The sequence below is a fragment of the Cenococcum geophilum genome (genome assembly GCF_001692895.1).
Source record: "Cenococcum geophilum 1.58 unplaced genomic scaffold K441scaffold_77, whole genome shotgun sequence".
Classification (NCBI taxonomy): domain Eukaryota; kingdom Fungi; phylum Ascomycota; class Dothideomycetes; order Gloniales; family Gloniaceae; genus Cenococcum; species Cenococcum geophilum.
In genome coordinates this window covers 594136-732577 of record NW_027137635.1, presented here as the reverse complement: position 1 = coordinate 732577, position 138442 = coordinate 594136, and the positions used below count along the sequence as shown (strand labels likewise).

General features: G+C 42.5%; 23 protein-coding genes across 23 annotated transcripts; 12 read left to right on the top strand and 11 right to left on the bottom strand.

Annotated features, from left to right (window-relative positions):
- Positions 1-2266: 2266 nt before the first annotated feature.
- Positions 2267-3821, bottom strand: K441DRAFT_709104 (putative zinc-binding oxidoreductase ToxD). Its single transcript, XM_067653827.1, has 3 exons — positions 3237-3821; positions 3100-3182; positions 2267-2988 (listed from the first exon to the last, which is right to left on the bottom strand). The coding sequence occupies exons 1-3, from the start codon at positions 3624-3626 to the stop codon at positions 2451-2453; spliced, it is 1011 nt and encodes a 336-aa protein (XP_067497503.1). The 5' UTR covers positions 3627-3821; the 3' UTR covers positions 2267-2450.
- Positions 3822-4619: 798 nt separating this feature from the next.
- Positions 4620-6222, bottom strand: K441DRAFT_333452 (S-adenosyl-L-methionine-dependent methyltransferase). The gene has a single exon (XM_067641233.1). It carries the CDS (start codon positions 5804-5806, stop codon positions 4994-4996), a length of 813 nt encoding a protein of 270 aa, XP_067497502.1. The 5' UTR covers positions 5807-6222; the 3' UTR covers positions 4620-4993.
- A 416-nt stretch (positions 6223-6638) lies between these two features.
- K441DRAFT_709102 (NAD(P)-binding protein) lies at positions 6639-7718 on the top strand (the record flags this gene model as incomplete). Its single annotated transcript, XM_067653826.1, has 3 exons — positions 6639-7159; positions 7238-7348; positions 7415-7718. 3 exons carry the CDS (start codon positions 6639-6641, stop codon positions 7716-7718), a joined length of 936 nt encoding a protein of 311 aa, XP_067497501.1.
- Positions 7719-8188: 470 nt separating this feature from the next.
- Positions 8189-9040, top strand: K441DRAFT_333386 (uncharacterized protein). The gene is made up of 4 exons (XM_067641232.1): positions 8189-8204; positions 8274-8390; positions 8451-8745; positions 8805-9040. The coding sequence occupies exons 2-4, from the start codon at positions 8312-8314 to the stop codon at positions 8911-8913; spliced, it is 483 nt and encodes a 160-aa protein (XP_067497500.1). The 5' UTR covers positions 8189-8204; positions 8274-8311; the 3' UTR covers positions 8914-9040.
- Positions 9041-9469: 429 nt separating this feature from the next.
- On the bottom strand, positions 9470-10079 carry K441DRAFT_669965 (uncharacterized protein). Its single transcript, XM_067650209.1, has one exon. It carries the CDS (start codon positions 9930-9932, stop codon positions 9477-9479), a length of 456 nt encoding a protein of 151 aa, XP_067497499.1. The 5' UTR covers positions 9933-10079; the 3' UTR covers positions 9470-9476.
- A 2896-nt stretch (positions 10080-12975) lies between these two features.
- Positions 12976-13508, bottom strand: K441DRAFT_647613 (YjgF-like protein). Its single transcript, XM_067646867.1, has 2 exons — positions 13283-13508; positions 12976-13220 (listed from the first exon to the last, which is right to left on the bottom strand). Exons 1-2 carry the CDS (start codon positions 13451-13453, stop codon positions 13089-13091), a joined length of 303 nt encoding a protein of 100 aa, XP_067497498.1. The 5' UTR covers positions 13454-13508; the 3' UTR covers positions 12976-13088.
- Positions 13509-18189: 4681 nt separating this feature from the next.
- K441DRAFT_647612 (AMP-binding enzyme) lies at positions 18190-20303 on the bottom strand. The gene is made up of 4 exons (XM_067646866.1): positions 19554-20303; positions 19379-19444; positions 19164-19318; positions 18190-19102 (listed from the first exon to the last, which is right to left on the bottom strand). The coding sequence occupies exons 1-4, from the start codon at positions 20114-20116 to the stop codon at positions 18207-18209; spliced, it is 1680 nt and encodes a 559-aa protein (XP_067497497.1). The 5' UTR covers positions 20117-20303; the 3' UTR covers positions 18190-18206.
- A 1190-nt stretch (positions 20304-21493) lies between these two features.
- On the top strand, positions 21494-21940 carry K441DRAFT_740172 (uncharacterized protein; the record flags this gene model as incomplete). The annotated part of the gene is made up of 1 exon (XM_067654365.1): positions 21494-21940. A coding segment is annotated over one exon (447 nt), but the record flags the coding sequence as incomplete, so codon positions are not given.
- A 2478-nt stretch (positions 21941-24418) lies between these two features.
- On the top strand, positions 24419-24982 carry K441DRAFT_700899 (ClpP/crotonase; the record flags this gene model as incomplete). Its single annotated transcript, XM_067653293.1, has 1 exon — positions 24419-24982. One exon carries the CDS (start codon positions 24419-24421, stop codon positions 24980-24982), a length of 564 nt encoding a protein of 187 aa, XP_067497495.1.
- Positions 24983-26759: 1777 nt separating this feature from the next.
- Positions 26760-27995, top strand: K441DRAFT_647607 (enoyl-CoA hydratase/isomerase). The gene has a single exon (XM_067646865.1). The coding sequence runs from the start codon at positions 27139-27141 to the stop codon at positions 27967-27969; it is 831 nt and encodes a 276-aa protein (XP_067497494.1). The 5' UTR covers positions 26760-27138; the 3' UTR covers positions 27970-27995.
- Positions 27996-29446: 1451 nt separating this feature from the next.
- On the top strand, positions 29447-31454 carry K441DRAFT_622121 (fungal trichothecene efflux pump; the record flags this gene model as incomplete). Its single annotated transcript, XM_067645997.1, has 4 exons — positions 29447-29611; positions 29666-30307; positions 30355-30624; positions 30685-31454. The coding sequence occupies 4 exons, from the start codon at positions 29447-29449 to the stop codon at positions 31369-31371; spliced, it is 1764 nt and encodes a 587-aa protein (XP_067497493.1). The 3' UTR covers positions 31372-31454.
- Positions 31455-33199: 1745 nt separating this feature from the next.
- On the bottom strand, positions 33200-34504 carry K441DRAFT_669961 (uncharacterized protein). The gene has a single exon (XM_067650208.1). It carries the CDS (start codon positions 34490-34492, stop codon positions 33338-33340), a length of 1155 nt encoding a protein of 384 aa, XP_067497492.1. The 5' UTR covers positions 34493-34504; the 3' UTR covers positions 33200-33337.
- Positions 34505-36157: 1653 nt separating this feature from the next.
- On the top strand, positions 36158-38482 carry K441DRAFT_669960 (amino acid transporter). The gene is made up of 4 exons (XM_067650207.1): positions 36158-37021; positions 37079-37281; positions 37327-37904; positions 37952-38482. The coding sequence occupies exons 1-4, from the start codon at positions 36314-36316 to the stop codon at positions 38167-38169; spliced, it is 1707 nt and encodes a 568-aa protein (XP_067497491.1). The 5' UTR covers positions 36158-36313; the 3' UTR covers positions 38170-38482.
- On the top strand, positions 38262-39092 carry K441DRAFT_333290 (uncharacterized protein). Its single transcript, XM_067641231.1, has one exon. The coding sequence runs from the start codon at positions 38502-38504 to the stop codon at positions 38994-38996; it is 495 nt and encodes a 164-aa protein (XP_067497490.1). The 5' UTR covers positions 38262-38501; the 3' UTR covers positions 38997-39092.
- Positions 39093-84229: 45137 nt separating this feature from the next.
- K441DRAFT_647595 (uncharacterized protein) lies at positions 84230-86396 on the bottom strand. Its single transcript, XM_067646864.1, has 3 exons — positions 85747-86396; positions 85530-85681; positions 84230-85451 (listed from the first exon to the last, which is right to left on the bottom strand). The coding sequence occupies exons 1-3, from the start codon at positions 85964-85966 to the stop codon at positions 84426-84428; spliced, it is 1398 nt and encodes a 465-aa protein (XP_067497489.1). The 5' UTR covers positions 85967-86396; the 3' UTR covers positions 84230-84425.
- Positions 86397-86831: 435 nt separating this feature from the next.
- K441DRAFT_690872 (Xanthine/uracil permease) lies at positions 86832-89067 on the top strand (the record flags this gene model as incomplete). The annotated part of the gene is made up of 7 exons (XM_067652428.1): positions 86832-87245; positions 87350-87767; positions 87817-87965; positions 88020-88152; positions 88239-88422; positions 88572-88938; positions 88984-89067. The coding sequence occupies 7 exons, from the start codon at positions 86832-86834 to the stop codon at positions 89065-89067; spliced, it is 1749 nt and encodes a 582-aa protein (XP_067497488.1).
- A 142-nt stretch (positions 89068-89209) lies between these two features.
- K441DRAFT_333148 (D-xylulose kinase-like protein) lies at positions 89210-91396 on the bottom strand. Its single transcript, XM_067641229.1, has 3 exons — positions 91208-91396; positions 90670-91136; positions 89210-90617 (listed from the first exon to the last, which is right to left on the bottom strand). Exons 1-3 carry the CDS (start codon positions 91254-91256, stop codon positions 89352-89354), a joined length of 1782 nt encoding a protein of 593 aa, XP_067497487.1. The 5' UTR covers positions 91257-91396; the 3' UTR covers positions 89210-89351.
- A 1157-nt stretch (positions 91397-92553) lies between these two features.
- Positions 92554-93746, bottom strand: K441DRAFT_669943 (EF-hand). Its single transcript, XM_067650206.1, has 5 exons — positions 93593-93746; positions 93463-93515; positions 93087-93383; positions 92905-93016; positions 92554-92856 (listed from the first exon to the last, which is right to left on the bottom strand). Exons 1-5 carry the CDS (start codon positions 93642-93644, stop codon positions 92846-92848), a joined length of 525 nt encoding a protein of 174 aa, XP_067497486.1. The 5' UTR covers positions 93645-93746; the 3' UTR covers positions 92554-92845.
- A 1754-nt stretch (positions 93747-95500) lies between these two features.
- K441DRAFT_591521 (mitochondrial metal transporter 2) lies at positions 95501-96815 on the bottom strand (the record flags this gene model as incomplete). The annotated part of the gene is made up of 3 exons (XM_067644836.1): positions 95501-96153; positions 96209-96577; positions 96635-96815. The coding sequence occupies 3 exons, from the start codon at positions 96813-96815 to the stop codon at positions 95501-95503; spliced, it is 1203 nt and encodes a 400-aa protein (XP_067497485.1).
- Positions 96816-97742: 927 nt separating this feature from the next.
- Positions 97743-98994, bottom strand: K441DRAFT_669940 (alpha/beta-hydrolase). The gene is made up of 4 exons (XM_067650205.1): positions 98940-98994; positions 98820-98889; positions 98144-98763; positions 97743-98090 (listed from the first exon to the last, which is right to left on the bottom strand). The coding sequence occupies exons 2-4, from the start codon at positions 98834-98836 to the stop codon at positions 97975-97977; spliced, it is 753 nt and encodes a 250-aa protein (XP_067497484.1). The 5' UTR covers positions 98837-98889; positions 98940-98994; the 3' UTR covers positions 97743-97974.
- Positions 98995-99498: 504 nt separating this feature from the next.
- K441DRAFT_647580 (uncharacterized protein) lies at positions 99499-100673 on the top strand (the record flags this gene model as incomplete). The annotated part of the gene is made up of 3 exons (XM_067646863.1): positions 99499-99661; positions 99744-100068; positions 100178-100673. 3 exons carry the CDS (start codon positions 99499-99501, stop codon positions 100662-100664), a joined length of 975 nt encoding a protein of 324 aa, XP_067497483.1. The 3' UTR covers positions 100665-100673.
- A 2686-nt stretch (positions 100674-103359) lies between these two features.
- K441DRAFT_669934 (uncharacterized protein) lies at positions 103360-104956 on the top strand. Its single transcript, XM_067650204.1, has 3 exons — positions 103360-104008; positions 104065-104364; positions 104421-104956. The coding sequence occupies exons 1-3, from the start codon at positions 103776-103778 to the stop codon at positions 104719-104721; spliced, it is 834 nt and encodes a 277-aa protein (XP_067497482.1). The 5' UTR covers positions 103360-103775; the 3' UTR covers positions 104722-104956.
- Positions 104957-105196: 240 nt separating this feature from the next.
- On the top strand, positions 105197-112131 carry K441DRAFT_622089 (uncharacterized protein; the record flags this gene model as incomplete). The annotated part of the gene is made up of 4 exons (XM_067645996.1): positions 105197-108516; positions 108567-110092; positions 110141-110919; positions 110989-112131. The coding sequence occupies 4 exons, from the start codon at positions 105197-105199 to the stop codon at positions 112045-112047; spliced, it is 6684 nt and encodes a 2227-aa protein (XP_067497481.1). The 3' UTR covers positions 112048-112131.
- Positions 112132-138442: the final 26311 nt, after the last annotated feature.

Below are 138442 nucleotides of genomic sequence, written 5' to 3'. Positions count from 1 at the left end.
ATGATTACCATTACGTGACCAGAGGATTATATATAACGTTAAGTGGCACCACCCTCCGTCTCCTTTCCTTTCTCTAGCTTTAGATCCTTGTTTATAGACTACCAATCGTATAGGCTTGCGCGTCCCTCTTGCCGTGCTTCGTGCCTTAATTAACTAAGTCGCTAATACCTAATATTATATTATATAGCTACCAACCTTCCTAGATTAGAGAATTAAGCAATTAAAGTATTACATTTTAATAAGACGCTTAAGAATAGTAGAGACTTTAGTATAACTATAAATACTAGGATAAGTATTTCGGAGTAGGCGTCTCTTTAAGCTCTGCGACGAGCGCGTGACAGCGTATTGGCTATCTTGTAGATATCTTCTCGGGCTATCAAGCCCCTCAGATTCTTGCTTATAGAGCATTATATATATCTTTTCCGCCAGCCTCGTCAGTGGTCTCACATTTACTACTAAATCGGTATTTTAGCGAATTTTGGTAACCCAGGGATGTTATGTATAACGTATTAGCCACCCCAACGAGCCAGCCAAGCGAGCCACCCAAAATTACACCAAAATCAGCTGTCTTTATATATTAATAACTCCACCACCACTTAATAAATAATTATAAAATTAAGTATTTAAGTATTTAAGTTAATGGGTTATAAGTTTTTAATATTTAAAACTTAATTATTTAACTTTTAGTTTAAAATATCTATTAATCTTTATTTTTTTAATTTTTTTTAATAGCAAAAGTATAACTTTAAAAGAAATAATAATAATTATATTTAAAAAGTTTATTATATTAGTAGTATAGGTATATAAGTATTTACTTTTACAATCCCATAATTATTTATTAAGTGGTGGTGGAGTTATTAATATATAAAGACAGCCGATTTTGGTGTAATTTTCGCTTGGCTGGCTCGTTGGGATGGCTAACACGTTACGTGCGAGTGGCTCGCTTATTTTCGCAAAGGTAGCAAGTCGAGGAACAAATCAACTCAATACATAGACTTACAGCCTGTTGCACGACCAGCTTCCCCCCCCTTGAAAAAAAAAAAGTATATTTCGCTTCGGTACGTAGGTTCGCCAAATCGCTGTAGCGAAGTCGTATGCTTGGCTGCAAGAACTTTGCTTCTGGCGGACTTGCGACCGGCCTTCCTCTGTGGTGTCGTGATCTTTGTCAAATATCGTGGGGTTTCCACCCGTACGATATTGCCAAATTCCATCGACCTCTCCGCAGAGACAGCGTTGTACTCGCGTTTTGGCGGCCACAACGGGAGGGGAGTCGAGGGGGAGAGGAAGAAGCGTACGTCTTTAATTTGGTTCTCCTGGCCAACCGGGCGATTCTCTATGGCAACCAAAAAGGTCCTTGCGTGTAGCCACAGCCGTTCGCTACAATTACTATATACAGTTGGTGGCAGTCAGGCGAGATTGGATGCGCGTACCGAATTTGAAATTTTCGCAGCGCTCGCTAAAGGGGGGGGGGAAGCTGGTCGTGCAACAGGCTGTAAGAGCAAACGCATTTTATCTCATTTCAAGAACCACTTTCACACTAGTCACAACTCCGGGTACTAAAATCTCTCTTCTCTACGATTGGCCCGCTAGTGTTATGAGAATGACGAGATCCCTTGCCCTTTACTAAGGTTGCCTGGACCTCGCCTTATCCCTTCGCCCGTTGCGTTATATCCAACGTTATCGATAAGAATCTAGCCAATTAGAGCTTTTATGTGCAGCTGCCATCACGGTAATGGCGTCTGTGCGGCCTTGGCGTTGGACGCCGACGGGCGAAGGGATAAGAACCCCTGCTTCCCATCGGTATTATTCCTTCGAAAAAGGTACACGGTGATAAGTGTGGAAATACATACGGTTCGCACTTGGAATCTCTAGCTAGACCGCTTGGTAATAGTATTAGTGCGTGATCTAATTATTGGGTCTACCTAAGCTTCTTAAGCTCTTAGCCACCCTATCAACTTAGCTGGGATTGTTGCACCATGCTGTCATTGAATAAATACTCCAGCACACGTAGCTCGGCCCGAATGTACATCCTAGCTTGCCATGCGGATGACTCTTAACTGAAAGTTACCAATTTTGATTGAGGTCTGCGTTTATACATAATTAGCGCTACCTGAGTCCAAAAAAGTACATGGTAACATGAAATAACAGTTCGCCGTTACACCACAATAATCCTATCCTTATCTTGATATATACTACTAAGTTAGTCTCTACTGCACGTGAAATCTTCCTGCTTTATCTCTACTGGTATCACTTCTAAACACCTCTTAAAACGTTCCTTTTAATTGATGTCGTCTATACACAGAATACTCGAACTCAAAAATAGCAAGCTAAAAATAAACGCGTAAAGACGTCGCAGTAGTCCCTACATAGTCCATATCGTTCACTCACCAATTTCCACCCAATCACAAAGCATACCTAAAAGCATCTAGGAACCCTCCAACCTCTCCCGCTCAACTTTCATTTACACGATAAACCACCTTCTTCCCACTCACCCTCCCATGCCTCAAATCGTCCATCCCTCCCAACACCCCCTCTAACCCACCTTCCCTTACCTCGGGCCTATGCACCTTAAACCTCTTTTCGGCCAACAACCCTTCCGCCAACTTAAAAAACCTAGTCGCAAACTCCAGATCCTGCGGCCTAGCTTCCCAAACCGTGCTCCCAAGGGTGAAATACTCGCCGACAGCCGAGTAGCCGAGGGTGTGGCCTCTCTCAACATCATCGCGAGGCGACAGCGCGGGCAAGATGACGCCGTAGAAGGGCCTCTTGCCCGAAGGCGCGGGATGTGAGGCCAGCGCGTCAGCACAGATCTGGGGCGAGGCCGCCTCCGAGACGGTGTCGAAGGCGTAGTAGAGCTCGTTGCGGGTGTGGGCGCGGATATCAGCGCCGCAGGTGGGCGAGGCGTAGTCGAAGACGGCGGAGGCGCCGAGCGCCTTCACCATGGGGAAGTTGCGCGGGGAGCAGGTCGTAGTGACGTCGAAGCCAGATCTTTAAGAGACGCTGTTAGCGGGGGCTATTTTAACCACGCGGTCACTGGGGTAGAGGCGCTGAGAGAAGAGGAGTGAGGGCGAAAAAGGCCCACAGAGCAACCAAACCTACAGCTTCGCGAACTGGATCGCATAAGCCCCCGTCGCCGTACTCCCGCCATATATCAGAATCGGCCCATTCTTCTCGACCGTCTCCTTCCCCACCGCCGGCCACGGTAATCCCATACTCTAATACATGCCTTGCCCCACCGTCACGATCCCAACCCCGAGCGCGCTAGCATCCTCAAAGCTCATGTTATCCGGAATCTTCATCACCAGCCCGGCTTTCGCAACCAGCCACTCCCCAAATACCCCATCCTCCAGCTCAACCGCGTTGGCACCGTGCACGAAGCCAGCAACGCGGTCACCCTTCTTCAAGCCCAGCTCGGTCGGCACGGCGCCGCCGACGGCTTCAATCACGCCCGAGTAGTCGCATCCGACAGTGGCATGGGGTGTTGCGAGCCGGTCTACGTGCTTCCAGTCGGTGGGGTTCAGCGCAACGGCTTTGGTCTTGATCAGGACGTAGTCGGGGCGCAATTTGGGGATTGGCACTTCGACCACGGCGGCTTGGCCCGGAGAGAGGATCTTGACGGCTTTCATAGCGGTAGGGCTTGGGAATTGGGTAGTGGTTAATAGAAGTTGGGGAAGTAGTGGGATGGAGAGAGCTAGCGATGCCGAGTTTTGACTGTGAGATGGATGCACCGGATTGCGGAGAGCAGGTTTTCTGTCAGTCCGAGGTCAATTAGAGGAGAAATTGATGCGTTATAATTGGAAGTACGTGTATGCGGACGTAAGAATGGCGGAGTTAAGGCGTCCGAGAGATATGTAATGGGCAAGGCAGTGAGCTGTATTAATAATGCAAGCAGGGGAAAGAGAGGACTCGTATCGAAATCCGGCCTCGTCACTTTTTCAAAACCTGCCCAGCAAGAAGCAGATGGGAATAGGGTATTATTGACTGTACAACTCGCTTAAGAAATATGCAGCCGTATTAGGGAAAGGCTGATGTATAGGCTTTCCCTCACTTATTGACGGAGCTGCAGAAGTTGTGAAGTTTGACCCAGAAACCGCAAACGAATGCATCGAGCCAACTGGATTGGCTGACGAATGTAGCGTCAAAAGAAATCTACTACGCAAATTGTGCCTCCCACCTCCAAAATCCTTACATCCGTAGTATCACCGTAAGGCCTGCTCACAACGCCGCGTCCATCCATCCCTCGCCCTAATAGTAGTTTGGAATCTAGACGGGGCAACTCTATAGAATTAATCGTCAGCAATGCTTTGATAAGAATGTAGCATTAAAAGGTAAATAAGCACTCACGGCACCACAAGAGCCGCAAGTCTTGCTGGCGCCATCAGTGCTAGCGCCACATTGTGGGCAGCTGGAGTCATGGTTGTCGATAGGGACTGAGATCGGGCCGGCCATAGTTGATTCTTTTGGTGTATACAAAGAAAGGTTACTCCTATTGATATTCGGTATTGTGCAGGAGAGCGAAGAAGTTGATGGTGTTAGGTTGAAGGCTACAATATTTGACAGGTAGAAAGGCCTGGTACTTAGATGAGGGATGGTGGGGCTGGCAGGCGGTGGCAGCTGACCCGGGACGAGCTTGGGTTGGGTAGGAATGCTGCTCGATTATTGGTTGATTGGTCCTATCGAATGCTGTGTATCATGCTAGGACGCTAACGCCTTGGAGAGCGGTGCTTTCTAGTGTGATGACGCTCACCGGAACAGATTAAAGTAAAGATCAACCTCAAACTAGTTCTCACTCCTTAGCCTGACAACAACACGAGTACCTTGTATAGTAAAAGCAGAATTTGTGAAAGAGGGAGTCCGCTTTATAGGTTGTTTCGGTAGATAGTTGGTGTTCGCCTAGGTTAAGGCTGCTTGGCCTCTTAACAGATGCTTGGAAACATTGAATTCCCTATCAGCACAGTGATTATGCTAATCCCAAGCGCAATTTAGGATTCTTTCACACGCGACAAATGATTTGCCCATGTATCATTGTATACCAACCATCCTCCTCCCTCGCAAAAGCCTTCCAACACGCTACCGACCTTTCCAGCTCAGCCTCGCTGGCGTATCCACCATCAATCGCATATTTCCTAAAGTCGCTATTTAAGACTCGATCTGCCCACATTCCGCACCAGAACTCCAACTCCTCCGGCGTGCTGAAACACCATGTCCCTACACTGGTCACAACATCGCTTCGCTGAAAGCCTGCTTCGCGTGCGACTGCTTGGAGACGCCGCCCGATATTCGGATCTCCTCCTTGTTCTCTAGCGACGCGCTCGTAGAGGTCTAGCCATTCAGCCATGCCTGGGATGTCTGGATACCATGTGGTAGCTGCGTAATCAACTTCGCGGCAGGCAACTATACCCCCGGACTTTGTGACTCGCCGAAGTTCTCGTAAGCCACGTACTGGGTCAGCTATATGCTGAAGAACCTGGTGTACATGCACAATATCGAAACTTCCATCTAGAAATTGAAGGTTGTAGATATCCCCAACCATGAAGCTGACGTTCTGCACTCCATTTTCAGAGGCAAACTTGCGAGCTCCTTCTAAAACGTCTGCCGAGGCATCAACGCCGATGGCACTGCCTTGCGGAGCCAGCCTTCCAAAATCGCATGTTATCGTGCCAGGTCCGCAGCCAACGTCAAGGATTCTTGCGTTGGGAGTAATATGAGGTATAAGATAAGGACAGGAATTCGAGGCAGTTCGCCAGGAGTGAGAGCGGAGAACAGAGGAGTGGTGACCGTGAATATACGGGGAGCCTTGGGACATGATTGTTAGTAACGACGTAGGTGTGGCAGAAAGGTGAGCTTGACCTGAGTTGATTAGCGGCGAGATGGAGACGAAGTTCAACTTAGGCAAACAAGGAGATGTTGGAGTTGGCGCCGCATCGCCCCTCACAAATCTATATGGCCTATCTCAGCCTTGAGCTGCGAGTACGGAGGAGTCGTATGCGAATCGTTCAATGGCTGCTCGTGTCTTGGTGCAAGTCGAGCTCTCGTAAAGAAAGGCTCCGAGATCGGCAGGGCTTTCCCTCCTGGCCTGTGCACACCAAAAACACCAAAAGTTCATCCCAAACTTCAGCCAAGCCTGTCTGTGCACAATCGGTTCAGTTTTCTGCATCTGGTCCAGTTAGTATCTTTGAAGGTCTTTGGAAACTCACATAAATTTGTCTCATATCTAATATCAATCATCTAATCATTATGATGATGCCTGTCTTAGCAGTAGTCTCCGCTCATCTCAAAAAATTCTTTAAGCGTCCGGAAGTCTAACGTTCTTTCAAATATCCCTATCGAACCTTCCAATTTCCCGAAAATTCGATTAATAAAGGGATTTTAGGCGGAGGGTATGATTAACATGACTTACTCGGAGCAACTTCATTAATTTGTAATCTGGATTATAAGGCCAGCGCAAGGGTGCATTGCCGAATTACTCAACTCCAAAACGATAGGCCGGTGTCTTTATGACCAAAACCATGATGTATCCATATAATCTCCCACATTGAATCTCTCCTCCTTTCTCGCGTTGTGCTCTTCCTGCTTTTTATTCATAAATTGCTCGCCCTTCAATCCTTCTGTATCTTTCATATGTTCTAACATCAACCATGGATACTACGCACATTCTTCTTACAGGTGCAACCGGCAATGTTGGTTCCGTCATTCTTGAGCAACTTATGGTCACAGGACAAAGTGTCAATGCTATTCTCCGCTCATTCGCTAAATCAAAAGCTTTCCTCAAAACTAAGTACTACGAGGCCGTCTCCTCTGGCAGACTCAGTTTTACTGAAATCCCCGACATGGCTGTGCCAAACGTCTTTTATGCCTCGGCTGCCAATGCTTCCAGCATTATTTACGTTGCAACCCCTCTTGCCTACTCAGACTTGCTCGATTCTATGATCGAGCCTGCTTGGAAGTTCAATGAGAACATCCTTAATGCAGCAGCAGCGTCTCCAACTGCTACTCGTGTTGTTATAACTGGTAGTGTCGTTAGTACGATAAGGATACCTGAAGATATAGCAACAGACAAGACGTTTACAGAAGCTAACTATAACCCAATAACCCTTTCTAAAGCATTGGGACACCCTAGCAAGGCATACCAGTACTCGAAAACCATATCGGAGCAGAAGTCTTAGGCTTATATGGCGTCCAATAAGCCACATTTCGACCTGATATTCATTCTTGCGCCCATTATTACAGGCCGCAGCCCTCAACAGGACTATATGCCACCCAGGGGTGACCGTCTTGGTGGAATAGCGCGGACGTTGAGTTATTTGTTTGGGATACGTGAGCGGACTTTTTATTTTCCATACTTCATGTGAGTTTTCACCGCGCTGTCCCTAGAAACTCAGCCATGTTAATTGATTGGACTCTCATTTTCTAGGGATGTCGACGATATCGCTCGAATCCACATCAAGGCCCTCGACCCTTCAGTGCCCGGTAGCGAGCGCTACATGATTAACAGCGGCCTCTTGTATTTGAATAGGTTCGCCAATCAGTTGCGAGATAAGTACCCGGAGCTGCGGTCGCGAATTGCACCAGGTGCAGAGGAGGAGGGATTCCCGGAGCCAATGGCTAAGTTTAATGTCTCAAAAATGGAAAGGGTATTTGGGACTGACTGGACATCGGGGTTTGACTCGGTGGAGGCGGTTGTAAAGGACTTGCTTGCTTACGAGGCTGTACACTAGCTTGCGAATAAACAGGATTTGCTAGCTGAACCATTCATGAAATCCTCAGCCTACTATTGGGTGCCTCAGATGAGACAAACTCTTCGCCTACGGCCCCATCTTAAAGGTAGCCTTGTCATGCAGAACAAGCTCACAAAAATTTCCATCTTACTGGGCTTTTTGAGTGAATGCATAGACTATAGCTTAAAACTCATCAGTGTTATTAGAAAGTCATCTTCTCCATGCATGGCGTGCTAACAACCGAGCACCGAAGCCTCTCAGACGGACAGACGAGCTGCTTTCCCGCGAGTGACGTGCGTGCCACACCGGACTAAGATTACAAGAAGCTTAAATTCTTGGGTTTGGCACGTGATGGGCCTAACCTTCCAGGGAAAGAGAAGCGGGAACACGCTGATCCAACCCAGCCATCATGATCATACGCCACGAACGCGTAGCTTTCTTGACGTCACTCTACAGCCCAGCAAGAATGTCGTCAACCTAGGATTTGTATACAAAACCCCCTCATCATGCTTCACACACGCTTCTCCTTACCCATTCTCATACACTCCCGAACAGATAGGATATCTCTTATTCCTTAAATTACTACCGTCAAGATGGCCTTTGCGTACACCCTCCCTCTGCGTGTTGTCCAAGCGGTGCTCTCAATTATCATCCTCGGCCTCTCAGCCTATGGTACTCTCCCCCTCTCCCAATTTCTCCTCACAATCTCTTCTAACAATTCTCCCCCACTAGTCATCGATACCTGGAACGGCCTATTCAACGACGGCTGGACACCTTCCAGTGTAAACTTCATGCTGTTCACCTCGATCTGGACCCTCCTCGCCGTCGCCTACCTCGTCATCACACCCACTCGCTTCCCTTCCCTTGCGCACAAATGGGCTATCTTGGCAGTCGAGGCCATCACTATGATCTTTTGGTTTGCGGCTTGGGTTGCTGTTGCCGCGTTGTGGGGGGATATTGGGTGTAGAAGCCGTGGTGGGGCTTGTGGGGCGGGCACTGCTGCTATAGTGTTTGGGGCTATTGAGTGGTAAGCTAACGATTATGCCTTGTGTTTAGTTGGACTTTTGCTGATAAGAGCGATTCAAGGCTTGCATTTGTCGCTACCACCATCATGGCTGCATTGCATATTCGAAATACGGGTCGACATAACCCCCATCACGACCCGAACATGGAAGTCAGGCAGGTGGGCGTTTAAACGTCTGGGCGAAGAATCGCCCTTGAAATGAAATTGAGAAGGAATGTGCACTTCCATTTCTTTAGTTCGGTCGCTTGGGAAAATTGTTTAATGATGATACCCTATACTTGCTAGTGTGCCACGGCTCGGTCTCTTTTGGTCAGATTGGATTAGATTGGATTTCTTTCTCTTGTTGGGATCAATTTATCATAATACGGTTATATTGGTTGTCAAAATCAAATCAATCAAATCATAATGGCATCCTTAATTCTATTCTATTGAGAATAATCATTACAATCGCTTATGGAAATACTAAGTGATATATGAGCCCAATGATTATTTCTTCCTATTACCATGCGAAAGGTACTTTTCGCATTGATACTTAATGGGCTTTTATCATCTACCAACATTATAATATAGTAAAGAGCTTTACACAATATTGATGCTGGAAAAATCATTACCACGTAAACTGGAGTAGGATTGCTAGCATTTCTCATGTGATTGGTTGTTTAAAATCAAGTTTCATTATAAAGATTGGATAAGATTATATATCCTAAAAATATTAGAAAACTTTAACAAACCAATCAATTAGAAGCGTTTTCTCCCATTTGCTTCTCATTTTCTTTGTGCATTTCTTTCCTTAGCTTAGGAAGAAAATCTCTCGTCACCCCAACGTCTACAAACTCCTTCCACCCCACGATCTTTTCCCCGCTCTTATTAAACTCCATATTCCACACATACTCGTTATTATACTCTCCGGCTAGTGTGCCTGCTTTGGCAAGAAGCCACATGCAGATTTTGCGATTTGGGACGTCTTCAACCACGTCCGTGACCTCCAACCGGAAATTCTGGAAAATGGCCTTGAAGGAATTGATGTTGTCCAAGTATGTGGCGTTGTCTTGGGGAGGGTAGCCGAGAGATATAGGGTGGAAGTGTCGAAGGCACGAAGGGTCGCGGTATGATATGACTGCTTCAGTATCCATCCGGTTGAAAGCATCAACGACAGCATCTGCGGTCCGACGTTGCTGAGTGGGTGTCATCGCAGGGTAGGAAGGCGGGGTATGGAAAGAGGGAGGAGTAATCTGGGGATGTAAAGGCCTGTATTGCTCTATTTAGGAGAATTAAACTGCGTACGCTATCGCTACTCTTTAGTCAAGTTGATCTTCCATCCGATCCGACATAGAGGTGTTCAGCGAAGGCTATTAGAGGCAGCGGACGTTGGTTATCTAGCTGAGTAATCAGCTTAGATATGAATCCTTTGAGAGTGATCCTTCTTGCAAAGCAGAAAGGGTGCATTGCATTTTAAATGCTTGAATTTGTGTAAATGTTTCTATAGAATTGGTCTATTCACCTTCTTACAAGTGCAGTGCACTCAATTGCGACTCAGCCAGCAATTTGGTGATCGGTTCAAGGCTGGAATCTTTTTTACCCTTTTTAATGCCCTACCTCTACCCTAAATAACGTATTTTTAAAAATCTAATCGATTATATAACCAAAGCTACTTTTTAAGAATATTTATATAAAAACCCTATAGTATAAAAGTAAGTTGTTAAAATTATAGGCAGAAAAATGTAATGTGACTCAAATGGGTCGATTCGTTCGTTCTCAGAGCGACGAGTTTTAGATAAAACGCGACCGACCGCCTATATCTAATATTTTATATAATACAGCTATAACGTCGTTATTTAATGCAATAGATAGAGAAACTAAAGAGCTTCTACCTCGTGGCATTCTTATAATAAACTAGACGTCATAAAAGGGTCGATATGGCAGTGAAAAAGGGGATTTTTTAACGCTGTATTTCTAGGGTTATCGCAAAACCTACCTAGCTAATAACTTTATATTTTAATAAAATCTAATTAATTATAGAGGAGACTAGTCTAATTTAACTCGTTAGCTTATTAGGTTAACTAGGTATTATTAGGGAGTTAAATATATAGGAGAGAGTATCTCCTATACAAAATTGCGAAAATTAAAGTTGAGTACTATAGAGTTGCGCACCAAAGGTCAGTAGATAGCTGATTAGTTAAAGGGAGGTGGCGTTTTCTTAGGTAGAGACTAGTAATACTTTAGTATTAGTGAGTGCGCCTTCAGTTCTGCAGCCAGTGGATTGCATCTCTATTTCTCTACTAAAACCTTAGGCAGCACTACCGGTACAATTATCTACAGAAAGTCATTGGTCGATTTGGCGAATACGAGATTAAGCCACCACCGTTCAATACTTTGATCCTTTTTACCCCCCTTTCTACCACCCCATACACCAACTATAGTATATTAGAAGAAAACAAATCGATAGGAGCATCCTCTTAAGGTTATTTCGGTAATATAGGCCCTATATTACATGGGGTACTCTACCTCAAAAATATGACTTAAAAATAGGCTACCAAAGTTAACGATTACATCAATCATCTTGTCACGGCACTGACCTGACGCATACTGTTTTATACTGTCTCGTACTATCTCGTACTGTTTCCTACTGTTGGCTGGCCCACCACTAGCGCCTTGGCGGCTGGCCCTACTATTTGTGTACGATACCCCCTTTCACCTTCTTCTCCTCTTTATACCACAACGTAGTTATTTAGTCTACTTCATTGTAGCACCATAACACATCTGCCGGGTACGAAAACACCCCAGTAACCCCTTTTATAAAGCCCTACGAATAGGACGTCCCCTAAAGCTTAATGCACGAGATAAACGATGTTTGGTAAGGTTTATAGCTAACTACCCCTTTAAAATAATTACCTCCCTATTAACGCCGTTAAAATCGGGTTACCTTATATATATTAATACTACGCGACGTTACCTCACTAAAAACCACTACTACGCATTCTGCCCTTGGAAGAAGACTGTAAGATTACGGTGGGCCTAAATATATAGAGATTTGGAGTTAAGCGACTGGGCTTTAGTTAGCTTTTCTAATAAATTAACGTTAAAGCTTAGAATTAATATAAGCCCCCCCTAGGTATGTTATAAAATAGGTAAAGCCTATAAGTTAAAGAACCTTAAGCCTATATTTAAATTAGAAAGGAGCTCCGTAGGTATTTAGGGCGAGATCTTACTTAAATTTAAAGGAGGATTTATAATATTAAAAAAAGGAGCACGGATAAACTTTTATAGGTATATTAACGAGATCCCAACACCCTATATAGCCCCTTTCTACGCCAAAAAAAACACTTAAATACGGTAATGCTGTTTTTATATAGGCTAGGGCTGGGTACCATACGTTAAAGACTGTTACGGCTCATACAAATGCCTCTAAACCGAAGCTTGTAGAATGCTATATTACAAAGATACTAAGCTGAGGAGCAGAAGGAGGTCGAGGAAAGGACAGGTCTATATACACGAGCCAAGTCTCCAAGCGAGCCCCTGACTAGGCTGCATGTAGACGTCGCAGGGGCAGTGCCCCAGCGCCGTCACAAAGACTACTTTACAGCACCTTAAAGATCTTAAAATATAAGTGCTCCCTTAGCCTATGTAGTCGCCCAATTTAAATCCTATTAAGCATCTTTGGAGGATTATAAAGCTTTAGATATCTAAGAGGCGCCACTTAATTAATAATCTATAAGAGATGGAGGCCGTACTATAAGAAGAACAGGATAAATTAACCCCTACCAATTGGAGGGCGTGTATTAAGAGTATCCCTTAGCACGTCAATTCGGGTCCAACTGTTATCGATAAGATCCAGCCAATCAATTGACCTGCATTTAACGCCCGTACTCAGGAATACGAAGCTTTTGATAGAGGCCAAACTTCATAGTATTTTAATATATAAGCTTATTCTTTGAAGTTGAGTCGCTCAATATGAGGTTGCTAGCACTTATCCTTTTTGCAGAAATTCTAGCACGATTAGAAGGCATTGCGGTAGGTATTTGATTGCTAAAATCTATATAGATGTGCGTTGTTTTGAAAACGGTGTTCCCGCACGGACCACTTACTCGTTGGACCCTGACGTGCTAAGGGATAAGGAGGCGTTGCGAATTAGTAATTAAAGCCAAGGGAGGCCTAATTAAGCATTAGGGCTCTACTACACTAAAATATTCTCTAGATACGAATCTATTATATATTTAAATTGCTTTAGGATTGCTTGCTAATTGCTTATAGAGTTCTCTGTCAAAATAGGTAGGGTAGACGTTATCAATTGGCGTTTTTAGCTTCAGCTAATGACTTTCTGTAGATAACTGTACATAATTGGTAAATTATTCGAGATAAGTCCCATCCATTGCGCCGAAGTCTCCCATAGAGGTTAGGTAGACGTTCGCTTTGACTATGCTCTGCAGACTGCTACCTGCGTCCTCTAGCACGCCCGAGAGGTTGCGCATAATTTGTCTCTGACTCGCATGAGTTATTTTTTGCATAATCTGATGGAGCGGTACTAAGGACCTCCGCTTACCGTTCTGTCTTTTACGCTGCTCTCGACTATCTTGAGCGTCTTTGGATCCATGCCAATGTTGCCCGAACAATAAACTACCCCATTAGATTTTACGTCGGCGGAAAAGGGCATAGGATTGAAGGGCATCGGAGTTTTGTCAGTCACGACGACCTCCTTTTTAGGTGCGGACATTGTGTAGATGTTGAGAATATGAAAGTTGTTTGAGGGTTGAAAGTGCAAAGGTAATCTGTAACCGACTACCGGTACTAATACCCTACTATTGTGGTTTGCAAAAGTGTTGCGAAAATCAAAATTAAGCGAGCCCCCCGCCCGCATACACTCGTTTTATAAAAACGCTTTTACAACCACCAAAAATAAGTCTTATTTTATAAAATTAGTATATAGAACTATAAAGTAGGTATTGACCTATAATTTTAAATATATAGCAGCTTAGTAGATAGTGTGGTTGTAGAATTGTAGGTGGTAGAGCGCTAGGTTAAGCACCCTCCCCTTACTAAAACAATATACCCTATATAACCCTACTAATTTAGCTCTATATTTTATAAATAAAGGCATGTTTTATAGCTCTGTTTTAGGGCTATAAAATAAGCTCTTATTTATATAATTTAGGGCTATTTTAGTAAAGTTATAGGGGGTGCCTATTTTTGGGGGTAACGTGCTTTATCACTCATCCGCCAAAATCAGTCATCCGCCAGCCCCAAAAACCACCAAAAATTGGAAAAACTGCGCCTTGATATCTTAACAACGGCTTAATAATAAATTCTGAAAATTTGTAATTAGCCTTTTATACCTATTTTAAACCTTCTATTAGATTTAAAAAGTAATCTATTAAGTAGCTCTAGAGATATCGCAATTTAGCTTAAAATTGGGGGCCAAAACCTAATATCTTAATAACGGCTAGGCTTATTACGCTAGAATTTTATTAAGTGTCTTAAAATAGGCATAAAAGGCTAATTATAAAATTTCAGAATTTATTATTAAGCCGTTGTTGAGATATCAAGGTGCAGTTTTTCCAATTTTTGGTGGTTTTTGGGGCTGGCGGATGACTGATTTTGGCGGATGACTGATAAAGCACGTTAGAGAAGTTTTCCAGCTATTATAAATACCCTATGTAATTCCACTAATACTGTTTCAATATATATAAATAAGGGCTTATTTTATAGCCCTATAATAGGGCTATATAATATGCTTATATTTTATAAATTATAGAGCTATATTAGTAGGGCTATATGGGGTATATTATTTTAGTAAGGGGGAGGTACCTAGCCCAACGCTTTACCACCTAAAATTCTATAACCACACTATCTACTAAGCCGCTATATATTTAAAATTATAAAGCAGTATCTATTTTATAGTTCTATTTACTAGTTTTATAAAATAAGACTTATTTTTAGTGGTTATAGAAGCACACTCACTAAAAGTCGATGTTGCGTGTGCGTGGCTCGCTTAATTTAATTTTCGCAACACTTTTGCAAACCACAATAAAACACGACCCTGTCTCGACTGCGTATCACCCTGTTTTAGCTGCGCATTGGTATCCCCTTTTATCTTATTCCTTACACCTTCCTTATATATTTATACCACTTGATTTCTATAGATTTATAATAAAGTCGCTTATTTAATTCTCCTATACTATAAAGCTTATAGTTATAAGCCCGGATCGCACTATCTGCTAAGCAATTAATCTACTACCTTATTTAAGAAGTTACTACTTCTACCACCTTTATAAGTGTCTTAAGCTTTTTTATTTACCAAACAGACGGACGATTGAACATTAATTAAGTTGAATATTAATTATATTAAACATCGATTAAACCGAACCCAACTAACCGTATAACCCTAACCGTATAACTAACCGACCGACAAACGGACGAATTAAATTAAAGCTTTAGAACGTTAAAATAAGGTTTTCGCTAAGACACTAATTAGACCCTACTTAACCCTATAAATTCTAAAAATAACAACTATAAACAAATTAAAAGTTAACCTTATCCTCAACCAGCTATCTAATTGGATTTAATAGTTCTTTATTATTTAAAACACTGCTAAAACTAATAGGGTATGGCAGTACGTTAACCTATCTAAAAATAAAAGTAAGCTTCTAAAGCTGGAACCACCAAATTAACTATTACTAAAAGACGTACTACCTACGGCTATATTAATAGCCCAGCTAGACTAAAACCAATTTACTATTTATAGTTAGCTCTATACTAAATATAAAGACGATCTCCGTATATATAAGAAGCGAGAATAGGCTATAAACGGTATTAGTAACTACATCGTTCGCTTTACATTAGTAGCCTACCTTCCCCTTATTAACGGCCTCGAAACGGTATACAAACGGCTTTAAGTATTAAAGACTACACTAGCCCCTACTACCTTAGGTTAAAAGTATAACGTCCTTATCTAATATACGGCTTTAAAAGCCTATAATACGAACCAGAGTATTAAAAAATGGTTAAATAGCTAGCGGAACGTCTATAAGCTTATAAAACAATTAGAGCTACCGGACATACAGGGATTTAGACCACACTATAACTTTATTTAAGCAATTAAGCCTATCTCTTCTAGCTTTATAGGAGCTCTAAAAGTAGACCTTATTCGTAAAAAACGGAAGGATAAAGACGCCCCATTTATTATTGACCTAATTAAGGAATTTAAGGAACACTACCACATGTAGTAAGTATCTCCTACTACTACTGCCAATTACTCTGCATTTGCAACCCTATAAAGTAATTTAGATTCTAATTCTAATTCCAAACCGTATAAGAAATGTATATGCGGACTCCAGCAACTGCTACTATATTGCCGAGTAGAAGCGCCCTTAAGGATAGAAACTAAACCTAGATATATAAAAGCAAATAGATAAAATAATCTTATCTATACCTTAGGTTAAAGATATAGTTAATTAAATCTAGGGAAATATAAAAGAAGAACTAGAAGTAGAGAATACAGAATTTATAATTAATTTTAATTTTAAAGTAACCCTAGCTTCTATAACACCGACTCATAATACTGCTATATTTAGCACTAGTTAAATTCTATTTAAATTCCGTAAGCACGTTAATATAATTAAGCAGCTTCCAAAGCACGTTAATGTAATTAAGCAGCTTTTAAACACCATTACCCTGTCCTTTTACCACTCCAAATTGGATTTAAATTTCCTATTTTTGGTACAGTTTCTACCTTTATTTATTTTCTATAGCTTTAACTACACCGTTAAATCTGGGGGGGTGTGTAACCGATTACCGGTACTAATACCCTACTAAAACACGACCCTGTCTCGACTGCGTATTACCCTGTTTTAGCTACGCATTGGTATCCCCTTTCATCTTATTTCTTACACCTTCCTCATGTATTTATACCACTTGATTTCTATAGATTTACAATACAGCGCCCCGCAGAGCACTTCGTAGTCCTACCAGTTAACTTAGGACAATCTTGAAGATATTATATTTTAACACTTTGATTTTCGCGATTTGGGTGTAAACAAGTCAAACACACGTGATATTCTAACTTGAAGTGGAAGGATCTAAGCCTGTTTCGGGGGGGGGGTGTGCGATTAGTAGTGGCCTTGATTTAATTCAAGTTATTCTGGAGAATGGCGCTGCCAAAGTCGGTTCTAAGCTTCCTGCCCAACTCCGCGCCGTCTCCTCGTGTATTCCTGACCTCACCTTCTCTGACCTTGAAGAAGAGGTCAGACAGTATCACCTCTACGATGCCCTCGCACACCTCCCCGAGTCCTATCGCTCCGCCAATCCCGATTTGAGATTCATGAGAGATTCATGAGAAGATCAAGCACCTGAGACATACGGGCGAACCATTGAGCAAGAGTAGTAATGGTTGGAAGTAGAATAAATCTAAGTTCCTCCCCATGATGGAGTGGTGTGGGATATGCACCACCGCAAAAAGTAGTTTGTTCTTATCGAGCTCGATACATATATTGTTTGGGACAACCTGTTTCGGTGACTATTACACTAAGACGCTGACCAAGCACTTTACATGGGTTCGCCGGTCTGGCCCAAGAACAGACCTGTTTTCGTGTATGGAGGGAATGGGATTATCCTCCCGCGAGGCATGCTTCAGATATTGACCCCCCAAAGTCAGAAAATAAGGATTGATGGTCCGCCTGGGAGTCATCAATTTGGCTAAGATTTGAGAGAAGACTGCTGCGGAGGCGAAGTGTTGGCAAAGGTGCTGAAGAAATACGGAGTTACTCTAAAGGGCTACTGGCCGATGATAAACGGAGAGAAAGTGACCACGGTTCGGTTCGGACAAAAAGAGCAATGGTGTGAATCTGTCATTACCCTTCATCATCTGGGCGAGAAGGATTTGGATGATATGTGGCATTGGGAAATGAAGAGACATGATTCATTGGTATGACCTCTCTTATTTTGAATCAAACCCACAACCAGGCAAGTTGATGCAGCTTATTAAAGATTTTTTTTTAGAAGCCGCTACTATTCGAAGAGCTGTTCCTGTACATTGAGCCTTCATTAGCTCCGCAGCTTTCCAACTGGACAAACCTGTCTGAAGGTATAAGAACCACCTCTCCAGACCTTCCTGGCCAATCACTAGAAGAATGTGCAAGAGCCTGCAGAGACGGAAAGAAATGTTATCAATATCAGTATCACAAAGATACTTGCAATCTCTCGTGTACGTCCCATTTCAGCTACAGCTAACGGCTTGACTATACTTCCGACCGGGAATTGGTTTCGGGGTGGGTTTTGGAGAGGATTAAGGACTTCAAGAAGCGCAATTCGCCTTGTGGTAATGCACGATGGGCTCATTCCAACCCATGAATGACTACGCCAGAATCTATGGACGCACTAGCAATAGAACTTACTCGCATGCCTGCTCGAGACCGGCATTCAGACATGGCATACGCGCGATGAATCAAGGGTATGCAATTCTTTTCTATTCGCTATAGTTTTACTCTCCTGTCATCTCTATCTAATGAGCTTAAGCCCGATCTTTGGTCTTTCAGCTGTTTCCTCAGTATTTTCCCCGTCGGATTCTTTGGAAGAGCCTTAACTTCCCAAACACCACCCCTCAACTTTTTGTAACCACTCACTCGTGCGTCGATCGCTCCATGGATTTCCTTCAAAGCGTTCTTTCTATCCCGCTCGTCTACTAAATGTTGCTTTAGGATAACGTATGCTGTTGGCAACTCTGTAAGCTGGCTCTCATCCCACCATGGGCCTACTCCGGCTTCAACCACACACGGATGGGAGTTCAGATATCCCTCCAATTCCGTTGGACTGACTTGGAATCCCTTATACTTTATCAGCTCTTTCGTCCGTCCCACAACTGCAATCACTCCATCCTTTGAAATGGTGCATATATCACCGGTATTATACCATCCATCCCGAGGAAAGGCGGATTTGTTTGCCTCTGGATTAAACGCATACCCTCTCGTGATGTTTGGACCCCTCAGCCATAATTCGCCGGGCCCGCCCTCTGGGGCGTCCTCTTTGCCATCGTTAATTCGCAGCACTGCTTCTATATTTGGAACGAAGTGCCCGACTACGCCCTCGGGCAACTTATCACTCGCTCGTTGGTACGCAATGTAGCCGGCACCCTCCGTCATACCGTACACTTGGTTGAGTCTCCATGGCGCTTTACTCATGAGCCGATCCATGATATCCTTCTTGAAAGGCGGACTGCCAACATTGAGTACCTCTGCGTTTGAGAAATCATATCTCTTTGTAATATCGGTATTTGCAAAGGATAGGACTACGGAAGGCACGCCTTGGAAGGATGTCGCTTTATTCGAATCGACCAGCTGTCCGAAAGTTTCGAGGTCGTATGAGGGCATTGCTATACGGGAGTCTGCATCAGTGTACTACACAGAAAATAGGACATGCTCTAGTCAACTCACCGTGATGCATCATGCCCATGAAGGGCCCCAAGAATAATGGCATGGTAGTGTTTGCGATATGTGCGTAAGGCGTGAATGCGACGACGCGAGTGCCGCGGTTGAGTTGAGTTGCGTCGTGCGCGCGCATTTGGTAAACATTCGAAACGAAATTGTAGCTTCAGCCGTTCATCAGCATCTGCACCGGAATATTTACGAGAACCTTTCACATAACGCACTGGGTGAGTTCGACGCCTTTTGGTTTGCCGGTTGTTCCAGATGAGAGATGTACTGTTGCGAGCCGGCTGTCAAGAGGTTAGCTGGAACATGTAATATTTCACGCTTTCAGCCAGATGCGTAGTAAATCATAAGTAGGTACTAAGAAATCAAAACACGTAAAGAGAGGAATCTAACCTTTTGGTGTCGTGGTAATGAGGAATTGCTAATTTTTGAGATAGAAGAAAGTCGTCTGGAAAGTGTGCATATCCTTCAGCCCTTTCGATGACGGTGATTATATTGGGCCCATCCCACGCCACTCCACCATCTTTTAGCTCACTGGCCGCAATGCCAGCACCCTCAAGAACTTTAGGTAGCACGGGGCCGTATACGATCACAAAATCCGGCCTCGTCACCGAGAAGGCGTGGCCTATTTCCTCGGCTTTAATGGCATGGTTAATTGGGCAGGCCACACCACCCACCCAAAGCACTGCATGCACGACTTCTAAGTATTCAACTGAATTGGGGAGAATAACAGCCCAGCGGCTGCCATCTCGCGGGTTGTAGGAAGTTTTGAGACCGTTTGCTATTCGTCCAGCGCGCTCTCTGAGCTCTCCAATAGTGAGACTTCGATTTGTGAGATTGTCCTTGGCAATAAGGTGAGAGGGATGCAGGTCTGGCTCCCCGCTGCTATGGAGGAGTTCAGTGAGGTTGAGGTCCTGAGGTATGGAAATGGTAGTGCTGGATTTGTATATGCGCATGATGTAGGGCTCGATTCGTATAGTGAGCTCGGGAGAGAGTATGAGATAATTCAAGTTTATCAAGGCTGCGCCCTAGTGGGTCTTTTTCCAGAGGCGATGTTGAGCGTGTTGACTGGGAAGGAGGTTTGACGTCACGAAACTTTACGCTGACCACTCATCATCCTAGAAAGGGTCCTGGTGAGGATAGGGATGATAGAGAGCAGCAAGAAATCGAGTTTTGTCGTAGCTGCAGGACAAGTGCGCTTCTTTACCTCAATGGACGAGCTTGATAGCTATAGCTATAGGTGAACTCTAGCTTCTCAGCCGGAGAACGCGTTCTCCGAGACAATTTCCATTCTTGACTGGTGTTAATGCCGGGGCTGCTCTTCTAAGCACTTGCGGCTATTTGATTTGCCAAAAGAGATATTTCCCATCAAGCCCCACATAGCTACCCCGCGAACATGATTCAAGCTCCGGGTAAAATCCTTAGGCTAATGTAGTACCCCACCAAACCCCATAAGGTCCCTGGGCGCTAATAAATCATTGCTCGGATCCACACCAAAATACCGGGACGTTCAGCAACCGTTAGGAAAATGATCGCCTGTTTGCTTGCGGCTCGAGGGTTCTGCAAGCATCCCATCTCAGCATTCGTCTCGCGTGGTACCTTGTGGATAGATTCTTGAATTTGCTAACTGCTTCAGTGCCTCAGCAAAAACTTATCTTGACTCCATTGAGTAAAACTGATCAGGCACACTGCAGCTCCATCGGACGCTCATCATTCACTACAATGACAACCGGACGAACCAAAAATCTCGTTCCAGACTAGATTGAAAATCCCTATCCACATGTTAAGCACAGTCTAGTCCAGAGTTGGTAACAAGCAAGCTGGCTTGCTAGCTTGGCTTGCTTGCTTACTTACTAATCAAGCAAGCCAGCAAGCTGAAAAGCCTATTTTGGGCAAGCAAGCAAGCCGAATAAGGCTCAGCTTGCTTGCTTGCTTGCCCGCTTGATAGGAAATATATATATAAGTTTTGGCCGAGACTTAAATCTGGTGATACACTTTTGGTATTGAGTTTGATGATTTCGCATACAAATATGCTCCGTTTAATTATTTTTCCGCGCTGAGCTTTCTCACGCGTTAAGTCGCGATCTATAATCAAGGAGATCTTTCTACTGCACCCCCCCCAATACTACCAAACTAGTAGCTATCTACTAGATCTACTATCAGCTATGCCTTATGATCTTACCGAAGCCAACCTAAACGCGATAGCCACTCCGACGCCTACAATCACTCTTTCCAAAGCTGTCGCTCCAGATGCATCCCCCTCGCTTTCAGATAATGATAATTTTGAGACAAATTATGATGGAATTGACTAGCAACAACTCGGCCGATATTAGAAGCCGTTTAGAGCCTTAGAAAGGAACGCAAGCTTTATCTATAAGTATAGATATCGGCTTCAACATCGCACCACCAAGCGACTATACTGGGAATGCAAGTATTGCCATNAGCATGCTCTACCTGGTGGCCGATTNGATATCACCTCTGCCACTTCTTCTNCGTCCCAACACCTTGCAGAAGAAAGGAAAGGCCACGGCTANAATAAACATGGCGCAATTGAATTTGATAAGAAGCGGAAAGCAACTGTCCTTAAAGTACTTAGTAAAAAATATAAGATCTCTNAAGGCCTTACAAATNACCTCATTAGCGGCTTTAATAAAACGACCTTCCAGCAAGCCGTAATTGAGTGGATTANNAATAATAATCATCCTCTACAAGAGGTCGAAACACCTTCCTTCCGTGTTATAATAGCCGCCGCCAATCCTAACGCCGAGAAGTGGATTTGGAAAAGCCACTGATTGGTTCGGCTTCATATAATGCAGGACTACGAGGCCTATTAGCCAGCCGTAATCAACGAGCTTGCGTGCGCCCGTTCAAAGCTTCATTTCTTATTTAACGGCTGGACTACACGCAGTGGTAAACATTCTCTTACCAGCGTATGTGTTCACCACCTTAATCGTAAAGGCAGAGTCGTTAACTACTTAATCGCTCTACCAGAGTTACTCAGCCGTTATACAGGAATCAACTACGCAGAAGTAATTAGCAACGTCCTTACCTATTTTAACGTTAGTAAAGAGAGGCTTAGCTATTTTATTACTGATAACGCCGCTAATAATGGCACTTATATAGATCATCTATCTACCGAACTTAACTTTAAGAAGGAGGATTGTTGGATTTGATGCGCAGCTTATACGCTTAATCTAGCAGCCCAGTTAATTTTATTTGGAAAAGATAAAGACGCGTATAAGAATGAGGATTTAAATATACCAGTACGTTAATTAATAAATCTTAGCTTCCTATTCCCTCACTAACCTCTACTAAGCAGGACGAAGAACGCTTCCTTGAAGAATGGCGAAGGGAAGGCCCCCTTGGTGTTCTTATTAACATCCTCAATTCTATTAATACACCTCAGCTTCATCAAATCTTTGAGAATTATCAGCGAGAGGAGTAGAGCGATCCACCAGAAGCCGGCTTTAAAATTCTTGAAGTAGTCAAGCCAGTTAAAACTAGGTGGAATAGTTATCACGACGCCTTTGCCCGAGCTGTCCTCCTTCGTGGCCTAATCGATTCAATCGCACAATATATAATCACAAAGTATGAGAAGGAAGTAGCTCCTCTAGTAGCTAAAGGGAAGCCGGTACCTCCACCTCCTCCAGTCATCGCAGGTGGAGCTTTAACCTCTTACAATTGGGACGTTATCATCAACTACATCGACATCCTATTACTAATTCGCGAAGCCACTAAGATACTTAAAGCCAGAGGCAAGTCGGGCCTACACGGAGCAATTTGGGAGGTTATTCCTACGCTTAATTAGCTGCTAAAGCTCTTTAAGGAAAAGAAGGCTCGAGTAGGTGAAGCAACAATGGAAGACTATCCAGATCAAGAAGCAATTGAGGATCACTACGCAATTAACCTCAATCGTGGTTGGTTAAAGCTTCAGAAGTATTTTAAGAAGCTTAATGAGACTCCTGTCTACTATACAGCCGTCCTACTTCATCCTCTCTACAAACACTTCTGCAAATATGCATAGGCAGATCACCTAGATTGGCTAATTAAAAACGACACAGCTTTCCTTAAGCTTTGGCTTTAATATAAAGCTCAACCAGATCCTCTAATTACACCATCAAATCAGCCGCAGAAACGGGCACACGCAGCGTTAGGTAGAGACGACTACATTCGCGCCAATACTCGTGGCTCTCAGGGCCTTATCGACGTCGACGAATATGAGGCTTGGAAGGCTTAAGAGCCTCTTAACGACGACCACCCGCTCGCGAACGATCCTATATTATATTAGTGGCAGGAGCGATCAACTCGGCCAAAGCTCTCAAGGATGGCTCTTAATATATTGACTATACCAGCTACAAGCGACGACTGCGAACGAGCGTTCAGTAAAGCTGGTGATCTTTTAGAGCCGCGTCGATCAAGGCTCCGCCCTGATATTATTGCTGCTCTACAGTGCAATCGCAGCTACAAAAAGATGGGCTTTAAAAGGTCTAGTAGAAGTAGTAAGTTCGCCATAATCTATATAGGAAATAGCTGANATCTAGGTGCTTTAGNAATAGAGTCCTTATTNTNAAAACCAAAGCCTCCCTNNAAACCTCCCTCGAAACCTCCCTNAAAGCCTTCCTCAACACCACGCCAAGCCTCGTGATAGCTACNACTGCGCAAATACACTANATAATTACTACAAGTTATGGCTGCGGAGGAGCTTTNGGGCGGCTTACGGCCTAAATTTTGTATACTACACCAAATTTCTATATAAAATCAATCAAGCGGGNAAGCAAGCAAGCAAGCTGACGATTTATTTCAAACAAGCCAAGCAAGCGAGCTCAAGGTGTCAAAAATTGCAAGCAAGCAAGCTGAGGCTGCCCAGCTTGGCTTGCTTGCTTATTACCAACTCTGGTCTAGTCTCGTTCCCTGCAAAACACATCCTGCTCGTGACCATCAGTCGCGAGAAATACATGAACTGCCTACCCGTTGGGGCCACCGTTGAGCTCGGCGCTATGATGCCGAACCTGAGTTGCGGTGCGCTGTCTTCACTGGGGTGAGTTTATTCTTGAATTGGAGCTTCCAGTGTTAAAAGAAACAAGCTAACCTAGATTCGAGGAGCAATTAAGCAGGAAAGAAAGCTTTTTGTGCCGGAATGGATCTCAAGTAATGCCTTGATATTATTCATACCAACGAAGCCGCGCACGATTATCCTCATGGCGGATTTGCAGGTATGAGCAATCGGACGGGCAAGAAGCCGATCGTTGTTGCTTGTGATGGACATGCGCATGGTATTCCCCAAACGAAGATCCTTATCCGATCATTTCCTCTCCACCTCGCGTAATGGGAAGGTTTGGCTGACATTTTTGATGCAAGGCGGTGGCCTCGAAGCTATCCTCAACGCAGACGTCATCTTCGCATCCCCAAACAGCACCTTCGCCCTCCCTGAAGTCCTCCACAGCGTCTCTGCCCTCGCCGGTGCCCTCCCACGCGCTATGCTTCTATTCGGCAATCACAGAACCATGGATCTGATCCTTACAGGCCGGCGAATGTCGGTGGAAGAAGCGCTGAATTGGGGTTTAGTTAAGGAGATTGTCCCGCAGGAGAAATTACTAGACCGAGCTATCGCGTATGCGGTTGAGATTGCGGAGAAGAGCCCGGATAGCGTAATCATTTCTAGACTAGCTGCAAGAGAGGCGTGGGAAACCGGTGTGAGCAGGGCGACCATGAGAGGCCAGGAGCTCTGGTCTGAGGCTATGTTACGGAGTGAAAATACAGCGGAAGGGTTGGCGGCGTATAGGGAGAAGAGAGACCCGAAATGGCTCCCCTCGTTTTTATAGAACCACCACAGAAACTAATGCTATTTGTGGGGTGTGGTACTGTAAACCGTCCCACTGGGAAGATTGCATGGGAAACGGCGCAAGTTTTGTATTGAACTACACAACCTAGGACTATAGATGACTCTTTGACGAAGCTTCTTGCTTGATCGTGGCGAAACCGTTTGACCTTGAGGTTGAGATTAGTATAGGGCTATATCTGATGTTCATAGGACTTTACTTACAACGCAACTCGCCCGTCAGACTGCACAATCGTCCGGAAAATAATCTCATCCACACCATTCTTTGAACCTACCTTCCACATCCTCATCTCCAAAGCGTCGCCTTCAGGTTATCAGCAAAACGGATATTGTCAATCGGAAGTCCGTGCACCGATTGTAAGAAAAGAATGATGACTCTGTCTATTGAATGGTGGCTCTAGAGCCTCTATATATACATAGGAAAGGTGTAGGAAATGAGAACGAGAAGGGGGTAGGGGGGTGGCAATGGAAACAAGGGGTAGGTGACCGAGTCAATGACCGAGTCAATGATTGAGTCAATGACTGAGTCAATGGGAGGTAGCTGAGTCGGTGATAAGATAACCTGATTCAGGTCGACACTACTTGTGGCAGGGTTGTTTTGGATAATGCGAATAAGCGAGCATAAAATATCCTTTATCCAATAGAAAATGCATAAAATATCACAATCGATAAGGATAAAAGTGCCCTATGCGGGGCTTTTCTACCCCAACCAAGCAGAATAGGACAGAATTCTGNAGAATTTGGCAGAATTCGGTGGACTTAGCAGAATTTGGTAGAATTTGGCAGATATTCATAAAGCTTTGCGTATGGAGGCTTTGCATGAAGCTTTGCACAAGGCTTTGCACGAGGCTCTGTATAAAGCTTTGCATGAAGCTCTACACGAAGCTCTGCGGAGGCTCTGCACGAAGCTCTGCACAAAGCTTTTATATAGAGCCTCCGTAGTAGAGCCGTCGTATGCAGAACCGTCGTACGCAGAGCCATCGTGCAGAGCTTTTGTATACAGGGCTTCGTGCAGAGCCTCCGTCGCAGAGCTTCGTGCAGAGCCTCCGTCGCAGAGCTTCGTGCAGAGCTTCGCGCAAAGCTTCGTGCAGAGCTTCGCGCAGAGCTTCGCGCAGAGCTTCGCGCAGAGCTTTATGTAGAGCTTTACGCAGAGCTTCTGCAGAGCTTTGCGCAGAGCTTTGTGCAGAGCTTTGCGCAGAGCTTTGTGCAGAGCTTCCGCAGAGCTTTGTGCAGAGCTTCGTGCGGAGCCTCTGTATACAAAGCTTCCATGCGCAAAGCCAGATGTAGAGCTATATATAGAGCCACCTACTAATATTTAAAAGAAAAGGATAATATAACTTTATTTACTAGGTTTAAATTAGTTATTTTTATATAATAATAAAGAAGAAGGCGACTGAAAGATTATTTAGGATCAGCGGCAGATGTGCCGCGGTACTTCCGAAACGCGAAAAAGGCACCAGAATACATACAAATAAAAGCCGTGCGCGCTCTTGTTGAGGTACTCGGCTATAGCACCGTATTCTATTCTTCCTAATTATCAACACCACCAAAAATCTCATTAACTTCTATATTAGGTAATTAAAGTATAATCATATAATCAATATAATCAATTAGAATCAGAGTCGGTGATTATATGATAATCAGAATCAGGTCGGTGATTATGATTATTTGATTATTGCCATCACTGACTGACTCCAGAAAGCCCCACCTTCCACCTCGCACTCTCTGGGCCGACTAATGAATTATTAGCGCCTTCGGGACCTGGCCCCGCTTCGGCTGCGGGTACATATGCCCCTGGGGGCTTGAGTCAAGCTTTATCAAAAATCCTTGATTTTCCAAGCGTTGCAGGGAGCATAGCGCAGCTCGCCGGATTTTGATATATAGCGCAATTAGCCGGTTCTTGGACACCAAATGAATCATTCCAAGCGGCTGCCCTAATAGAGTTGAAGGCATCTGACTTGTGATAGATTTTGTAGAAGTCTCGTCAAACTTTTGTGTCTCTATCAATATCACTGCCATTGAGTAAAAGTTATTTATACTTTGAGCTAGAAATCGTGAAACCTCCTCAATAACACCGATCCACCGCTCGATAACTTTCTAATTGTTTACGTTCTATTCAAGCACGCTCAGGAAGCTGCCATGGTTCCAGTATCGACTCCACCACCACCAACACCCACTTTCCTTAAGCTCTCGTATCCCGCTGACCGCGTACTCCTCATAACCATGTGCCGCGAGAAAGACCTCAATTGCCTCAACACCACCGCCCAATGGGAGCTCGACAGCGTGTGGAAATGGCTCGACGACGAGCCTAACCTATCCGTCGCCATCATCACGGGCTCCGGCAGCGCCTTCTGCGCCGGTGCCGACCTCAAGGAGTGGGACAACTCGATGGCCGCGGACGCAGACCCAAAGAACCGGATGGGCAATGCGCCCACCTTCAAGCCGTTGAGCCGGCGGCTCGGAAAGAAACCCATCATCGCTGCGGTGAATGGACTGGCCATGGGTGGGGGCACGGAGTACGTGGTGAATTGCGATCTTGTGGTCGCGGCGGATACGGCGTATTTTGGCCTCCCCGAGGTCAAGCGCGGGATTTCGCCTATTGGGGGAGCACTGCCGCGACTTATTCGGACGATAGGGTTACAGAGGGCGTCGGAGTTTGCGCTGACGGGTCGCAATATTACTGCGCAGGAGGCGTTACAATGGGGGTTAGTGAACAAGGTAGTGCCAGCAGAGGAAGTTGTCAACGAAGCCGTAAGGTTCGCCACAATGATCGCGGTGAATAGTCCAGACAGTATAATATGCACGAGAGCGGGGCTGCGGCAAGGGTGGGAAACGGCAGCAGTGGAACGAGCGGTAGACATCACGCTGGAACGAGAGTTTGCGGGGTTGCAGAAGGGAGAGAATATCTTAGAAGGCCTGAAGGCGTTCACGGAGAAGAGAGCACCTCGGTGGAAAGGAAGCCGGTTATAGTGTACAAATATTCAAGACATCCAACCTCTAGAGTTTCGCCTGACATTTCCTTGCCATTCGTGCTGGTAAGAGCCTTCGCAGTATCTCACCAGATCCTGTCTTGGGTACTGTCGAACAAAGACGATCAAGAATGAGAACCTCCCCCTGAAGTTCTACCTCTCCCTCTTTTTATTTCGGCTATTTCCGCAGTTGATTATATAGTTATATCTACGTAACATAATCAGCAGGTGCGATTATGATTAGGTTGGTTATGTTCCTATATAATACAACGTAATCGTAACTAACAAACTGATTATTGCCATCACTGCTCACAAGGACCGACGCAAAGGATATGGGCTATAGAGGTATTGGAGTTAGTGCAATGGCGCCGTAGGTTTTAACGGAGGTCCTTAAATGATGAAAATTAACTATCCATTTAGGGGAATAATCGATACTCCTATGGTTTCCAAAGCAAGAAAAATTGCTAGAGTAAGGAATGCAGCAGTAACGCTAGAAAACAACCATCCAGCCCTGAACCGAGTAGGAAAACCAATAGAGGTTGCAAACTTAGTCGCATTCTTGTTGAGACCGAGCTTGGAGGGCGCTAAACTTAAGGGGTGGTAATTTTTGTGATAGAATATAAGGAGAAAGGATTATAGCTAATAAGAATTATATAATTTTGAGATGAAGCTCGATATACGGAATGCACTGAGCGCGCCAAGGGCTTGAATTTTAGCCCTGGATCTGGACGAGAGCGGACCAGAAGTTTCATCGAGCTCTGAATGGTATGACTTGTTTGCACGAGAGGAACAGTTTAAGTGGTGTTGTCACGAGTCAGGAATTACACAATGATTTAATAGTGGCCTTACTTTGTTTTGCTGAGTGGGAGTGTGGAGTAAGAGTCCGGATTTGTCGGTTTGTGTCAGAACTCGTGTGAGTATCAAATTGAAGAGAATCTAGCTATTATGTAGGGGGGAAGGGACCCCCCCGTCGGATCCCTGAACCAGGCCCTATCTGGCGTCTAAGAGTTTGCCTACCCCGGACCCCAGTTCCCTGCCAATACCCAAAGACCCCACTAAATTGATTACGGTCGATCTGAAAATATCAGTAAAAACCGCGCAGCAACGGGAAATATCAGGCGCAAGGCTAATCGGTACAACTGTATGCGAGCTTGTAGATCGGAAAAGGTCCTCATGTCTTGGACTGTCTTGGGTGTATCTAGTTGGCTGATATTTCTTTTAAATAAAATAATTTATAGACGCAAGGCGTGTCCATTTCGAAAACTTCGTAGCTAGTGATGGAGGCAACCATAGCCTCCGGGTTCTGCGTATCGTTTCATTATAATCGCCTGCCACCCCTAACTCTTCTATCCATTCCCCTGGGTTAAAGACTTCTTAAGGAGTCGGGACGTCTTTCTTTACCACCTTCGGGGTTCCCCTCGTTCCTCTTTTCCCTCTGTCTTTCGCGAATCGAGCGCGCACAAATCATTGGTGTGACTATGTCACAACGGCATGACGAAGAGGCCGTTGGGAAGAGTGAAGTCGTCCAAGATGAGTGCTCTGCTTCTCGGGATGCAGACCAACTTTCTATCAATGAAGTTGCTCTTGGAGATAATCTACCCAAAGGTTATTATTACAGCTTGCCGTTCATTGGAACTCTTCTTGTGAGCTAATAACTCCACGGCTTTTTGGATCATGTCTCTAACTACACTGGCTAGGGCCTTTCCCTTGGACAAGTATCAGCCTACATCTTCCTCATTCTACCAACGAACGTCCTTACATACATTGATGCGGACATTGGGCCAAGCAAAAATATTGTCTGGGTGAACATTGGAAGATCTCTTGCGGAAAGTTGCATGTTCTTGATCGTTGGCCGGTTGAGTGACTTGTTCGGACGTCGATGGTTCTTTATTGGCGGAAATTGCGTAGCATTCATCGGTGTAATCGTGGGAGCCACCGCGCGGAACGTCAATGCTCTCATCGTCGCAAGCGTGGTGTACGGCCTTGGCGAATGCATCCAGCTGAGCTTCGGTGTTGCTGTTGGAGAGTTAGTGCCCAACAAGTATCGTCCTATGGTCATGTCAGTTATATTCATAACATCTGCACCGATCGCGACCTTTGGACCTAAAATTGCTCGAAGCTTTATTCAACACCCTTCCCTAGGATGGAGATGGACCTATTACCTGAACATCATTGTGGTCGGTCTTACTATCATTCTCCTGTTTTTTTTCTACCATCCGCCAACTTTTGATATGTTGCACGAACGCAAGTCAAAACGGTCGCAGATGAAGGAGTTGGATTATATTGGTATGTTCTTGTGGATCTCAGGCCTTACACTCTTCTTAATGGGCATCTCTTGGGTAGGCACACTCTCTTGCATTTTATAAATTCTACTAAACTATCTCAGGGAGGAGGGCTATACCCATGGAAGTCTGCCGCTGTTATTTGCACAATTGCGATTGGTAGTGGGCTGCTGATTCTATTCGGATTCTGGGAGGCGTTCGGAAACCAGAAATACCCTCTGATGCCTATGAAGTTCTTTCGGAACAGAGGATTTATTAGTCTCGTAGCATGCGCAACTGTTGCTTCTATGTTTTACTATAGTGCGGTCTTGCTGTGGCCTCAGCAAGTTTCTGAGATGTACACTCATGATGTTGACTATGCTGGTTGGCTCTCAGTATGTGGTTTCATCTAAGCTGCAAGTTGCTGTTTAGTTTGCTAACGCTTTACCTTTTAGTGTACTGTCTCTGCTGCTACGGCCTTGGGCGAAGTATGTGGAGGCGTCATTGTTCGTTTCTTCGGACATGCACGCTATTGGATCATATTGTCAGCCTTGGGTATGGTAGCATTTGTGTCATCTCTGGCATCTTTGACTCCTAGCACTAAAACCATGGGTATCGCTTTCACAATCATTGGACCTTTCTTCGTCGGAGTCATTGAGCTTGCTGCCCTTTCTCTCGCACCCCTCTTCTGCCACGCAGAAGATATTGGGTTATCATCTGGGATGCTGGCATCGATAAGGGCCGCAGGTGGTTCGATAGCTGTTGCTGTTTATTCAACAATTCTTACGAATCGGCTAGCAACGACGTTGCCCGCGACGGTGGGTGGAGCAGCAGTTGCGGCAGGTTTACCTGCAGCAGAGGTCCCTGCGGTGTTAGCTGCTGCCTCAAAAGGAACCCTCGCGGAGGTTCCTGGAATCACCATCGCAATCATTACCGCCGTTACTCAAGCTCTTCCGATTGCATACTCGCAAGCATTCAAGATTGTTTATCTTGCATCCCTTGGATTTGGAGGAATTGCCATTATTGGGTCTCTTCTTACAAAGGACCCTAAAAAGCATCTGACCGACAAGGTTGAGAGGAGGATGCATGGTAGAGGCATTGGTGGTAATATCAAAAAATATGACAGAGAGGTCACAGCTTAAGGCAGGCAGGAACGTCATTAGTGAGCCTTTTAGATAAGCAAATATATACAGCTATAATAATCTAAGAGGATAAGCATTAGGGTAGCGTCTACAGCTAGCAATAGAGGATTTTAGACATGTTTTTTTAAGTTAAAGTTCTAGCTTTTCTTTTAAAATAATTTTATATACCGTTTTAGCTATCGGCTAGTAGTAATATTCTAGCTCCGGTATAAACCTACTCTATATATAATACAACCTTACCGCACTACTACAATAATATTATATTTCAAATCTAATGTTCTTAAAGGTATATATAAGCTTTAATTAAGATAGTTCTTACTATCTATTACGTTTCTAAGATAGAAAAAGAGCTTATAGACGAAGCAAGTTTGGGTAAGTTATATTAAAGCTATATTAAGAATCTAATATAGCTATAGATATTACGTAAGATTGGCCGCTATAGCAGTAGAACACGCCTTCTAACTATTTAATAGAGAAATAACTACCCTTAGCTAACTCTACAGTATATTATACCTTAGAGCTAATATATATAGTATAGCTAAATATTTTGCGAATATGTAAACCCTTAACTATAAAACTTTTACTATAAGCAAATTATAGTAGAGGACTAAGAAAGAATATTGTCACGGCTCGAAGAAATGCCTCTGGATCGAAGCTTGAACGAATGCTGTATTACGAAGATACTGTGACGGCGCTGGGGCACCGCCCCTGCGACGTCTACATACAGCCTAGTCAGGGGCTCGCTTGGAGACTTGGCTCGTGTATATAGACCTGTCCTTTCCTCGACCTCTTTCTGCTCCTCAGCTTAGTATCTTCGTAATACAGCATTCTACAAGCTTCGGTTCAGAAGCAATTGTACGAGCCGTAACAGATACTAAGCTAAGGAGAAGAAGAAAAAGGATATCGTTAGAGGTAGTATATATTACAGACCTTATATCGGCGACGTTACGAGTACTTAAAGGACAGTGATCTATTTAATAATAAATTCGTCTTCAATATTAACTTTAATACGGCCTAAAATTAAAACTCAACCGGCTGCCTATATCCGACTTCTTATAAAATAGAGCGACGATATTACCATAACGTAGAGGCGATAGAGAAGATAAAGAGCTTTTACCTCGTAGTATTTTAGAGATAATAGACGTGAAGTACGTGAGTTTTGGCGGTAAGATAAGATTGCGATAAAACTAGACTAAAACTAACCGACTGCCTATATCTAACTTCTTATAAAATGAAGCTACGATATCGCCATAACGTAGAGGCGATAGAGAAGATAAATAGGTTTTACCTCGTAGTATTTTTAGAGATAATTAGACCTAGAGAAGCACGTAAGTTTTAGTAGTAAGGCAGGATTACGATAACTTCACTAAAACGACGCCCATAGGCTCTTAGACGCCTATGTCCAATATTTTATATAATATAGCGATGACGTTGTTATTCGATACAATAGATAGAGAAGCCAAAGAGCTCCTACCTCGTGGTATTTTTATAATAACTAGACGTTGCAAAAGGGTCGGGATACGGCAGTGAAGGAGTTGAATTTTGGTGTATTTTGACGCTCCGTTACCACCTCAGTGGAAAATCTCGTTGGTTAATAAGGAGCAGCACGACCGTGCACCGTGCACCGCACCAACGATCCATCGAGGGTCTGATTTATGAGATAACCTACCCAGCAGAACAGTCCGACTTATAGTCCTCCGCAAGTTTGCTGATCAACTCATTTTCACGGCTAGCGGCAACAGCGACGTCGTGATGACGCAGTAAGTTTCATTAAGATTCCAAGATTCCTTCATACACGGCGCGATATGTTGAACGGTGCAGTCAAGAAGGAGAACTCTGTCGAATTAATGTAGGCTGTTGAGCCTCAATATATACAGTCAAGTCAAATGGCCAAGACACCCCTGGTCTACACCCTTAAAGGAAACAGGACGACGATCGCAATTAGCGCGTCGTCCGACACGATACGTCATCCTTCTTTATCTTCATCTCTTCCAGGCCACAAAATCTTTCTCTGACGAACAGCGTTAATATGATTTAAGAATACGAAGCACCAAATAACAACTAGTAAGATTGTCATTGCGCTTCCGACCCAAAGTATTCCCTGGCTTTGGAATTGTGTCCCAATGTCGATCGTAGCGATAGTAAAACCGACATTGGGAAAGACAAAAGCCCACCAGGTCAGATGGAAAGACATGTTGCGTAAGCCACTAACACAACTAATCGCAGAGATACAGAAGAACCAAAACCCCAGTGCCCATAGAAAACACGCAGTAAAGAGGGCCATGGTCTGCAGCACCTCGGTTGACAGTGGGTGTGTGGAGAGGAAATTGTAGTTCGATGGAAGTGAATTTGCCATGCCGATCAATGCTAAACTGGTAAAAGCCGGTGGTCCTACTGAAATAAACATGCCTGGCCTCAAATCAATGGCTGGGAGGCCGTCGCCTATAAGCCGACCAAGGTATAGAGGGTACATGATCATGCTTACAAAGATACCCAGGCCTTGAAATGTCACACCAGCCACTATGATCGGAAGTCCTTGATCAGGAGGTTGGTCGGCGGCAAGCACGCTGGCCAACGTACCGCAAAGCATAACGGGAAAGACGGGCATAATCCAAGATGGTGTCATGGAGTGGATAGTCAAATGTTCGCCGGTGAAAAGAATGTAGTACTGGATTACTGCGACGGTGAAGGTGCACACCAAATATATCCAGAACAGAACACGTAGAACAACAGGCAGCCACGGCCCAGAGGATGGTACGCCATAAGCCTGTGTTCCCAAAAGTATCGTGGACATGGATAACCAGAAACACGGGAAAAACAAGCTTTCTGTTGGGTGGAAAAGCGAGCGGCGCAAAGCTTTCGAATCGACAAGAAATCGAGTAATAATCGCGGTAATTAGACACAAGAAGAGGATTAGATTAAAGATGAAAATGATAGTCCCAATCGTAATAAGGCCGCGAAATTTGTGAGGGGTTCTATTGAGGAGAACGGCCAAACCCCCGGTGGACATGGTAAGAGTGAACCACGCCCATGTGAAATGACGAAGCCTCCCTCTGATTCCTAGACGGCTGTCGTGCGGTGCTGAAGTGCGACGTTCTTCGTCGAGGGCAGTTGTATCCATCTTGGCGATGACTCTTGTGCAGGTTTTTGATTCAAGCATAGTTACTTGCTAGTGGGGCATAGCGACAGAAAGCCGACTAGGCTCGAACGAGCCTAGCGTAGGCTGATGTTACCACTGTGGAATAAAAGGAAACGAGTTATTAAGTTAGAGGCTCGCAAAGTGGGCGACGGAACAAAAGCAAGAAAACTTTCAATGAGGGAATTGAATGACTAATTGTTCTGCATGGAATATGCTTTGTACCTAGCGAGGCTGAAGTGATTCAAGTTGTGCCAAAAGAGTATCCTTTTTTTATGGAAGCGTTTCGATGAGACTTGTGGCTCCAAGGCAAGAACAACATCTATACGCTTTAACGAGCTAATGTTGATTTACTTAACCTTATTGATGAGCGGCAGTAGAGAGTAAAGAGTCTGTGGATACCCTGGACGCCTGAGTGGAAGGGTTGATGGCAACCAACGTGCCAACGTGACTGTCCCTGCTGAATTTGCCGAGGAAGAAAAGACTTAGCACGGCGGGCTGCACGCAATCCGATAAGGCAATAGTATTCTCCGAATAATCCAGCCAACCAGCCAGCCTTCCTTCCGCTGGTAAAATGAGTCCTACGGTTATCGATAAGAGCTAGCCAATAGAATCAATAGGATCAAAGCTCAGTGATCATACGCGTACCTAGGTACTTCTGATTCTGGTGTTCGCGCACGGTCCAACTATCTTAGGACCCTACCAGCGGAAGGGATACCCACACACGCCATTGACAAAAAAAACGAGACTGCAAATAAGCAATATCTCTACTACGGGCAGCATAGGTCTCAAAAACACTATCCCATGCGCGGTCACGAAAGGTGCTCCTTTTACCGAGCCAACCAGAGGCTCTAGATTTAATCAAGTCTTGGCAAATAAAGCTATGGATTTAATCAATTAATTATAACCCAATATTATAGTAATAAAGCTCAGATTTAATATATAATTCAACCCTATCGTGGCTTAATTCGATTTAGGTGTTCCTGTTAGCAAGGCCCATGCGCGCAGGGTTTAATCACGATAGGAAGCCATATAGATACTTCAGTAGAGACGCGTGTTAATGTTTTGGTGTTCGCGCACGGGCCACAATTAAAGGAGCACCTTGACCGCATGGGATACAACGCCGCAGAAGGCCCGTATTACTGGCGCGATCGAGTTTAACCACGCGATAGGCCTTCAGGGCTTTAACAATAAAGTCTTTAATTACTACGGCTGCTCGAAGGCCTCTGGTTATCGTATTCTTAGTAGTAAAAGTAGTCAAACGGAAAGACGACTACAAATTCCGGTGGTGGGCGATGAGAACGTGGATCTCGCGATTTTGCAGTCCCACTTTTTCTGTCAATCGCGTGCCACATACCTCCCTGTTTTGTAGGTAAAATAACCGAAGGTCTTGGTAGCTGAAGGGAGATTGAGATGGCGAAGACCAATCAAGCGGGTGTTTTGCCCCCAGGCCGGGCGTTCCGAGATGTGCACGTGCGCACAGTCTGCCAAGACACAGCCCTGCCCAGCTGCCGAATGGGGATAGCCTTAGCCCACAGCTCCATCCTCGGTTCTACCTTATGCGCACTGGCACGAATCGTATCACATCCTACAGCATTTTGCAGTACACACCCCTACATTAGTATGCGTCGCTTTGTTTTGATTAGCGGGGTGAAAAGCGGGGGTCCACCCAAGGGGCTAGCCCATGGCATCGCGACGGGAAGAAGCGACCTGGGATTTTACGGCGGACCTGGCGGATGATCTCATGGACTAAATTTTCCTCTGGTACCCCATTGCACCCGGCATCTGCATCCCCTACATGCCATCATGGCGCAAACCTCCCCTCGGAGTGAGCCCTTCACCCAGGCTGACGCCAATTCCATCGACATTGCATCTCGAAACGATCTTCAGCAGCGCAGGCCTTCACGCGTCTCCAACATCGCGAAAAAGTTCAGCATCAGTAGCAGGGCTGGGGGGACAGGCATCGAAAATGGAAGTCATAACTCTGCAGATGACCTCCTGGAGGCCATGGGATATACTGCCGAACTATCCAGAAACAGGTCAACTTTGCAGGTTGTCTTCATGTCTTTCGTCCTGGCTTCTATTCCCTACGGTCTAGCTACTACCTTCTTCTATCCTCTTGTCGGAGGCGGACCCGTCAATATTATCTGGGGTTGGGTCAGCGTATCGCTCATCATCCTTTGTGTCGCCGTTTCCTTGGGAGAGATATGCTCCGTCTACCCAACCGCTGGAGGCGTTTACTACCAGACCTTCATGCTGGCCCCCCCATGGTACCGAAAAATTGCCTCCTGGATTTGCGGCTGGTCCTTTGTTGTTGGAAATATCACCATCACTCTCGCCGTGAATTTTGGCACTTCGCTTTTCTTGGCTTCTTCAATTAATGTTTTCGAGAGCTCACCTGGCGTCGAGATATTCGCAGGAGAGACGTATCAGGTATTCCTTATATTCTTAGGCATCACTCTCCTATGCAATGCTATCTCGTCTCTAGGAAACAGGTGGCTGCCTATCTTGGATGTGAGTATCGGAGCACCAGTCCGTGGGCGTATCGCTAATCTGTTTACGGCCAAGTAGACCTTCGCTATCTTTTGGACGTTTGCTGGCTTAATATCCATCATCATTTGCACCCTTGTGATTGCGAAGCATGGTAGACACAGTGCCGATTACGTTTTTCGTGATTTTGACCCCTCGAATTCCGGTTGGCCTGCAGGTTGGAGCTTCATGGTTGGGTTACTGCAGGCTGCCTACGCGACCTCTTCTACGGGAATGATTGTTTCGTGGGTACAGCCTTCCAAATTATGCGCTATCACTAACTGGGATAGGATGTGCGAGGAGGTGGAGCACCCAGCAACTCAGGTCCCAAAGGCCATGGTTGCTACCGTTATCATCAACACCATCGGTGGACTCCTGTTCCTGATCCCTCTGACCTTCGTTCTCCCAAATCTCGTCGACCTCATTGCCATCCCCTCGGGCCAACCTGTCCCTACGATTCTGAAGTCAGCAGTGGGGAGTTCCGGCGGTGCGATTGGCCTATTAATTCCTCTTCTCGTTCTTGCCTTGATGTGCGGCATCGGTTGCACAACTGCAGCATCGCGCTGCACGTGGGCTTTTGCACGTGACGGAGCGATTCCCGGTTCTCGTTGGTGGAAGCAAGTCAACAAAACGCTCGATGTACCCCTAAATGCTATGATGCTTAGTATGACCGTACAAATTATTCTCGGCATCATATACTTTGGCTCGGCTGCTGCATTTAATGCATTCTCTGGCGTTGGAGTCATCTGCCTTACCGTCTCCTATGCTGCACCTATCGCTGTTTCACTGCTTGGAGGGCGATCTCACCTCAAGAACGGGAACTTCGATCTAGGTCTTCTAGGTGCCACTTGCAATGTGATTGCTATAGGTAAGTCTGCTCCCCTTGCATGTCCCACTGCTAATTTTATTCACCAGCTTGGAGCCTTTTGGCCATTCCGTTATTTTGCATGCCTTCCTATCTTCCTGTCACGGCTACTTCTATGAACTACGCATCAGTAGTCTTTGCTGCTTTTTTTATCATTGCTTCAGGATGGTACTTCATATGGGGACGGACCAACTATGCCGGACCGCCAACCCACGAGGACACGATCCTGGAGCATCGGCACTCTGTCAGTGCAGCTGAGAAGTATTGATATTTTTGAAATCTGTTGAATACTTGAGCGGCACATGATGTTAGTGGATCAGCATACCTGTAATGTGTAGTTCCACCTCTTTGAATCCTAGGTCTATTCTGTAAAGTGCAGAATCACAGCTTCCAAATCTCTTCATTCTTTGTAAGTGGCTTTGGCAGCGGAAATTAAATTCAGTAGTGTTTCCGGGCCATTTAGGGCATTTAGCGAAACAACTTTTTGCCGCGGTGTTCCATGCCAAACTTTCTAAAACTAAATAGCATTTAACATTTGAATATTACTGAACTTGTAATTCCCGTCGGAATCCTACGACCAGCGAACAGCTTCGACAACTCATGCACGATGTGGCGCAGTATAAATGTGCTATTGGGCCGAGGCGTACAGATCACAGATTGAAGGTTGATAATGTATTATTAGGACCGTGGCTATTGGATGAATTCCAGCACTCTATACTGGTGGAGTATCCGATGCTCCATCGGAAATCTTATATCTCTCCGTTCACATTATGCCCTCCCTGCCAAATACGTCTCCTGATTTTCCAAGCCTCTGACAGTATCCACATTCATGACCCGACTCACATCACCACACATGAGCAAGTCTCAGAACATCCACAGCATGAGCACGTTTCGCTGCACCAAGGATTCTTGATGGGTTTTGGTTTGACAATCGAGATAGCGGAAGGGGCACTGCTGGCAGGCATATTGGCTTTGAGCCTATTTCTAATTAGAAGCAGTGAATGTGGGCTACGACCAGATATCAGCTTACTAATGGATTGGATACAGTCTATTCTCAACGGAAACGCGATTATATGGTGCCGGGAATGGGATTGAGGAGAGCCACAAGGAAACGAAAGCGATTGCAGTTGTCAGGACGGACCTTTTCGCCAACACTGAAGGTGAAGATGTCTGGGGGGATGCTGGCAGTTTAGAAAAGGGCCAAGATAAAAACAAGAGAGGAGCGTGACGTCGTGTGGAACATATAGCCCTGGATTGGCTAGACAAGACACTATAAACGAAGCTGTCTTCTTGGCTACTTGGCTGTTGCTTGGCAAGTTCGTCATTAACCCGATCCTTTTGGTAATTATGGTGGTTACTCCTTGCTAGCAAGCTACATTCGAATGCGTCGAAAACTCGCAGATAGGACCTATATAGTCCAATATCACAGATTTACGTTTGCAGGGTTATTATAGGCCTGGACTTGCTAATAAACAAACAATTCAGACTATAGGTCTTGAGTTTGGTTAATTAGATATTTTAAAGCTTTAAGCTTATTTATTTCATTTAGTTAATTATAGTCCAATTAGGTTTAACTACTTAGATAGATTTATATATATTTTTACGCAATAGTAGGAGGATCTAGGAGCTCTACGCTATAATTTAGTAATAGGCGTTTAGTATTATACTTGGCTTAAAAGTTAATAGAGGGAAGATAATTAGTTACCCCTAATATTAATAATAGCAGTCTAATTCTATTAATCTAAAGCTGTAAATCTATTAATATTAGTTAATATAATAGTATCTAAACGTTGTATAAGGATAGCTTACTATAGTATAGATTAAACCTTATTATCGCTTTAAGGCCTTTTAACGGTCCTAACAAGAACTTGCTAAAAACCTATTTAGAACTAAGCAGGACTTATAACAAAGCCTTATAGTAGCTACTACGGTAGACTTATTAATAGGCTAGGTATATAGGTAAAATTAATGTTAATAAGGTAAATATAAACTAGTAGGGTATATTAGCGACTTAGTTAATTAAGGTATAGATATGTTAAGAAAGACGCGTAAGCCTATATAATTAGATTATTTATAAATAAGAATCTAAAGCTAGAGAAAGGAAAGGAGAAGAAAAGTAGCGCTAGTTAAAGTAGGGGTTTTTTTTATAGTCCTCTTAGTTACGTAACCGCAAAGTTCTACTAAGTTTTACTAAGTTCTGCCATTTTCTGCCAGTGCTATAATATTACCCCCCCTTTAGTAAAGCCTGCCCTTAGGCTTTATATATTTATATTATACCTATAGGGTGTTTTTATCCTTATATTCTTCTAGTAGCTTATTATCTTTACTATATTAGTACTCTATTTATTTATTTAAGTACTTTAAGGGTCCTAGCCCATTAGGGTAACGGTTATAGACTTTTTAAAGCCTATAGGGACTGCTAATAAAGTTCTATAAAGGGTATTAAGAAGGATCTAAGTTATAGCCTTTTTAATTAACGTGATGCTTTAGCGTTTTCCTTACTAGTTTATAAGCTAGTATTTCTTTAATTTCCTATTTATTGTTGCTATTAACTTAAATCGGTAGGGGAGGTTCGTTTTTTTATCTAGGTAATAGGTTATTTACGGCTTTTTATAGCTTATCCAGCGGGAAAATAGAGTAAACTTTAATTAAATTTAAGAGCTTTACCTTATACAAGTTACCTATCTTTTTAAAGACTTTATATAGTCCTGCTATCTAATAGTCTAGCTTATAGCTAGATCGTTCCGTTTTTTAGTTCTTTATTGTAACGGAACCTTATAGCAAGAACTACAATAGGCTTATTATTAGGCTAGGTATGTAGGTAAAGCAAGTTAAAGTTAATAACGTAATAACAACTGGTGGAGTGGTTGCCCAACAGATTAACTCTAATTGTATTCTGAGAATTACTACAAGGAAGGAACTATCTAGGTAGGGACTGTGGTCTCTTAAATACATAACCGTACTCCTAAGAAATCCTTCTTATACGTAATGTACGTCTTATATATAAGGTATATAAGTTCCTCTCGTTCCTCTCATTTAATACGTAGCATATTATATAACCTTAGCTACTATTCCTCATTATATGGTTCTACCGGCTCTATCCTAAACCGTGCCTAGATTAACTAACTAGCTTCTTCCAACTCCTCTCCTAGTAGTTGTAATATCGTACTTAAAGCGTCCGTAACACCATCTCCCTCCTCTTTATTTTTGTCCTTAAAGATTTAAAATATCTCTAAGTTATTTACTAGAGGTACAATGTCCGTCTAATTAATTTAGTTAATATTATTACTCATTATACCTAAAGCAATTTCTTCTTTACACGCCCAACGTCGTGCTCGCACTATTGCTGCGATATTGTCTCTTAGTAAGATTATACCATCTCCATATTCTCGCTGTTTAAAAGAGGGGTTGGTTTATATTGCGTTAGCGAACCTATCTTTATAACAACCGTTCTCTTATTTAGAGTGCACTAAAGCAAATATTCGTTCGTCCTATAACGTTCGCTCTACTTCTAATACTAAATATACGCGGCCTATTACTCTTAATAGTCGTCTAGTTCCCTAATTAATTTGTCTTAGGGTCTTATATTTAATCTACTACTACGCGGCTAGATAGTAAACTATCTTAAGCCCTTGCTAAATTAGAACGTTTTTATAATGCGGAACAGAAGGCTCTAGATACTCGCATCGCGGTATCTACTCGTTTACTTCGCCTTAAGAAGGTTCGTAAGAAGGTGCGTTCTAAGGAGTAGAAACTTGTAGAATAGGGTCTATAGGAACTTAGTAATAAAAAAACGGATTCTCTTTTAATAGAGAAGGAAACAGATCCAAGTAGTTCGGCAACTACTCTTCTTAGGTCCCCCTTAGGTAACTTATTCTTTAGCAATCCTTCTTTATTAATGCTGCCTAACCTAATTTCTTCTAATACTCCTGTACCTTTCCTATAGCATTCTTTAAGTTCTCTAGTAGTTCCTAGGTAGTCTTATTATAGCCTATCCACTTAACCTTATACTATATTTTATCGTCAATGTCCTTATAACTAATAATCTTTAAAACTTACTATTTGTCTTTTTCCTGTTCTCTATACGTATCTGCTTCGTAAACTAGTAGCTTAATATTCCCGTATACTGGCTCTAGCATTGCAATATACTGTATAGGGTAGATTTTTATTTTGGCTAGTAGGTCTAACTTAAACGTAACCGGTGAAATCCTTTATATAATTTCAAAAGGTCCTAGTCTAACGTAGTCCAACTTCTTACTTAGTCGTTAACTCTTAAAATTTTTATATAGTAGCCATACTTTATCTCCCTCCTTAAGATCTGGTCCCTTAAATCTCTTAGCATTATAGTACTTTTTTATTCTCTCTTATACTTTCTTTACTAATTCCATAAGGTCTATATAAAGATTTATTAACGTCTTTATTCTTTCTTTAGCTCTACTACTTATTTTCTTTACTTATTATAGTAACAACGATGTCCTTAGCTTATATCCATAATTTGCCTTAAATAGTAATATGCCTATTCCTTCTTAAGGTGTTACATTATATGTAAACTGTATAACTAGTAGTAACGATACCTAATTATTCTGCGCGTAATTAATATAGTGTCTTAGATACTACTCTAGTGTCTAATTTAGTCTTTTCGTCTAACCGTCTATCTACGGATAATATGCGGTGGAAGTTACTACTCTAACTCCTTGCTCCGCTAAGAATACTTCCTAGAATACTGCTATAAATCTTAAATCTCTATCTAATATAATCTTGCTTAGTACTCCATATCTTATAAACACTTCTTTAACATAAATTCTAGCGATATCTTCCGCTAAGATTTCTTCTGTATATACTATAAAGTATCCCCACTTTGTAAGCTTGTCTACTATTACTAAGATCGCGTTATAATCTTATCCGGCAATAGGATCTCTTAACTTTGGTAACTTAATAATAAAGTCCCATAATATAACCTCCTATAGTCCCTCTGGTGTTTTAATAGGTTATAGCCCTCCATATAGCTTATACCTTATTAGTTTATTTCTTTAGTAATCTAAATATTCCTTTATAACTTTTTGTGCTAGTCCCTAGATTTTATTAATAATATACTCCTTTTAGAGTCTTAACACTAAGCCTCTAGCTCCGTTGTATCCTTAAGTTATTCCTTTATAAAATTCTTCCATAAATTATTCTGCTATGCTTTTTAGGATATACTTAGCTTCTCAATTCTTGTATATATCCGTCTATAGATCTTCTAGTTGCGCCTTTAGAATTCTTTATGCCTAAAAGCTTTCTAGTGACTTATAAACTCTCTTCAGTTTTTCCTAAGTCGCTATAATCTTTAAATAATTGTACCTAATTAATCCGTTTATATCTTTTCGCAGTAAAGCCCCTAATGGCTTCTTATTTGTTACGGCACTGGCAGAACCTGGCAGAACTTGGCAGAACTTGGCAGAACTTCGCGGTCACGTGACTAGAAGACCGCATAAAAAGAACCCTACTTCGACCAGCGCTGCTCTTCTTCTCCTTCCTTTCTCTAGCTTTAGATCCTCGTTTATAGACTACCAATCGTACAGGCTTGCGCGCCCCTCTTGCCGTGCTCGTGCCTCGATTAACTGAGTCGCTAACATTATCTAAAGCTCAACTACCCTTTCTTCCTGAGAAGGAACTCAAATATATCTACGGACCACGAACCAGAACAGAACACAGAATTAGACCCAAAGAATATTACCAGAACCAGAAGAACAGAAAAGAACAACAAGACCCACAGAATACGCANAGACCAGAACCCCTGCAGAATCCTACCGGAGGTTACCCCAACAACCGTACCACGATGCNAAGAAATACAGCAGCCGGCAAAGCAGCCGCAGGACCCTCGAATACCTCCGANGGTNAAACAGCAACTNACTCGAACTCCCAAGTGGAGCTCGCAGCAGCCAATGCCGAAATTGAACGACTTCGAGAGCTGCTTNAAGCCAGAGAACCCCCTACGCCTAGCGAGGAATCATCAGACACCCAGAGACTTGCTACGGTCCTTGAGGCTCTAGCCCAACGTACAGCATCAGCATCGTCGCGGTCCGCAAAGGTCGCGGACCCCCCGTTGCTTACAGACGGAACCAACCCTACATTCAACAATTGGAAGCTTCAATTGCAGGACAAGCTCGAAGTCAATACGGACCACTTCCCTACCACTCGGGCTAAAATGGCCTACGTCTTCGGCCGTACCGGCGGGGACGCACAGACGCACCTACGTCCGCGGTACGCACAGGACTCGGCAGAGCCCTTCCTCTCTNAAGAAGAGATGATCGTCCACCTGTCTTCTATTTATGAGGACCCCTTCAAAGTACAGAACGCCCGACTCGATTATAAAAGCCTAAACATAAAAACGACAGAGACTTTCTCGGCCTTTCAGACCCGCTTTCTGCACCTAGCCGGCCAGGCTCGAATTCCCCAGGAAGATCTAATGCCAGACCTATTTGACAAGCTTACCCTAGACCTGCAGCGAGCCGTACTGCCAGTTTTTACTACTGTACAGACGCTAAAGGAACTTACGGACCAGTGCTTGGCTATCGACCAAGGCCTCCGCCGAATTAAGGCACGCGCCGAACGGTACAAAGCCAGAAACCCTTNAAATCAGACCACAAGCAATACAAGAACGGCCCGCAATGCCCCGGCACGATCGGCAACCCCCNCAGCACCACCCGTACAGCCCACCGCCAATTCAGCAGCTAGCCGTGCGGCCAGCCCTGCCATGGGTCCGGCGAATGCTCGGCCTACGTACAGCAACCCCCGTATACAGGCCCTCAGTNATCAAGGAGCTTGCTTCTCTTGCGGACAGAAAGGTCACCGTGCAAAGGATTNCCCGANAAACGCGAAAGCGGACGAGGTTCTATTAATCCAGGAGGACAGCGCGGAGTCGGAAAAAGAGGAACCCTAGAGGAAGACTCCTCTCTAGGGTCAAAAGGGATCGACATGTCAGATGTTGATCTNGGTCGGCTAGTTNGTGGAAGAAGCTGCACTATCCCTTGTACTTTATTCCGCAATGGATACCAAGTTTTAACCTCTGCTTTAGCTNACTCTNGAGCAAATGCCTTNGCCTTAATAGACACCCAGTGTGCCGTAAAGCTGGCTGACTTTCTAAATGCACCCATCGAAGAACTGCCCAAACCAATTCCTATCCGCGGGTACAATNGGCGGATAGGACCACCCATTNCGACTATCTTGCGGATTCACCTCCGTGTCGACGGACGAAGGCAGTANAACGCCCCCTTCCTTATTACGGACCTAGGTAGCCACNATATNATCTTAGGGCGAAAATGGCTAGCCTATTTAGGCTTACAGCTCGACGTACGGAGTAGACGGCTTACCTGGCCCGAAACCCTACCCCCGACCCCTTCCTTCATAAAAGAAATCAGCATTACAATNGAAAACCTCNTACGGCCCCAGATTAATACTATTTACCAGGCCGATGCTNTGCGTAGGGACCAGGCCTTCGAGAAAGATNTACAGCTTGATTCGCAACGGATCCGTATACTACGTCGCCCCCAGACTACCCATGTCACGCCACCCGCATCAAAGACCCAGGAAGTCAGTAGTGACCCAGAAAAGCCCCCCATGGAGAGCTTAGGCCCTATGCAGCCACGAAGAACAGCAAGGGACGTCGGACGTCACACTGAACTGATAGATCGGAGGGACAACCTGCGGAAGATGGAACAGGAGCTAAGAAAGATTACAAACCCTAGACCGCAAAATACGGTCCGGAAAACGGCTGTAAGGAAACCAGCGGACCTCCCACCAGTTGATGTCTGCTGCATTGGTGCCGTAGGATTCTACCGGAACTTGGTTCAGCCTAATACCGTCGCCTTTACGACGAGCTTATACGAAATTNATCGAATAATTNAGGAAAAGGGAAACGAGCTTAGCGGACAAGAAAGCGAGCTTACGGATGAGGAACTAGTAGAACAAAANCTGCCCTATNGACACCAGAAATTCAAGGACGTATTCTCCAAAGCAGCGTCCNATATACTTCCACCTCACCGACCGTATGACCACAAGATTNAGATTGAGCAGGGCAAAGAAAACACCCTTAGCTTTAGCCCCCTCTACGAGCAGTCCATCACCGAATTGNAGGCCACGAAGCAGTATCTCATCGATAACCTAAATAAGGGCTTTATTGAGCCTAGCCAAGCCCCTTTCGCCTCGCCCATTCTCTTTNTCAAAAAGCCAAATGGAGGACTCCGCTTCTGCATCNACTACCNTAAGCTNAACAACATNACCCGCAAGGATCGCTATCCGCTGCCCCTACTTNATGAGACTCTGGCCCGAATGAGTAGAGCTAAGGTCTTTACAAAGCTTGATATCCGCCAGGCCTTCCACCGAATTAGGATGGACCCCNGGTCTGAAGATCTTACTACGTNTCGGACCCGTTACGGAACGTATAAATGTAAAGTGCTCCCTTTTGGACTGACCAACGGACCAGCTACGTACCAGCGGTACATGAACGATNTACTCTTTGACTACCTTGANGATTTCTGTACGGCCTATTTGGATNATATTATGATCTACTCCGAGAACGAGCTAGAACACGAGGAGCACGTCCACAAAGTCCTACAACGGCTCCGCGAGGCTGGCCTCCAGGTCGACATTAAGAAGTCGGAGTTCAGTGTTAAGCGTACAAAGTACCTAGGTTTTATTATCAGTACGGACGGAATCGAAACCGACCCAGAGAAAACGGCCGCAATTGACCAGTGGNCACCCCCACGGACCGTAAAGGGGGTACAATCCTTTTTAGGGTTTTGTAACTTCTACCGACGCTTTATTAAGAACTACAGCAGGATCGCCCGGCCTCTTAACCGTCTTACTAGAAAAGACCAGCCCTTCCACTTTGACGCCATATGTAGGCAGGCCTTTAATGAGCTTAAGAAACGGCTGGTATCGGCTCCCCTACTTGCCCATTTTGACCCGGAACGGCCCTCNATGCTAGAAACTGATGCCTNAGACNGCGCGATAGCTNGTGTTTTTTCCCAGAAGCAACCGGACGGAGAGTGGCACCCTATTGCATACTATTCGAAGACTATNATAGATGCCGAGCTGAATTACCACATCCATGACAAAGAAATGCTGGCTATTATCTCTAGCTTTCAGCACTGGCGTGCACAGCTAGAGGGGACCCCTGAGCCGATCAAGGTAGTTTCAGATCACAAGGCCCTAGAATACTTCATGACAACCAAGGCCCTTACGGCCCGGCAGGCACGCTGGGCGGATACCCTATCTCAGTTCAACTTCTTNATTATGTATAGACCAGGCGCTACGAACCGTGCGGACGCTCTTACAAGGCGCGAGCAAGACCTAGATNACCAGACGGCTGCGAAGATCTCACTACGGACCCAGACGCTACTACAACCAGAACACCTTGACCCCCGGATACGGGCAGAACTAAGCACGGACTCCTCGGGCGCCGAGATATGTCCTGTTAACTCCTCCGAACTTGACCTTATTNATGAACTACTACAGGCCAACCGAACGACCCCCTCTCTACAGGAATACCGTNAAAAGGCAAAGAACGTTGCCAGCCCATGGTCCCTCGAAAACGGACTACTTAAGCACCAGGAACGGCTAGTAGTAGCCNAGGAACAGAACTTACGGACCCGGCTTATTGCCGAAGCTCATGCCCAGGTCTCTACGGCCCACCCTGGAAAAAATAAGACCCGTAAGATTATTGGTGACCGCTACTACTGGCCCGGAATGATTACAGATATTAACCGTTATGTACGGAACTGCGACAGCTGCCGTAGATCTACAATTCCACGAGATAAGACCCCAGGACTATTAAAACCTCTCCCGATACCCGACCGCCCCTAGCAGCATATCTCTATAGACTTCCATGAGCTACCAACAGACCGCGACGGATATGATATAGTTATAATTCTAGTTAACCGCTTTGGCAAGCGCCCGTTCTCAATTCCCTATCATAAGAATATTGATGCCAAGGAGGCGGCCCGACTGTATATCCACTACGTCTACCGCATTTACGGACCACCAGATACTATTGTATCCGATCGCGGCCCGCAATTTATATCGGCCTTCTNGAACGAGTTTACCCGGATCCTAGGTATTAGGCTAAAGCTCTCTACAGCATACCACCCCCANACAGACGGCCAGACGGAGATTGTNAATCAATATTTAGATCAGAGACTCCGGCCTTTTGTTAACTACTTNCAGGACAACTGGGGCGAACTGCTACCCCTAATGGACTACGCCCAGGCGACCCTACCCCATGACTCTACGGGATTTGCACCTATCCAACTAGAAATGGGGTATTTACCCCNAACAAGCTTTGACTGGGATAGACCAGAAGGACCACGGACCGTACGCGAGAAACTGTCTCATGAGGAAGCCCAGCAGTACGCCAAGCGCTTAGAGGAAGCCTGGACGGTAGCCCGTACAAATCTAGAAAAGGCCCAGAAATCAATGGAACAGCAGGCAAATAAGCATAGGCGCGAACCCGACTTTACCGTAGGCGATATGGTCTGGGTTACGACAAAGAACTGGAAGACGGAACGGCCTAGCCGTAAGCTAGACTATCAGATGGCGGGACCGTATGAGGTCCTTNAGAAGATAGGTAACTCGTACAAAGTAAAGCTCCCGGATTCGATCAAGGTTCACCCCGTTTTCTCGCCGGATAAGCTACGGAAAGCTGCGAACGACCCATTGCCTGGACAAAAGAACGAACCNCCCCTACCGATTCAAGTCAATGGCGACAACGAATGGGAAATTGAAGAAGTACTGGCCTGTAAACTAGTAAGGAAAACGCTAAAGTACCGCGTTAGTTGGAAAGGCTATGACCCAGATCCTACCTGGTACCCTGCATGGAACTTTATTGGCAGTCCCCATAAGCTTNAAGAATTCNATAACCGCTACCCTAATNAACCAGGACCCCCAAAGTACCTAGACGAGTGGATGGAGTGCTGGCATAGCGAAGACGACAAGCTACCGGAAGAACATAAAGATAAGAACGCCCCATAAGCATAATACGGACTACAAAGCCTGAGGGCAGGCTTTTGCGGAGGGGGGGGTAATGTTACGGCACTGGCAGAACCTGGCAGAACTTGGCAGAACTTGGCAGAACTTCGCGGTCACGTGACTAGAAGACCGCATAAAAAGAACCCTACTTCGACCAGCGCTGCTCTTCTTCTCCTTTCCTTTCTCTAGCTTTAGATCCTCGTTTATAGACTACCAATCGTACAGGCTTGCGCGCCCCTCTTGCCGTGCTCGTGCCTCGATTGACTGAGTCGCTAACATTATTATTCTGTAGTTTAGCCTTATAACTTAGAGCATCTGCTCGCGTATTATCTATACCTTTAGTATACTAAATCTTAAAATAGTATTCTATAAGCATCTCCGCCCATCTAACCTATTTTTAGTTAAGTTCCTTTATTATTAGGAATCCTGTTAGGTTCTTATAATCCGTCTTAACTATAAATAGTTTTTCTATACCTTGTAAGAATGCTCTCTATTCCTTTAGTGCTGTAACTATACCTAACAACTCCTTATTGTAAATATCATAGTTTAACTCTAGTGGTATTATCTTTCGACTATAGTATGCCACTAAGTGCTATCTATCTTAATACCTTTATATAAAGTATGCCCCTAGTATATAGTCTAATGCATCTATCTCTATAACCGTCTCTAATCCTAGTTAATAGATCTTAAGAACTAGCTCCTGGGTAAACAACTCTTTAACTTTATTAAAGAGTTTCCTTTATTCCTCTCCCCATGCCTATAGTTCTTCTTTCTTCGTTAATTGTATAAATAGCTTAATGTCCTTTAACTACTGCGCTATAAACCTTCTGCAGTAATTGCAAAACCCTAAAAATAATCTTAATTGCGTAATGTTCTCTAGTTCCTGCCAATTTACTATAACCTCGATCTTCTTTAGATCTATACTAAGTTAGCCTAGTTTAATAATAAATCTAACAAAATCTATCTTCCTAGTGAAGAACTTGTATTTCTTAATTGCTACTAGCATCTGTTCTTCCTATAGTCTCTTTAAAACCTATTTAACGTGCTCTCCATATTCTTCCTCAGTTATTAAGTAGATAATAATATTATCGAGATATACCATAATAAATTTATCTAAGTATTCTCCTAATATATTATTAATACGCTTCTAAAACGTTGCTAGTGCGTTTATAAGCCCAAATTATATAACTAATGGTTTATATAGTCCTTCTTTTAACCTAAAGGCTGCCTTCTATTTATTGCCTTCCTTAATCCTAATCTAATAGTACGCCCATCTTAGATCTATCTTTATAAAGATTTGCGCGTTGCCTATCCTGTCTTAGATTTCGCTAATTAAGGGTAAAGGATACCTATCCTTTCTAGTAATACTGTTTAACTATCTATAGTTAATATATAGCCTTAGTTTGCTATTTTTCTTTGGTACAAACAGTACTAGATAACCCGCTAATAACTGCGATAGTCTAATATATCCCTTTTATAGGTTTCCCTAGACAAACTCTTTTAGTACTCTACCTTCCTCTTTAGTAAGCTTATAGATTAAAAAGAACCTTAGACTTATTCCTGGTTCCAATTCTATCTTATAGTCCCATACTATATACTCTAATAGCTTCTCACTTTCTAGTAACCATAGTTTTTTGCCGTACTTGTGGTATCTCTTTAGTACATAACTTAAGCCTTACTTAGTTTCTTCATATGTCGCTCCGACTTAGTACTATACTAACTTAGCCTATTATCGCATCTTGCGGCGTTAAGTATCTCTAATATCGACCTAACCTGTAACCTAATCGATCTTTAAATTATATTCCCGTAACTAAGGTATTCCTAATACTACCTTATCATTTCCTAATAGTAATATGTCGAAAGACATCTCGATTTATCTCCCTTTAATAGTTAGCTGAATAGGTCCTATTTTAAGGTTAATAATCCCTCCTCCGTAGGTTATTGGATCTCCTAAAATTGTTACTAATAGGTAAGAACACTCCTTTTTCCTGTATAGTAAACCCATCCTTTTAACTGCTGCTAGTAAGATATGGTTCCTTATTACTCCACTATCTATTAATGCCTTAAACTGCTAATCTTATTAATTAACTTATAAATTTAGGTGTCGTCCTTAAATTCCTTTAAGGGTCTAAGGCTCTACTACTAGCTCCCTCTAGTCCTATGGGCTTCTACTTTTCCTAACTGTTAGCTGCTTAATCCTATTTATACTTAGTCTAACTTAGGCTAATACTTAGTTTGCTTCTTTTCTTTAATATACTATAGATACGTATTCTCTAAACATTCCCACTACTATCATCTATCTAGGCATTCTTCCGTAAGAAATCTTTTTAGCTAAAGTATTAAGTCTCCTAACTCCTACACTTTTACTAGATACCAGCTATATATATACTTAGCATTCCGGTATTTCTGTTCCTCAGTTATCCAATATATTCTTATAGGGTATTTTCGATGCTTGTCCTTGGGTGCTCTGTGTATGTTATATATATTATTTACACACGCAATCCACATTAATGTGTAATATACTGGGTGCTTTAGGTCAACTCTTAGCTCGTCTTTATCCTTAAGTTTAAACCTCTATTATATTAATCTGAGCGTTGCGACTTTATTTGTAGGTACTAAGATACACCTCTCGCTTCTCTAGTCCTCTAAACGCTTCTTTAGATCTCTTGATATTATAATCAAGGCTCCCTTAATGTAACTTATTACTTTTTCCGTAATTAGGTGGTCTTGGATAACTTTTTCGTCCAACTATATATAGAAATCTTCCCACTCATCATTGTGCCTTTGCCTATACCACTTTTGGTATAGCTGCTGGAGTATATACGGTTCGTCCGTAAGGAAGTATCTTCTTATTACTGCGTCGTAATAGCCTTTAGTGTGTCGTTCCTCAAACCTAGTTAGGATTCCTAGATCCTCTTTATTTTCCAGTTTAGTAAGCTACTTGGCTCTTAGTATGCCTACTCTTAACCTATTAGTAATTCTTTATACTAGCGCTCTGTTCCTTATACGTCCTAATATGCTAGATCTTTTATCTAGTTTCTGTTCTTACTATAAGGCGATTCTTACTCTAAATTCCTCTATGGTTTCTTTTCTTTTATGTCTTGCGAGTAGATCCTTAAAGTCTTCTTACTTCTTAATCTTGGTATTATTCTTTTAATCTTTAGTCCGAATACTATATTTTACTAGCAAGTCCTCTAGGTTTATATATCTGTCTTTTAGTCTAGTTACTATTTACGCTACAGATTCTCTAATCTATTCGAAGGTCCTTATTTGTGTCTTAAAATCTTAGTTCTATAGGATTCTCAATCCTAAGCTTGCTTCTAACTTAAGCTTTACTCTAGCCTTAGTTTAACTAGGCTTATTTGGTGTTCTTATCTCGTCTTAAGAGTCTTAAATTTCACTTATCTTGTCTTAAGAATCTTGTGCCTATGGGGAACTCTATCCCGAGCTCATTCGTATATCTTTAAACTGAGCTGCTGCCCTGCTCCATCGGTTGCTGTCTATTGTAGGTCCTTAGGTCTACCTTATCTCATCTTAAGAATCTTGGTCGTCTCTCATCTTACTGTAAGAATCTTAAGCCTTTGGCCTTTTATCTTTATCGAGTGCCGAAGTAGTTCACTGTCCTACTTCTCTTGCGTCTTGCGAAGCGATAGACATTGTGTCTAGTAGGGTCTTGATCCCTACTAATGTTCCCTATTCTGTAGTGGAATTATCCTCTACCTCTGTTATAACATCTTTAAGGTCTATATACTCCTAGTAAGCTACCTTCATTACCTTATCGTTATGGAATATTTTGCCTACGTTAAAGTTATCGTCCTTAATATCTAATCTGCGAACTAGTTCATTAGTTTCTCTACACTCTATAGATTTTAGCTCCTATAGCCAATAGCTTACGCCATACTTAGCGTCTTTATAAATTCGGTATACATTATTATAACAAAACGCAAAACTTTTAATTAAACACTCTTTAGTTCCTCACAGCATACTATTATCCCTCTATACGTATATATCTTCTACCACTAGTCTCGTTCCCTTTATTACATAGTAACTCTAACTATCTTTATAATCCCTCGCGAAATAACCTTGTTTCCTACAATTTATATAAGCTTCATCTTTAAACTATTAACTTTGCTATAGAGTCCGCCTAAACGTCTTCTGCAGCTAAGATCCCTAGTTTAGCCTCTGCTCCTTAGTCCTATAATTACTAGATCCCTAACCTCTAGGTTTTTACAGTTTCTTACTCTATCTCTTATAGGCTTCTTTAGTACCACTTAAGTCCATTAGCTCTACGCTATACTATAGTTTTTGACTTAGCTTTAGTTGTTGCGTACTCTACGCCTTATATAACTATAGAACTCTATCCTAGCCTCTCTTAGCCTATTCCCTTTAGTAGATCCAATTATTAATCTTAATCGCTTAATCTATTAGCTCCCTTAGGGTATCCGCATCTTCCATTAGGATAATTGCGTCCTAGACTTTAGCCTTAAGTCCCTATTTATACTGTGCTATAAGCGCCCTATTATTCCACTCTACTTATATTACTAGCGTCTAGAACTGCGTTGTGTACTTAATTGCTAAGGTTTATTACGTAAGATCTTGGAGTTTTCTTTCCGCTGTGGTTACTGCCTCTAGGTCTCTAAACATTTACGTAAGCCGTTCTATAAACCCTTCCTAGTTTAAGAATATAAACCGCACCTCCTAATTGGTGGTCGTTATTCTATTTACCTGTATCTCTGTAAGATAAGGTTTAAACCACTTAAGTGCTCTTCCTAACAGGAATAGTCCTGCGTAGGCTATTCAATTCATAGGTGTTGGTAGCTTTGCCCCTTCTTATGTGACTTTAAAGTATATCTGCGTAAGGAATCCTTTAAGCTTTAATCTTTCTCCTAAGTACCTCTTAATTAATAGTAACTTAATCTTTACTACTCCTATTCCGTTAACCCTTTCTTTTATTACTATATTATTAGCTATTAACTAGTTAACTATCTCTTATAGCTATCCGACCGTTACAGGTTATTAAGAGTCAGTATCTGCTATACTGGTGTCTCCTCCTAACCTCGAAGTAGTTGCTGCCGTTAATAGCGTCGTGGTGGCTGCTTTTGGTAGCATGTTATTTAACTTTCTATACTTATTACCGTAACTAGGTAGTGATTGTATAACGGAACCTTGTAGCAAGAACTATAATGGGCTCGTTATTAGGCTAGGTATATAGGTAAAGCAAGTTAAAGTTAACAACGTAATAATAACTGGTGGAGTAGTTGCCCAACAGATTAACTCTAATTATATTCTGAGAATTACTATAAGGAAGAAACTATCTAGGTAGGGACTGTGGTCTCTTAAATATATAACCGTACTCCTAAGAAATCCTTCTTATACGTGATATACGTCTTATACGTAAGGTACGTAAGTTCCTCTCGTTCCTCTCATTTAATACGTAGCACATTATGTGACCTCGGCTACTATTCCTCGTCATATGGTTTTACCGGCTCTATCCTAAACCGTGCCTAGATTAACTAACTAGCTTCTTCCAACTCCTCTCCTAGTAGTCGTAACATCGTACTTAAAGCGTCCGTAATATTTATTATAATTTAGACTATATTACCTATAGTAAAGTTAGGCTCGCGCCTATACTTATTTATCTACTATTCTATTAATTTCTAGGCCTTTTTTAGATTTATATAGGCTACTATCTAGGCTTTTTTTAAGCGCTTAGCGTACTACAAGGCTTCCTTACAAGATAGTTTTTTTTGCGTATAGTTTAGGGTTTTTCTAGTCTTTCCCAGTTAAAGCTAATATAGGGTAAGTAGCCTATTTCTAGTTAAATAGGGGCGAATTTAGTAGAGTTATAGGGTAGGGTCGCTTAGGTATAGTCTATAAGGGGTACTAGTTTAGCCTAGTTATCTTAAAGTGGTCGATAAAGGGCCGGAGCCTCTAGTCTAGGTATTAGTTTATAATCTCTATCTAACCGTTTATTTAGGGGTAGTATACCGTAGAAAGCTTTAGCTTAATACTTAGAATTTAGGTAAACTTGTTCTAGAAAGCTAATATAAACTATAGCCCGTAATTAGATACAATAGTATTTAGTAGTCTATAAATTTAGTAGACTTAATAGATATATAGTTAGGCTACCTCTTTAGTATTAATATTTTTATAATAGGGAATTAAGAACGGGTATTTACTAAAGTGGTTAACTAGGATTATAACTATATCGTATCTATTACGGTTTATAGGTAGCTTATAAAAGTCTATAAATATATATTATTAGGGGCGATTAGGTATTAAAAGGGGTTTTAATAGTCCTAAGGTTTTATTTTATAGAATTATAAACCTATAGTAACTGCTACAGTTCTATATATAATAGTAAATATCTATAACTATTCTAGGCTAGTAGTAACGGTTACTAATAATCTTAGAGGTTTTGTTATTTTTAGAATAGGCCGTAGAGACCTAGGTATATACTTTGGCGATAAGCTAAGTCTATATATTCTATTTCTTTACTACTACTAGCTATACCTAGTGCTTAAGCAGTCTATTTTTAAGGGACTATAGGCTAGTAGTATCCTTTACCTTTTTACGATACTCCTATAGAGAAGGGGCTGTACGGTTTACCTATAGTAGTTTACTAATAAGGTTAAGTTCTATAGGGTTAATAGGGTATATCTCGGCTTCTAAAGATTTTATACTTAGTTCTACCCATATTTAAGAGTTAAAGTACTCTAGTTATAGTAGCGTCTAGCTCTATAATAAGATCTTTATAGCTACCTATTTATCTAGGTCTTATTTATATCTTATAAGTGCGTCTAAATAGTTTATAGTGCCTAGCCTATATATAATTAGGAAGTTAAACTAAAATAGGATATCTATTTAGCGCACCTGCTATACTATTAGGGCCTTTATTATTATAAAATATTCTAAAGCCTTATAATTTAAACTACCTAAATAGGCTTAGGGGTTCCTTCTAACCATACTCATTAGTACTAAAAGCTAGAGATAATAGCCGGCATTTCTTTATTATAAATTAGGTAGTTTAGCTTAGTATCTATTATAGTCTTTAAATAGTTGGCAATAGGGTGCTATTCTTTATCCGTCTGCTTCTAGGAATAAACGTTAGCTATAATACTATCTAAAGCATTAGTTTCTAACATTAAGGGCTATTTTAGGTTAAAGTAGGTAAATAAGGGAGCGGAGACTAGTCGTTTTTTAAGCTTATTAAAGGCCTACTTATATATGGTATTAAAGTAAAAGGGCAGGTTTTTTTTAGGTAAAGCGGCTAAGGAGCTAGGTAATTCTACTACAGTTTTTAATAAAGCGTTAGTGGAAGTTATAGAAACCTAAGAATAACTATACCCCCTTTATAGTCATTAGGGATACCTACTAGTTAATTATAGCCGTTTTTTTTTTTAAAGTTTGCTTTAATTTTATCTATACTAATAATAAACCTAAGGTACTTTATACGCTTAATACTAAATTTTAACTTTCTAATATTAGCCTAGAGGCTAGTCTTATAGAGCCGTTATAGGACCTTATAGACGTGCTCCTTATATTCCAACTTATTCTTAAAGTAGATTATAATATTATCTAGGTAGGCCGTATAGAAGTTATTAAAGTAGTTAAAGAGTATATCGTTTATATATTGCTAGTACATAGCTAGTTTATTAGTTAGTCTAAAAGGAAGTACTTTATATTTATATAATTTGTAATAGGCCTAAAATATAGTAAGATCTACAGATCCGGTGTTTATTTTAATTTAGTAAAAGGCCTAATAGATATTAAACTTTATAAAAACCTTAGCTTTACTTATTTAAGCCAATATCTTATTTAGGAGAGGTAGTAGATAGCGGTCCTTACGGGTTATATTATTTAGCTTATAGTAGTTGATATAGAAATAAAGCCCTTTATTTAGCTTCTTAGTAAAGAGAATTGGTGCGGTAAAGGGGGCTTAACTAGGCTTAATAAGGCGGGAGTAGGTTAGATACTGCCTTAGAGAATACGTCCTTAAACTTTCGGTATTAGTAGAGTAGTTTCCGCTCTACTAGCTTCTTATCTATAAGCTCGCTTTCCTTTCTACTAAGCTTACTTTCCATTTTCTTAATTATTTAATTAATTTTATATAAGCTAGTGGTAAAGGCAATAGTATTAGGTTAAACCAAGTTCTAGTAGAATCCTACGGCGCTAATATAGTAGATATTAACTAGTAAAAGGTCCATAGGTTTCTTTACGGACTTTTATTAAACTATATTTTGCGGTATAAGGTTTATAATCTTCTTTAGCTTATATTCTATTTTTTTTTCCATAAAAATTATCTGTTTATATCACTCTGCGTGATATAAAGCGTCTTCCGGGTAGTGAGTCTTCCACGGGGCACGTAGCACTATAGACGTATAGTACTAGTATGCTCTGTGTGGATGTGACTAAGTTGTATTAAGTAGGCCACGTAGGCCTCTATATACTCTATGGAAAGGTCCAAGCGATGGAAGCGAAATAGGTCACATAACCTGGTCATGTGACCTATTTACATTCAAACATTATCCTTCCAGTTAATTAATTTAGTATAATATTTAGTATTCCTAGCTTTTCCTTACAGCTATATATAGCCTAAGTCCTCTATAGGGGACTTAGGTAGATTACTATTAACTTTCTAAGTTTTTAGTGCGGGTAGCGTAATATAGATAGTATACGGATCCGTTGCGGATTAAGCTATATATCTTTCTTAAAGGCCTAGTCCCTATATATAGTATTGGCTTAGTAAATAGTATTAATTTAGGGCTATTATAATACTATTTTTTTTATAGAGGAAGGGGTTAGGGGTAGGGTTTTAGGCTAGATAAGTTGTCTACTCCATATATTAAGCTATAAGCCTAAATAGGCTAGTTATTTCTTTTTAAGATTATATTATAGCTTCTTAGGTCTATAATAAGGAAGAGAATATTATATTACCTCTGTCTATTAATACGAAGGTAAATCCATAAAATAGTTATAATAGGTAGCCCTATCTATCCGTTATATCCATAAATAGGAATTAGTTTAGGCAGTTCTTTAAGGAGTATATTTAAAAAGTTAGCCAGCTTTATTACGCACTAGGTATCTATTAAGGTAAAGGTATTTATTTTAGAGCTAGCTAAATTAGAGGCTAAAACTTAATATTTATTATGGAACAAAGCATAAGGGATAGTATAGCTTTTTCTACTAACTAGCTAACCTAGTAATATATTAATCCCTTTTAACCCTAAAAAGGAGTCTTTCTTTAAGGCTCCTCTTTTTCTAACTCTATACTATTCTCCTAAATTAATAAAGCCTTATCTATTTTTGCCTTTATCTAGTAGTCTTTAGTAAAGTAGTTCTTTTAGCCGTATAAAAAGTAAGCTCCTTAATTACTAAGGGCCTATTTATCGGGGTCGGTATATATAGGCTAAGTATACGTTAGACCCATAGTAGGACTAGCTACGCAGCTAGCTACTAGATTAATAGTAGGCTATATAGCTAGTATTATAGGAGTTATAGATTATGCTAGGGTACTATAGGCCGTTCTTAGAGTGCTTATAGTCTAGTTTAAAAAAATCTAGCTTTATACCGCTTAGCTTATGCCTTAGTTTAATAGAGGCCTTAGTTAATAGCTAGGCAGTAGTTTATAAGGAAGCTTGGGCCCTAAGAACTCGGCGACCTAACCAAAATCAAACTACCAATTTGTCAACTTATTTTCTCTATAACGAGTTGATAAATATGGACTAAAAATAAGCAGAACTTATAAATAGCCACCATAGATTTTAAATTGGATGTTTATAAGTATGCGCGAAAAGCTATACTTGTATAATATATCCCATTATTAATTTTAAGCGATTAATTAAAGAGCAAGCTACTAAGGTAATTTACACACCAATATAAATAGTAAATGACTCCTATATAGGAGGCCTTGCTTATTAATTATATACTAAAATAGGGCTTATAAAGGTTTATTCCCTAATATACGTAATTATAAGAAAATAGTAATATAAATCTTTAATTAAAATAGCGATATATGTCCCCGTAGTAAAATATAGATAAAACCTCCTACTATCTTATCTAATATATACCTTCTAGGGGATTCCGTTACAATTGCCTCCCCTTTAAGGGTCTTAGTTCTCTAAGACTTCGCCTTTATTAAGCTTTTATAGAGTTCTAGCTAAAACTACTAGGTAAAATTCTTAGTAGAAAGGTACTCTATAATGCGGCTTATAGCTAGTTCTTTATTAGTGTAGAATTTTACTTTATCTTCGGTTCCTCCACCCTTCTTCTACTATAGCTTTTTATAATGCCTTTATAATGGGACTATAATAATAATAATAATAATAATTAAATAGGATTTACCTTTCTTATTATAAGAGTTTGTTATAAGTTAATGTAACCGACTACCGGTGCTGCCGAGACAGCCTCATCGCCACCCAATATATTGATCGCAGATCAATATTGCTTGCAGATTACTGTTCCCATTTCAGCTACCATTTCATGTATATATACCTCTTGATACCCATAGATTTACAATAAAGTCGCTCGTTCAATTCCCACACACTGCAAAGCTTACAGTTAATCTAGAAGTTAATCTAGAAGTTATTCTATATAACGCGTTTACTAGCTATTATCCCTATTTACCTAAAATAGGTTCTAATAATAACGTCTTTATTTTAATTTTCTTCTAGTTTATAAGCTATCGTCTCTTACACGTCTTTTTATTAATAATACTATTTATCTTATCTTTTAGCAGACTGTTTTTATTATATCTTAGCTTTTAGCTTCCGTATCTCTAGCTATTCTTTTATAACTACTCTATTCTCTTCTTATAATATACCTATAAGTAATAGGATCCCTATTTTATCTCTATTAATAATACTAACTTTCTATAGTATTCTCTTATAATAGCTTATAGTTATACTGCGCATTCCTAAACCAGCGGCGGTATTATTTTAGTGCCACCCTAGACTACCTCTATTACTCTTGCGGTAATTTCTCTAAAGTACTACCATTGTTGCGTTTACGCGCTTACGCTAGACCCGTTCTACGCCTATAAGATACCTTACTCTAATAAAAATAAATCTAAGTATTCCTATTACTATAGTAGGAGAAAGACCTATATTCTAGTAATTTATTTTCTATCTTATTCTAAGTTTCGCTAATTATATTAGATTCTTGCCATTTATACGCGTAAGACTTATAAGCTCTAGCGCGCTATTTAAAATCTTTGCCTATATCTAAATAGAAATAAATGGGAATAGAAGGTATCTTCCCTTACTTATAGGCTCTTTAATTTAATAAGGGTTTCTACTACTATAGAGATGTAATAATCTTAGATATATAGTGTCTAGGAGCGTATATACGAGTAGCTTACCCTTATAAATAATAACATTCGTACTCTTATATAGGCCTTTTTAGCTAGGTAAGTTTCTCTAGTAATACGTTTAGGAACTATACTAACACTTTAGCCAATAGCTTTTAATCCCTACTTAGATGCTAATTTAGAACCTAGAAATAATACTAAGAATAGCAATAAAAGTTAAGATAAACGTTCTCCTCGCTAGTCTCCCGCCTATACTAGTTTATCTAGTTTTCGTTACTCTAAGGAGAATATTAATAAACGTGCTAATGCTTCTAGGGATAGAAGTATTAATAATACTACTAACAATAACGTTAAGATAGAGGAGGAGGTTCCCGTTACTACTGCTAGTAGTTAAGTTATTATTTTATTCTTTCCTTTTTCTTATAAAATAACTTTATATAGTGCCTCTTAGGTGCCTTTAGGATACCCTATTACTAGGAATTAACTTTATACTTTAGGGATGCCTTTATTCTAAGCTTTAGTAATAGTCTATATAAAAGCAGTATAGAGATGAATCCTTAAGGGAAAAGGAGGAGTCCTAAAGTATTATATTATGTAACCGACTACCGGACCTTGCATATTACCCTGTTTCACCTACGTTAGCACTACCCTCGTATGTCTCGGATATAGTTAAAATAACTCATGGGCTTCGGAGTTCGGGGTCTACTTTTATGTATTTATATCACTTGATTTCCATAGATTTACAATCAAGTTGCTTGTTCAATTCCCACACACTGTAAAGCTTATATATTAGATATAGTAGTAGTAGATTCTTTGATTAACGTCTGATACGGATCCTATCTAGGCCCACGCAGACTACTCCGTACACAAGGGGAAAGTAATATTGACGGGAAAAACCCCTTGCTATTGGGGGGGAGGAAAAACCCTATGAGCCACCTCAGTAGGATGAAAAACCCCGAATTGCCATGCCTGCACGTAACAGCGGCCCTGCGGGCCTACTGCTCGTCCTCCTCCTTGGATGTTTTAAACTCCTTGGGAACCACTGCTTCCTTCTCTAGCTTATCCAAAGCTAGGGTTCACTACGTCCTAGCTAGGCCTTGCCGATCGACTGCTGTATGCTTATAGTTGTGTCCCATATCTTGACTACCCCCTGTATACTATCTCCTGTTAACCATTGCCATATACGCCATGCCTCCCCCCCCCCCTAAGGCCTATCGAAGGCGTAAGGGGGATTCATCCGTTCTACCATCCTAATACCAAAAGACGAAAGCGGGATGTGTGTATCTGGGTATCTTTTGTGCCTAGGCCCCAGTCACTAGGCCCTCTCTAAGGGCACCACTCCGTCGAGAGGAGACAAGGAAAACCGTACGGGGTTATCCGGCTATCGGTTTCAGTAGTATTACGGCAGTATGGCGAGTGACCGCATGCTCCGCGGGCGATTGCCCTGGGGGTTGGGAGGGGCCGTATATTTGCTCGTTCGTTCGTTCGCGCTTGTTTGTTCGTCGATGTGAGGTCGTCGATGCCTTCTACTGGGGGTCGGGGGATGTTATCGAAAACTGTACATCCATGTTAGATCGTATAGGTGCCCTGGATAGGAGAACAGCGTAGTAGTCGTCGTATTGTAGAGAGCCAACAGTAGTGGTTTTCAAGATCTCACCATCCGAAAATTTTTCACCACCGCCCTCAACGCCCACAACCACCACCAGGTCCTGTCCGCACGCTGTGCAACGTCTCTGCGTTGGCTCTGGATCTGAACTTCAAAGACTAGGTTCGTAGCCGTCACCACGTACAGGTGCAGAGTCCGATTTCGACGGCCTATATATTAGATATATATAACCTTAAAGAATAGTCAAATAGCCAATTATATTATATTTAAGTGATTTATTAATCTTTTCTTATTAAAAACTAAACTATTTTTTCTTAATAGCTATATAAGCCATTATATAGTTAAGTTTTTATTAAAATATAAATAGAATAATATATAGCTTGTTTTTTTTACTACTTTATTTAATATAGTAACCCCTAAATCTATCATATTTCTCCTTTATTAAATTAAAGTATTAGGACTAAATTATAAAGCTTATATTTCTTAATACACTAGCTTTAATTAGGGAGTACCGCTTTATTAAATATTACTATAAGGCCTAAAAGAAAGGTCTTATAGTAAAAATAATTAAATTTAGAGGGTATATCTTTAGTATTTATCTACAGAATCCGTATAAGGGCTTTATATCTTTATAAGTTAAAAATACGGCTTTAATAAAGGCTTTATACTTTAAATAAGCTAATAGTAATTAGTTTAATATTACAACTACCCTAAAGAAGCCTTATAATATATATTAAATAGTTTAAAGCCTTTGTAACGAGTATATACTTAATTAAAAGGCTTAATTGCTTTTATAAAAAGTAGGTTAATAACTTAAGCGACTTACTATAAAGGCTATATATAAGGACGCTTAAATATATAGCTTGCAATTACAGCTTAAGGACATTAAAGGCCTAAAGTTTCATAGGTAGATAGCTATAGATCTAAATATAAAGTTTGTTAATATAGATTAGATCGAGTAAGCTCTAGAGGAGTTAGAGGTTATAAAGGCTAAAATAAGGGCAAAGGAGCTAAAATAAAAGCCTTAATAGGCGTTAAGTAGAAAGGCCAGGGCCGATATATTAAATAGCACATAAGGGTAGAAGATTAAATTAATTTAAGTGGTTATGGATGGCTTTAAAAGTGGTAAGGCTTGGTTCGGTTAGGTCGTTAAGTTTAGGAAGTTGCTAAGTTCTAGGGGCCCGAGCTTACCTTTAGCGTCTATATAGTAGTAAAAACTAGCAGTATAACGCGCTATAGGTCTAGGGTAAGCTTATTAAAGAGGTCTAGTATTAGGTCTTTATACGGAATTTAGGCTTAGCTAGCTAGGTAAAAAAAGTATATCTAAAAGGCTAAAAAGGTTTCCGTTGTTTTTATATTTAGGCTTTTATAATTAAGGCGGGCGTTTTATACCTTAAAGGGGTCTTTATAAATAAAAGATAGGTAGTTAATTATCTTTCTCTTAGAGAGGAAGGGGTCTACTAAGTCCTAGGCATATTGTGGACGTAAATACATCTATATATCTCTATTAATATAGCCGAAAATATAGGCTATTTTAGCTTAAGTAATGTAACGAAGCCTTATAGTAGGAACTACGGTAAACTTATTAATAGGCTAGGTGCATAAGTAAACAAAAAGTTAACAATATAATAATAATTGGTGGAGTGGTTGCCTAATAGATTAACTCTAATTATATTTTAAGATTTACTATAAAGAAGAGAACTATTTAGGTAGGGACTGTAGTCATTTAAATACCCAATACTACGCCTAAGAAATGTACTAAGTATATTAGTACGTTAGTATATTAGTACGTTATATTTCTATATTTCTACGTTTTTACGTTCCGAACTTATAACGTAACTAGCTACGTAACTCGGCTACCCTTATCCTATAGCTAGATCGGTTTTAGCGCCTCCCGTACTATCTTAACTAACCCATTTATATCTCTTCTTAGTAGTCGTACTACTACCGATATTGTGGGAGGGTACGACCTCTCTAAGATAGGAAAGTCACAGTGCTGTCTGTCTGTCGGTCGGTCGGTCGGTTGGTCGGTCGGTCGGTCAGTCAGTCGTAATCAGGCAGTAAAACAGTCAGTAAAAAAGAAAGAAAAGAGTGTATTTCCGGTAACTGGTAAGGTCGTGCTATATATGATAGAGGGAAGAAGGAAGGAAGCCGAAGGCTCTATAAATATAGGAAAATGCCAAGATAGTAGGCGACGTCCAATCTACACCACCATAATATAAGGTCCGTAATAAGTAGTAAGGAAGTGGTTTATATTAACTTTAAGCTTATCTTATAATTAAAGCTTCTAATTATTAAATATAAAGTTAGTTCCGTCTATAAGTAATAGGGGGTCCGCGATCTTTATAGACTGTAATAATGCTTATACTATATGTTAGGCTAAGGCCTTAAGGATTATAGCAAGTCTCTAGGTATCTAATAACTTATTATTAGGTATAGGGGTATCCCTAGTTTTAAGTAGCTCTTAAAGTTATTTAATTTCGGTATTAACTACTATAAGCTCTACTTAAGAGTTCAAGTTAGTTGCTATTTTACTATTAGAGATAGTTAAGGGTCCTATAGCTACTTTGCCGGCTACTATATTTTTTAGCATAGTAGTAAGGGTATTAAATAATTTCCGGTAGTTCCTTTAGGGATTCCAGTTCGTGTAGGTCCTTTAGGTTATATTATACGCGTTTTTTTTAGTTCTATCCTATCTTTAAAGTCTTATTCTATTCTCGTTATTCTAGTAATATCCTTTAGATCCATTTCTGTATCCTTATCCTATTTATAGTCTATAGATATATTTAGGTTCCTTTTTAAAAAGAAAAGTAGATAAGCTTTATGTAACGGAACCTTATAGCAGGAACTACGGTGGGCTCGTTATTAAGCTAGGTATGTAGGTGATGCAAGTATAGAGGTCAACAAGATAACAACTGGTGGAGTGGTTGCCCAACAGATTAACTCCAATTATATTCTGAGAATCACTACAAGGAAGGAACTATCTAGGTAGGGACTGAGGGTCCTTAAATACATAACCGTACTCCTATGAAATCCTTCTTATACGTAATATACGTATGCTCTATCTGCTCTGTCACAGATTATACAGATCCTACAGATCATATAGATCACCCCACGTAACCTCGGTTACCATTCCTCGTCACATAGCTCTACCGGCTCCATCCTAGACCGTACCCGAATTAACCAACTAGCTTCTTCCGACTCCTCTCCAAGTAGTCGTAATATCGTACTTAAAGCGTCCGTAACACCATCTCCCTCCTCTTCATCTTCGTCCTCGAAGATTCGAAACATCTCCAAGTCGTTTACTAGAGGTATAATGTCCGTCTGATCAATTTGGTTAATATCGTTACTCATTATACCTAAAGCAATTTCTTCTTCTTCGACTGTCCGTCGTACTCGCACTATCGCTGCGATATTGTCTCTTAGTGAGATTATACTATCTCCGTGTTCTCGCTGTTCGAAAGAGGGGTTGGTTTGCGTTACGTTGGCGAACCCATCTTCGCGATAACCGTCCTCTTGCTCGGAGTGCACTAAAGCGAATATTCGTTTATCCTGTGACGTTCGCTCCATCTTTAATGCTAAATGTACGCGACCTATTACTCTTAATAGTCGTCTGGTTCCCTGATTGATTTGTCTTAGGGTCTCATGTTTAATCTGCTGCTACGCGGCTAGATAATGAACTGTCTGTTACTCTGGCGGAACTGCGCCGTTCTCGTGACGCAGAACGGGAGGCTGCCGATGCTCAGCAACGGGCTCTCAAGTCTCGTCTTGCGGCGTCCGCTTGGTTAATTCGTCTTAAGAAGGTCTGTGAGAAGGTGCGTTCTAAGGAGTGGAAACTCGTGGAACAAGGTTTGCAGGAACTTAGCGATAAAAGAACGGATTCTCTTCCAACAGAGAAGGAAACAGATCCGAGTAGTTCGGTAACTGCTCTTCTTAGGTCCCCCTTAGGTAACTCATTCTTTAGTGATCCTTCTTTATTAATGCTGTCTAACCTAATCTCTTCTAATACTCCTGTACCTTTCTTATAGCGTTCTTTAAATTTTCTAGTGGCTCCTAGGTAGTCTTAGTGTAGCCTATCCACTTAACCTCGTACTATATTTTATCGTTAATGTCCTTATAACTAACGATCTTTAAAACTTACCATTTATCTTCTTCCTGTCCTCTATACGTGTCTACCTTATAAACTAGTAGCTTAACATTCCCGTGTACTGGCTCTAGTATTGCGATATACTATACAGGGTAGATTTTCATTCTAGCTGGTAGGTTTAACTTAAACGTGACCGGTGAAATTCTCTACGTAATTTTGAAAGGTCCTAGTCTGACGTAGTCCAACTTCTTACTTAGTCGTCAACTCTTAAAATTTTTGTGTAGTAGCCACACTTTATCTCCCTCCTTAAGATCTGGTCCCTCAGATCTCTTAGCGTTATAGTACTTTTTTATTCTCTTTTGTACTTTCTTTACTGATTCCATAAGGTCTATATAAAGATTCATTAACGTCTTCATTTTTTCTTTAGCTGTGCTACTTATTTTCTTCGCTTGCCGTAGTGACAATGATATTCTTAGCTTATATCCATAATTTGCCTTAAATAGTGATGTGCCTATTCCTTTTTAAGGTGTTGCATTGTATATAAACTATATAACTGGTAGTAGCGATACCCAATTATTCTGTGCGTAATTAATATAGTGTCTTAGGTACTGTTCTAGTGTTTAATTTAGTCTCTCCGTTTAACTGTCTGTCTGCGGATAATATGCGGTGGAAGTTGCTGCTTAAATTCCTTGCTCCGCCAAGAATACCTCCTAGAATGCTGCTACGAATCTTAAATCTCTATCCGATATAATCTTGCTTAGTGCTCCATGTTTTATAAATACTTCCTTAACGTAGATTCTAGCGACATCTTCCGCTAAGATTTCTTCTGTGCATGCTATAAAGTATCCCCACTTCGTAAGCTTGTCCACTATCACTAAGATCGCGTTATAATCTCGTCCGGTAATAGGATCTCTTAATTTTGGCAACTTAATAATAAAGTCCCATAATATAACCTCCTATAGTCTTTCTGGTATTTTAATAGGTTGTAGCCCTCCATATAGCTTATACCTTGCTAGTTTATTTCTTTAGCAATCTGGATACTCCTTTATTACTTTTCTTACGATATTCTAGATTCTATTAATAATGTACTCCTCCTAGAGTCTTAACACTAAGCCCGTGGCTCCGTTGTGTCCTTAAGTTAGTCCCTTATAGAAGTCTTCCATAAACTGCTCTGCTATACTTCTTAGGATATACTTTGCTTCTCGATTTTCATATATATCCGTTTATAGATCTTTTAGTTATGCTTCTAGAATTCTTTATGCCTAAAAGCTTTCTAGTGTCTTGTAGACTTTATTTAGTTCTTCTTAAGTTACTATAATTTTCGGATAATTGTACCTGATCAACCCGTCTGTGTCTTTTTGTAGTAAAGCCCCTAATAGCTTTTTATTGTTTTATAGTTTAGCCTTGCGACTTAAAGCGTCTGCTTGTGTATTATCTGTACCTTTGGTATGCTAAATCTCAAAATAGTATTCTATAAGTATCTCTGCCCATCTAACCTATCTTTAGTTGAGTTCCTTTGTCGTTAGGAATCCGGTTAGGTTCTTATAATCCGTTTTGACCACAAATGGTTTTTTCATGCCTTGTAAGAATGCTCTCCATTTCTTTAGTGCTGTAACTATACCTAATAACTCCTTGTTGTAAATGTCATAGTTTAACTCTAGTGGTGTCATCTTTCAACTATAGTATACTACTGGGTGCCATCCATCCTAATGTTTTTGCATAAAGTATACCCCTAGTGCATAGTCTAATGTATCTGTCTCTACAACCGTCTCTAGTCCTAGTTAATAGATCTTAAGAACTGGCTCTTGGGTGAATAACTCTTTAACTTTCTTAAAGAGTTCTCTTTGTTCCTCTCCCCATGCCTATAGTTCTTCTTTCTTCATTAATCGCGTTAATGGTTTAATGTCCTTTAACTATTATACTATAAACCTTCTACAGTAATTGCAGAACCCTAGGAACGATCTTAATTATGTAACGTTCTCTGGTTCTTACTAATTTACTATAGCCTCGATCTTCTTTAAATCTATGCTAAGTTGGCCTAGTTTAATAATAAATCTAACGAAATCAGTCTTCCTGGTAAAGAACTCGCATTTTTTAATTGCTACTAGCATTTATTCTTCCTATAGTCTCTTTAAAACCCACTTAATATACTCTCCGTGTTCTTCCTTAGTCATTAAGTAGATAATAATATTATTAAGGTATGCCATAATAAATTCATCCAAGTATTCTCCTAATACGTTGTTAATACGCTTCTAGAACATTACTGATGCGTTTATAAGCCTGAATTACATAACTAATAGTTTATATAGTCCTTCCTTTGATCTAAAGGCTGCCTTTTATTTATTGCCTTCCTTGATTCGGATCTAATAGTACGCCTATCTTAGATCTATCTTTGTGAAGATTTGCGCATTACCTATCCTATCTTAGATTTCGCTAATTAAGGGTAAAGGATACCTATCCTTTCTGGTAATGCTGTTTAACTGTCTGTAGTTAATACACAGCCTTAGTTTACCGTTCTTCTTTGGTACGAATAGTACTAAATATCCTGCTGATGACTACGATGGTCTGATGTATCCTTTTCGTAGGTTTTCCTGGATAAACTCTTTTAATGCTCTACCTTCCTCTTTGGTAAGCTTGTAGATTGGAAAGAACCTTAGACTTATTTCTAGTTCCAATTCTATCTTATAGTCCCATACTGCGTATTCTGACAGCTTTTCACTTTCCGGTGACTATAGTTTCTTACTATACTTGTGGTATCTTTTTAGTATATGACTTAAGCCTCGCTTAGTCTCTTCGTATATCGCTCCGACTTAGTACCATACCAACTTGGCTTGTTGTCGCATCTTGCGGTGTTAAGTATCTTTGATATCGACCTAACCTGTAATCCAATCGATCTTTAGGTTGTATTTTTGTAACCAAGGCATGCCTAATACTGCCTCGTCCCGTCCCAATGGTAGGATATCGAAAGACATCTCGATTCGTCTTCCTTTGATGGTTATCTAAATAGGTCCTGTTTCAAGATTAATGATCCCTCCTCTGTAGGTTATTGGATCTTCTGAAATCGTAACTAATAGATAGGGTTGCTCCTTCTATCTATGAGATAGTCCCATTCTTTTAACTGCTGCTAGTAAGATGTGGTTCCTCGTTGCTCTACTATCTATTAGTGCTTTGAACTGTTGATCTTGCCATTCGACTTGTAAATTTAGGTGTTGTCCTTAAATTCCTTTAAGGGTCTAAGGCTCTACCACTAGCTCCCTCTAGTCCTATAGGCCTCTACTTTTTCTAACTGTTGGCTACTTAATCCTTATGCACTTAGCTCGCTCTTCGGCCAATACCTAGTTCGCTTTTTATCTTTAATATACCATAGACACATGTNTTCTGGGCATTCCTACTACCAGAGTTGGTAATAAGCAAGCAAGCCAAGCTGGGCAGCCTCAGCTTGCTTGCTTGCAATTTTTGACACCTTGAGCTCGCTTGCTTGGCTTGTTTGAAATAAATCGTCAGCTTGCTTGCTTGCTTNCCCGCTTGATTGATTTTATATAGAAATTTGGTGTAGTATACAAAATTTAGGCCGTAAGCCGCCCNAAAGCTCCTCCGCAGCCATAACTTGTAGTAATTATNTAGTGTATTTGCGCAGTNGTAGCTATCACGAGGCTTGGCGTGGTGTTGAGGAAGGCTTTNAGGGAGGTTTCGAGGGAGGTTTNNAGGGAGGCTTTGGTTTTNANAATAAGGACTCTATTNCTAAAGCACCTAGATNTCAGCTATTTCCTATATAGATTATGGCGAACTTACTACTTCTACTAGACCTTTTAAAGCCCATCTTTTTGTAGCTGCGATTGCACTGTAGAGCAGCAATAATATCAGGGCGGAGCCTTGATCGACGCGGCTCTAAAAGATCACCAGCTTTACTNAACGCTCGTTCGCAGTCGTCGCTTGTAGCTGGTATAGTCAATATATTAAGAGCCATCCTTAAGAGCTTTGGCTGAGTTAATCGCTCCTACCACCAATATAATATAGGATCGTTCGCGAGCGGGTAGTTGTCGTTGAGAGGCTCTTGAGCCTTCCAAGCCTTATATTCGTCGACGTTGATAAGGCCCTAAGAGCCACGAGTATTAGCGTAAATATAGTCGTCTCTACCTAACGCTGCGTGTGCCCGTTTCTACGGCTAATTTAATAGTATAATTAGAGGATCTGGTTGAGCTTTATATTGAAGCCAAAGCTTAAGGAAAGCTGTGTCGTTTTTAATTAGCCAATCTAGGTAATCTGCCTATGCATATTTGCAGAAGTGTTTATAGAGAGGATAAAGTAGGACGGCTGCATAGTAGACAGGAGTCTTATTAAGCTTCTCAAAATACTTCTAAAGCTTTAACCAACCACAATTGAGGTTGATTGCGTAGTAATCCTCGATTACTTCTTAATCTAGATAGTCTTCCATTGTTGCTTCACCTACTTAAGCCTTCTTTTCCTTAAAGAGCTTTAGCAGCCAATCAAGCGTAGAAATAACCTCCCAAATTGCTCCGTGTAGGCCCGACTTGCCTCTAGCTTTAAGTATCTTAGTGGCTTCGCGAATTAGTGATAGGATGTCGATGTAGTTAATGATAACGTCCCAATTATAAGAGGTTAAAGCTCCACCTGCGATGACTGGAGGAGGTGGAGGTACTGGCTTCCCTTTAGCTACTAGAGGAGCTACTTCCTTCTTATACTTTATGATTATATATTATGCGATTAAATTAATTAGGCCACGAAGGAGGACAGCTCGGGCAAAGGTGTTGTGATAACTATTCCACCTAGTTTTAACTGGCTTGACTACTTTAAGAATTTTAAAGCTGGCTTCTGGTGGATCGCTCTGCTCCTCTTACTAATAATCCTTAAAGATTTAATAAAGCTAAGGTGTATTAATAGAATTAAGGATGTTAATAAGAACACTAAGGGGGCCTTCCCTTTGCTATTTTTTAAGGAAGCGTTCTTCGTCCTGCTTAGTAGAGGTTAGTGAGGGAATAGGAAGCTAAGATTTATTAATTAACGTACTAGTATATTTGAATCCTCATTCTTATACGCGTCTTTGTCTTTTCTAAATAAAATTGACTGGGCTGCTAGATTAAGCGTATAAGCTACGTATTAAATCCAACAATCCTCCTTCTTAAAGTTAAGTTCGGTAGATAGATAATCTATATAAGTGCCATTATTGGCGGCGTTATTAGTAATAAAATAGCCAAGCCTCTCTTTACTGACGTTAAAATGGGTAAGGACGTTGCTAATTACTTCTGCGTAGTTAATTCCTGTATAACGGCTGAGTAACTCTGGTAGAGCGATTAAGTAGTCAACAACTCTGCCTTTATAATTAAGGTGGTGAACACATACGCCGGTAAGAGAATATTTACCACTGCGTGTAGTTTAGCCATTAAATAAGAAATAAAGCTTTGAACGGGCGTACGTAAGCTTGTTAATTATGGCTGGCTAATAGGCCTTATAGTCCTACATTATATAAAGCCGAACCAATCAGTGGCTTTTCCAAATCCACTTCTCGGCGTTAGGATTGGCGGCGGCTATTATAACACGGAAGGAAGGTGTTTCGACCTCTTGTAGAGGATGATTATTATTNNTAATCCACTCAATTACGGCTTGCTGGAAGGTCGTTTTATTAAAGCCGCTAATGAGGTNATTTGTAAGGCCTTNAGAGATCTTATATTTTTTACTAAGTACTTTAAGGACAGTTGCTTTCCGCTTCTTATCAAATTCAATTGCGCCATGTTTATTNTAGCCGTGGCCTTTCCTTTCTTCTGCAAGGTGTTGGGACGNAGAAGAAGTGGCAGAGGTGATATCNAATCGGCCACCAGGTAGAGCATGCTNATGGCAATACTTGCATTCCCAGTATAGTCGCTTGGTGGTGCGATGTTGAAGCCGATATCTATACTTATAGATAAAGCTTGCGTTCCTTTCTAAGGCTCTAAACGGCTTCTAATATCGGCCGAGTTGTTGCTAGTCAATTCCATCATAATTTGTCTCAAAATTATCATTATCTGAAAGCGAGGGGGATGCATCTGGAGCGACAGCTTTGGAAAGAGTGATTGTAGGCGTCGGAGTNGCTATCGCGTTTAGGTTGGCTTCGGTAAGATCATAAGGCATAGCTGATAGTAGATCTAGTAGATAGCTACTAGTTTGGTGGTATTGGGGGGGGTATAGTAGAAAGATCTCCTTGATTATAGATCGCGACTTAATACGTAAGAAAGCTTGGCGCGGAAAAACAATTAAACGGAGCATATTTGTATACGAAATCATCAAACTCAACACCAAAAGTGTATTACCAGATTTAAGTCTCGGCCAAAACTTATATATATATTTCCTATCAAGCGGGCAAGCAAGCAAGCAAGCTAAGCCTTATTCGGCTTGCTTGCTTGCCCAAAATAGGCTTTTCAGCTTGCTGGCTTACTTAATTAGTAAGCAAGCAAGTAAGCCAAGCTAGCAAGCCAGCTTGCTTGTTACTAACTCTGCCTACTACTATCGTCCGTCTAAGCATTCTTCCGTAAGGAATCTTCCTAGTTAAAGTACTAGACTCCCTTCCTCTTAGACTTCTGCTGGATGCCATCTATGTATATATTTAGCATTCCTGTACTATCGCTTGTCTATTATCTAGTATATTCTTATAAAGTATTTCCAATTCTTTTCTTTCGGATTTTTATGCATTTTATATATGTCGTCTATATATACAATCCATAATAGCGTGTGGTGTGCTAGGTGCTTTAGGTTAACTCTTGACTCGTCTTTATCCTTAAGTTTAAACCTTTATCGTGCTGATCTGAACGTCGCGACTTTATTTGTAGGTACTAAGATACGTCTCTCGTCTCTCTAGTCCTTTAATCGTTTCTCTAGATCCTTTAATATTATAATTAAGGCTCCTTTAATATACGTTATGGCCTTTTCTATAATAGGGTAGTCCTAGATAACTTTCTCATCCAACCACATGTAGAAATCTTCCTACTCGTCGTTATACCTCTGCCTATACCACTTTTAGTACAGCTACTAGAGTATATACGGCTTATCCGTAAGGAAGTACCTTCTCATTACTGCGTTATAATAGCCCTTTATATGTCGTTCCTCAAACCTAATAGGGATTCCTAGATCCTCTTTATCTTCCAGTTTAGTAAGCTACTTGGCTCTTAGTGTGCCTGCCCTAGGCCTATTGGTAATTCTTTATACTAGTACTCTGTCCTTTATACGTCCCAATGTGCTAGATCTCTTATCTAGTTTCTATTCTTGCTATACGATGATTCTTTGCCTAAACTCCTCTATGGTTTCTTTTAGTTTGCGTCTTATACTCTAATCCTTGAAGTTCTCTTACTTCTTAATCTTGGTGTTAACTTTTCGATCTTTAGTCCGAACATTATGTTTTACTAATAAGTCTTCTAGGTCTATGTATTCGTCTCCCAGTCTAATTGCTGTTTATACCGTAGATTCTTTGATCTATAAAGAAGCCTCTTGCCTCTTACTTATAGGTGTCCTAATTCGTACTCCGAATTTTTATCCCTTTTGGATTTTCGATCCCAAGCTTGCTTCTATCTTAAGCTTTACTCCAGCCTTAGTCCAACTAGGCTTGCTTGGTGTTCTTATCTCGTCTTAAGAGTCTTAAATCTTACTTATCTTATCTTAAGAGTCTTATGCCCTTAGGAAACTTTGTCCTAAGCTTATTCGTATATTACTAAACTAAGCTGTTATTCTGCTCCATCGGTTATTGTTCGTTGTAGGTCCTTAAGCTTGCCTCATCTCGTCCTGAGAATCTCGGTCGTCTTGCATCTCGTCTTGAAAATCTTAAGCTTGTAGCCTTTTGCCTTTATCGAGTGCCGAAGTGATTTGTAGTCCTACTTCCCTTGCGTCTCGCAAAGCGATAGACATCGTATCTAGTGGGGTCTTAATCCCTACTAATATTCCCTATTCTGTAGTGGAATCATCCTCTACCTCTAGTATAACATCTCTAAGGTCCGCATGCTCCTAGTAAGCTGCCTTCGTTACCTCATCGTTATAAAATGTTTCACCTGTGTCAAATTCATCGTCCTTAATATTCGATCTGCGAACTGGTTCGTTGGTTCCTCTATATCTTATAGGTAATAGCTCTTATAGCTAATAGCTTGAGCCGTACTTAGCGTCTTTATAAATCCGGTATGCGTTGTTATAATAAAACGCAAAGCTTTTAATTAAACATTCCTTTATTCCTCGCAGCACATTGTCATCCCTCTATACGTGTATGTCGTCTATTGGTCTCGTGCCCTTTACTATGTAGTAACTCTGCCCACTTCTACAGTCTCTGACGTAATGACCCTATTTTCCGCAATTTATGCAAGCTCCTTCCTTAAACCATTTTTCTTGCTGTAGAGTCCGCCTAAATGTCTTCTGCTACTGAGATCCCTAATTCGGCCTCTGCTCCTTAGACCTTTAATTACTTAATCCTTATCCTCTAGGTTTCCACGGTTTCTTACTCTATCTCTTATAGGCTTCTCTGGTACTACTTAGGTCCATTAGCTCTGCGCCATACTATAGTTTTTGACTTAGCTTTTATCGTTACGTATTCTGCGCCTTATACAACTATGGAACTCTATCCTAGCCTTTCTTAGCCTATTCCCTTTAGTAGATCTAATTGTTAATCTTAATCGCCTAATCTATTAGTTCCCTCAGGGTATCCGCGTCTTCCATCAGGATAATTACGTTCTAGACTTTAGCCTTAAGTCCTTACTTATACTGTGCCATAAGCGCCCTATTATTCCACTCTACTTATATTACTAACGTCTGGAATTGCGTTATATACTTAATTGCTAAGGTTTGTTGCGTAATGTCTTGGAGTTTCCTTTCCACTATGGTCACTGCCTCTAGGTCTCCGAATATTTGCGTAAGTCGTTCCACAAATCCATTCCAGCTTAAGAACATAAACCGTACCTCTTAATTAGTGGTCGTCATGCTATTCGCTTGTATCTCTATAAGGTAAGACTTAAACCACTTAAGTGCCCTTTCTGTCAAGAATAGTCCTGCATAGGCTATTTGATCCATAGGTGTTGCCAGCTTTGCTCCTTCCTGTGCTACCTTAAAGTGCATTTATGTTAGGAATCCTTTGAGCTTTAATCTCTCTCCTAAGTACCTTTCAATCGATGGTAACTTAACCTTTGCTACGCCTATCCCGTTAATCCTATTTTCCAACATCGCATTATTTTCTGTCAACTGGTTAACTATCTCTTATAGTTGTCCGACCGTTATAGGTTGCTATGAGTTAGTGTCTGCCATACTAGTGTCGTTACCTGACCTTAAAGTAGTTGCCGCCATCAATGGCGTCGTGGCTGGTGCCTTTGGTGGCATTTTGTTCGACCCTCTGTATTTAATACCGTAACTAGGTAGTAATTGTGTAATGGAACCTTATAGCAGGAACTACGGTAGGCTCGTTATTGGGCTAGGTATGTAGGTAATATAAGTATAAAGGTTAACAAGATAATAACTGGTGGAGTGGTTGCCTAATAGATTAACTCCAATTATATTCTAAGAATTACTATAAGGAAGGAACTATCTAGGTAGGGACTAAGGGTCCTTAAATACATAACCGTACTCCTATGAAATCCTTCTTATACGTAATGTACGTGTGCTCTATCTACTCTGTCATAGATTACACAGATCCTATAGATTATACAGATTACCCCACGTGACCTCGGTTACCATTCCTCGTCACATAGCTCTACCGGCTCTATCGTAGACCGTGCCCGAATTAACCAACTAGCTTCTTCCGACTTCTCTCTAAGTAGTTGTAACATCGTACTTAAAGCGTCCGTAATACTTTAGATAATATTAGCGACTTAATTAATTAAAGTATAGACACGTTAAGAAAGACGCGTAAGCCTATATAATTAGATTGTCTATAAACGAGGATCTAAAGCTAGAGAAAGGAAAGGAGAAGAAGAGTAGCGCCGGTTAAAGTAAGGTTCTTTTATATAGTCCTCTTAGTTATATAACCGTAAAGTTTTGGTAATAAACTAACTAAGCTAGAGTTAAAGCCCGTTGCTAGAGAGCCGTACCTCTACCGTAATAATTAGCTGATTATATTCTTCTATATAGACAATATCTATGCTATATACTCTAAGAAGAACCAATTTAAGCTTTTAAGCTTTAAGAGTGCACTTATAAAGAAGTACAAGATAAAGGACCTAGGTAAGCTATTCTAGTTCCTAGGAATTTAAGTCTTAAAAAATAGGAGTTAAAAGAAGCTATAGCTCTATTAAGACTCCTATATTAAGAAGATTGCTAATAACTTTTATTTAACTAATATGCGCTTAGTTATTATACCTATAAGCACTAATAGGCTCCTACTAAACCTAGAGGAAGCTTTAAATTAAGACACTTACGTCCACTAGAGGATAATTAGATTACTCCTTTACGCGACCTATATTATAAGACCTAATGCAGCTTAAGCTTTAAGTAAGCTATTAGAATTCCTATAAAACCCCTTACCCCTATATAACGCCGCAGCCCGTTAAGTAATTACCTACCTATATTAAATAAGGACGCTTATAATTAAATACTTAGGACATAATATAAGGAGTTAGGTCTTTACGGAAGCAAGCAATATAGCGTTTAAAGATAACTTAATAAGTAAATATAGTACGAAAGGATATCTATTTATCCTATTCGGGAGACTAATTAACTAGCGCTTTACTAAGCAGACGTTAGTAATAAAGTTAAGCACTAAGGTAAAGCTTATAGCTCTATCGCATATAGAAACAGAATTAATTTAGTAGAGTCACTTCTTTAAAGAAATTATATTAACCTTAGATAATAGGCAAATAATTAACTATAACAATCTATAGACGATTTAACTACTTATAAAGGATAGACTAGAGCTATCTATAAAGCTCTAATACGTTAATATGCACTACTACTGGTTATGTTAAGAGGTACGTAACAATCGAATTAAGATTAATTGGACGCCTACTACAGTAATAGTAGCAGACGGCTTAATAAAATCTCTGCTAAAGCAGAAGTATAAGATATTCGTTTATTAATTAAACCTAGTTAATATTAAGGAAAGGATCTAAATTAATAAAGGTTGTTGGTCACACAGGGTGACTCACCAATAACGACTACTCGAGTAGGTTACAGTGATGTTGGTTAATAAAGCTTATTGATTGGAATGAGGAAGGGCGAGGAGCTTAAGGCTCCTCGCCACGCTAGTGCCGCGGCGACACGTGATGGCAACTTGCCATCACGTGACGGCAAATTGCCTCATTCCCGACACTGGCAACTCTTCTTTTGTGGTTGCCCTCTATATACAAATACTGCTTGACTATCGTAACAAATATAGATCCTCCTTACTTACTATTGCCATTGCAATATAAGTCTCGCTGTCCCAAAATTTGCCTCTTAGCACGTGGTGCTTTCTTGCTGAGGAGTCGTGGGTAGACATCGTGTTAGGGCCGTCAGGGCCGCCAAGGCGCTAGCTGTAAGCGAGCCAATAGCGATTTTCCATGCCGGGCATGGAAAATCCTGATTGGCTGGTTGAAATCAGGGTCTGTAGAGCGTCATGCTCTTACTCCCTTTTAACCCAACCTTCAACTCGTACGCGTAAAGTATTCGTGTTAACAAACGTTTCTAAAGCCTTGTTTGGGTTTGCCTTCGTCATTACATCTACTGGGTTATCTTAACCGTTAATCCATCAAATCTCAAAGAGTTCTCACCGTTTGTAGGATTGACGAAGTGCCATAATATCGATTATAAGGCGCTTCTCCTTTGTAGTACCAAGCTTAACTAAGCACTTATAGAGGGAGTATAAGTTGGTACATACGATTATAGGGATAACGGGAAGTTTAAGTCGATCTGTAATCATCTTTAGGGTAGTTCCAATTGCAATTGCCATGTTAACTCCGCCAACTATTCCATATATCTCTGACGCTAGAACGCTTCGAGTAATGCGCTTGCTCTTGGTTAAGCTCCAATAGATAAGATTGCCGTAGATTGTGAAGTCATTCTCTCCGGTAGATTTGTTCGCAATAATGATCTTATATCCTAGCTAAGAGCTAAAATCTTTATTATTTGTGAACGATCCATCGATAAATACAAAGAGCTTGGCGGTAGGAAGATTAACAGGCACGTAGAGTAGTCCCCAGTCGAGATGGTTCATTTGCTAGGAGAGACGCTTATTTAGGGCAAGGACGTTATCCTTAGTTGGTTCCTGGTGTTAAGCGGCAACAGAGAGATCGAATGAAGCCTCAGGTTGACAGATAGAAGCGATATAAGCTCTACGAGCGCGTTACTCTACGTATCCTTATTTTGGAGAATTAACGTCAATAACGTTAATCTTCTTGCCTTAACCCTTTTGGCATAAAGCAATGGAATCCTCGTTTAGGGAAAGGACACATCCATTGAAGAGTAATGGTGTTGTCAAATTAAGCTTTTCCTTTAGCTTTGCCATAAGATTTGCCTTCACTAGCTCGTCTTCTTCAAGAGCTAAGAATCGGTTATCTCCTAAGATAATTATATCGTCGGTTTGCATGCCGACGATTCCAAATAGAGTTCCCGTAGTTGTGATAAGGAAGTATAGATTGAATATAGAAGTAGTTATCAAAAGCTTCTCTTTATGGTGCTTGCTGTAGGTAGCCCACCAGTGAGTTCCTACCTCTGCGATTCTATACAATGGCTTAAGCATAACCATGATCGTATCTTCGGAGTATTGGTGGCGAATTTACTCTAGAAGGTATGCTAATATCAAGCGCTAAAGGTGCGTCTCTGATTAGGTATAGGCCTAAGTGATATCTCGCAGATAGACTGCCATTCCATTCTTTATTAGGGAGGGAGCTAGTGCAACAATAACTCGCTAACTGGCTCGTTAAATCGTGGGAGATTGTGTAAGAATTACCTCCTTACCATCGTCGTTGTAGCCTTGGATAACAAGCCTTAATTTCTTAAATAGGGCGTCAGTAGCTTTGCCTTTAATCTCGTTAACCATTCTTAACTTAAAGATGCGAACTTCATTGAACTTAGTAGGGTCATACTTCTCGAATTTAAAGACCCCTCTTGCAATGAGACCATCGATCTCCTACTTGTCGGATGCTTGGAAAGGAGCTCCTAGAGTTATAATGCGACCTTCCTTTCGGAGCTGTTTTACGAGTTCAAAGTCAGCCTTCTCCTTAGCTGTCATAAAGGCCATTGATAGCTCGACTCTATTCTCAATGGCGGCAACAAATTGCTCTTCGAAATTAACAAGATGTTGGCGATTTCATAATCCCTTCGGGCGACCTCTACCGCGTCGTAGTTACGGCGTATCTACTACAATTGTATCAGGATCGTGGTCGCCTTCTAGAGCACGTTGATCGTGGCTCTCCTCCAGAGTATTTTCTATAGTATCCTGCAAAGGCTTGGAACTATTATCTTTGTAGTAAGGCTTAATAACAGTTAAACGGAATTAAGTGGGTCCGTAAGGCATCTGAATAGTGTAAGTTTAACCATTAATTATAATAAGTTGATGTAGGCCTAACCATCCTCCCTTTTTACGCCATACGCGTACCTCAGACTAAAGTGGCAGATCGAGCGTAGTCAAGGTGTTTAGGCCATTTCTCATTCCTAGTGCGTTGTTAACCTGGCGTGTGGCGTAGAGACGTCGTACCTCCTTTATTGCCTTATGAATAGCCTCAGCTTATTACACAACGGAGGGAGATGGTGGAGAATCGTCAGTCATTTAAGGGTAGGCGCTAAAGACTAGCAACGTAGGTACAAGTTTATCCGGGCCAGCGGAATTATTAACAGCTTTAACAGCCATTTGCAAGGTAAGTTCTTCGCTAGCGTCCTCTAATTCTAAAGAGATAATCTCATATACGCGGCGTAATGGCGCGTAATATCGTTCTACTTTTTTAATACTATTATATACCTCAACAGGGACTTCCTTGACCTCAATTGCCATTGCCTTTATCTATTGTCGAAACTCTGCGGATAAGAAGTTCTTTCCTACGTCATAGACGATTTAATTAGGGGGTCCTAGGTAGACATCAATCCAGTATAATTAAAGGGTATCCCATACGTTCCTAGCTAACATATCCTTTAAGAATCATACGGCTTAGAAGGAGGTTAAGAAGTCAACAACTTAGAGTACTAGCTTACCGCTAAGATATATAACGTCAACGATAATACAGAAGTTAAAGTTATAGTTATCTTTAAGGGTGAACTTAAATCGGCCAGGGGACTTCTGGTTCATTTGGTATTAATAGCAGTACTTTATAAGATGCTTAATTGCCTTAACCTCAACTTTATGGCCTACCCGCTAAAGAACCCTAAGCAATTGGTGAACGGATGGGTGGCCAAAACGACGGTGTAGTTAACGTAACTCTGACTTAGTTAAATGGCTTTAAGCAACACTCTTTTCTAGTTAATAAAGGAGTAACCAGGGGTAACCCCACTTGCGTACGACGGGCACCTAATTATCTCCCTAAATGAGTACATTCTTAAGGTTATTAAGCTTAACGCCTAATTTATCCATATCTCTGATGCAAAATAGAAACGGGGTGTTCGTAGGAACGACGTAAAAGGTAATGTACCCTAAGGGGGTTTGGACCCTAATTGTGCCAATAGAGATCGCAGTACCCTTACCAAAACGAATCGTGTGTTAGCCTGCCGTTAAATAGTTAATCTAAATAGAGTTATTAAGCTGCTAAAGGGCTCGAACTTAAGGTTCTCCTACTGTAGATACTCCTGCGGCTCTAGTATTTAGCATAATACCATAGAAGACGTTCACCGAGTATTTGTTATCAAAGGAGAACGCGGAACTCTCCCTTGGCTTGTTAAAGATATCTAACTTCGTGGTAAAATAGAGCGTAGATTGGTCATTAAGAATAGTGACGGTTTATATGCCATCTACCTCACCATACTTAGTAAAGTATTGGTCGGGTAAGTACTCCTCAATTTCCATATCTATAAGGAGCTGTTCGGCCTCATTAACCTCACCCTTAAGATCTTCTACACCTTTATATTAAACCAGGAAGCTTTAGAAATAGGCCGTAGTAACCTTACAATTTCCAACGTTTTTTACACTCTGGCGGAACTTATTATATACCTCCTTTCATTCATCAAGAGAATGCCTAGTTAACCAGCAATTCGGTTTCTCACAAACGTAGCACTTCTTCTAGCGATCACTTCGAAATGAACCTCTACGAGGACCTCCACCTTTACCTCATGGTCGTTAATTATACCCTCTGCCGTATTGCCTACCCCGGCCACTATATGTTCGATCAGTCTAGTTGTAATTGTATTAGTCGGGCGGGTCAATCAAAGTAGGTTAGAGTTAGGCGTTAAATTGCTGTACTTCTTAAAAGCGTAGAACGGTGCCAACAGAAGATCTTAATTGAGCATACACTCCTTCGTAAGTATTTACAGGATTAAAGAGAGCAAGGTTACATTCTTCAACACCTCAACATGCGCTAATGACTTAATCACGTAGGCTGAAGTCCTCTTGATATAATTTGGATAAACTACGCTAAATTGTCTAAAGTTAATCGAAGAGCTTTTAAAGACAATCAAGCCGAGGGACACCTGGGTTTATAGCAATGATCCTTAGAAAGGTAGTCTCTCTCCATTCTAACATATACTGCTACTTATTCTCTTTTATTTCAAAGTGGCATCTTAACTCATATATTATACGGTTGAAATCGTATCCTTTTCCTACCAAACGATCATAATAGAAGGTACTAGCTCGGCCCTTAAGCATAACGGAATAGGCGTTGTGGTATTAATCAGACTCTATTCCTACCTTCTAGCAACAGTTATAGAAGATACGTAGTTTCGAATTGAGAACATCGTATAATTCCCCGCCAAACTTCTTCTCCTAATCCGAATAGAGCTTCGCAAGCTCTATAAGCAATTTTAAACTACCTCCGATTTAAGATTAAGATGGAGGAGGTAGGAGTTGTATTACAGGCTACAGTGGGGATGTAGGTCTGGTCGGTAGAGTCTAAAGGTTAGTAGATCGCAAAGCAAGGGGATCTTGTACTTGCTCGTGTTAAGAGGCAGTAGTTAAAGTTACGGGTTAAATTAGTAGATTCTAGGGAACTAAAGATAGAGGTAGAGGCAATAGATATAGAACGGAAGAACTCGTGCCTAGAGCAATGGAATTAGAACGCGTCTCTTGTGGTGTATTACTTGGATTCCATCGTAAGTTAAGCTTCCTCATAGTGCGTAGTTAGTACTCAATCTCTTGTGCAGTCCATTCGTGCTCTTCTTTTACGTCAAGAACCTGCTCCTAAATATTGTCTCCAATAGTACCCCCGTCCTTAGGGACAAATACTCCATTCTCCCGAAGGAAGTTACGGAAGTCCCATACGATATCCTTGTTCACAGGGGCCCATATTTCCTTTGTCCATCCAACAAAGTCCTCCTTTATACATCCCCATAGCGCGGTATCATTATATTCACTGTCCTTGTAATGTGCCATACGGTGTAATAAAAATCTATTTAAGTCTTATTCATTAGCGTTTGCAAGGTCAATTATGGCTTTATTCCATGTCTTTGGGTTAATGTCTTCCTCATACTTCTTTAGGTAGGTTAACGCCATGGTAGGTATAGAATCGACAGGGTGTCGTACATCAAAGGTAGGTAGGATTTTCGGTTTTATAGGATCTCGTAGGTTTGCTGTCAAGAGGTAGGCAATTTAAGATATTATTCGACGCGTTTTAGACGTTAACTTAGGACCTTAGGTTCAGTGACACTTCTAACCTAAAGTACTCAACCAAATCTTCATAAACGCGGTTGTTCTGCGTAATAGACGCAACTTAGTATCTCCTAGTACTCAGTGACACTTCTATTACTAGTTTTCCGTAAGTCTAAGGTAGCATAGTATCGCCGGGATCCATTCCATATAAGCGCATATGGCACCCCTACACGAGACTATCTCTTCTGTTCAAAAACCTAGCTACTCTATAGTTAACTGTATATTTAACCACTAATCAGTGTTAGTCACACAGGGTGACTTACCAATAACAACTACTCGAGTAGGTTACAGTGATGTTAGTTAATAAAGCTTATTAATTGGAATAAGGAAGGGCGAGGAGCTTAAGGCTCCTCGCCACGCTAGTGCCGCGGCGACACGTGATGGCAACTTGCCATCACGTGACGGCAAATTGCCTCATTCCCAACAAAGGTAAATTTAACTTAATACTATGCTAAGACCCGCGATATAGCTTTAACCTATGGAGGCTTAAAGCTAGGGGGGGGGTGTCGATTTAGGTTAAATTTAGCCTATTACCCTATCCTTGTTCCTATTCCGGCTATATTACTGCCCCCGTTTTAGTTATATACCTCCCTATTTTAGACACCTACCTTATATATAAATAGCTTCTTTTCTTTATAGTTTAAATAGACAGAGTCCTTATTTTTTACTTACTCATCAGTGCACGGACTACCGATCGACACGAACCGATAAGGAGGGAAGGAAGGCTGCAAGCCCAAGTAAGGGTTAAAAGATCCCTTACACTGTGTCTCTAGCTGATATTCCCTAAGCAAAGGCGCTTATATAAGTGGCCGTTCGTTTAGCGGTTACCACACTATGTAGTGTTGGACGAGGGTCTAAAGTACTTAAGAGATAAATATAACGAACAATATGTCCTAGGCATTATAAGGGTATTACAAATCGCAAGGCCTTTTGGCTGTACTCTATAAACCCCTAATTTCTGTATAAGGTGTTGACCGGAAATATCCAGGTTAGGAAATGAGGACTTATATATAGATAGGTGTTAAACAGACAATTAGGAATAAGAATTCTGTCTATTATATGTGGCTCTAAGGCCTCCATATATATATATAAGGAAGAGGTCTTAGACCGAGTCGGTGATCGAGCCAATGAGTAACTGAGGCAGTAGTAAGACGGTAATAAGTAAGTCAGATTTAGGTCGACAATAGGGATGCACATAATCAACGCAATCGCAATCAGGCTATAGATTTTGACTCTTATAAAATCGCCGCATTTGATTCCGATTGATTATATTAATTATTTATACACCGATTTCCTAGTTAGGCAAGTAGGTGTAAACAGGATGGTGATTAAGAGTGAACTCTAGATAATATACGCAGTGACCCGTAGGCGCGTATATAGTAACTATTTTTTAAGAAAGCCTGCACGAACGTTTTTTATATATAAAACAGCACGCTCAGCGCCCCCCAGTTAGCGCCGACTATACAGTAGGAAAATTAATAAAAACTTTCTTAACACTAAAGCTTTATCACTATATTCTATTCCTACCCTAGGTAATTATATATTATAAACATGCAATTATAATCAAAAGATTGATTTCGATTTCGATTGATTAGATTATACAGTGATTATAACTTATATAACTAATAGAATAGTATATGCACCCCTGTGTGCAGATTAATCTATGAAGAAAAAGAGACTATATATATATGAGGAAGTTGTCATCTGCTACGACGTATTTAGTTATCAGTTAGAGCTTCAAAGATCAGTCGTTTGACATCTAAAGTTCCACAGGTTGACAGAAGACCATGACCTCAAAATTACACAATTATTGGCCATCTGCCTTTAACCTTCTCTCCAAGTCCAGCTCGCTCGGCGATCTCATGGCCCCTCTTCTCACCCTCTTTCCAGACCTCCTCTTCATCCATTGTTTTCAGTTTTCCACCTTCAACCACTATCTCTCCGTCCACAACTACCATCCTGACATCAGCTCCAGTTGCAGAATAAACGATGGCGCTAACAGGACTGAAGTAAGGCTGTAGATGCACCCTCCTCATATCAACGGCGACAAAATCGGCCTTCTTTCCAACCTCAAGACTGCCAATATGATCTTCCAGACCAAGAGCCTTGGCGCCGTTGATAGTTGCCATCTCCAGCACGGTTTCAGCAGGCACCAGCGTCGGGTCATACGATTTTGCCTTGTGGATGATGGCAGCGAGCTTCATCTCTTGCATCAAGTCGTTTGCATTGTTGCAGGGTGCGCCATCCGTTCCAAGACCAACGTTCACACCAGCGTTGAGCAATTCCGGGACGCGACAGATGCCGGATGCGAGTTTAGCGTTCGACGTCGGACAATGTGCGACGTGTGTGTTCGTCTCAGCTAGCTTTGCAATGTCAGTGTCGTCAAGGTGGACCATATGGACCAGAACAGTTGAAGGGCCGAGCAGTCCCACGTTATCACAGAAAGACATTGGAGTCTGTGGTGGGCTGAGTGAGGCGAAGAACTCCCGATCTGCTTTCACTTCGGCGCAATGCATCGTTATCGGGATGGACTTCTCGCGCGAGATGGACGCCATTTCCTTGTAGAGTCCTTCGGAGACACCTCCAGGGGTTCTGGCGCCGAACCATATACGTATCCTATCGTTGGCTTTCTTATCCCACCTTTCCCGCATCTTGATGGCTCCGAGCAGCGACATCTCTCTGTCTTCAACCAGACCGGGGTGCATGGCCCATTTTGGATCTTTCGCGTATGTCCCGATATCCATGACGATTTTTCCTAAGCAGCCGCGAATGCCGCTTTCTTCAACAGCCTTACATAGGCCACCAAAGCCGTACCGGTTTGCGAACTGGATTCCAAGTTAGTGACTGTTACTGTATTCCGAGAAGGTACACGGTCATTCTATAACAGATAAGCTTCGACTCACCATACTCTCGAGAAAACAAGTGGTTCCGGTCTTGAGCATTTCGGCAATGCTGATTCTTGCGGCTGCATAGCCGTCTTCTGGAGTGAAGTTTCCTTGTAGCACCCAAATCCGTTCACATAGCCATGAGACTAGCTCGAGATCGTCGGCAGCGCCTGAATATGAATTAGTAGGTTGCTATGAGTATAGCGTAGGTTGTGATGCCGGGCTAAGTACGAACCTCGTAGCAGAGTCTGGGCAGTATGCATGTGAGTACTAATAAGCCCGGGGATCACGATATGGCCTTCGAGATTGTAGGTTTCCTCTTCAGGATACTTCAGGATTAATTCTTCACTCCTGCCAACATCAGCAATAAGATTTCCACGAACAAATATGGCGCCATTGGTGAAGACATCCCGATTGGTGTTGACGGTAATGATGGTTGCGTGGGTATAGAGCATTTTTGGTTGCAACTAGGGTCAAGGTGCAACGAGTAACAACAACCCATGTATTTGGTTGAGTCCGTATAATTTGTGGATAATAATTTTTGAGGCATAGCGGCGTTTATATTATTTTCCTGTCATTCGTGGTGAGGTCGAATCGAGATGCAACCAAATGGTGGAAAATCAGTCTCTGCAAGACGCTGGCGGTCACCTCCGACCGTTCACAGGAAGTCTGCGATGCCAAGCCCTCTGGAACCAATCTCTTTTGGCAAAAAGGGTCACGATAAGCGCAATGAATTTCCATTCAACTGGGGTAACGCCTTTTCTAAATGTCCCCACGATGGCGTCCGGGGAGTAAGCGAGAGCGCAGTAATGAGGGTTTTCGGGCTTTCATGCTTTCACGATGGCTGACAATGGCTGTTGATAAGCTTGACGGGCTCTTTCCGTGTATGCGGGAGGCGGTTGGACTGGCCCAAGCCACAATCGCCACGCTACAAATGACGGAGACTTAATGCCGCGAATTAGAAAGAGGTGAGCTTCGAGACAGCTCTTTGAGAAGCCACCAAGGGTGTTGCGAATCGGTTCCTCTACCCGTTGTATGATAGCTGCAGAAGAAGCTTCGATGCCAGCTGTGAAGAAAAAGCAACCTCGCCTAGAACCCTCAAGGCTTATTCTCTCGCCTCGCCGGCGTCCTGCGCTCCACAGACCGTAGTCGGCCGATACCGATGAACTGCTTGGAGAGCTCTGGAGCTCTGGGGCTCTTGGAGCTTCTCGCAGCTATGTATAAGGACTGCTTACGACATTGGCATCAGCTTAGAGTCTTCCAGCTTCAAACAGTTCTCACACTACCCAAGGCATACCTTGAGTTCCTCCAACCATCGCCATGGCCGCTGACGAAGGACCCGATGTCATTGGACCCGACTATCACCCTAAGAAGAATGTCGCCCACTGCATCAAAGTTCTGAAGAGGACTTTCCTGACTCGAGAGGGGCTCATTGGGAGCTATGACTACGGCTATCTGTTCATGCCCAACCTTCCTTTCATGGGCAAGGAAAATGTCACTCCTCCATTTTTCGGACTGCACGACCACATGCCGGTTTTCCTTGCTCTCCTTTTAGGCCTACAACACACATTGGCCATGTTAGCAGGCGTCATAACACCTGCAATTATTCTCAGCGGTGAAGCAGGAGTTAATCTCGCAACCGATGAGCAGCAGTACCTAGTTTCTGCAGCGCTTATCGTTTGCGGCATCTTGTCCGCCATTCAAATCACGAGGTTCCACATTAGGAAAACACCCGTGAGTAGTACTCTTTCCGCAAATCTGCACGGCTAGTTTGGAAAGAATTGGGTGACTATGCGCATCTTGCTAAATGGCACGGCTAATACCGCATGGGACGGTAGTACCACATTGGCACTGGTCTTATCTCTGTTGTCGGAACCTCCTTCGCCATCATCCCCGTCGCCTCTGGAGCATTCTCGCAGATGTATTCAAACGGATACTGCAAACTCGCTGCGGATGGTTCCAAGCTCCCCTGCCCACAAGCCTACGGCGCGCTCCTTGGTACAGCAGCCTGCTGTTCTCTCGTTGAAATCGCCCTGTCATTCTTCCCTCCGAAGACTCTTCGGAAGGTCTTCCCTCCCATCGTCACCGGTCCCACCGTCATGCTGATTGGCGTGAGTCTGATCGGTACTGGATTTAAGGGATGGGCTGGTGGCAGCGGGCCTTGTTCTGATCCTACGACTGCTACGGGCTTTTTTGCTGTTTGCCCGCAACTTGGAGCACCTCACGCGCTGCCTTGGGGCTCCGCGCAGTACATCGGTATGTGATATTTCCGCTGGATGCGAACTCCTGAACTGACTCTTTCCAGGCCTTGGATTCTCCGTATTCGTCACGATCCTGCTGTGCGAGAGATTTGGTTCTCCAATCATGAAATCGGCATCCGTGATTATGGGACTGCTTGTTGGATGCATCATTGCCGGTGCCACAGGCTATTTTGATCGTTCTGGCATCGATTCTGTAAGTCAAGCTTCTATCATGACATTGAAAGCATCCAGCTAATTTGGCTTCTAGGCTCCCGCCGTTTCCTTTGTCTGGGTTCACACCTTCCCACTAACAGTCTACGGCCCGCTCGTACTCCCAATGATGACCATTTTCATTATCTGCGCGTGCGAGGCAATTGGAGACATCACTGCAACCTGCGATGGTAAGCAAATTCCCACTTCCCTTCCCCCAATTTTTCCCCTTCCAGACCTGCCACCCTAAGCACTCTGCTAACAATCACCCCTCCAGTCTCCCAACTCGAAGTCGACGGCGAAGTTTTTGACTCCCGCATCCAGGGCGGCATCCTCGCCGACGGACTTAACGGTATGCTCGCCGCCCTCATGACCATCACGCCCATGTCGACCTTCGCGCAGAACAACGGCGTCATCGCCCTAACACGGTGCGCGAACCGCAAAGCCGGGTACTGCTGCTGGTAAGCCCGCTCCTTGACCCCACTAGATTCCCATCCGCTTCCCTTCCCTTCCCTCAACCTGCCTCCCCTCAGCCCGCCTCCCGCCGTCCAGCCCCGATTACTCCCCCTTTCCCCCCTTCCCTTTCGCTAACACGAGACCGCAAAAACAGCATGTTCCTAATAATCATGGGCGTCTTCGCCAAATTCGCCGCGGCCCTCGTCGCCATCCCCGCGCCCGTGCTAGGCGGGATGACGACCTTCCTCTTCTGCGCCGTCGCCGTGTCGGGCATGGCCATCGTCTCGCGCGTGCCCTTCACGCGGCGCACGCGCTTCATCCTGACGGCCTCGCTGGCCGTCGGCTACGGCGCGACGCTGGTGCCCACCTGGTTCGACGGCGTGTTCACGTACCGTGGCGGCAATCGCGCGCTGGCGGGGCTCTGTGATGCCGTTGTGCTGGTGATGGAGACGGGGTTTGCCGTCACGGCGCTGTTGGCTATCTTGCTCAATTTGAGTATTGGGGAGGAGGTCGAGGTTGAGGTCAAGGAGTTAGAAGGGAGGCGTGTGCCGCACCATCACGAGCAGCACGATTCGCCGGAGCTGGAGGATGTGGATGCGGAGAAGGTGGTTATGGGGAAAGGGAGGGAGGCCGCTGCGTCGCCTGTGTAGGGTGGAGTTCTTTTTTGGGGGGATTCAAAAGGAGTGTAGTGAGTTAGATGTGGGGATGAGGGATCGGGTTTTGCATTGCTTTGGGCCGCGATGCGTGTGTCGTATGCAGTGGCTGGCGTTTTGCGGTAGGCGGGCAGGCGAAAAGTAGAGCAATCGGATACCCTTCGTTTTGGTTACTTATACCTACCTACCTACCAAACTGCATCATGCAACCCAAACCCCTCACCACCTCTCCCAACCCCCCCAAAAAACATCACCACCCCTATCAGCCTCCCCTCTAAACCTCACCCCTCCACCCCATCCCACTGATCCTCCCTCCTCGCCCCCGCCTCCTCCAACACCCTCCTCTCCACCTCCTCAAGCCCCCTCAGCGCCTCCCCATACCTCTCCCAAACCCCCTCCCGATACCCCTCGGCAACCTTCTTCACAAACCCCTCCTCATTCCACCTTGCCCCCACAAACTCCTCGAACGCCTCCCCGCCCCCCCTCTCAACACCCCACGCGGCCTTATACGCCGCCCCCAGCGCGCACGCGTTCCCGCCGATATCCAGCCTATACACTCCCTCGACGCCGCCCAGCACCTCGCCGCACAGAGTCGCGATGGCGGGGTTGGCCGCGCCCCCGCCGACGAGGTAGATCCGGCGGGGCTGCGGCGGGCGGGGGTGCTGGGCGGCCACGAGGCTGCGGGCGCGCAGGCGGAGGGAGAGGAGCTGGGACTCCAGGATCGCGCGGGCGTCGGCGTGCGGGATGGGCCAGACCGGGCTGTCGGGCGCCGGATGCGCGGGCGCGAGCGTGCGCGAGCCCGGCGTGTACAGGTAGCGCCATGTGCCGGAGTGAACGTTGGGGACGATTTCCGGGCGCGGGAAGAAGAGGCCCAGACGCATGGGCGCGGCGGCCGGGTCGGGAGATGGCTGGCCTAGCACTGGGGTTTGCGTGGCGGTGTTGTTGAAGGCGGTCCAGGTGTGTGGCGGTTGTGCGTCAGCGGTGTTGATGGCGTTGCGGATGCGTTCGCGGGCTAGGCCGCCGTTCTTGTAGCAGAGCATGAACATGTACAGTCCTGAGGTTGTTGGGTGGTTCATGAAGTGGTAGGCGGGGTCGGGCTTGTATTGCGGAGTCGCCATGAGGAAGGTAGTGGATGTGCCGAGGGAGACGATGGCGTCGGAGGCGCGGAGGGGGAGGGAGAGGATCGTGGACGGGTTGTCGCCTGTGAAAGGGATAATGGAGCAGGATGGTGAGAAGCCGTAGCGGTGGATGAAGTAGGGTGATATGTTGCCGAAGCTGGCACCGCCGTCTCTGGAGACGTGGCCAAGTTTAGATTTCAGGCCTTCCACACCCTCGGAGCCGGCTGCAAGAGAAACAAGGTCTGAATGCCAGCAGGCGTTCTTAATGTCCCAAAGGTTCATTCCGCAAACGTCGCTAATATCGATTGGAGCAACCTTGCCTAGGAATAGGGAGGCGAGGAAGGAGGACACGAGGGAGATACGGGAGGTCTCACGATAGGCGCCAGGGTATTTCTGGTGGAAGCGGAGGATTTGGGGACCACTGAAGCGCTGATAGACATCCCGTTAGCCTCTGTATCCATAAAACCAATAGGGAACGTACGTGGTGAGCTTTACTCCCTGTAACCTCTGCCAGCTTCTCAGGACTACCCAATCTCGCGTCAAAGGCATCACACTGCTTTTGCGTACTCGCATCCTGCCAATTCGGACTGAATGGATAACTGAAAGCCCCTTTTCTCTCTCCTTTCGATCCGCCCTCTAACTGTTCCAACAGCGTCTTGTCCGCATCCAAACTACCCAGTATAGACTCTGCATCCTTGCTCCAGAATACCGTTCCGTGCTGCATGCCCGCACCCGAAACACCCTTGACCTTGGAAAAGTCCAACCCGTCATCATTCAGCCGCTGAAGAACAAGACCGACAGCCTCTAGCCACATAGCCACGGGGGCGAAGATTTCGCCCTCGGAGGGATTGGTGAGGACGCCTTTCTCGATGCCATATTTGGAGAGATCCGCGTCGAAGTCGACCTTAGCTTCGTGGACGAGTTTGAGATCAGGTTTTACTGCAATGCCTGGAGAGGCATGCGTAATGTCAACTTGCAGAAGCTATGGCGGGGTAGCTTGAAGCGGGGATGGTCTGTACCTTTCAATTGCTGCGTGCTCAGATCAAATCCCAGGTAGAGGTCAGCCATGATCAAAAAGTGATGAATGGATAGTGTTGCGAGAGATAGGAGAGGGGGAGGGTGACATAGAAGTAGGAATTGAAACTGGTCTGGTGTAAGGTAAAAAAAAACATAACGAAAGCAAGTGGGGTCTGATCTGGGACCGCGGAAAATGACGTTTGGGAACGAGTGCGAGCTGTTTATCCGGTTGTCCCTGCGTCTGCCGACATGAAAATCGCCTGTTTTGGGAGACGGGTGCACGACATTGGTCAACTGTCATGGGGAATTTATCCGTAAGGAATGGTGTTGCGTCAGTAGGTAAGGGTGGTGGCGGTGGGGGCATGGTGGCACGAGCAGAGCTCCAGATTTAACTTGACGATTGATCTGGAGAAAAAAGCTCCAGATTGATCTGACGCCAAGAGCTCAAGTTCAACTACTATATACGGTAAAGCGTGCGAATTTGACGCGGTTGCCGATCTGAAGGAGCTCCAGATCAGAAAGTCGCCAGATTGACCGAACAGACACCTCCAGATCAGATTGAGGCTCCGGGTCGACTCGGTTCTGAAGCCTCCAGATTTAATCTGGAGCTGCAACCGAACACGCCCTTAGGCTTTGGCGGATATGGCGGAAAGCTAGCCCTTGGCCCCAAAAAAACTCTTAGCAGAACTAAATTTCCTACGCCACTCCCCGTTATCCTGACGTACTAGTTTAGCTAGTTACTTAGTTAATTAAAAGCTTCCAAAACCAACTAGATATAAGCTACTTAAAGCTCTAAACTAGTTATATTACTAACTAGAAACACCTGGCTCCAAGGTTAATAACTCCTTTCGTTTAGGAGAATTCTCATTACTTATAGTAGTCTTAGAGTTGGGTTTTATTGTATATAATAGTAACGGATTCGAATAGAAAGCAGTACCCTATTTTATTTGCCGAAATCTTACAAGGTCTTTCCAAGCTGGTGAAGTGTAAAGACGGCAAAGGAAGGCATTTTTACGGAAAGCAAATTAATAATTAGAGGCAAGAACTAAAGTATGAACTGAAAACTTTTCAGCAGCCTGGCTGCTTGGCCACACGCAAAGACTAAATTTTGGGTGATAATTCCGAAATAGCGTAGGGGAAAACTCGTGACCGTAAGAAAAGTGCTTGAAATTTGACTCCTATTAATTGTGGTGAACTCCGAGCATGCGGAGATAGCTTCCCAAGATCCAGCCTTAATCAGACTCTACTCGACCGCATTGATGCATTTGTATACTATTTGTCTTGTCATTAGCCGTTGTTTTAAGGAACCTAGAGCCGCAAGTAATTTATTTTCAGTAGTCTTTAATAAGCGGTCTTTTCCTTTAGAGACACCCGAGAACCAAAACAAACACAATAATTATGTGCACGAGTCTATCTGACCAAGCTAGTATCACGGGTCATTACTGTACACCATTACCAACGCCTACGACTTTCTAAGCTATTCATAGTGTCACAAGGTGCACAGTTGCGTAAATTTGGGATAGACAGAGTCACTTAGTAATAGCTGATGTGTTTTAAGGAAATAAGCAATAAGGAATTCCCAACCCTAACCATAAACTCTATGCTGCCAAGCCAAAACGGGATATAATGAGGGTGAACAATTAAAACTGATCTGCATGTATGTTAGCGGACTTAATTTACGGTTCATAGTAACCCTTACCTAGGGTCATGCTCATTGACACATCCGTATTCTCAACCATTTTCGTAAACTCCTCAAAACTAATCTTTCCGTCACGGTCGAGGTCTGCTTCCATGATTGTCTTATCCACTATCTGCAGATATAATTTGTTATCAGCATAATGCGCTCAGCTTACCGACGTTCTCTTGTTATCCCGGACATACTTGTTGCAACTGTTGATCCTTTAAATTACTTCCAACCATCATCTTGAGCACAATAAATAATTCTCCGTTGCTGATATAGCCATCGCGATCAATATCGTAGACTTTAAAGGCAAACCGCAGCTTCTCCTCTTTATTGCCCTTCGAGCTGAACGCGCTAAGGCCAGACACAAATTCTTGGAAATCAACGTCGCCGCCGCCATCCTCATCGAATATGGCAATCATACGGGTTGCGAGGGGGTTGGATGAAACTTGAGGCAAAGCAAGGAACTCATCGCGCTCGATTGTACCAGAATTATCCTACGCGGAAAATATTTAAGGTTAGATAACTATATCGCTTAAAATAGACCATAAGACACCTTAGAAGAAATGAACATACCTTATCTAGCTTCATGAACCGCTTGCGCAGCCTGTCCACTTCATCTCGATCAACTGTAACCTGTCAGGGCTTAAATATTCAATAACTCGGAGCACGCGACGAGCGCAGGTTCGAGCATGAAGACACATACAGTTTGACCCTGACGCAATATTATCTAATATGGCAGAGTTAGCGTTTCCCATGGTTGCGGTGGCGATAATTGCAGCGTTCAGGTCGTCCTTGGGTATGTGGGGTTCCTTTTCGCGGTCCCTCCACGTTAGCGCTGGCTAGCGACAGCGGAAGTGATATCTTAGTGAGCCAAAATTACATAAAAATCAGCTAACTTTATATATTAATAACTCCACTACGGAGGCAGCGGGCAAAAGTTCCTGGCCCCCTTGCGCCACAAATGCGCCACCAATAAGCCACAAAACTACTTTCTTAGCGTTCCGAATTAGGAAGGAAGCTGGTATAGAAGATGGATTTTGGCTCTTTACGACGAGAGTGTAGATATATGACATTATAATAGCCACCTGGTGTGGTGGTGATATATAGAATTACTGCTTCTGCCTACTACCTCGCCTACCACCTTGTCCAGCACCTCGTCCAGCACCTCGTCCAGCACCTCGTCTAGTACCTCGTCCAGTACCTCGTCTAGCACCTCGCCCACCACCTTACCGTGGCTTCTTTCTGTCGGACGGACAAGTCACTCATAAGAACTCTGTCGATTGAAGCTGGCTCTAGAAGCTCTCTATATACATGAGGTAGGGCAAAAGATTGACGACGACACTGACGACGACACTGACGACGATTTGGAACTATTACTCAATCGCCACCAGGTCGATATTGCCCACTCAGTCGGTAATAGGTAATAGAAACAGGGTGTGAGTCATAAGGTGGTACCTGACAGTGACCTCAACGTTCGACACTTTCCTTTTAATGACTTAGCCTGCTGCTGCTGTGGCTCCTGCTGCCGTTATGGCTCTTGCTTGGGCTTAATAAACATTATATTACGTAGCTTAATTGGTAGGCGCCGTCGTGGGTTTTGTCGTGGCTCTGGAGGTAGAGCTTATGGTAGTTTGGGAGGTGATTTGGGGGGTGGCTCTAGAGGCTCTTGGGGTAGTTCTTAAGATATTTTATAAGCTTCTTGTATCGCGAAGATAGTAGTAAGGGCAGCGCCAGCAGCGCTCTTAGCTGCTACTGCTAGTGTAATTTAATGCCGGAGACGCTGTTCTAATAGCGGCTTAAATATTAATATTTATACTACCGTAAATCTTTATAGTAAAGGGCCTAAGCTCTTATATAAGTTACCTATTATAAACAGTAAGATATAATAAGGATTTGATGGATTTTAAAAGTTTATAGAGTATAGTATTAAGAGGAGAGCTGTGTACGCCACGACCCCGCGGTGCGCGCCAAGCATCTCTTACGCCACATTAAGCCACTAAAGGCTAGCGCACACAGGGGGGGGCCAGGAACTTTTGGCCGCTGCCTCCGTACTACTTAACATATAGGTGTAAAATTATAAATAATTATAATTATATACTTTTACTGCTAATAGAATTTTTATTAAAGTTATACTTTACTATTTAAAAATAAAATAAAATAATAATTAAAAGTTAAATAAATAAGTTTTCATTATTAAAAACTTGTGTATTAACTAAAATATTTTAAATATCCAATTTTATAAATATTTATTAAGTAGTAGTAAATTTACTAGCATGTAAAGTTGGCTAACTTTAGTGTCATCTTGGGTCGGTTGGGATTGGCTATGTTCTTGAACTTCAGAATATTTCCAACTACTACTTCCAGCACCTAACTCCTCTTCGTCCTTGCTATACACGCGGCAGGAGATGATGAGACACCACTGAATTTCCTAATCCCCACTGAATTCCCTAGTCCCCAAATCAAGGGCTCGCTATCGGCCCTGCGCCGGCCATCCAAAGAGATAAACGGGATACGCCTAACGATAGAATTCAATTAAATCTACATCCGACATTCGAACTCAATTGCGCCTGGTGGTGCTATTTCCCGACGCCACGTCATGTATAATACAGGCTCACTTCCTTTTGTTGGCATTGCCATTTACGGGTTTGTGTTTGTGGTCGTGGTCATGGTTGTGGGAATGCGAGTGCTCCTCCTCTTCCGGCTCAGGACTCGATCTCGGACTGACATCTGGTCCGATAAACTCATCCAAAAGATTATGCTGAGCCGAATCGTTGGACACAAATCGAACTCGGACTTTCTTGACCCATCGAACTTTTGCGCCTAACCTCTCCCGCACAAGTTCTTCTACTCCATGGGTCTGCTCGACAGTCCAATTTGCCGGAACTGCAATTTCTAGGTCCATCAGATAGTTTTGGCCGGATTTGACGCCTTGGACCGACCGCAGTTCAACAGTGTCTGCTGGAGAGCCAGTTTTCAGGCCCTCTAATGCTTTAGTTGCTGCACGACGAACACTGTCTTTCATCTCTTCATCGACACCAACATCGGCAAGCTCGAAGAGAGCCGACTTTGTATTTCCCCAACCAGCTTGTATCACCATTAGCGAGATTACTAGACCGCCAATAGGGTCCAACCAGGAAGCGTTATTAAGAACATTCGATCCAGCAATCATGAGAAGGGCTACGAATGCCGTCAGAGAGTCGACCCGGTGGTGATATGCGTTGGAAGCGAGGACGGAGGATTTGCGCTCTTTGGCGACTTTGAGTGCTGCAAAGTAATCGTATTAGCATCGGAAGCAGGTATTCGAACCGGGCGACCTTACTTGCACGGTATAGCCACTCCTTGATCAAAATTGACCCACCCGCCAGCCATGCGGCGTTTATGTTTGGACCCAGATCTGCATGACTATGGCTATGCCCATGATGACTATGGCCAATCAAACCTAGATGAGCCGCGGTTTCTGCAAATTCCGGAAAAAACTGCTGACAGAGCGCAATAATTGCAGCCCAGCCCATTATGAAGCCTCCTCCGAGTAGCAACCCGCTGACCCCCAATGATCCTAGACTCTCCACCTTGCCGTATCCGCTTGGGAAGCGCTCTGAAGGTGGTTTCAGAGACCAGGAGACAGTGGCTAAGGTCATAACATCGCTGACGAGATCTGTGAGGCTGTGGATGGCATCTGCGGAGAGTGCTGGTTGATTTTTAGCTTTGCCCTGAGCACATTCAATATAGTTTACAGGTTAATCACCTTGGCTGTTGAAGACATAGCCTCCAATCCCTTTCCCGATAGCCATTCCAAGGTTGACATAGAGTCCGATCCTCGTTATGCGGACGCCAGCGTCTTTCTTGTTTGTAGATACCAAGTAGGTATTGTCGTGAGCATGATGGTGATGGCCGGCATGTCCGCGCGTTTGCGTTTTGGCGGTCATGGCGGAAGGGGAAATGTGTCGCATGCGATGAGCCGTGGATGACCAATTGAGGAGTGAGTTCGTCGAGTGCAGCGGGAGTGGCGAAGCTTTTGTGCTGGTTCGAAGCACACGACGCTGGTGCCGGTGGAGGGCTGAGGGGAAAGGTCCAGGAGATGATGCTGAGTGTGAACGTGAACGTGGCCCGTAACCCAGACGGGGACACACGCGTCCGAACTGGCCAAAGAGGTGCGCGCCATTGCTGTTGCGCAGTGACATGAAGAGAGGGCGGCGAGCGCAAACCGCAGTGGAAGAACCTTCGACGCGATCTTTGCGGCCTCGAACCCTAATATCTCAAGCCTCGAGCCTCTTACGGGATTTGCGCGGAACAGCAGCCGAGCAGAAAGCAAGTCATCCAACCCAGCCAGTTCTCTCTCCACTTACCATCGCGAGAACCTGCATTTTCTGCCCAATCAGAAGCCTGATTACGTTACGTGATACCTACAACATCAACCCCGTGTATGGCGGATGTCTTCGGTTATTCCGTCCAGTTTGATTTCTTCCGCTTCGCCCGGGCTTTAGCAAAACTATTCAGTTTAAATTCGGCAGCTCTATCGTAATCTTTGATGAAGAGCTTCGCCAGCCTTGCCTTTGTAGAATTTCGTAATTCCGCAATCCCAAGCCACCAGTGCAATCCTAGTGTATTCCTTATTGTAGAATCATAACATGGAGTTCTCGGAGAAACCTACGTTTACAATATGAGATCCGCCCATTGCTACGCAAGGTAACGTGCTCTGACAGTAACAACGGTCGGGCGGATGCGGAGGGACTATAATTACAACAAAAATGGTGAGGCATGAATTCAATTCAGCATCGTTGCAGGTTCAAGAATGTAATAGGCTATTCATGAAAGGCATTCAGGCCGAGATACAATTTAATAATTGTAAAAATGCTCTTTGATTGGCTTATGAATAGATGTCGGGTCATTATATATAGCTGGTTCATGAACTGAGCAACTCCATTGTGCGCTTCTGCAGGACCAAACCAGACCATACTGCTACGATAAAAAGGATATCACTTCCACACAGGAGCCCCTGACAATTTTTTCGTCTTCTAGTATATCCAAACGCCGTATCTATGAAAACATTGTCAAATGCGTATTAGCAGTAATTTTGACGTTATCTTAGAGTTTTGGCTTAGCTCCGCCATCACTTTTCACTGGCTCTGATGAACGAGCCAATATCCAACTAGCGACATCGCTGGCATACGTCTCGTTATCCGGCTTCGGTTCCGCATGTACTAAGTAATGTAAACAAAATGACCGAAAAAGCGTGGATACGTTTTTTACTTACGCTTATGGTACCAACCGTCGTACGACTTGAACTCTTTATCTTCGGCTGTCAATTGATTTGCAAGTTTCTTGCTGGCATCAAAACTGCAGACTTGGTCTGCCGTTCCATGCGATATCCAAATCTTGGTAACGCCGCCCTCGCCTGCGGAATTACCAACCTTGATCTGACCGCTCGACAGTCCAGCTGCACGATCTAGCATCCCAGAGAGGCCTTCCAGAGTTCCCGTATCATGGCACAGCTTGTCCTCAATGAACTCTTTCTGGACCTCAGGATCCCTGGAAAGGAATTTGGCGTCAATCATCTGGACCATCTGTATGTGCGGCAACAACTTTCCAGCTATTCGGCCCATCACGACGGTAAAATGAGATGGACGGCTTGCTGGATTGAAATCTACAAAGGGAGATTCCAGGAGGTATCCGCGAATGTGCTTGCGGGTATCGGCAGGGCCTTGGGCGGCGTAACAGAGAACTTCTGCGCCGCCCATGGAGTGGCCCATGAGGAAGAGAGGGACCGAACAAGGAATAGCGGTGCTGAGGAAAGAGGTGATGTCTGCGAGTACGCGCGTAGTAGGGCCAGTAAGGCCTTTTTCGGAGGGTTTATGAACGGAGCGACCCCATCCCCTGCAACAAATATTCTTGTAAGCTATACACCGCAAATATGACGAGATTGAACACACCTCTGGTCAAAAGACATCACTTCGATGCCCTGGGAGGCTAGCGTAGGAAATAGAATTCCATATGCGTTACCTGGGGGAGTTACTACATTGTTTTTTTCACATGTTAGGACTGTAACTCACAGTGATCGCTGAAGCCATGGACGAATACAAGCCTAGCTTTAGCTGGACCTTCTGTCTTCGACCCAGATATCCAAAGTAAGAATGGGAGCTAGCTAACGGTATTCTGGTGGGGCGACTAACTTTCCATGTTTTTGTGTACAGCTTCATCCCATCCTCAACTGTATGCCAACCTTCTTCGGTAGCCATAATGAGGAATAATGGGAGATATAATGGGGGATATAATAGTAATATTCAAGGCGCAAATAGACGTCCCAAGAGTACTAATAAAAGACTCTGAGGGCGGGTAGTATGCAGTAATATGTATGCGGATGGTAACAGAGCCACAGCCGAAGGTTCTAGCGGAGAGATGAAAATATAGCGTGGTCAGAGCTCCCACGCCATAAAATAAGCTTTCTGCTCCACAAATAGGGACAAAGTTGCGAGGTTCCAATCCACCGTCATCAGTAGTAACTCCTTCGTATATTTTTATGGAGATGTGATGTTGATGCATTGTCCGAAAGGTTGCCGTCATCTCTTTAAGTCTTTTTACAGTAACCTGAGAGCTCCATTCTTGCCCACCATGGTCCAAGCCCGATCTGCCATTCGGTCAAGTCTAAGCCATGAAGAACGAACCGCGACTGAACCGCGTGACAAAGATCTTTATCCCGTTATCTTAAATAGCATTGAATCCGTAAACGAGAAGATCCGACTATTTCGATTGGCAATCAAGGACCAGCGAAGTGGTATTCCTGTGAGTATCTTTTACCAGTCCGTTGGGGATGAGTGTTTTGTCTGTCGAAATATACCAGCTGCTGAACGGTCCAGTGAAGTTCCTTCCAGGGCAATGGCTTGACGTTCATGTTCCAGGCCTAACAAAAGCTGGCGGATTCACGATAACTTCTACGCCAAGAGATGCTCTTCCTCAATCGTCTGAACCCGAACCTAATCAACTCCATTCGCCGTTTCTAGAACTTGCCGTTCAGGAGTCGCCGTCCAACCCCCCGGCTGCATGGCTTTGGCGGCCATCCGAAGAAATTCTGGGGAAAGAGTTCCAAGTTCGAATTGGGGGAAGTTTTGTGTGGCCTCCACCGGGAGTGAACCTCGATGAAATCCACCGAGTTATTTTTATTGCTGGAGGCGTAGGCATTAAGTGAGATTTAAGCGGCTTCCTCTTACCCAGATTTCCTCCCTCCGATCCATTCTCGGACAGTCAATCAATCTGGAGGTAGTATTGTACACTAATGAACATGCCCCTCCAGCCCTTTAATTTCCATCCTCTCGCATATTCATCAAACCAATGTGCCGCTCGACCATGTTCGATTCTTATATGCTACCAGGATTCCTCGATATCAGCCTAAAATTACTGAAATCTTGTTCCTTTCCCGACTATCAAGTATTTTCCAGTCTTTTGGTTTAAAAAATTATCGACAAGACGAAGAAGAAAGAGGGCGTTTAGAACTCTATCTCACAGGGGGGTATGCTAGGCACCCAATATCTTTAAACGTCAGCAAAAACTCCGTTGATGAAAAAGAGGATCTCGAAGTTGAGAATGCGACGTCTTACACATACTTCCGCCGCATAAAGGATGACGATTTGCAGAGCGCAGTTGGCTTCGATAAACAAGCAAGAGAGTCATCGCTATACTATGTATGTGGACCGCCTGAAATGACTGATTACATTGTGGAGCATATCAGAAAACAAGATTCTGTAGATCCAGAGAGAGTGCTCTGCGAGAAGTGGTGGTAAGTATGCTGCTTTGTTTTACCATATGGTAGTACATACATGTCACTATTGTTCCACCAATACACAGAAAAGATATTTCAACCCCTTAACCCAATGCAGCTTCTGGCATGGTCAAATGCACTCTAAGCTTGTCTTGATCACGTATGGTCAAATCCCAGGCTCTAATAATCCTAAAGCGAAGCCGAAGGTGAAAACTAATGTCGGCAACTCTGTTCTACGATTATTCTACGCTACGAAGTGTTGATTTGCCACAATCTCATGATTATTATANCGTACGCATGCTCTGTAAAACTAGCCTAAAAGGGGATTCGGGCTTAACACAGCCCCAAAAGTTCTCATCCAGTTTCCGGCACCACCTCATTGCCAGCCTGTACTTCTAAAAAATAGCTTCAGCTTGGTAAAGTCTGAACATACCCCTACTTCTCTTTATGGCTAATCGCTGTCTCCTATTAAATATCGCCATCGCCATCCGATACCAACTTAGTACTAGGTAACCGAGTAAGACCGGGGAGATTATTATCAGGCATAGCCATCCACCGCGAAATAACTCATCTCGCAGATTTTACCGTACCATCGACCAATCTAGATATCAGGAAATTACTCGTGGGTCGCAGCTTCAACCTTTCAGAGCATCTCGGCTTACTCGTAACGTCTGATAAGTTAGTGAACGAGGCGCAGCATAATAAGATACGCAAGCATACGCAGCACGACATTGCTAGTCATGGTTCAAAGCTTGTGTTTGAAATTCTGCCTTGCCAGGTTCTCATCATGAGGTTTGACCTCTTCGAAAGGATTGCTAAGCGACGAACGGGCGGTGGTCTCTGGCTTCATAATGCTCCTTTTAAAAAGATCGCAAGGGAATTCTCTTACATTCGTTGCAATTCATCTTCACAGTCTTGAATGATTCTGCCGTGGCCCAATTATTCGCTCGACAAAGGCCGGTCCAATTGTTCTTCTTCTATTTCTATCCATCTTCAGCTGTGCACTTAAACATGCCAGTATCTTGACCCCAAAACCGAATGGCTCGTTTTCAGTATCTTTGAATCCTATGAAATTGGCTGATACGTTACGGATTGATCCCTATGCTCCAACTCATACGAACCATGCTGTAATGATATCTCTGTTTTACCCTTTAAGGAAAGAGAGCTGACGGAAGACCAGTGCTGTCAACTGCACCCCCCCAGCAACGGCCGCCATTGAGGATTCGCACTTCACCGGTACCATACCGAATGGGACATTCGAAGCCTTCAAGCTGCAAGCCTGTCGCGATGTAGATTACGGTCGAACTCAAGACCCCCGAGCATTTCCGGTAATTTTGTTTTCGCCAGGCGCAGGGACACCTCGCCTTTACTACGGCGCACTTGCACAATCCTTGGCAAGCTCTGGATATGCTGTTATTACCATTGATCACCCTTACGATGCAGATGTCGTAGAATTTCCTGATGGAACTTTGGTTTTTAACGCCAATATTACTTTGGATATACCATCTCTCAAAAAAGTAGTCTTAACCCGTGTGAGTGATGCAAGTTTCGTCCTCACCCAACTAGGGCAACCTTCTGTGGTAAAATAACTTGTACCTGGCCCGATGTGCATTTTGATGTCAGCAAAGCAGCAATGTACGGGCACTCGCTAGGAGGCGCGACCGCAATTGCCGCTGTTGAGAAAGATAGCCGACTCTCAGGCGGCGCCGAGATGGACGGGTCATTATTTCTCATTGATCAGGATATTTATAAGCTTGTCATTCTCTTTGGACGCGAAGATCATAACCGTTCGACCGATACCTCCTGGGCTGATGCTTGGGGTCACTTCAAGGGATGGAAACGAGAGCTCGATTTGAGTAGCTCTTTACATATTCCGACGTCCCGCTGGTAGCGGCGGAGGTTACCCAGAGGATTTCGTGCATTCAAAATATTTTAGGCGCGTTTATGGGTCTCGTGCTGAAGGAGACGAATGAGAAGTTGCTGGAAGGGCCGGGCCAGCTTATTCTGAGGTGCACCTTTACACTTAAGCGGGGCTTGCTTGCTACCTTACCATTTGACAAAAGCGAACGTTGTGGAGAAAGATAGTTGAGTCTGTAAGAAATGATTGGAAGAAATCAGATATGTGTAGTCTTAACAGCTCAATAGGACCCAATTTCAAATACCTAATTAATCAATGCACTTTGAAATCACTCAGTGCCATACTCACACACCACACCAACGCACTTACCAAGCATTGAGCACAACGTAACTACCTGGGCGACTAGTGCAAGCTTATTGGGACGTTGATGCCAACCATATTCAGGAGCATGGGTGAAACGAAGGTCGCCACAAGATACTATTGAGCGCGCGGCTTCATCCAGGTGATATGGATGGGCTGCCTCTACGCCGGTTTTGTCAAGGCTCTCTGATGGTGGACTCATACACACCAGAACATCCTTCACGTTGTGCAACGAGCTATTCGTAATACAAGAGAGCCATGGGGATCTCTGATATTCAGCGCCCTACATCCTTTGTTATGCGCAAGGCGATAGTGATTCAATACGCAAGCACATTGTCCATCCAATCCACGGTAAAAGATATATTGGCACCGTCTGCGGGGAACGTTTTCGGACAGGATGCAGCTTGGCCCCTCTTTGATTGCCATTGCAGGGGGCCCCCACTTGGCCTCATCACGTTCTTACAGTTTAGGTCCCGCATGTCGCTCTGTGCTTTGGGCTTCCATTGGGCGCCACCATCACATCTCCGCTGCACGGCCTCGGCAGCAGCTCACTGACTGGCGGCTGTTTCCCACCACTCTGCGACTCACAGCTTGTCCTGAACCGCTCTGCCTCCCCATGCCTTGACGATGGCTCGGCTGACATGCGCAGATATGAAGGCCACTTAACGGCCGCTTTCTCACTCCTCTCCACCAAGCTGCATTTTCGCTCTCTTGCGACAGCTCTCTATCGCCCTGCTGTCCGGCACAGCTCAACCACGCCGCTCGCTCATCCTCAGGAAGACTAACTAAGGCATCGCGATCGCATAGTGCCCTATCCTGGCGAGTTTCGAGCCGGTTTTGCGATAGCGATTACTCCAGACGACCTTCACCGAAACGAAATCCCGCAACACATCGGCAGTCTCGGCTAACGTCACGATGTTCATCCCCAAGCATTGGCGGCTTTCCAAGCTGATCTGGATCCTTCTTGTTCTCGAATTTCCCTTCACGGTCGCCAATCTTGCGCTTTTCGGCATCGCATCCCCAGACCTGTATAGGACAAAATTATGGCAAGAAGGCGGAAATCATGGCTTCAACAGTGACCCAAGTACCATTCTGTACGCTTATGCGAACTACCGACCAGTCCATACTCCCGTTGTCTGGAGCTCATTGTAAATACTTCTCGTCGCTAATAGAAGTGTTGCGACTTGATACTAACCCTCTTCAGCAATACCCAGTACAACCTCGTTATCGGTGTCCTGAGCATGTTCATCTATCTCACCAAGTTCACAATGTTTATTGTGCATGTTTTCTACCCGATCATATCCCTCTTTACCCACCTCCTTCTCGTCGCTCTGTGGGCTGTCAGCGTACACGTGCAGACTGCCCCGGACACGATCGATCCGAAACGAGTCAACAATGGTGCTCCGTGGTATATCGCGAAGAGCTGCAGCATCTCTTCGACAAAACAGATTGAGGGTTATTGCGAGCAAGCAAAGTCGGCCTTCGCTGTGAGCGTTGTCATGCTGTAAGTAATTAGCATATTAGACTTACAAAGACTCTTATACTAAGCTTTATATAAAGGACCCTCTTTGTAATTCATGCGGCGGTATCAATTTGGTCTCTTTTCCCCTCAAAAGAGCAGAAAGAAGCCTATAAAGCCCGCCAAGCGGAGAAAAAGGCCGAGAAAGAGAAGTGGTCCCCTGCCTCAGACATGACGGCCGAGCAGCAGTGGCAGCATATGTGGGAACTCCAGCAGCTCCCAAGGACTCCTGGAACAGCTGGGGGGTTGAAAAGCCCGATGACACCCAGGACAAGGGCATTCAATTCACTAGAAGGCGATCTACCGCTGAGAGAGCATCAGTATCAGTCGTTTCCGGAATGAGCGTTAGTGTTTCTCACAGTTATGGAAATGGTGTTGAATTGGATCTGTGCATAGGATGAGGCGTATAACTAGGTTGTTGAATGAATTCTTATGTCCATATTACTCGCTCATTTCCGGCGTATAGGAATATATTATAAACCTCATATTGCGTCTGAACATTCTCTTGCAATTCCTGTAGTTGGAAAGCTGCAGACATAGGATAATAGAAAATCTAATTATGAAGCCTGGATTATGAGTTTTCCTCGGACGACCGATGTTCCCGACGACGGAGAGTCGCATGTGAGGATTTTGGTGCCAAGGCGCTTGTTCCAATTCGGCAAAATATCCACAAACAAGCCTGCAACTGACCCAGTAGTTTCACCACTTCGATCTTAAGAATGCCATTGTTTTTTCACCTTCTTAACTAATGTATAATCTTGTACAGTTCTGAGAACAACTGCAGCTCTCACATATTGTCCTATTTTCTGCTCAAGACATGGAAGCAGCGAATCCGTTGGCGCGTACACAAGCCAACAATATCAGAGCTGCCGTCGCATCACCCTCCACCTGTTCTTCGGCAACTGCTGTTGCTTTACAAGAGATTCTCACAGCTACCAAAAAACCATTACCTCTGAGGGAGAACTTAAAGCTCAAAAGTGCCAAATCTGTCACGGTCACCGCAAGTTCGCAGACGCAGGCACCTCCGAGGACGACGCCAAAGACCAAGGTCGCTGTAGCCGTAGCCGTTGAAGTCTTTGAAGAGAGCAGCGTACCTTTATCGTCCAAAGAGAAGTTTATATTAGCTACAGATGTTGTCAATGCCACTCTTAAGTCCCTGAGCGACTCCCTTAAACCACAGCCAAGGGCCCATCGTCAAATATCCTCGACGAAAGCTTCAACCGCAGATCATACCCAGGCTACATCTTCACCTAGCAAATCATGTACAGCACTCTCGGGGAGCTCTTCCTGGTCCCAACGGTCTCTCCAAGAACAATGTTCGAACGCGTCCAAGAAACGGTTATCGCGCCGTTCTTCATCATATCCAGCATCCCCCAAGCCAAGACCTCAGCCCGGCATCGTTGCAACGGGAGAATGTACACGGGTAGCCTTTGCATATCTACGGACCCCCGAGGCATCAAGATTATCAGGAAAGGATATACCTACATTACAATTGGAGAATGGGATGCTGGCTTTAGTTGGGAAGCTCATCGCACATGGGCTAGAAAGCGCAGCTCTCAAGGAGCTCCGGATACTAAAGAAACGGCTTGGGATATTTATGGGAAAAGAGAAGGAAGAGAAAGATAAAGGCCATTCGAAAAACAATGCTGGTAGCAAAAAGGTGGATTCTCAGTCCGAGAAAGAAACACTTCCTTCTCTGCTATATTTCGACGAGCTAGACTTGAAAAGTCCAGCACTTCCTTTGATTATCAGCCACCAGATGTATACGTTGCGCGTAATTGGTGCTTCAAAACGCCCCAACGTTATAGAAACAGTACTGGAGTACCTTGACCTCTCCGAGAAGTCATCTCCGGCAAATCTAATCTCAGAATATGCGAAGACTCCCCGAATGGAAGCCAAAGCAGCTCGACAGCTCGACACGTTTGCTCAGATCATTCTCTCCTTATGTCCAAGTATCTCCAGCTCCGAAGATGCTTTAGCATGCAATGACAAGATCCAACCATCTCCCGAAGCTATTTTCCGACTACAAAATCTAGCCTTTCAGGTGCGCCAACGATGGTGGAAACTAGCTGGACACCAAGGCAATGTTGGAAAGGAACTTTTCGAACCATTCGCCAAATGTCTTTCTGCATTTGCAAGAAGATCAAAGCTACCAGCCCCAAGAAAATATAAGCTAGCAACAGACATTTTCCGGGATCTGGAACTCTCTTCACAAACTCCCTTAAAACTTAAAGCATCTCCACACACCCAGCAATCCCTGTCTTATACAAGCATATACCGCACGCTAAGCTCACTTGCACAAGCCGCTTCTCTTACCGACGAAGCGCTCCGCTGGACTGAGTCTTCGGGGTCGACCAATTCTGGAGGGGGTGGAGCGAAAGCGGCAGCAGGACAAATACGCATTGCTGCTCTCTCTCTGGAGGCTCACTTATCCCAAGCACGAAAATGTGATGTTGAACAGATCGTTGAAAATGCTTTGGGGGCTCTGCGTGGAAGCTTAGCCGGTGATTCGTCTGATCTGGATTCTTTATTTACAGAACTTGTTGGATTTCGTCGAGTAGCCGCCAAAATATTCACTGGAAACCTCAAGTCAACCCAGACTGACGCTTATTCATCATTTGACACTCTACAAAGCCTGGCATTCTCGATCATCTCGGCTACAACACACTTCGTTGCTCGATATGTCTGTACAGAGTCTTCTGATAGTACTGATGCCAAGGTGTTCATTCGTCATGGCGAACGTATCGCCATGGCGATGAAAATTATCAAAAGCATGGTCGATTCTGTGGTTCTGTGCTGTAAACAATCCATAACCTCAAGCACCATGAGATGGGAAGAGTTGGATGCGATCCTTCAAGACTGCTACTCAATTCTGTTAGAACTTCAAGGAGGCCCTGATGCTGATGAAGCGGCTACTGTGAAGTTCAACCGAGATTTGCAATTTCCACTCGTCAAAATTTCAAATCTATATTGGATGTACTACTTGCACTCAAGGAAAAATGAAGAAAAATCTGAAGATTGGCTCAAGACGATGAAACGGTCTGCTGAGATCCTTCTCCGAAGGTCTCAACTAGAGAGGCAGTCTGGCTTACTACCGATGAAGCTAGAGAAACTCGGAGAAGCTTATCATGCTGCTGGTCGGGTCGGGGGTGCTCGGGAAGCTCTTCTGCAAGCAGTTGATGCTCATCTAGAATCCGGAGCGCTCAAGATGGCCACTGGCATAACTTCAACCTCCTCACTACAGTACGCCGAATGTGATGAATCCGTCATTCCTTTCGCTAGAGTTTTGAAAACTCTGCATCAATCCTACATAAAGTACGGCGTAGAAGGGGGCAGAAGTCTAGCCTTCATCGACAAAGAAGAAATTGAAATTGAGGAGCGGGGTCTGCTTCTCGAGTGGCAGCTATCGTTATTTAGTATTTTAGCATCGAAGCAACGAAATTGGGACAGCACCTTGTCTGGCTCAGTTCAAATATTGGGCAAGCGATTAATGGAATTATATACTCTCTCAGAGTTTCCTCTTCGACGCCAACGCATAGCAATACTACTTTTGCAAATTGCTGCAGAATGTTCGGATATGCAACTTTCCGAATACCTCTCTCTAGCCGCTCAATGCGAAACATCACTTGATCAAGACATGAGTAGGGACGCTGGACTGACAAAATACCATGATCACCTCCGAGCAACGTTGAGAGTCCACCTCGCGTTCGGGGAAGGTTCACCATCCATCGAAAAGTTGAAAGATTCTCTTGTTGTCTGGCAATCAATTGTTGATGCCGCTGAGTCTTGGTCCTCGCTGTCGAATCGAGTTGATGATGTTAGAAGCTGGCTTCTGCAACTTGAGACAATTTCCGATTATCTTGCAGCAAAAGGAGAAGAATACCTCCGCGTCCTTGTCTTGACACTAATCACCAAGATCTTAGAACTTCAGAAGTGTGATGACCCCACACAACTAGTCCTAGGTCTTTCAAAACTCGGTCACCAGTTTCTTGAACTTGGATACACTGGGAAAGCAGGCCTATCACTGGCCAAGGCTCAGAATTTGCTGTCAGGCAGCATGTTATCCACCGAAGCTAAGTTGCAGTGGCATTTAGTATACGCAGAATACCTACTCCGGATTGGCAGCATTGAGAGATGGTGAGTCCACTAGTGTTAAAATTGATGAGGATGAAACTAATAGACCATAGTGAGAGTACCCTTTGCGCTGCGGAAAAGGTAGCCCACGATGATCCATGCTTTTTGAGTCTCTCGAAACCCTCAACTACTTTATCTGGACGTGTGCGGTTTAATCGAGTCATTGCAAATGCATGTTACGTGTATTCGCTCCTCGCGCTTGAGAACGGAAATTTCGATGGCGCTTTAAGATATGCGAAACGTTGCGTGACACTCAATCGACGCGTGTGGGCTACCCTGGAAAACAGGACTTCAACAAAGAGAGTTTCGCGACCTGACTCCGGCGACTCTGAAATAGAGGGTCTGACAGAGGGCTTAGCGAATTCAACAAGTTCCGTCAGAGAGGTGCCTGTTGTGATGTCGATCACTCATGATTCGTTAAACGGCGCGGCTTTTTGGTCATTCATACCATTCCTCTATCGTGGATTATCTCACCAATCTCAAGTATTCGCTCATCAAGGAATGTTTCAAGAGGCAGTCTATTTCGCTGAACAAGCTGACAAGGTTGCTGTGGCCGTTAGTTCTCGTTCACTGAGAATCGACAATCTTGGAAGACGTGCGGATTACTGGACTCAAGGAGGACGAGCGGATAAAGCCCAGGACCTGTTAGATTCAGTTAAGCCTTCATATTCCGATAAGAATGTTGCTTTAGCTAGATATCACTGTTCCGCCGCCAGTGTCTTCCACGCAAATGGCGAATTCGAAAAGGAGACCGATGCATACGAACACGCCGAGACTCTTCTCCATGATCTCAGTATACCTTCCTTTATTCAACAATTGGATAAAATAGTTTCTGCCGAGGATGTCCTGGTGAATGAAATTTCAGCGATGAAGTTGGATGCAAATACGACGAAGAAGCAGCCAAAAACAACTCGAGGTCGGAAACCTATTGCAAAAGCACCTGCCCGAACAGCCCGCAAAGTCGCTCCTCCGAAAAGCCAAATAACGACTACTAGTACTGCAGACGAGTGTTTTCGACTAAGTGGTCTCCAGGGAGATGTTCTTTGCCGAAAGGCAATGGCGATGCTCCTCCAGGACAAACTCTCGGCTGCAGCCGAGCTGCTTGAACGAGCAGAAAGCTTGCAGAATGGACATCAAGGAAGTATCCTTCAACAATCTTCTAACTTCAAGCGGTGGCTAGCGCAAAGCATGAAGGAAATGTCTGCCGATTTTACCTACAATGTCCTGCCTGAGTCATCCATATCCTTTCCTGCGCTTGCTCGAACAGAACGGAAGTTCTCAGAAGGATCCAGCTCGCGACCTGAGTATCTTTCGCCCACACATAGAGCATCCTTAATGGCCACATCACCAGTTAAGAATGGAAGGGGAAAGAAATCAGCCAAGGATGATTTCGCGGCCACCCTTCAAAGGGCCCGCGAATGCATTGCAGAAGTCTACGCAGTAGCCATTCAGACTGGCTCGAATTCCATCGTTCGTCAGATTTGCCGCGCTCTTGGTTATGTGACCGTTCTCCTCTCAGCAACACATGCAACTAATACAAAGGTGCCTCTCCACCCGTTGTATACGGCTTATCTGAATGGTTTGTCTCCCTCTATGAACGACTTTTCCTCTTGCTAAACTCCTCTAGAAATACCGAAACAGCACGCTTCACTCCTTGAACAATCTGCCATTGAGATCGAGAAGGAGAGCACGTCTCGCGATGATTTGCTGAAATGGCCAGACCTTCATCCTCGAGAATCGCCTATTCAATTGTCGGCTAGTCAATTCCAAAATGAGTACGCAGAAATTATCCCAGAGACTTGGACTGCAATATCTTTGTCACTCAACGAAGAGCATGACGAACTTTATATTACTCGATATCATGCCGGTCAGTCTCCTTTCATCCTCCGACTACCTATGGCTCGACACAAATCTAGAGACATGGATGAGGATGTATTCGGTTTCGAGGATGGGAAATCAGAGCTCATGGAAATAATCGAGCTCTCCAATTTCAGCACCCATGACGCACGCGACATGAATGCCAAAGGCGCAAAGACCGAATGGTGGGCGGAGCGTGAAGCCCTCGACAACCGACTTCGAGATCTACTAGTCAACATTGAGAACATTTGGCTCGGGGGTTTTAGAGGAATATTTTCTCAGCATGTTCGACAGCCCAATCTCTTAGCCCGTTTCCAAAAATCGTTCCAGAATATTTTAAACAGGCATCTCCCCTCTCGTCAGGGTCGAGGGCAGCAGAAAAAAGTTAACCTGGAACCGAGAATCCTGGAGTTATTCATTGGTCTGGGAGATGCAATGAATGAAGAACTCGACCTGGATGAGCCATTGATGGACTTGGTCTATTTTGTCGTAGACATTCTGCAATTTAGCGGCGAGCGGAATGCATACGACGAAATTGACTTCGATTCTGTAAGACACCTCACATACTCTTCTCAAACACCCATGATCCCAAATAAATTATCTTACTAACTCAACCAGGTCGTTGTTGAAACACTGGATGCCCTCCGCGCCTATCACTCAGCATCCCAAAACATCTCAACAAAGCCAACCCACACGATTCTTATCCTTGACAAAGACCTCCACGCCTTCCCATGGGAATCCCTCCCCTGCCTCCAGCCTCTGTCTATCTCTCGCCTTCCTTCATTAGCCGCACTACGGGAACGTCTTGTTACTGCCAGGCCTCCCCTCCACGTCACAGATAAGGACGCGGAGCCAGGACATCACATCTCTGCAAGCGCCGGCGGGACGAGCATCCTAAACCCGTCGGGTGATTTGACACACACACAGAGGACGCTTCGCCCACACCTAGACGCCATGGAAGGCGACTGGACCCATATCATCGCCCACGGCCCAAGCGAGAAAGAGTTCGAAGCCGCGCTGCACGAAAAGGACTTGCTGCTCTACTTCGGGCACGGAAGTGGCGCACAGTACATCCGCTCGAGGGTTGTGAAGAAACTCCACGAGCGCGTCCCTCTCCCTTCCTCGCCCTCTTCCGCTGAAGAGCCTACCTCGTCCGTGCCTCCAGAGCGGAAACCGAGCTGCGCGACGTCGTTCTTATTTGGCTGCTCCTCGGCGCTGGTGGCCGAGCACGGCGTCTTCGAGCCCTCGGGCATGCTGACGGCGTACTTGGCCGCGGGCGCGCCGGCCGTCGTGGGCATGCTGTGGGATGTGACGGATAAGGACTGTGACCGCTTTGCGGTGCGCGCGGGGGAGATTTGGGGGCTGTGGCCTGAGACTCCTGCCGGCGACGGGAGAAAGGCGGGGAAGGAGGAGAAGCGTGAGAAGGGGAAGGGCAAGGGCAAGGGCAGGGTTCTGGCGCGGGTTGCGGAGGTGGAGAGTGCGAGGGGGGCCGGGATGGCTAGGAGGGGGAGAAAGGGTGAGGGGGCTTTTGAGGCTGCTGGGGGGGCGGCGCTGGGGGTGAGGAGGAGGGGTGCTGGGCTCGATGAGGCTATTAGAGGGGCTAGGGAGGCGTGTGTGTTGAAATATTTGAACGGGGCAGCGGCGGTAGTGTATGGGATTCCGGTATTTTTGGATTAGGAGAAGGGGCGCTGGGGTTCCCGGAAGATAGATTAGCTATTGTGTTTTGAATGAAAAGAACCGAAATGAGAAATTTGATAAATCACAACTAACTGTTTGCATTCATGTATGCTTGGTTACCGAACTAAATCCTCGTTTTTGCCTCGTCGCGTTCATCTCCCGGGAGTACTTCAGCGTCACAAACATGTTATAGTTATCAAGGACACTACATGGAGCTAGCTCCTGTGGATGACCAATCGTGCGGGCTTGCAGACGTACGACCTGACCCGATTATCTCAACCTGCGGAAAGAGATTTTTTTTATTTATCCATTGTATTATATTACGTACAATACTACGCATACAGCCTCTAGGCTATGGCGCTATAGTTCTATATATATAAATACTTTCTAGGTAGCTTAATATATACTAATAGCTATATCCTAGTAGTTTATAAACCTCTAAATTAGGGGTTTACCGCTCCTTAGTAAAATACTAGATTACTAGCAACTACTAGATAGTAAGAGAGCAGTAGAAAAAATAAGACTATAAGAAACCGCCTATCCTATTTATAATTTATTTCTATCCTTTTACTTACTAATATCTATTTACTGGGAGCCTAGTAGAAGTTGCCCCCTTTTAAAGATCTTACTGCTATTAGCTACTTTTAAGTGGCTATTCCTATCTAATCTAAAAATTAAAAAAGTGCCTCCTTTCTTTTCTTTATATAAAATAGCTTTTTTAAAGAGAGAGAAGAACCTAGATACCTTTACATCTCTTTTCTCTCTCCTCTATATAAGTTGCATTTTAGTAATAAGTACCTTAGGGTTTATATAGCGCTATATTCCCTAAAGCATCTTCTTTCTTTATCCTTCTCTATTATTTTAGAGAGGGATTTAAAGTAGCTTTTTTTTTACTTTTTAGGATATCTATTCTTAGGAGCTTTAAGAGAAAAGGAATAGCTTCCTTTATAGATTCTAGTATAGTATTTTCCTTTATTTCCCTTCTATTTCCAATTATATATTTTACTATTTTAGTATCTTTTCTCTTACTACTCTCCTTATATAGGCTAAAGAAGTATAAGAAGATTTTTTTAAAAGGCCTTTTTTAGCTAGCTTATCTACTATTTATTTCTATACATTCTTAAGTGGCTAGGAACTTAATAGAAGTTAATAGAAATATTTTTACTAGCTAAATAAGAGCAATTTTACGTAATTTTAAAGACTAGTTCTTGTCCCCCTATAAGAGAATAAAGCTATAATCTTTTAATAGCCGCCTAGCTATCTATAAAAATATAAGCCTATTTCTCTTCTAGTCTATATTATTTTAGGTATTTTAGGGCCCTATAGACTATATAAAGCTCTATATTTATAACTCCTATATGGGGTTCTAAATTATAGTTTATTATATATTTAATCATATTTCTCTCTCCTATTTTATAGATGGCTACTATATTTAATTTATTGTCTTTAAAACTATTTATATAGTATATATTTACTAAGTCCCACATTAGGGATTTTTATAGATTTTCTACTAGGCTTAGATATTCTTATACAGCTTCTTTCTTACTACCTCTCAAGATAGAAAAGAATGCAAAAATAGGTAAAGACTACAGTTTTTACCAATTTAAAGAGATTCCCTCTATTTTCTAGTTTTAAATTCGTTGCTAAACTCTCGAAGCTAGAGATAATAGCTATGTTTTTAGCTATAAAAGTGCTTTATAATAGAGTTTTTAGAGCTCGAACTAGAGCTAGAACTAGCTGCTAATTCGTCCCTGTTCGTACCAATTTAATGGCACAAGTGAGTCAGATCCAGGGGCACGAAATACGTATAGTATTGTATGCTCGTTTGGATGATGGTGACTGTCGATTGTATGAAGCAGACTACGTGGTCTATATACTGATGCACCCCCCCCCTAATTAGTCAGTGCTTCATAAGTGCACCAGACGCGTAAGCGAGTGGTTGGTGCACTGAACGCGTAAACGCGTACCTGGTGTACCGACCGCGTAAGCACGCGGTTGGTACAACAGGTGCTGTAATTATACACTGGCGGTACTTGAAAAATGAAACCACCTGTGTACAGCCTCCGTAATTGCTTTAATGGACATGTCTATGTGGCTAAGCGAGCACTGCAGCAGCACCCCTGCATCTCAGCAACACCAACATCATCAACATTCACAAAATTGAGCCTTGCTTGCTTGCTTTCCATATTAGTCTCATTCGAGAGCCAATGCCTTATTTACTCAATTTCTAATAATTGATTGTTGCTGTTGATGACTCAACAACCTATACGCTCGTCTAAACCTTCGCGAATCGTCCGTGAAAACCTCGAAAACTCGACCAACAACAACACACTCGACGAGCTAAACTCCTCAGAGGTTACCTACCAGTCTCCCTCACCTTCCCCTACACCTTCAGGCGATACGCCGGCGTTATAGTCTCCATCCTCCATAATGGCGCCTCTCTCCGCGGCTTAACGCGAGACTTTAGCCGCTGAAAAAGCCAAAGAACGGCTCCAGCAACTACACGAGGAGGACCTAAGGATTAGAAGAGCTCAGGTAAAGGAGGTTGAGGACCAGGCAACCGACTGGAAAATAAGACTCCTTTAGGAACAGGAGGACCGTACCGAAATGCTACGCGTTTAAAAAGAACAGGAAGATCGGGCGACTGAACTCCATACATTGAGCCTCGCTACGGTAACAGCGAGATCAGCTACGGCAGTGTCATCCTTAACCCCAATTAATGAACCGGGTGAGTTGCTCCCATCTACAGCCAATATCCTAAATACCCTCCTCCCTGGCGTCCCGAATAAAGAGATACTTAAGGTATTTCAGGGTACTTTCTTGCCTAATAACCTCTCTCGCCTCCGGATACACTAGCTCTGGTCTAAGCCTTAGAATGATATCCTTATCGTTAACAGCGTCCTTTCTATGAGACCGAAAGAAGGGACGATAAAGGACTACCCGTCCGTCGAAGTGTGGGTAGAGGGCTTCCTTAACTATATAATGATTTTGATCGTTATGTGTAAGAATCTTTCGGTAGATCTTATTCCCTAAATGCTTGCCTTCTGCAATCAAGTTATCTGGCTATCTGCCACCTACTAAATTGCTCCCTTGATGACTATGGCCTTGGAGCACCACTCTATGGTTATTTAAAAGAACCAGTTAGAGCCAGCTAACTAGAAGATCTTTAGTAACTTTCTGGATATCTATTGCAATCCCAGTACTTATAAATCCGCATCTATCTCAAAACGCGCGCGAGTAAGCACCGATATCTTAAGGACCTGTTACAGCTTTAATAGAGGGAAGTGTGACTTGGGTAAGGATTGCAAGTTCCCGCATACCTGCAGCAAGTGCGGTGGCCCGTATACTGCGAGGAATTGCAAGTAGCAATTACTAGAGGAAAGTGTCAATAAGGAAAAGGAAGAGGAGGAAGAGGATTTCATCAAGCTATACCTACACTCCGCCGAAACCGTGCTCTACCCTTACAGTACGGGTAGGCCGAATACTATACCATCATTTCCAGTCTTCCTGCCCTCCTCTCCTCTACAGGACTCTCCCTCCCCCTTAATTATTCAAGCGTGGGGGCGTTATCTATCCCTGTACCCCGGCAACCTCCAACGTAACATTATCGGTATCTTAAAGTTTGGATGCCAGATTGGGGTAGACCTAGAAATTGAGCTCCTCTCCTAGAAGAACCAAGCCTTGATAGCCGCAAATATGGTCCTAATCTCAGAGAAGATCAACGCCGATCTAGATATAGGCAGGATTGCAATGGCAACGTCTCCCGTTATGTCCTCGCCGCTAGGTTTGGTACCTAAAGCGGATAGGGGATGGCGCCGTATTCACAACTTATCCTCACCATCTGGCCGATCTGTCAACGACTCAATCCCTATAGCATTCGCCACACTATAATATTTAACAGTCGATTAGGTTCTCCAACACGTTATACGTACAGGCCGTAGTTACATAATTGTTAAGAGGGACATCAAGGACGCCTTTCGGAACATCCCACTTTCCATTGAAGCTCAACGCCTTATAGGGTTCTCCTGGAAGGGTGTGGTGTATTTCAAACGTTACCTCTCATTCGGCCTTCGAACTGCACCCTTTTTATTCAATCTTTTTGCGGAGGGATTCCACTGGATACTTATCCAACATATCCCGAACGCCGCCTTAGAGCACTATCTAGATGACTTCATCTTTATACTCTCTGACGCTTCTATCCTCCCTCAATTGCTTAGTGTGTATAACCAATTGAGCGACGAATTAGGCATCCCACGAAACGAATCAAAGAATATCGAAGGCACTACGGCTGAAGTCCTAGGTTATATTATAGATACTCTAAAGTCTGAGCTGCGTCTTTCTCCTTTAAAACAGGCCACTACGATCGAGGAGATTAATAAAGCGTTGAGTGGTAGATCCCTGACGCTGGTTCAGAGTTAAAAACTGGCTGGTAGACTCGCTTGGAGCGCCCGGGTAATCAGGCTTGGGCGTTCATACAACCGCTCTATCTGGGAGTTCATCTCCACTTTTATAAAGGCAGGTGGTTATCCTCGCCAACGGCTAACAGCTGAACTTCGCCAAGACTTGTTATGGTGGAGGGATGCTCTTACCCTTTTGAATGGTATCCTCTTCTTTGACGATACGGATTGAAAATAATTCCATCTCTTCTTAGACGCATCCGGGATTCTTGGTTACGGGGCCTTCTTCTTCCTTAAGGATTCTCGAGGGACAACATAGCCGCCCTATTCGGTATCTCTACCCTAAGACGATTCTTTAAGCTGCTACCCTAATGCAGAACACCGCCTTACCCTAATTAATAAGCGGGAGGTCCGAGCGATTACAACCTCATTTTAGCTCTGGGCAACGCGGTAGGAGCACAGCTCAGTCTGTATCCATACAAATAACACAGTAGTACTCTTAGGATTCCAGAATACGGTGGTGAAAGGACCGGGTAATTACCCGCTCCGTGAGATCCTCCAACTGGCCGCAGCCTACGATATTACGCTCTATGCGGAGTGGGTTTCCTCTGCAGAAAACGGGCTAGCTAATACTCTATCTCATTTTGATCGCGATAGGGTGTTATTACTATGCCCGCATTAGGATACTTCTGATTTACCGTTACTATACGCTTCTTCATTACATTTAATCTAACGCCGAAATAGGAGACCTAGTCCCTCTCAAAGACCCCCTACCTGATTTCTGGATTAAGGTAAAAGCCCCCTCAGAATGCTTCGGCCAACTATTGTGGTACGGCCTCTCCGATGGAACGAGAGATTTATACCGTCCCGCAATTAAGAGTTGGGAGGGCTACTGCAACCTTTACGGAGCGGTAAAGTACCCAGCGCCCCTCTACTACCTGGGAGAATGGATTACCCAACGGATCTTCGGCAATGCTAGTCTAGGAATAAGCCGTATCAAGCCTACTATAGTTAGAGCCTACGTCTCCGCAATTCGATCCCACTATATTGACGCTAATTATAACACCTCCGTCTTCAATAATCCTATCATTAAGAGGATCCTGGACGGTGCAACATCTATAAATCCCTCTACTACGGCTGAAAGATTGCTAATTACCAAAGACATCCTCGCCCAATTGGTCACCCCGAATGCCTAATCCGTTAAGGATCTTAACTTTAACGCCGCCGTCACCACGGCCTTTGCGGGATTCCTTTGTCTAGGCGAGATTACCTACACTAAGGCTTAGAAAGATAGCCACGCCTTCTCTGCTATAAAATGTACCAGAAACGACATAACGCTGGTAGAGGACCACATGATATTATGTCTAAAGCGTAGTAAAACGGACGTCAATTACCAAGGAGTTTTAATCATGATTGCCGCTTCAGGGCAACCTAAATGCGTAGTTCGAGCTATAAAACACCTGTTTAAAAATGACCCCTAACCCGGAAACGCCCCTCTCTTTCGCTTTAAGAGATCGGCCTTTACGAGCTACGCGGTTAGGAATGAGCTAAAGTGTAGAGTCGCCGCTCTCGGCCTCTACTTTAAGCTCTATAACGGACACTCGTTTCGGAAAGGTGCTGCTCAACACGCTCGAGACAACGGTTTCACGGACGGCTAAATACAGCAACTGGGCCGGTGGTCCTCACAAGCGTTCCAGCTTTACTGTTTATTATCCCTAAAAGACCTATTCCGGCTAAGTGTAAACTTCTAACGTGGAACGCCAATACCGTTCTCATCGTCACTCGCCCTAGATGCAATGGGCGAAGGTATTCAGGCACAACGGCGTGCAGGAGTGCCTATTTTGGCACTCTAATACATTAACTCGAATCTCTCCTTTCCCCCCCTTTTTTATTTTTTATTTTTTCTTCCCCCTACTCTACCTTGTGTGGTACGGGCGCTGCGCTTCTGGGTCCATAGGCATCACGTTTAGTTAAGGCAGGGTAATCCCCTACAAATGGCCTTGCGAATATACCCATTCTCAATTAATGCCTTTAAGCCCGTACCCACCAATTAGATTAATTAATCCTCTTCTCCGCAAGCGTGTGAATAATAGATGGATATGTCTATGTGGCTAAGCGAGCACTGCAGCAGCACCCCTGCATCTTAGCAACACCAATATTATCAACATTTACAAAATTGAGCCTTGCTTACTTGCTTTCCCTCCCACCCGCACCTTTTTCTTTGGTTGTATATTTTGGGCTTTATAAATAGATACTGTAGCGATATGCTTGCGCACGGGTCTATGGGCATCACGTTTAGTTAAGGCAGGGCAATCCCCTGCAAATGGCCTTGCGAATATACCCATTCTCAATTAATGCCTTTGAGCCCGTACCCACCAATTAGATTAATTAATCCTCTTCTCCGCAAGCGTGTGAATAATAGATAAAACCATAAAATACAAAGGAAAATACATAGGGAATCTCCCCGAGGTGCCGTCTAGGCTGCCTTCCAAATGGTGCCCCAAGCTAGACGTAAGTTCTGCTTACGGTCCGTAAAATGAACCGTACGGCCTTTTGACGGGCAGTAGACGAGCCATAAGTCAGATCTTAAGGGCCGCCAAGGCGCTAGTGCTAAGCAAGCCAATAGCGATTTTCCATCCCGGGGATGGAAAATCGTGATTACTACGTTTCCCCATTTGGCGATCGCCCCGGCTTGGCGCACACAACACCAGAATTCGGCCAAAATTCAACAACGCTTTTTTCAATAACTACACAACCTATGGAGGCCGCGCTTAAATCATTAAAATCCCTGAAGCCTGGAGAAACTCCTAATTATACTTAGGTTGCTGCAAAATATGGAATTAACAGAGTTACGCTGTCGCGGAGGCATCGGGGCATTCAGGGCACCCGTGCAGCCCAGTATGAAAACAATAGAATCCTTAACAACTATTAAGAGAAGGAGCTTATTATATACATTAAACAGCTTTGCAATCGAGGCCTACTACCTACGAGGTGCATAATACACAATTTTGCAGCAGAAATAAGCGGCAAAGAAGTAGGAAAAAACTGGGTAGATCGCTTCATCGAACGGAACTCCATCGACCTTCTTTTAAAGTGGATAACAGGCATGGATAAAGAGAGAAAGAGGGCTAATTCTGCGTTTAAATACAAGCTCTATTTTAAGCTTATAGAGCGTAAAATTAAGGAATATAATATAGAGTAACGTTAGATGTATAATATGGATGAAAAAGGCTTCCTTATTGGAGTGCTCTTAAAAATAAAGCGGGTCTTCTCTCGAAGGCGATATAAAGAAGGAGGACTACGGCAGGTAATATAGGACGGAAATTGCGAGTGGATAACGACTATTTGTTGTATTTGCGCCGACGGTAGCTCCCTACCTCCCTCCCTTATCTATTAAGCCGTTTTTAGGAATATCTAAGACACCTGGCTGCAGGACTTTGACCCAAAGATTTATATGGCATTATTTGCCTTATCTCCTTTAGGCTGGACGAATAATTAACTTGGCCTTAAGTGGCTCAAAAGCTGCTTTAATAAATATACAAAAGAGAAGGCGCGGCGATCGTACAGGCTTTTAATACTAGATAGCTATGGATCGCATATTTTAATAAAGTTTATCAACTATTGCGATGAGAACAAGATCCTCCTGGCCATATACCCGCCTCATTCTACCCATTCTCTTTAGCCTTTAGATGTCTGCTTATTTGGACCTCTCTCTCAAGCCTACTCTAAGCAGCTTGTTGATTTTATGCAGGAATTAATAGCTTTCTTAGCTCTCACAAAACGTAACTTTTTCCGGCTATTTCATTAAGCTTATACCGAGACGTTTAACCAAAATAATATCCTCCAGGGATTTAAAGCATGCGGACTTCACCCGTTTAATCCGGAGGTTGTATTAAAACGGTTTTCTAACCCAGAGGCCAATCGACCTTCTTCTAGCGAGAGTTCTAGGTCAGTATTAACAGCAAATGATTGGCGACAAATCCAGAAGCTCCTACGCGAGCTTATTAACGATTGTCATAATTAACGGGCTTAGGTCCTCTCTAATACAATTTATAGCCTTACTGTTTAAAATGTACTGCTCCAAAGCGAGAATACTGGCCTTAAAAAGGCCCTAATTAATGAGAAGAAACGCCGTCAACGAGGGAAGGCCATTAAGTTTGAACAACCTACAAATCACGATGGTGGTGCCTTATTCTATAGCCCCAGCAAGGTCTAACAAGCTCGGGAGAGAGCAGCTCAAAAAGAACGCGATGCAGAAGCTCAGCGCATTCAAAAGGAGGAAAAACAGGCTATTAAGAAGGCTGAGAAGGAGGAAAAATAAAGGGTAATAGAGGAACGTAAGCGCATAAAGGCAACAGCGAAGGAGCTTCGGCTTAGGGAGGCGGCCCAAAAGAAGGCCCTTAAAGAGGAAAAAGCTATAGCTAAAGCAGCTAATCGTCAGCTTTAAAATGATATTAAAGAGACTAAGAAGCCTCAGAGGAAGGCTAGGCAGCCTATTGTTATTAAGGAGGATGATGTTAAGGATACTCAGTCGCTGGCGGAGGTGCCCGAGCTGACCCTGGCCTCAACGCGCAGGGGCAGGCAAATCAACCTCCCTGTACGATATCGCGACTTATAGACCTCACCAATCGTTTCGCGCGTATTGATTTAGTTATAATACAATTATTGAGGATTATTCTAATAGCTTCAAGGCCTCAAAAGGTTGTTGCTAGATTGTTCAAAATCGGTCGCCAAGCCGGGGCGATCGCCAAATGGGGAAACGTAGTAGTCAATTCAACCACCCTGCAGAATTCGCAGGTCACGTGAGTCCACTAAGTTCCACCGTAGCTTTTCCACCATTTTCCATCTGATAGCTTATGGTCCGTAGAATAGGCCGTACAATAAGCCGTACGGCCTTCCTACGGGCCGTAGGTACTCCGTTAGTCCCGTTCTACCCATTCTATGACTTTTAGGTTAAGCTTGTTCGTGTCAATTAGGGTTTTAAGGGCTTAACACGGCTTTACCTTAGTCATAGCGTCTGCTAGGTTATTTCCGCCGCTAATCCATTTAACCTCCGTAATCTCACGTTGTTTATAGGCCTAACGTAAGCACATAAGGTTAACTATAAGCCTCTTCTCTTATGTCATACCTAGTTTAACTAGGCAGTTGTAGAGGGACTTTAAATCGGTGTATAAGACTAGGGGTAACTACTCCAGTTATAGAATCTTCTGAACCGTTAATTTAATTACGGCTGCTATATTAAAGCTATAAGCTAATGCATATAGTTTAGAAGCTAGTATACTATAGGTTACTCGTTTACACTTAATTAAAGACTAGTGCAGTATATTTACGTCCTAATTACGGTCCGTAAATACAATTACAAAGCCGATTTATAATAATAGGTCTTTATTATTAGCAAAGGAGGCGTCCGTAAATACTAGTAGGCTAAGGGAGTTTAGGTCTAGTGGTACAAAAGTAAGTCCCCTTGCTGTATTATTAATTTGCCACTAAATGCGCTTATTAAGCTGCTTAACATTTTCCTCTTGCGGATTTACTGCCTAGGCCGCAAAGGATAAGTCATAGGCAGATTTGGGTTGGCAGACTATAGCAATATAGGCGCCTCTTATACGCTATGCAGCGTATTAGTCCTTTATATTTATGGTCTTACAGGTCTCTCCACGGGAACTAGTAAGGTCCATAGGCTTTGCTATAACGAGCTTTAGGTTTTAAGCTTAGCGTTCCTGGGTTAGCTAGATTAAGTTACCCTTTTGTGTAATTAAGCCTCTGTTAAACTTAATTGGAGTCTACTTAGTTAACTGCTCTCGCGGCTTTGCTAAGAACTTAGCTTCTTATAGTTTAGTCTCTTTAGCGTCCGCAAATATCCAGTCTGCTAAGAAGAGGGTATCGTTTGTTTGGAGTCCAATAATACCAAGGCCGTTTAATGGGCTATATAGGAGGCAGGGGTTGTAGGTCGATTGTTCCATTTTAAGTTTACTAATGTAGTGCTAGTAGTATATCTTAAACTAATAGTTTCTAGCTTCTAATACTCTATAAAGAGGTTTTACAACCTATAAAATTGTTCTTAGTTATAGGTTGAGCTCGCGGGGTGGCCGTATGAAGATGTCCCTACTTAGGTAGGTATTAGACTGCATATAGGCTTGCGAGATGTCCCATAAGTAGAGGGCTACGGGTTTAGTTTGCTGTAGTCTAGGCGTAAGTGCAAGTATAATCTGTTAACTAACTCGTTAAATTATAGGTAATTGCGTAAGGACTAGGCCCTTTCCCTAGTTGTTATAAGCTTGTATAATAAGCCTTAATTTCTTAAAGGCTTTATTAGTACTAGGGTGCTTAATTTCGTTAATAAAGCGTAAGTTAAATATACAGACGCCTTGCGGAACGTCTCTTTCTATTATAACCGCAAAGACGCCCTTTTTAAGTAGTCCATTAATCTCTTTACGTCGTAAGTCCGTAAAAGGGGTTTCCTGTACTAAAACTGATATATCTATAGGCGGAGATTGCCTTGCGGATATACCTGTAGAGGTTAGGTGATTCTCCATTACGGGGTTCTTACGGGGGCGTCCTCGGCCACGCTTTATGGTAGGTTTAGTAGGTTTAGTGGGTTTCTAGGGGACCTCTAGGGTAGGTAAGAGTGCTTTTAGTTTATTTAATTCGGTAGGTGTTTCTAGTTTACCTAATTCGGTAGGTGCTTCTAGTTTATCTAGCTCGGCGGGTGCTTCTAGTTCGTCTAGCTCAACGTTATAGGTATTCTTAAACCGAAAATAGGGTTTTACGGACGTGCTTCTAAAGCTTATTAGTCCGCTAGGGAGCTATATATAGTAGGTCTCGTCTTCTACGGCTAGTAGACGGTAAGGTCTAGTCTAATTACCGCTTTTACGCCATATAAGGACTTTAGAATTAAGCGGGAGGTTATATACTGAGGTTGTATTAGGTCCGTTACGGTAGTATAGGGCGTTATTAACAGTTTGTTTGGCCCGTAATTTAACTATTTCGGCCATTGCCTTCCGTATTGCAGCTACTTATTCCGTAATAGACGGGGTAGAAGGGCCTAGGTTGCTTATCCTTAAGTAGGCTCCGTAAACTAAGAGGGTGGGTACTAGTCCGTTAGGGCCAGCGGTGTCGTTAACGGCTTTTACGGCTATCTGTAAAGCTAGTTCCTTTTAAATATCCTTATACTCGTCTATAATAATCTAATAAGCTCTCTATAGAGCTAGGTAAGCTCGCTTAATAAGCCTAATAAACTAGTGCGCCTTAACTGGAACGGCTTTTATTAAAATAGCCATAGCCATAGCGTACTGTTGGAATTCTTTACTGATAAAGTTTTTACCAGCGTTGTGGGTGATATACTTAGGGGGTCTAACGTATATATTAATCCAGTAGGTCCGTAAAATGTCCTAAGTATATTTTATAGATATATTTTGCAACTAACGGGCGGCTTAATAGCGGGTTACCTCGTTAATTATGTGTAATACTAGGCTGCCGTTAATATATATAATGTCTACGTATACTAAATAGTTAAAGTTAAGGTCCTTATAAAGGGTGAACTTAAATTAGCCTAGGGAACGTCCGTATTTCTAGCAAAAGGAGTAGTATTTAGTTAGGTAGTCAATTGCCTTCCTATTAACGTTGTCGTATCTAGAGCGTTTAAGGACTCTATATAGCTTTTCAGCTAACGGGTGGCCGAAACGGCGGTATAGGCAGTGGATTTTAGTACTAGTAAGGTAGCACGGGTTATAGTCAAAAGATTCCTAAATATAGGTTTGTAGAGTCTCTCCCTATATAAGGAACGGGTGTCCAAATCGTCGTATAATTAGTAGGGTAATATGCTTACTTTCTAGGGCAGTTATGGGGCCAATTAGGGTGTCCGTAATATTATTATAGTACACCTATAACCTATCTATATCTATAAAATAGAGTAGGAAGGGGGTATCCGCTTTTACTACGTGGAAGTTAACTAGGCTAATTAGAGTCTTAACTTTAACTAATCCAATTAATGCGGTTAAGCCGATGCCGAATTAGACGTTTACGGCCCCAGTTTACGTAATATCAATATCCATATTGTTATTTGTGGTGGTCCTATATACGAGGTATTGTCCGTAGCCTATAGTAGACTTTTTAGAGGTACCTATATCGATTATAACACCGTAGAATTCCTTGGGGGTATAGCGTTCTATAGTAATATATGCAAATAGGTCCTGCTTATAATCTATAACGTCTATAACAGGGGTGCTTATGGAATGGTTTTTGGGCGTAACTAAGTGTATAAAGGAACGGTCGGCTAATATAGTTGTAATATTAAAGGCTTAGCTGTCCGTAAAAGGTCCGAAAGTAGTTAGGAATATCTCTAAGGTCTCTTGTTCCTAAGCGTCTAAGTTAAAGTTAATTATAAGGGCTTCTATTAACTTATTAGGGGGCTCTTCTACTTNNTNTCCTTTNTATTCNNAAATAAACTNGNTAATANNGCTNTTAAGTCTCTTNNTNNACTTNTTANNTTCTTCCTAGGTATACCTTATAGACTAATATCCTTCCTTACCGCACACGAAGCACTTCTAGCTGGTTCGTCTACGGGGGTATATTTTCGTATGGGGGTTGCTATAGGGGTTATAGGTTGGACTTAGTTAGTACGGGTGCTGCTAGCGGTAGTGGCGGTCCGTAAAGTAGACGTCTAAGTCTGTTTATGGATATTAAATATCCGTAATAAAGGCTTAAGTGCTGCCTGGTGGGTTTAAGACTTTATATATTATAATAGAGGAGCGTAGATTATTAATGAGGCCAGCTAAGGTATCTATAGGCTTATAGTAGGCGTACTTATAGGGCTCTACTTCCTGGCAGGCCGTAATAAGTTTATTATATAGGAAGTCGTCTATTTAAAGCTTAGCGTTAAGGCCGTACTATAGGTGCTGAAGGTCTTTAATAAGAATTTACAGGCACTCTATAGTCGATTTTTTAGTATTCTTATTGATTACGGTCCGTAGCTTAGTCGCATTTCATTAAGTAAGGATATTACGCTTATATTCCGGTCCTTTAAAGTAGTTACGGGTAGCTACGTATAGCTTATTAAAGGGAACGCCATAGGGGTTGCTCTTAAGGTTAGTGTAGTAGTGGTTAAGTGCTAGGCCGCGTAGTATAGTAGAGTAGGCTTAGCTAAACTCTTATTTAGGAATGTCAGCCTTCTAGCAAAGGTCCGTAAAGATGGTTAGTTTAAAGTCAAAATTGTTATTTTCACCGCTGTACTTAGATTCGTCGGTATAGAGCTTAGCTAGATTAGCTAGTTCCTTACCGTAGGTCTTTACTTAGGTAGTTTGCGGATCTATGACTTGCGGATATGTGGCTTACGGATATATGGTTTGCGGATATATAGCTTACGGATCTGTAACTTAAATAACGGAAGGGGTTTGTTCCGTATTTTGGGTTACGGGGGTATTACGGTCCGTAATTTAGGTTGCGGGGGTATTACAGTCCGTAACTTAGGTACTGGGTATACTTTAGCCCGTAAGATTAATTCCGAAATCGCTTAGGTTTATAGGACAAATTTAGTTAAGTAGGTTAGGTATAAGGCTAGTAATACTATTAAGTTTGGGAGAAGCAGAGAGATTATTAGTGGCTTTAACCTAGTCTAGGATTTTCTCTTTAGTCCATTCCATTTGGTCCTCCTCCTATATTGTGTTATATAAGGACCGTACAACAGTGACTTATTTATCCTTTTTAACCCAAACACCTTAGTAACGTAAAAGGGTTCGTAAGTTATAGATGGCAGTAGGGTTACAAGCCTTAAGAATAGCTTCCGTAAAGTCCGCAAAGTCTTCTTTGTATTGCTCCTATAGGTCGTCGTTTAGAAGCTTATAGTGTCCGTATTTAAGGATTTTAAAATTAATATAGTCGTTAACGTTATTTATAAACGTGAGGTCGACTCCCTAACTCCACTTCTTTTAACCTTTACTAATTTGCTTAGTTGTATCTGCCATTTTATATGGCGTAGTATGTCTATATAAGCTGTAGTAGGTAGTAGTAGCTTGTAGCGGGTGGAGGAGGTCTTGTAACGGTCCGTAAAGGTAATTAGCAGGTCCGTAGTAGTTCGCGGGAGGGTAAGGGGTCTCCGTAAGGGGTCTAAGAGAGGTTGGAGGTATTGGAGGAGGGTGTAGTAGGAATAGGGGTTTAAGGTTTGAAGGAGGGTAGGGGGTTCCGTATAGGTCTGTATTCGCGTCTATAACTTCCGGTAAACCGTACTAAGACTTAAATAAGTATACAGAGTTGGTGATAGTCCGTAATCCCCGACTTCCGACCTTCTAGCAGGTCGTACTAGGAGTCTAAACGGGTGGTCGCTGTCGTATATCGCTCGGTGGGAGGTGTCGAGTAATTGCTGATCTGTACGCGCTCACTGATCAGTGTTCGTACCAATTTAATGGCACGAGTGAGTCAGATCTAGGGGCACGAAATACGTATAGTATTGTATGCTCGTTTGGATGATGGTGACTGTCGATTGTATAAAGCAGACTACGTGGTCTATATACTGATGCACCCCCCCCCGATTAGTCAGTGCTTTATAAGTGCACTAGACGCGTAAGCGAGTGGTTGGTGCACTGAACGCGTAAACGCGTACCTGGTGTACCGACCGCGTAAGCACGCGGTTGGTACAACAGGTGCTGTAATTATACAGTCCCTATCTTTGTTAATCTCCTCTATATAAACTTTCTTAATTACATAGTTTTCCTTAAATTTTAGGATTTTTAATGCGTAGCTATTGCAAAGCCTTTTAAATCTAGTTCTAGGAGGAGTAATAGAAGTGCGGAAAAAGTTAGTTTTACTACAGCATCTACAAACTAGAAACACCACGTATTGTCCTAGCCTATATTTGTATATCCAGGCCGTTAAATAAGTAAAAAATCGCCCGAGCAATTATAATCGCTAAAAAAGCCACTAGATTAGCGGTTAGGTGCAGAGTAGCGAAGTAAGAGTTAACTATAATAGGTTCTTACTTGTAAATAGTACACTTTAGCCCCTAATTAGACCTATAGGACAGTATCTAGAGTAACGTTAACCGAGCTCTAGGTAATAAAAGGCTGAGTTAAGCTAGCACACATACTATCCGGGCGTAACATCTATATATACCTTGACCGCGGGGATGGCGTATAGGCAGATTTCTATAGATAATTTATTAAATAAGGAGTAGTACGCCCGTACCTTTAAATAGACCTTCTTATAACCCTTTTTAAGACAGTATAACTAAGCATAAGCAGCTAGTTAAGCGTTAAGTATATAAGCTTTTCGGTATAAAGACACTATATTAGAGTAAGGGTAGAGGCGAGTTTACCCTTAAAATAAGAGGCCTTAGATTAAATACTAGATCCTATAACAAATTAGGCATAGTACTAAACGCCTATAAGGAAAAATAAGGTATAATTAGGAGGAAGGAACTCCACGCGTATATTCTTAAGAGAGCCATTCTTAATAAGTATTTAAACAGCTGCTTTATAGGCGCTAAAGCCGTTAATTAAGAGCAGTATCTTCCTGCTGTGCATCCTTTTATCAAACTAGGTAGGCTACTTAAGTATAATTACCGTTATTATCCAGGCCTTCTTATTATGCCTCCATATATTATTTATTAAGGCTATATTAATTCGATTACGCGTAAAGTAATATGGCTTTAGTAATAAGCTAATTATAAGGAGAGGAAGCTTATCTAAGCTATCTGCATTAGAGTGATTGCTTAGAGAGATTCGTGCCTTTTACTTCTTTATTCTTAATAGAGCCTTAATAGCTAATATAGTATCTAGTATAGCCTTCCAAAAGAGCCCTATCTTATCTATATTATAAATATCCTTTAGTAAATAAGGCTTAATAATTACTTAAAGCTCTACCATAAAATCTTCTGCTCTATCCATATTAGCTAAAGCAGCCTCGCCGTGCTGCTTTCTTTTATTAATACTATTATATGATTTAAAGCCTTCCAACTAGCCAAGCAACTACTTTAGCTTAATTATTATGGCTAATATAGGTATTCGTTGCCATAATTAAGTAGCGGCAGTACGTGTAAGGTCGCTAGTAATAGGAATACGAGAGTTCTGTAGGTATTAGTGCCACTTAAAGAAAGCCTCCTCTAAAAGAGAATGTTTAGCGGCTTTCTTTTACTCTTACGTGCTTTACCTACATTATAATTTAGCTTAATTAAGCTATTAGAATTTATCGCTTAGTATTTCTAATATTGAGGATTAATTAATATTACGATAGAGGAAGTTGCTTGCCCAGCGAGCAACCTCTAATTATAGTAGACCGGGGTATTTTTAGTAGTGGGCGCGTATTTTCTAGCGCTTGTAATTAGTAAAGCCGTAACGGCGTTGCCTTATAGAATTTTAATATCTTACCATAATAAATAAGATAGAATTAAGTATAGAGATTAAGATCTAAGGGTAATTTTAATAGATTTTAATTGTTATGTAATAGATTTAATAGCTAAACTTATGGTAAGCAAAGGTTAAATCCGACGAATTAAAATCTGCTTATACCGATATTGGTAGCAGGTACTTAACAATATCGGCAAAGGTTAGATTATTGTAATATTATACCAAAAAGGCTTAATCAAGGGGTATAGATCGTAATGTAGAGGGTATCGTTATATACCCTATATCGTATTAAGGAGATTTTACTATAAATTTAGAAGCCTTAAATAAAGAAAGGATTTAATAAATTAAAATCTATTATTAAGATCTAGAATTAAGCCACTAAAAGGAGTTTATACAAACTACGTTATAAGAGGCAAATAGACGGCGCTCCTACTAAATAGAAGTTTACGGCGTTATACGGAGCTTCAACTCGGTTAGATAGAGGTAGAATTAGCTAGTGGCAATATCTAACAAATATTTTAATACTAAAACTTCTTCCATTTACCTAGAGTCTTATATACTTAAATCCTAATATAATTATATAGGAAGATAAGTGTTATAGTACCGTAACGGATCTGGTTAGGGGCTTGGTTAAGCCTTGGCATATATATATAGACGTGTCCTCTTCCACCTTTAGCTCCTTATCTTAATATTCAAGTCTATAGACTATTAATCGTACAGGCTTACGCGCGTTATATTTCCGTGCTAGTATCTTAATTAACTAAGTCGCCGTAATAATAAGGCTACTGCTTATATTATAAGGGTTTACTAAATCTACTTTAATGCTTACGAGATTTAATGTCTTCTTTAGCTAGGTAATGCGCCTAATCTAGATATAATTAAGCCCTATTAGGGCTACCTAAAACGGATTACTATAGAAAGAGGCCTATTTACCTCCCGCGTAGCTATAGAGAAAGCTTAGCTTAGAGCTTAGTAAGATCTTAAATAGTAACGAATTTAGCAGTAAATTAAGAGGATCCCTTACTATATTAAGAAGATTATAGAACTTAAAGGAGGCAACAATTATAAAAAAGGAGTAGATAAAAAGCAGCGAAGCCGGAAGCAGCTCCGTAAGAAAGCCAATTATAAGCTCTTTATAATCGCTAAGGTGCTTAAAACGGGCTATAAGATATTACGCAATTACTATAGTCTATCTAACACCTATTTACAATTCTTCTTACCTACGTAGAGCTATAAGGAAATTAAGGAAATTACTAAGGAAGAGTGGCAAAAATTAGCTAATTTAGTTGTTCCAAATCGACATTAAAATACTTAAGGCTTTGGCTTAATTGTAGGTTAATAACTCTATAACTGGAGACTCTAAAGAAACGATCGCAATCAGGTGGTTAAACGGGTAGAGAGCTAGGAAGAGAGCTAAGAACAATAGAGGCAATTAAGGCCTTAAAAACCTCGAAAGCCTATAGAATATAAGATGCGGTAAAATGAGATCAATTAGGTAAATGCTAGACACTAAATATAAGGCACATTGCTAGGGTATACAGTAGGGAGCAGACAAGCCGAGCGTGAATTACAAGGAGGGCCGATGGAAGAGGACGATATGGTAATAAGGGTAGGCAATAGCCTAAGTACAGAGACGAACCGATAAGGAGGATAAGAGGGCTGTAAGCCTAAGGGGGCTTATAAGGAGGTGCCAAAAGATCCCTTACACTAAAACACAACGTTTTGGAAGCTATATAGACAATATACTAGTATTAAAAGCTTTAATCAAGCTGATTAAGTTGATTTTGGTAAGGTCTTAGCGCTTAAAACCGCGCTTTTCCTAAATAGGAAGGAGAAATCTTTCTAGGCCGTCCTCCGTACTATACCTCTAATTAACAACTTAGAGATAGGTAGTATCTTTAAGGATAAAGATAGAGAGGAGGGAGATAATATCACGGACTTTATATTAGCAGTAGTATAACTACTTAAAAAGAATATAAATAGACCAGTAGTGGAAGCGCCGAAGATATTAAAATTAGTTAAACTATAGAATAAGGGATAAATAGGTTATATAACGAGTTACGGGCTTATATATTTAACGTACTAAGCGTATTAACGTACTACGTACTAATGTACTTAACGTATTAATATACTAAATACCTTTCTTAGGAGTTAGGTTGTATATTTAAAGGACTATAGTTCTTACCTTATATAGTTCTCTCTTTATAATCTATTAGGTAACCACTCCACTAGTTATATTTATGTTATTAACTTCTTATTTACCTCTATACCTAGCCTATTAATAAGTTTACCAAAGGAACACCAAAATCGAGATCCGACCCATACGGTCCTATGGGGGGTCCTTTCCGTCTCATCTTGTCCGCATGGTCAAGCTGAGAGTGAGGATCTCGTCTGTTACTGATGCAGCAGCGTTACGTTGTGGCTAGAGGGGGCCTTCGAATACTCAACCCTTGACGCCGTCAGAACAGCAGAGTTTTCACAAGCCTTGGCGCCAAGACCAGTCAAAAAGACGACTCCATAAAAGCGACCTCTGCACCCCCATGCGGTGGAGCCCGGGAACCTGGCAGCTACTATTGATGTTCCATTTGGATCGTGTCAATAGACTACCAGAGCGAACGCAGAGACGTGTGTACGGCTGCGCAGCGCCTGCGCAGCGACGTGGTGGTGGTGCAAAGATTTTTCACTGAGGGGTAAGCCTCAGCAAAAGTTTGAACACTGCTACTACGTCTCTAATGTACATATTTGGACATCAAATCGACAAGTATCATTCCTTCGGCGTACCCCCTCCCTCCTACGAATACTACATACACCGCACAGCATCTACATACACATGCAATCCGCGCCCTGAGCGTAGTAGAGGCCCCCTATTTTAACATTATCCGGTAACCTGGGTATCTAGTTATAGGGACTGGGCCCCCTATTAAATACTAGATTGTCCTCCTACACCTAATGTATGGGTGCAAGGGCCTGGGTTTGGGCCCCAGGGCAAAAGCGATACCAAGTTATATACACCCCGTTGTAGAAACCCTTTAATAGAGGAATAAATAAGAGACCTTAGCATGCAGGCCCGGGCGGAACGCAAGTATTATCATTATCAGGAGATATTTACAGGAGACTTGGAAAAGGAGCTAGGGACAGGCACACGACTTAGACAGACAAGCAGCACACAGACGTGGCAAAGATGGTTTAAATGGCAGATGGGGCAAGACAGGCATTTTAGACACTCCTATACAAAGGGAGTCTCAAAGCAGTAACCTGACGGTGTTTTTCCTCCCGTTAATGTAGTACGGATGCTATCTAGAGTATTACCTCTTACGTCTCCCCTGGGGGTTTTTTGTTCACCAAAAAAAAATAGGCTTTTTCTCTGTAAATAAGGAGGTTTTTCCCATAGGCATTAGTCTGCGTATCCGCATTAGGGGGACCAGGTCGGACGGTAAATTGAATCTTATATATAATAAGTTTACTATAGAATCTAATATAAGGCTTTATTATAGTATAGATAAACTATTTATAGTTAAAATTAATTATAAGAACCTAATAGGGTTCTTAATAATAAAGAAACTTAACTAAAAATAGATTAAATAGGCAGCAACACTTTTAGAATTCTATTTTAAAATTTAGTATATTAAGGGTACTAAAAACATAAGAAAGATGTACTTAGTAAAAAGGCAGAACTATAGAACAATAAAAGCTATTAGGAGTAATATTATAAAAAGACAAAGACAGGGAAATTAGGTATAACTACCTAAAAATTATAATATTTAAGAGGAAAGGACCTATAAAGTATTAAAAAGCGAGTAGTTATAAAGGATTTAAGAAGCGCAGCTTAAGGGTTTAGACATAGAATAATACGAATATTAAAAGGCTATATATATTCTAAGGGGAATTCTATAAGGGAATAATATAAGCATATAATAGGGCTATTAGCTTGGTATTAAGACTTTAAAAAGAATATATTATCTAAAAAATTTAGAGACTAGTAAGACAAGTTATAAGAGAATATTTAAATTGCTAAAGGAATAAGCTAGAAAGGCATAAACTATACGAGAAATTATAGCTAGTTAAAGTAGTAGAACGACTATAGAAAACGATATTATAGAACTTTATTATAAATTTACTAAAATTAAAAGACCTTTTTACTAGATAGGAGTATAATATAATCCTAATAATAGTAGATAGGTTAATTAAGTAAGGCTATTTAATAGTATATATAGAAGAGATTTTAGCGGAAGATATAGCTAAAATCTATATTAAAGAAGTGTTTATAAGACATAGAGTATTAACGTAGTCTATAGATAAGTTGCCTATATAGGTAAGTAGCCTACCTAAAAACTTACCAAAAATTAGAAAATTTATACTTTAATATCTTAACAACCACCTAATAACAATCTGCAATAATTTAGATTTAGACTTTCATATATACCCTATAGCTTCCATTAAAGTTATACAGTAAATAGTTTAGTGGTTTTTAAGATATTAAAATTTAGAGGCTAAAATAAAGCTAAATTACTATATCTTAAAAACTCTTAAACAATTTATAATAAAACTTTAATAGAAGCTATAGGGTATATAAATCTAAATTATTAAAAATTATTATTAAGTAGTTATTAAGATATTAAGGTATAAATTTCCTATTTTTTAGTAAGTTTTAAGGTAGGCTACTTGCCCGTATAGGCTACGTGCCTATAAACTACGTTAATAAAACTTACATTAGATAAAGATCTAAAATCTATAATAGTATTTTAGGAAGTCTTTTTAATAGAATAAGGAGTACAGGTAGTAACTTTTACTATATATTAATTATAGACGGACGGTTTAATAGAGACTAAACTAAATATTAGAATAGTATTTCTAGTATTATATTAACTATATATAGAATAATTAGGTATTAATACCTACTAGTTATATAATTTATATATAATATAGAGTATATAGATTTAATTGTTAGATATAATATAACTAGAAATTAGACTCTAAACCATTTCTTAATACGTTATATTAAGCTATTTCTTAATCTACTTTTTAACACTTATAAATAGGTCTTTTAGGTATTTACTCCTCGTAATATTCCTAGTATATAGTATAATAATAATGTACTTTTATAAGCCTCTAATAAATCATTATAATTAGGGTAATAATACGGGCCTTTAGATAACGGACTCTTCTTCTTATATAGCTTAAGCAGAATATTATATAGATATCTAGTAGTTTTATTCGCAAGCTTATATAGTATATTTAGAAGTACTACCCGTTTTTTTATATTAGTCTTACTATCTTCTATTTCTCTATATATTTAATTAATAGGGCTAATAATAATATATTTTTATTAAGTATTTAATCTTTTTTGTCCTGGGTATATACCTATAAGGTAATATTACTATTAGCTATACTAAATAAAGCTAGATCGCTAGCGAAATCTATTACTCTATCCTCCTATATCTCCTCCCTAATAGTAATAAAGTTATACCTAAGCTAGGTAAGTAAAGGGGCTTTTAAGGCTTTTACTTTAGCGGTATAATATCTATAAGAGCGCTTTTATACCAGTCTTTAATAAGAATAATTATATTTCCGGTAATACTATTACGTTAGGTAGCCCGCATAAATCTCTATAGTATTATATTTAGGCTTCTATTACGATAATAACTATATATAATAAAATTAATAAAATAAAAAATATCTATACTATAGGCTAGAACGTCCGACATAATAAGAATATAGGTAAGGAAGTCTTCTATATAAAAATTTCAATACTTCCTACTCTTATTATATTTGGATAATATTATATAATAACTCTATACTACTATTTTAGCCTACTTAATAGTATAGCTCTTATTTATAAGCTACGAGCGGATATAATTTATATACCTATAGGTAGGAATTAATTAAGGACTTAGAACTTCTTATCCCTTAAACTAAATAGTACCTCTTACTAGATTTTAGATCTACCTAACCAGTTAATAAATAGAGGTAGTAGATATTTAAGTAGAAGATATAGATATACTAGTTGCTATAGGCGTTTAACTAGATAATATAGATATCTTATTAGACCCTATAGATATCTAGCTAGGGGTTACAGAGATATAATCCTCCTCTACTACTGCCTTCTTAAATACCTCTTTAATAATAAAGAATAGTACTCTATAATTATTCTTATTCCTCTTCTTAATATAGCCTCTAATAATAGATAGGTTAGGCCAATTAATATTTATTTATTTAAGATCTACTATACTTTAATATAACTCTATTAGCTTTATTTTCTTTATATACATCCCCTTATTAAGTGTTATAATATATATAAACTATAATACTATTAGACTAAGTAGTAATTAGATCTTAAAGAGCTATACGCAATAGGGCTAAAAGCTCTTACCCTGGTTAACAACTAGATAATACTTATTAATTACTATTAAAGAAGTGTTACGGCACTAGTGGAAACTGGTGGATTGTGTAATGGCGCTATCGCACGTTACCTGCCAAATTCTGCCATATTCTGCCGACCCGCGATTGGCCCGCCTAAAGCTAGCGCCTTGGCGGCTCACCTTATATATTTATTTACATCGGTCCTGGCGACCCCTTTTCCTTCTCTTTAGCTTAGTATCTTCGTAATACAGCATTCGTTCAAGCTTCGGTTCAGAGGCATTTGTTTAAGCCGTGACATTATACTAAGCTCTCCCTACCTTGCCTGGGAAGGCCTTAATAATATCCCACCCCAAAGAAACTTCGTCTGCAACGACGCATCGACGCGCTATACTTAGACACCAAAACAACTCTACATTGCCTGGGAAGGCCTGGATAATATCCCACCTCACGAGCCAGATAGGACTGGACCTGTACCCCCGGAATTGAAACCAAAGCGTACGATACCGACGAACCTTAGGAAGCTAACGATGGCACCTAAAGCAAGCTTATTTAAGAGAGCTGCCTCTACCCGAGAGGAACCTGAGATCCAATTGGGATCAGAAATCGAAGATAATGATGACGTTGTAGACGTACGCGAGCAGATTCGTGCCCTTGCAGCCAGCCAGGAAGCCGATTGTCTTAAAGTGAGAAATATATAAGAGACCCTATAAGAGATCTTAGAAAGCCTTACGGCCCTATAAAATAGCCTGGCTTCCCCTTCTTGAAGCCCTAGCCGACCTGTTTACTCCACTAAATGCGATATACTAGGGAGTACGGATATAATGACGAAGCAATTAAAGTCCGTTAAGCTCCCTGACCCCCTACTACTATTTGACGGGATAGACCTTACCTTTAAGAATTGGAGGATTTAAGTACGAGGAAAGCTCCGCGTTAACTATAACTATTTCCTTTCCGAAGAAGCCAAAATGCTCTACCTCTTTAGTCGAACTACTGGGGACGCCCAACGGCACCTTTAAGCCAAGTTTGAGGACGACTCCCCTGTCCAATTTACATCCGTTAACGAGATGATACGGTACCTAGCGGCTATCTACGTTAACCCGAATAAAGTACGGGATGCCTATTATGATTATAATCGCCTGATGATGAAACCGAACTAACCCTTTGCTGAATTCTAGACTCAATTCTTATACCTTGCAGGAGAAGGCCAGGTCCCCCTTAAGAACTACCGATTAGACCTGTACGATAAGCTGACAATCTGGCTATAAGAAAAGATCGCTGTAACCTTAGATAACCTGCCAACCCACGAAAGACTTGTAGCTTGTTGCCTATCATTGGACTCAGAACTAAAGCGGATTGACGCCTGCCCTGATCGGCAGAAGCGACTCCGTAACGATCGGAACTCGCCAGCTATACCTGCAGGAGCTGGAGCAGGAGGACGGGTTACGACTGCTCTTTTACCAAAGGCGGTTACAACTACGCACCGGCGAGCCTCGCCCGACCAGTTATGTACCACGCTATTGACTAGTATTCGCCGCAATACTCCGATCGACCCTGCCTTGGCTATGTGCTTTAACTGCGATAAGTAGGGTCACTTTGCCTTGTCCTGCCCGGAGCTAAAGGATATAGGCGATATTAAGGAGATAGAGGAAGGAGAAACGTTAGATAAGTTGGGAAAAGAGGAACCCTAGGGAAAGACTCCCCCCTAGGGTACCCTATTGATCTTGAAGAGATTAATCTTAGTTAGTTAATGGGTGGAAAGCATTTTACGTTTCTATGTATAGTATCTTGAAATGGATATGGAGTTAATATAACCGCCCTTATTAATACTGGAGCATATGGCTTCGCCTTTATGAATACTGCCTGTGCGAATGATGTTGCCAAGTTTTTAAATGCAGAAGCCATCTAACTAGAGAAGCCTGTTTAGGTAAAAGGCTATAACGGCTAAGCCGGTCGGCCCGTTACCTACGTCTTAAAGTTGCATATTGCTCTTAACGGACGACGCCAATACGGTATCCCCTTTTGTATCCTAGACCTGGGGTCTTACGATATAATCCTCGGACGAAAATGGATGTCCTATTTTGATATCTGGTTAAACGTGCGATAAAGACGGTTTATCTGGCCGGAGGATAGACCGAGGTTACCCTCCTTTGTTAGGGAGATCCGAACCGACCGTAAGACACTAGCTGTGAGGGCTGACCTTACCTACCAGCAGGATGTTCGGGCCCGTGATCTAGCCTTTACCTAAGAAGACGCCCGCCGCGAAGCTGGAAAAAACTCTGTACCGATAAAGATACTCTCCCAAAGCGCTACGTTTAAAGAGGACTCTACGTACGGAAGCGGGACAGATAGTGACGTAGACGATATCTAAATCGCACGGATCTAACCGGTATGGAAAAGAACGTATTAATAGGATATGAGGGATAACCTCCGAAAGATGTAATAGGAGCTAAAAGGGGTAACGATAACGCCAGTACCCCGGAAGTCCCTAAAGTTACATACGCCCCTATTGTCAGGTAACCCCCCTACCGTAGACATTGCCGCAATTAGCGCTGTAGCGTTCCACTTTAATATATACCGGAAGGATAATAAGGTCTTTACAACGAGCCTATATAAGATTGACCGAATTATTAATAATAGAGAGGAAAGGCCAGCTAAGGAAACCGACGAGGAACTAGTTGAACGCCTTCTTTCTACCATTTATACAAACTACAAGGATGCATTCTCAAAGGCGGCCTTAGATAAGTTACCCCCCTACCGGACGTACGATTATAAGATTTAATTAGAAGCCAATAACTCGCTAGGCTATAGCCCCCTCTACTATTAATTAACGGATAAGCTAAAAGTAATAAAGTAGTACTTAATTGATAACTTGGATAAAGGGTTTATCGAGCCAAGTTAAGCCCCTTTTGCTTCCCCTATCCTGTTCGTAAAAAAGCCTAATAGAGGCCTTTGTTTTTGTATTGACTATTAGAAGCTAAACGCTATTACTTAAAAGGACCGGTATCCTATTCCTTTAATTAACGAGACCCTTGTACGTCTAAGCTAGGCGAAGATCTTTACTAAACTTAATATCCGCTAAGCTTTCCACCGAATTAGGATAGACCCTGCATCCGAAGATTTAATAACGTTCCGTACCTGTTATGGTTTCTATAAATATAAAGTTCTTCCTTTTAGACTAATAAACGGACCGGCTACGTACTAAAGGTATATGAATGACGTTCTTTTTAATTACCTTAACAAATTCTGCACGGTATACCTAGACGACATTCTTATATACTCGGACGACGAACTTGAGCATTA

What these genes read in the sequence shown, in the direction of transcription:
- K441DRAFT_647613 (XM_067646867.1), bottom strand. Translation starts at nt 13,453, where the DNA reads ATGTCCGCACCTAAAAAGGAGGTCGTCGTGACTGACAAAACTCCGATG. An exon ending in GCAGCGTAAAAGACAGAACG is followed by an intron (nt 13,221 to 13,282) that starts GTAAGCGGAGGT and finishes CATGCGAGTCAG; the next exon opens with AGACAAATTATGCGCAACCT.
- K441DRAFT_669960 (XM_067650207.1), top strand. Translation starts at nt 36,314, where the DNA reads ATGGCGCAAACCTCCCCTCGGAGTGAGCCCTTCACCCAGGCTGACGCC. An exon ending in TCTACGGGAATGATTGTTTC is followed by an intron (nt 37,282 to 37,326) that starts GTGGGTACAGCC and finishes TAACTGGGATAG; the next exon opens with GATGTGCGAGGAGGTGGAGC. An exon ending in TTGCAATGTGATTGCTATAG is followed by an intron (nt 37,905 to 37,951) that starts GTAAGTCTGCTC and finishes TTTATTCACCAG; the next exon opens with CTTGGAGCCTTTTGGCCATT.
- K441DRAFT_333290 (XM_067641231.1), top strand. Translation starts at nt 38,502, where the DNA reads ATGCACGATGTGGCGCAGTATAAATGTGCTATTGGGCCGAGGCGTACA.
- K441DRAFT_333148 (XM_067641229.1), bottom strand. Translation starts at nt 91,256, where the DNA reads ATGGCTGACCTCTACCTGGGATTTGATCTGAGCACGCAGCAATTGAAA. An exon ending in GAGCACGCAGCAATTGAAAG is followed by an intron (nt 91,137 to 91,207) that starts GTACAGACCATC and finishes ATGCCTCTCCAG; the next exon opens with GCATTGCAGTAAAACCTGAT. An exon ending in CAGGGAGTAAAGCTCACCAC is followed by an intron (nt 90,618 to 90,669) that starts GTACGTTCCCTA and finishes GATGTCTATCAG; the next exon opens with CGCTTCAGTGGTCCCCAAAT.
- K441DRAFT_669934 (XM_067650204.1), top strand. Translation starts at nt 103,776, where the DNA reads ATGTTCATCCCCAAGCATTGGCGGCTTTCCAAGCTGATCTGGATCCTT. An exon ending in CCCGTTGTCTGGAGCTCATT is followed by an intron (nt 104,009 to 104,064) that starts GTAAATACTTCT and finishes AACCCTCTTCAG; the next exon opens with CAATACCCAGTACAACCTCG. An exon ending in GCTGTGAGCGTTGTCATGCT is followed by an intron (nt 104,365 to 104,420) that starts GTAAGTAATTAG and finishes CTTTATATAAAG; the next exon opens with GACCCTCTTTGTAATTCATG.
- K441DRAFT_669940 (XM_067650205.1), bottom strand. An exon ending in CGACGGTTGGTACCATAAGC is followed by an intron (nt 98,091 to 98,143) that starts GTAAGTAAAAAA and finishes TACATTACTTAG; the next exon opens with TACATGCGGAACCGAAGCCG.
- K441DRAFT_669965 (XM_067650209.1), bottom strand. Translation starts at nt 9,932, where the DNA reads ATGACACCCACTCAGCAACGTCGGACCGCAGATGCTGTCGTTGATGCT.
- K441DRAFT_647612 (XM_067646866.1), bottom strand. Translation starts at nt 20,116, where the DNA reads ATGCGCATATACAAATCCAGCACTACCATTTCCATACCTCAGGACCTC. An exon ending in CATTACCACGACACCAAAAG is followed by an intron (nt 19,445 to 19,553) that starts GTTAGATTCCTC and finishes ACCTCTTGACAG; the next exon opens with CCGGCTCGCAACAGTACATC. An exon ending in AAAGGCGTCGAACTCACCCA is followed by an intron (nt 19,319 to 19,378) that starts GTGCGTTATGTG and finishes GAACGGCTGAAG; the next exon opens with CTACAATTTCGTTTCGAATG.
- K441DRAFT_669961 (XM_067650208.1), bottom strand. Translation starts at nt 34,492, where the DNA reads ATGGATACAACTGCCCTCGACGAAGAACGTCGCACTTCAGCACCGCAC.
- K441DRAFT_333452 (XM_067641233.1), bottom strand. Translation starts at nt 5,806, where the DNA reads ATGTCCCAAGGCTCCCCGTATATTCACGGTCACCACTCCTCTGTTCTC.
- K441DRAFT_647607 (XM_067646865.1), top strand. Translation starts at nt 27,139, where the DNA reads ATGGTTCCAGTATCGACTCCACCACCACCAACACCCACTTTCCTTAAG.
- K441DRAFT_333386 (XM_067641232.1), top strand. Translation starts at nt 8,312, where the DNA reads ATGGCCTTTGCGTACACCCTCCCTCTGCGTGTTGTCCAAGCGGTGCTC. An exon ending in CCTCGGCCTCTCAGCCTATG is followed by an intron (nt 8,391 to 8,450) that starts GTACTCTCCCCC and finishes CTCCCCCACTAG; the next exon opens with TCATCGATACCTGGAACGGC. An exon ending in GTGTTTGGGGCTATTGAGTG is followed by an intron (nt 8,746 to 8,804) that starts GTAAGCTAACGA and finishes GAGCGATTCAAG; the next exon opens with GCTTGCATTTGTCGCTACCA.
- K441DRAFT_647595 (XM_067646864.1), bottom strand. Translation starts at nt 85,966, where the DNA reads ATGCTCTATACCCACGCAACCATCATTACCGTCAACACCAATCGGGAT. An exon ending in TGCCCAGACTCTGCTACGAG is followed by an intron (nt 85,682 to 85,746) that starts GTTCGTACTTAG and finishes ATTCATATTCAG; the next exon opens with GCGCTGCCGACGATCTCGAG. An exon ending in CTTGTTTTCTCGAGAGTATG is followed by an intron (nt 85,452 to 85,529) that starts GTGAGTCGAAGC and finishes CTTGGAATCCAG; the next exon opens with TTCGCAAACCGGTACGGCTT.
- K441DRAFT_669943 (XM_067650206.1), bottom strand. Translation starts at nt 93,644, where the DNA reads ATGGGAAACGCTAACTCTGCCATATTAGATAATATTGCGTCAGGGTCA. An exon ending in GGTTCATGAAGCTAGATAAG is followed by an intron (nt 93,384 to 93,462) that starts GTATGTTCATTT and finishes TTTTCCGCGTAG; the next exon opens with GATAATTCTGGTACAATCGA. An exon ending in AGGATCAACAGTTGCAACAA is followed by an intron (nt 93,017 to 93,086) that starts GTATGTCCGGGA and finishes TTATATCTGCAG; the next exon opens with ATAGTGGATAAGACAATCAT.
- K441DRAFT_709104 (XM_067653827.1), bottom strand. Translation starts at nt 3,626, where the DNA reads ATGAAAGCCGTCAAGATCCTCTCTCCGGGCCAAGCCGCCGTGGTCGAA. An exon ending in TCGGGGTTGGGATCGTGACG is followed by an intron (nt 3,183 to 3,236) that starts GTGGGGCAAGGC and finishes GCGGTGGGGAAG; the next exon opens with GAGACGGTCGAGAAGAATGG. An exon ending in GCGATCCAGTTCGCGAAGCT is followed by an intron (nt 2,989 to 3,099) that starts GTAGGTTTGGTT and finishes CGTCTCTTAAAG; the next exon opens with ATCTGGCTTCGACGTCACTA.